General features: G+C 45.8%; 4 protein-coding genes across 7 annotated transcripts; 3 read left to right on the forward strand and 1 right to left on the reverse strand.

Annotated features, from left to right (window-relative positions):
- Nucleotides 1–8,319: 8,319 nt before the first annotated feature.
- Nucleotides 8,320–27,777, forward strand: ARFGAP1 (ARF GTPase activating protein 1). Of its 4 annotated transcripts, none has more exons than XM_034066747.1 (14): nt 8,320–8,373; nt 8,617–8,733; nt 11,958–12,021; nt 12,928–13,037; nt 13,846–14,017; nt 15,155–15,255; nt 15,795–15,884; nt 16,545–16,641; nt 17,972–18,028; nt 18,504–18,536; nt 21,376–21,432; nt 22,013–22,072; nt 23,234–23,310; nt 23,721–27,777. In XM_034066747.1, the coding sequence occupies exons 3-14, from the start codon at nt 11,962–11,964 to the stop codon at nt 24,073–24,075; spliced, it is 1,269 nt and encodes a 422-aa protein (XP_033922638.1). In that variant the 5' UTR covers nt 8,320–8,373; nt 8,617–8,733; nt 11,958–11,961; the 3' UTR covers nt 24,076–27,777. The 4 variants fall into 4 exon arrangements, with proteins under 4 accessions (XP_033922638.1, XP_030902830.2, XP_033922641.1 ...); XM_031046970.2 differs by having other exon boundaries at nt 15,798–15,884; XM_034066750.1 differs by lacking the exon at nt 21,376–21,432.
- A 6,622-nt stretch (nt 27,778–34,399) lies between these two features.
- LOC101869822 (DEP domain-containing mTOR-interacting protein-like) lies at nt 34,400–48,772 on the forward strand. Its single transcript, XM_034067011.1, has 9 exons — nt 34,400–34,549; nt 41,447–41,625; nt 43,124–43,247; nt 44,121–44,299; nt 44,931–45,116; nt 45,426–45,566; nt 45,880–45,950; nt 47,334–47,438; nt 48,569–48,772. The coding sequence occupies exons 1-9, from the start codon at nt 34,422–34,424 to the stop codon at nt 48,692–48,694; spliced, it is 1,239 nt and encodes a 412-aa protein (XP_033922902.1). The 5' UTR covers nt 34,400–34,421; the 3' UTR covers nt 48,695–48,772.
- A 5,801-nt stretch (nt 48,773–54,573) lies between these two features.
- Nucleotides 54,574–97,126, forward strand: COL20A1 (collagen type XX alpha 1 chain). Its single transcript, XM_034066913.1, has 39 exons — nt 54,574–54,652; nt 57,011–57,121; nt 58,607–58,750; nt 58,966–59,124; nt 59,518–59,718; nt 60,947–61,102; nt 61,774–61,893; nt 62,037–62,201; nt 63,777–63,941; nt 65,174–65,346; nt 65,902–66,031; nt 66,508–66,653; nt 68,118–68,241; nt 68,709–68,848; nt 69,443–69,572; nt 70,092–70,234; nt 71,317–71,449; nt 74,563–74,705; nt 75,340–75,469; nt 75,764–75,820; nt 78,603–78,641; nt 80,222–80,360; nt 81,507–81,649; nt 81,995–82,104; nt 82,822–82,980; nt 84,957–85,034; nt 85,618–85,704; nt 87,515–87,568; nt 88,519–88,614; nt 89,101–89,154; nt 89,476–89,529; nt 89,696–89,749; nt 91,123–91,194; nt 91,882–91,917; nt 93,204–93,270; nt 93,847–94,035; nt 95,363–95,440; nt 96,234–96,389; nt 96,862–97,126. Exons 1-39 carry the CDS (start codon nt 54,580–54,582, stop codon nt 96,873–96,875), a joined length of 4,422 nt encoding a protein of 1,473 aa, XP_033922804.1. The 5' UTR covers nt 54,574–54,579; the 3' UTR covers nt 96,876–97,126.
- A 6,751-nt stretch (nt 97,127–103,877) lies between these two features.
- Nucleotides 103,878–124,750, reverse strand: CHRNA4 (cholinergic receptor nicotinic alpha 4 subunit). Its single transcript, XM_005146793.3, has 6 exons — nt 124,687–124,750; nt 123,185–123,336; nt 119,993–120,037; nt 119,794–119,903; nt 109,934–111,314; nt 103,878–104,076 (listed from the first exon to the last, which is right to left on the reverse strand). The coding sequence occupies exons 1-6, from the start codon at nt 124,745–124,747 to the stop codon at nt 103,951–103,953; spliced, it is 1,875 nt and encodes a 624-aa protein (XP_005146850.1). The 5' UTR covers nt 124,748–124,750; the 3' UTR covers nt 103,878–103,950.
- Between the last annotated feature and the right edge of the window lie 16,984 nt (nt 124,751–141,734).

Here is a 141,734-nt window from a genome sequence, read left to right on the forward strand (position 1 = left end):
TTAAAAGCCTTGTATTAACAACATCATTGATATTCAAATCAGCCACGGGGGGGAAACAGAGCAAACAAACAAGCAAACTGAATACTTGAGATGAGACAGACTCCGCATTGCCCACAGATCCGACTGGTTTTTCAATGGCAAAGTACATCGATTCTCTGCCCTGTGCACAACCAGAGCACCAACTAATGCAGTCAGATACAATAAACCGCATCTTACTACAGGTGAAAGGAATACACCCGGAGAAGAAACCAGTTTACTCCACGGAGGAAACTGTGGACTGAAGAAGCTTTGGCAGTAACTGTGCTCCCAGGAAGCTGCATTTGGCTGGTGGAGGCAGTAGCTGAGTTTGTAATGAAGGCAGATGAAACATTCCTTACAACCCGCATGGGGAGGCCTCACTCTGCACTGAAGGGTCAATCCATCCGACATCAGAATGACAAGAGGAGCTCAAACAAAGCAGGCTGCGTTCTGCTGGCTGCTGTTTCCAGCTCTGGAAGCTGCTGGGAACAGCGTGGGGCCGGCTGGGATGCAGCAGTGCAGGTTAGTACCGGCCCTTTGTGCCTGTTCTGAAGGGTTCCTGCATCTCTTGTGCTGCCTCCTGCTTCTTAAAGCCTCCCGTAAGCACGGCTGTTTTCCAACGCAGTTGTACCACAAAGGAGACACGGTGTGAAAGAGCTGAAGGTATCACTGTGAAAGGCTGAGTTTGACAAAAGAGAGACTTCAGGCTCCCAGAACCTGATCTTATGATCTTCATTCAGATGATTTCTTGTCTGTGTTGGGGTAGCAGCAGAGGATCTGCCTTAATGTAACCAAGCAGCCCCACTTGGGGCTACACGCATTGAAAGCTGGACACTCGCATCAGCGTTGGTCTCCAATCTCTTGGTTATGGACACCAGTGGAGGTGGATTGAGTTTCCATCTGACAACAGGTTTGGTTGCTCTTTGTAGGCTAATTAAAACGTCTCCCTCAGACTCTGTGAGATGAAATAACAGCTTAGCTGAATTTGGACCGAAGTGAATAAAACACATGGATCTTCGATGCAAATTAAGTTGGGGGTTTTAATTAGCAGGTAGATTATCAAGGCACCATGGGATGAGGCAGCCCAGAGGCTGCCAGAAGGCAGTGCCATCACTGATGTGCTGCGTGTCACCAGTAACCCTCATGTACCACCACACGGCAGCACTTGGCTTGGCGCTGCCACAGCAGCCACCAGCATCTCCTAAACACAGTATGAAGTTGTGGCCATCCATGTTCCTGCATGAGTGCTGCACCTACCCTGAGAGTTCAAGTGATGCTCCAGACACTGAACATCCTTGTTCTCAGCCCGTGCTTGAATCAGGAACCTCTTCCCATCCAAATTCCTTGTGCTGATGGGGCTGCATGGATCCAACTGCACTCTTATGGGAGGTTAACCTTGTTATCACTTGTTCCTGGCTGGCTGCATCCCAATTCCTTCCAGAAGACACAGGTTTACTTCAGAAGAAACCATGAGACAAAGTTCACAACCTTGAGACCAAGCACCAGTGTCTCACCACAGCTCCTTACTTCTCATCTCTGCAGCCTCCCTGCTCTGACAGATGAAGATGAGCAATAGAGGCTAAAAGGATGAGCTGGGGACATGTCTCTTCACAGCCCAAACCCTGTAATTGTCACAGCTGCTGGAAGCTATTGATGGTCCTAGAGCCTGTGATATATGTGGGGTGCATTATTCCACTCAACTCACTTATATCCCATTTAATAACCTCACATGGGCCACAGTGCCTTTAGAGAGGTCTGGGCAACAGCAGCAGTGTCACAACACTCCAACCTTATCCATGCCACCTCCAAAAGGCAAAGTGTGTCCATTGCACTGCTTTATGGCCTTAGAGCTAACCAGCTGCCCACTCCCCTCCTCCAGTGCAGGCAGCAGCCTCCCAAAGGTGACACATCACATCCTATGTCACATCCTACTTCTCTAACATGAATTAGAAGCAAAACCCTTTGCCACCCGCTGCTATGAGACTGATGGCAGCCTTCCATAGTGCACAATGGGAATTCACCTTCAGAACAACCACTTGGAACATCTTCATCTAAGAGGTGGCTGAGCTGTGGATGCTTAAAACATGGATGGATGCAAACGGATTAGGATACAGCATCTTCCTGGGTGGGAGGAGGAAAGGGCAGTAGCTTCTGCTCTGCCTCCTTGACAGAGCAATGCTGGACACAGTGACAGGACCTCACTGCTGGTGAGCAGAGGTTGCCACTGCTCACCTGGGGCAGCCAGGCCTGGCTATGAGACCTGGACTCTGTGATATTCCCATGTCTCACTGATGACTTTATCCATAGGAAAGAGTTACTGAAGTGGCTAGAAAAAGAGAGAGATAAGGGGAAAAGGGCAAGGTTTTGACCTTCTAATTTTAAACTTGGCATTGTTTAAACCCCCCATTACCCTGAGCTAATAACTAGAGAGTTATTACATAGCTCAGCTGCTCTGGGACCAAAGCCAGCGAAGCCAAGGCTATCAGAGCAGGAGACCTAAGGGAGGTGGCAATAGCACAGACATGTCCTTCTTCGTTTCAGAGGGACCAGAGAGGCACAGGAGCCCAAACGGAGCTGGAACACCCTCAGCAAGCGATGTCCAAAGGAACCACGCTCTGCTCTTCCCCTCCTTTTGCAGCCTGGGGAATACATTGCAGAGAAGAACAGCCCTGGGAGAGCAAGGAGCAGTGGCTTAAAAACTGTTCTCATCACCACACAAGAAAAGAAGCAATCTCAATGGCTTCTGTGCTTTGAAATGGTTCCCCACAGCCCAGGGCAACCTGTAAAATTCATCAGAACCGGTGTGTGAAACGTGTTGTTCTCTCTGATGCCTGTGAAGCTTTGGGATGCTGCAGGGAGGCAGCTCCTAATCAGGCTTTTCTCCGCTGCCATCATCTACATTCCACATTTGTAATTCCCTACTATTAACTTGCTGAGCTGCACAATGCATTCTCAGTGCTCCCTGATGAGCTTGTGGAGGATGGCACAGGTGGAACGCAGTCACTGAGCTCTCTGTCACATCAGGGTAACAGCAAGGTGAACAATTTGTCCACATCTCTGATACAGAGACCTTGTTTGTGTGATCAAGGGCTTGTATGAAGGAAACAGGATGGATATTGTTCCTCCCTCTGCATCAAACACATAGGTACCCATTTACCTTGGAGTCAAGGTTCAAATTCACACTCCCGCAGCTTGACAAAGATGCTTTGGCAATTCTGCCATAACATCCACGAGCAGCTTTGCAAATAGCTCCTTTGCTGCTTCTCTGTGACTATAAAGGAAAAGCACTGAGACAGAAACAGCCTGGAAGCCACCAGCACTATTGTTAGTCTGAGGAGGGCTCCTCTGCCATGGAGCAACACCTCCGCTGAGCACCAAAGAGCCTCCCTCCTCCTCCTCTGTCTGTCTTATTTACAACATAGAGACCCAGAACATGAAACTATGGAGCTACTTTGGGAAAGAGCTGCTCAAATCAGGCCCACAGCAGCTCTGGGGATTGCATGGCAGTGTTCCTGGGGGCTTTCATAGGGATAACCTGGAGCGGAGAGGAGGGAGAGCCCGAAGGGTTAACACAGAGGACAAGCAAGCTGTCACAGCTGACATCCCAGCATCTCAGCCCATGCAATCCGAGTAGCTGGCATGACTGCAGCCGCATTTCCAGCTGCAATTCCACTAGGCAGTGTGACCATGGAGCAATTCAAGGCAGCTGCCAAGGTCCCTGGGTATTGATACCAAGTGATTATTCAAGGTTTCCATGGCACAGTTCCATTTCTCAAATGATAAGACCAAAAAGAAGAGCCTTGAGGGTGAGAGCAGTCTCCAATTCATGGCTAAGGGTGCTCTCAATAGGACAAGCTAATTTCCCATTTCCTTAGGAACCTTTTATTTCCTCTCAAATGATTATGAACTCCCTCAAGCCAATTTAACAAGTCTCATGTGATGTGATGGAGAAGGAATCAATAGCAAGTTTCTTTTAGGGAGTCTTCTGAAGGACACCTACAGCAGTGTATGCACGAGTGTATGGTGTGGGGAGCCAGCATGTACAAGGATAGCCTCAATGCAGGTATGAAACGTGCAGTTAGAAGCTACTCAAAACCATGCACATGCAAACCAGAGCTGCTTCTGTGCCATGTTTTTAGTGATGCCCTTTTTAATCCCAGCCAGTGTGGGCTGATATGCATTAAGAAGTCAGCAGTGTCAGATGCCATCAGGCTGCAGGAGCATTTGTTACACCCATTTACTTTAGGAAGACTTAATTCCCTTGGAAATAAGCCACTTGAAGCAGGCTCCCAAAGTTCATTCCGAGTAGCCATAGGCAGCTGGCAGCACTTCCAGGCTTTTTCACCCTGCCTGGACCATGCTAGATGGCCACTTCTGATGGCTTTGACTGACAATGGTACAAACTGTGATGTGCTACACACGTATGAGACATTGACACAGAATTAAAGCTGTGTGTAGTAACCACTGCTGGTTAAATGAAAGCTTTTGCTTGTCTGCTTGCTGGTTAAATATCAGAAGAAAAGCTTCCTGCTGCATCATATAAAACCTTTCCACATTTTATCTCATTCCTAACAGAAGAGGTAGAAGGTTTGATGGGGTCTCTAAATACAAGCATCTGCTTAAGCTTTTCCAGCTATGAAGTGGAGAAACATAGCAAAAGGATATCTTCATAACCTGATTGACAGTAGAAGCACATCAAAGTGCACTCCCAGCTGCAGAGAGGAGCTCAAACCAGCAGTGATTTTCCTATCAATATGCAGTGGAAGGACAGGGGTTGATTACGGTCCTGATCCTGTCTGTGGTTTGAAGGGCTGGATGTGACATTCAGTGCTGTGAATCCATCGTGTAGGCAGGACTCCTTGTTCTATCTGCAGGACTAAACTCCCTCCTAGTTTCTCTTGCCTGAACACCAGTAGGGCTGTGTGTCTCACTGGTAATTACTCATAATTACAGCTACAGGTAATTAGATGTAGTTTCAGATGTGGCCAGTGCTAACTGCAGACGTGTATCAGAAAAGCCCTTACCCGTGGGTTTCTCAGCTGAAAAGGAAGCAAAAAGTAATGTTCCCTTGTGCAACAAGAGGGATAGGATTATGTTATGTGGTATTTCTATCCCCTAATGGCAATATTCATTGCAACTGGGCAGCGCTGCTGTGCTGTGGCTGCCAAATGCAGTGACTATCAATAGACTTGGATGCTGCATTTAATAAAAATAAATCTTATTTATTCAGCAAAATAAAAAAGAAACATTTAGTAACAAGTGATGTTTCATGGCATGGTGGGAGGTATTTCACATATTACCTTCCTAATGATGTTTTCATGTGACATAGCATCAGTAGCAATGAGCTTCTCTTGAGATTTACAAGCATAAGGCAAGCCCTGAAGTCATTCTGAGTTCTCAAGGCCAGGAAGTTGAAAATGAGATGGAGTCTTTGGTGGCTCGGGTGACAACCTGCTTACACAGGGTGCTGCTCAGAGCATGGGACATAGAGACACCACAAACCCCTGCAAGCAAAGGGTGTCATCACATTCCCATCAATTAACAGCACTATTCATGGAGCTAAAAGGGCTGAGTTGGGGGGGTATTATTATTCACACAGTTACAGTTACATACATCATAGGTAATGACAATGCAGAACTTGAATGGTGACATTTATCATGCAAACAGGTCCATTCCTTGCTCCTCACTCTTCAGATTTATTAAATAGATTTATCTAACAAGAGTCTTTACATTTCCTTTTGTTCCCCCTCGATTTAAGCGCTGTGACATCCTGCACATTACTCTGATGTAGTGGCTAATCTCAGCTGTGTTGGGAGGGAATAAAGGAGGCAATAAAGCCCTACAGCTCCTCAGTCCATGACAAGCGCTGCTCGAACTGAGTGATGTATTCAGCCTACATAGGTGTCAATAAGCAAGTCAAAATAGGGGGTTGTTGTTTCTCTTTCTCCTGTACTATTAGGAGCTCACGCTAGCAGCTCTCCTATAAGAGAGGTTTTTCAGGTACTTTTGTGCAATTTAAACTGAGGGGGGATGCCACTTTATTTATTAGACTATTTAATAGCCAAAATCAAGTCTTATGAATAGATAAGAAAGGGTCTGGGGAATCTGTAGAAGAGTGCAAAAGAATGTTCTTTGGTTTAAATCCTGTTGCAGAACCTTCTTGGGTATATTCACCTAAGAAGTTTCAAAGCCATCATTCCAAATCATTCGCTTATAAGCAAAATCACACACTAGGCAGGTTATCTTAATAGGCTTTCACTTGCCATCAGCCTTTTCCATTGCAGTTACAACACGCATGTTCATGAAATCTGTGCAGAATTGGGCTTTGGTTGTTTTCTGTGCTCTCAAACTGGACCACCCTTTCCATGTTGGAGCATTGTCATTCCATAGCCAAGTCAAACTCTATCTGGAAAATCTCAAGACGGAAAACAGCCCAAAGAGCCTGTTCCTGCCTTATGTTTTATTGTTATACCCTTATCTTCACACTTCATATGTGCTTGAGAGTGGGCATAACAATTATAACAATGGTAATTGTGCTAAAAATAGATGTAATTTAGGTTTGAGCTGGAATAACTTCATAACTAGAGAAAGGAAAGAAGCAGGGAATAGAATGGTCGGTCAATGTTTCCTGTTGGCCTTGTCTGTGCCAAAGAAACATTTGTTGCACATTGCAGAGATGGGAAGAGAGCTATGCACCTATCCCAAATTCCGGGAATGGAGCAAACTGGACTTGCCTGGGAATGGCATGTATTTATGTGCTCGCTAAGTTTGTGGCTTCCCTTCATTGCTCTTGAAAGCCAGATTGTCCCATCCTGGAGCCTCCGCTCATGTAGGGTTTTGCTGCTGTTTGTATGTCTTAATGACAACTCCCGATTTAGGGTAAAATATAGCCAAAACAGAAGCACTATTTTGTGTTCTTTGGTGATAGCAAACCTGATCCCAGGCGAAGCTGCCACGCTTCAGTGTGAACATGCACATTGGGTATATTAAGACCATGGGAGGCAGCAGTCTCTTAGCCCTGACCCCAAGGGGTGAAATGCTGAGAGCACAACATGCAACACGCACCCTTCCAGACCCATTGAAACCGATCACTGCACTATCAATATATGCAGAAAAGCAGATTAATATTCTCATTAGACACCTTAACACAGCATCTCCATAATGGGAACCTCATTGCCCACTGGCTTGTGTTTGCCAGGAAATAATGGTGCTTATCAGAAGAGACCACTTTCCCCTTAGCAGGAAAAGCAAATGATTTAAGCCGTGTTTGCTTTATAGTTCATTCCCTTGCCTCTGTCCTTCACACATTTAAAGGCCCATTATCTTCTCCTTGATGCAAGGGGGTTATGCTGTAGCTACCATTAACGGTAATGAAAATGGCTCATGTTAATCTCCCTGTGCTGATAGGAAGATAACAGCCTACTTAATAAGAGCCAAGCTCAGACTAGGAGCTGCACTGAAGTGAGCGGAATGTTGTCTCTGTGGGATTCATATGTAAACGCTAAAGCCTTGCCCTGTGTCTTGGCTGATGACTAGAAAGGTATTAGAGGTAGAACAAATGTGCTCTCTTGGTGTGTAGAGCAGCTCCGGGTCCCCTTTAGAATAGAATCATTGAATAGTTTGGGTTGGAAAGGACCTTAAGATCATCCAGTTCCACCCCCTTGCCATGGGCAGGGACACCTCACACTAAACCATGGCACCCAAGGCTTCATCCAACCTGGCCTTGAACACCACCAGGGATGGAGCATTCACAACCTCCCTGGGCAACCCATTCCAGTGCCTCAGCACCCTCACAGTAAAGAACTTCTTCCTTTCTTTCCAGCTGGTTCACCCCATCGGGGCGCATCCCTAGGGAATGATGGCTGGGTGCTGTGCCTGGAATAGGCTGTGGTTTCGGAGCAGTGCCTCTGAGCCAAAGCAGCCCATGGCCTCGGCTGCAAAGCTCATGGGAAGAACTGACTGGAAAAGATCCCATAATATGATATAATTCACCTTTATGGGCAACCTTTGTTCAGAGCTAGAACAGGGATTTTACATTGGCCTGTAGGGATGAATGGCTTGAACCTGCCCGAGGGGAGACTGAGCTGAGCTCTTAGGCAGAAGCTCTTCCCTGTGAGGGTGCTGAGGCGCTGGCACAGGGTGCCCAGAGAAGCTGTGGCTGCCCCATCCCTGGCAGTGCTCAAGGCCAGGTTGGACACAGGGCTTAGAGCAGCTGCTCCATGGAAGGGCTCCGGTCCGGCCCGCAGGGGTTAACCCCGGCACCCACAATACCCCTCGGCCCTGCAACGTTGCAGGCCGCGGCTGCGCCGTGAGGTGCGGGGCGGACCCGGGGCCGGCTCCGCGTCAGGACCGGGGGTGAGTGTCCGGGCCCCCCCCGTTCCCTTGGGCTGCCTCCGGGGCGAGTTCCTCCACTCCGGCCCTGCCTCAGCTCCGGGCCCGCTTGGACCGGATCCGCCCGGGGCTGTCACCGGGGACGGGCGCAGGGGAGGCGGGGGCTGCCGGTGCCTGGCTGGCGGGGCGGAGCGAGGCCCGAGCGGCTCCACCGCGGCCTGTCCCCCCCCTCAGCTCCGTTCTCTCTCTGTATTTGCTGTGCTGTAGAGGCGGAGGGTGCTCACACTCGGCCATGTGCTGAGGGAGGCTCCCGGGACTCGGCTCGGATCGTGGTGCCGCCGGTGTGTGTGAAGCAGCCCTTCCGTGCTCCCCGGGAGACTCTCGGTAAGGCGGCTGTGCTTGGGAGTGTCCACACGTACGGGACTATACACCATATAATGGTGTCTGATGTGGGTTTGGGCTTGAACGTGCCTTGCTCCGGTGGACATGAGTGGCAGCGTTTGGGTCGAGGCCTCTGCGGCCTTTCTTTGCCCTGGTGAGGTGCAGAGGGAGCCTTGAGGACCACGTCACCCGCTTCATGTTCGTGCACTGAATGCAGGGCTCGGTACAGGTTGGCTGCGTGCATCTCCTGCAGTGCGAGGTTCCCGTTGAAGCAAAGGAGCAAAGTCCTTTTCTGGCTCATTTCACTTAAAAGTGCCACTTCTGCCTTTCTGTTTGCTTTTAGCATTCCCAACGTGGAAACTCATCCTGAGCACATCGAGTTTCTGCTCTGGAAACTGTTGAGGAAGTAGGAGTGTGAGAGGGCAGTTTCCAGCAGTGTGATGGGTGAAGTTTCCACCCAGGAGCACTTGAAAATGTTCATATCATATTCTAAAATACTGATATTCTTCAATGAAAACTGCTCCATAAACTAAACCTTTTCTTTGCTGTTGATGCCCATTTACATCAGATTTAAACCATGGATGTTTAAGGTCTCTGACCAGTTGTTGCTTAAGTATTTACCCCCTGAAACTTAAACAGCACGGTGCTTGTGTGCCCAGTCAGCTGCAAGGGCTCAGCTTTTGGGTGGTAAACTGTGATGTGCTGATCACTTACAAGTTTGTGGGCAAATATAGTTGAAATTACACTTTTCACCTCTAAAGAAACTTGTTAGAAAGGTTAGAGTGTGACTTTGTCCTCCCTTTCCGAATGCTTTGGTGGTGGAGAGAGTGGCTGTAGGTACCCCCTCCTTTTGTTGAATGATGTGCGGGTGAAGCTCTGCCTTCCCACCAGGCAGATGTGGTTTGATCAGGGACCTTGCTGCATCTGGAATGTGTTGTGTCTTCGGTTGCCTAATGTCTTGCTTGTAAAAGGCTTTATCAAAATAAGCAATTACTGCAGGCCCAAAGGGAATTGCTTCCTCTGTCAGTTTGAAGTCAGACATCTGGAACTCAGGGTGTCTGTAAGCATTGAAGTGGTGTGGGGATTGGCTGTTGCAGCATGGAATTCCTGGCTTATGCAGAATTGGAGTGGGAAAGCCTTTCCTGTTCAGCTGTAGCCATCCATGATCTTGTGCCAATGGAAGGCCTTTGCAGATGGTCTGCCTCTATTGTCCAGAATGCAAACCTGTGGAAAAGGAGGAAGAATGATAAAGGAAAGATAGTGGGAAGGGGAGTGAGCAGCCAGCCAAAGAGAGGGGCCTTGTAGCTTGGCTGTAACTCACATTGCTGGGGAAACACAGCCCTGAAGAAGGGGAGTTGAGATGCAAAGAACATGTAACAAACATGGCAAGGAGGAGGGTCCAAAGTGTTCACAGTTGTGTCTCTGGCTGCTGCTGCTGAGGTTACTTCATTTCTGTACTGCAGGGGAAGATTCTTCCCTTACATTGACAGTGACAGAGGAGTTGAAGATACAGACTTCAGTTAATGTGTCTGTGGTCTTTGTAGGGTCTGAGCAAACACATTTTATGTGTAGTGTGATCTCCCTGCTTATATGCACATGAATAAGTTACGTAAAATTAAATGTAAGTCTTGGAATGCTATGGGAGAAAGTGTGTTTCATGATACAAAGCATTACTTGCCACACTTTTATTTCCCTTTTCTGGAAGTTGCCCAAATTCCGTTTGATTACTGATAAAAATAGTTCTGTTCAGTTTTAATGTGATACAGGAAGACTGGAAGGTTTTACTCACCTTTAATTACAATAACCTTTTCAGTCTATAGTACTTAACTGTTTCTGTCTAACACAAACAAACTAAGATTGAAAGGAAGCATATTCTAAACATCAGTGAAAACACTCTCTCTTAAATAATACAGAATGAAGTAGTTGTCAACCAGGTGTTCAGGAAGGAGGAAGTGCTTTGGATGAAAGGCAGCAAATAACTTCAGCTTCTAACAGTGGTAATAGGTAGGTACAATGTTGATTCTTCTCTGTATTGCATTGGCTGAGCTGGTGGTACATACAGTTTTCTTTATGTACTGCTGTGGTTGTGGTTCCTGGGAATTCTGCTTTAGAATTGTCAAAGAACCGGTCACATTCCTACAAATGGAATGTTTCCTTATCTGTAGCAGTTTTTCTTCCTAAAACAGCCTTCCTTTTCTAATTAAAGGTTATGTTCTCCCACCATCCCCTGCTGGGTTACAGCAGTTGTATGCAGTGCTTAATCATTTACCTCCCCAAATTATTGCAAGTTTTTATGAATCCTCTCGATAGCTGAAGGGCTCATGACTGTTTAGTCAAACAGCAGAGTGAGCAAGCGCTAAAGGCTTTCAGAAAGGCATTTCTGCCTCTCAGAACAGTATTTGGTGTAAACATCAACCTGCTGGTTTTTGTTCGGTACCTTGGCTGATGAATAAGCTGACATTTAGTAGTTGGTGCTGTTTCTAGTCAGCTGGGTGACTTCTGTGTCTTAGAAGTTTGTTTTCTGGAGTAGAAATGAAGAGGTGGACTGGAGTGAAAAGGAAGAAAATACTTATATCAAATTAATCTAAATACTGTCCAGTGGAAGGTGTCCCTGCCCATTGCAGGGCATTGGAACTGAATGAGCTTTAATGTCCCTTCCAACCCAAACCAGCCTGTGGATCTGGGATTCCATATTGTACTATCAAATTAGTTGGAAGTATTGATTCATTTCTTATCTGAATTGCAGCCTTATGCTGCGCTCTGCACTGCATTTCCTTTAATCATGGATGGTTTGTGTGCTTTCAGTTTTTCCAGGCTGTGTATTGTGTGTGAATCATGTGTTTTGTCTCAGGGCAGTCTTTTATCTGTGGCTCGACACTGCTGCCTGCTGCTGCCATCCATGCTTTATACATTCAGAGTAAGATGATGTGTTCTGCCAGAGAGACCTGGCTGCTGGAACTGGAATTCTGTTTTGTGTAAAAGGTCCCAGAAATTGCCTTATTTTCTTAGAACTCAATTGATAACTGGATGGATGTGGGAGCAGCATCAAGTAAGGATCAGTTTTGATACAAAATATTCCCTAGAAGAGTTTTTATGTTTATCACCCCCATCCCCTTTTCAGCTAGTCCTTTTTCATAGAGACATACTTGTAAGTTACTGACCATCTTGTCAATGTCAAATCCTTGATGATGACTTCATTGTTTAGGTTTCTTTTTCTCCCTTTGTAGAATCATGGCGAGTCCAAGAACAAGGAAAGTTCTGAAGGAAGTCAGAGCACAAGATGAGAACAATGTGAGAAATGCATCATCTTCTTTACTTTTGTTTTATAGATGGAGTTTTCTTTTTACCTGCTCCAGATGTATGCTGCAGTCTACTACAGCCATCATCTTGATAGCACTAGTATGGCTAACTACTGGTAACAATTTGGATGTCTCCAGTTCGTGGTAGTTCCAGGAGCTGTTACTCATTATAAATCACTGTGAATTTGGCACAAGTCTCTCAGAAGTTCTAGTAATGCTGTAACCCCTGGAGTCTGTCAAGCAAGTGATGCCTTGGGCACAGCTTAATTAAAATGGTCTATTTCAAGTAGTTGATTATGCACTATCTTAAATGTGATAGCCCATGGGCAGGTTCAGTTTTAGTTATATTGATGCATTAAACGTTAAATGATGATCCCAGTCACAGGAACTTTCTTGCTCTGTATGAGCAATAGAGCTATTTTTAAGAAAAACCTCTGTTTAGATCTATCATTTACTGCCAAACTGCAGCATGACTGAATAAATGTTCTGAACTTTAAATGTTGCATCTTTATTTTGCCAAGAAAACCTCAAGAATTCAGTTTGGTTGCATTCTCCTCCTTCAAGGCAGTATGGAAATGAAATCCAGTTGAATTCTTTGCTCATTCACTTTGCTCATCTGTATTTCCTTACTGGTTTCTTGGTATTGGCACAGTGATTTTTATAATTCAAGTCAGGCAAGTTAATGCAGTTTAGTTTCTATGTTTCTATGCAGCATAAATAAATACTTGAAGGAAGCTGATGCTGTCAGGGAAGGTGTTTCCAAGCACTAAGAACTCTCCTTTCTGAAATGATTTTCTGTGTGTAATGCTTTCATGATTTGACCTTTTGAGCTGCACTGTGTAAACTTCACATGGAGTTGATGGGCGAGTGTTAGAGGTAACTATTTTCTCTCTCACAGGTCTGTTTTGAGTGTGGTGCCTTTAACCCCCAGTGGGTGAGTGTGACCTATGGAATTTGGATCTGTCTGGAGTGCTCAGGAAAGCACCGAGGCTTGGGAGTTCACCTCAGGTGAGCCTTTCAACCAGACCTGGACTGACTTGTGTTCCCTTAGGCTGCACTACAACTGTGAACAGGAAAGGTATAGGATGTCTCAAATCCAGCATTTCACTGGCAGTTTTGTTTCATGCTCCTCTCCAAAGCAAGCTTTACTTTCAGTGCCTTGTCTATAATCAGCTGGGGTGTGTGCTCCACCACTGCAGCTATGTCATGCTCTGTTCTAGAAAGCAGTGTCTCTATCTTCAGCTTGAGGTTTGGTAAGAGTGCACTAGTCCTTGTACTCTATTCTTTTAATTTTGTATAGTCTTTATAGATTAAAAGTGAAGCAGTGTTAGAGCTGCTTGGGAGTTGAGAGTACAAAATGTTACAGTATGTTTATAGAACGGGTCTGTAAGGGTATACAAGTGTATAATATCAGCTGAGATGGGAATCTGTGCAATAAGAACTGTTGATGTGTTGCAGACTCACAGTGTATAGATACAAAAGGGGCAGAGCATGGGGTAGTTACTCAGATGAGAAAGGGAAAGAAAATCCAGAGGGAAATCACTAAAGCAAGAAGGCCGTGCTTTGCATTCAGAAGTACTGGTTTGCTTTTCAAGGGGTGATTTGAAGCTCACTAGTAAGTAGAAAAGGCTCAGGAAATGCGAGTTTGGAACTGTTCTGTATGTTTCATGAAAGAAAAAATGAAGTTGTTGAGGCGAGGATATTCTAAAGGTGTTTCTTTAGTGACTACAAGAAAGAAATTAATCAAGATACAAGTGCTAAAAGAGTCTTCTTCAGGATGATGTCTCACTTCTACCACTCCCTCCTGGCTTTTCAGTTTTGTACGTTCTGTAACCATGGACAAATGGAAGGATATTGAGCTGGAGAAGATGAAGGCTGGAGGTAATAGCAAATTCCGAGAGTTCCTGGAGTCTCAGGATGACTATGATCCCTGCTGGACAATGCAAGAGAAGTACAACAGCAAAGCTGCAGCTCTCTTTAGGGATCAGGTAAGTCCGCTTGTGCCCATGTCCTCATTCCCTGCTCTCTGCAAATATCCAAGTACTTTGTAAGCACTTGTTTTTGAATAGGGAGGAGGAAAAGCAGCAGCCTCCTGAACCTCTGCAGTGGTTCTTGAAACAGAGGAGTCTTGGGGTGCTTCTTCCCAGCTCTTGTAAGAGCTTCATTTAGAAACTTTCTTTTCTGCATTTAGCTGAGGTGGTTCAGTTTTTCACTGCTGCAGTTTGTTGCAGTGAATCCAACCCCCAGCAGAGAGTTTACTACTTGAGCAGTAGGGTTTTAACTGAAGTGGCTGCTGATAAATCTTTTGTGCATGTAGTAACAGACTTGGCAAAACCTGTCAGGCCCATAACCAAATAAATCAGTAATTGTAATGGACTTACCATTTTGTAGAGGTTTGGAATTTCCAAACCCAAAATTACAAACAGCTTACAAAGAGACTTACAAACATAACTCTTATCTTTATGCTGACCCTGCTGTGGAAGTGGTAAGAAGGTACATTCTGTGCTTGCTGGGGTAACCCTGCAGCTTTGAAGTTGTGTCTGTGTGTTGTCTCTTCACCTCTTTAGAAGTTCCTATGAATAGGACATGGTTGGCTGAAGTGGAGTAGCTTGATGAAAGCCAAAAATTCCTAAGTTGTGTGCTGTTTAGTATGTAAAAAGAGGAACTGTAGAGTTTTTGTGGCAAGGCCTTTGGGAGTTTTGTATGAACTTGCTGAAGTTATAACTGGGATTGGAGAAGCAGTATGGGCTGAAGAGATGAAGTTCGGGGCCTGTCTTTAAAGGAGGCAGTGAGAACACTTAAATGTGTGTATGTGTTTTAGCTGACCTGTGCTAGGGTAAATCCACCTCTTCTAATTATTATTCTGTGGTTAGTGCTTACCTCTCTTTATTAATCTAATCTTTCCTCTTCAAACCACATTTATTTGAAGAAGTTGCCTGAAATAAAACCAGTGCTTAATTCAGCATTTCTAGAGATGCAGAAGCAAATTGGTTTCTTGTGAAAACAAATGAATGCATCTATGGCAGGAAGTGTGCAAAATATCCTGGTCCACTTTCCAGGACCAGTGTATAACTTGTCTGAAAACTCTGACCTAGCATTCTTGCTTATTTTTGTCCCTATTCTAGGTAGCTACAGTAGCTGAAGGCAAGGAATGGTCGATTGAAACTTCTCCTGCAAGGAACTGGACCCCACCTCAGCCTAAAACATCTCTTTCTCCTTCTCATCGGTGTGTATTCTTGTTATCTCATATTGACATAGCCACAGCAGGATCAAAATGATTCTGATGTTTGAGTATCTGCTGGTTTTATTCAGTTGATGGTGTTGTCTGAACAAGCATTTCTTCTGCTGAGGTTAAGGAATATGAGGTAGCAGAGCTTTCCTTATGCTGCTCATTACTGATGGGAGCTTCAAAGCTGGACCACAGCTCTTTTGTTGTTCTGCTTTTGCATGTAGTGATTGTTATTTGCTATACTAAAGATTCAAGTTAACATAAAAGCAGTTGTAAATCAAGAGGATTCATGCCTGGCCATCATCCAGCAAGTCCAAGGGCTGTAGTCCGAGTGGCATTGTCTGCGTCCAGGTTTATTGTTGCTTTATTCATCCAATAATCCAATGGCTTTTACTTGTTGCATTAGAGTTTCCCTACTTGATAGGTGAAAGAAATAATCAGTTTTGCACCTGGATGGTGATGATCTGTGTCAGGATGCACTACTGAGCTAGGGAGTTTTGCTTTACTCAGTTTGATTCTTAAATCTTTCCTTTCAGTAGTCATGCTGGACAATCTCAGACTGCAACTGCCTCTTCTGACAAGGCTTTTGAAGACTGGTTAAATGATGATGTCAATTCCTACCAAGGGTAATGTAATGTTTATTCACTTTTTGAGTGCCTGGCCCTCCAGCATAGCAAAGACGTGAATGTTGTACTACAGCTACACAACTGTGATCCTCATTCACTAGTTAACACGTCTTGTTTGCTATAAGAAATATGTTGGTAATACATGATAAAGTATAAAAGGAAGGAAAGTGCCTCCTAATGCATTTGTATAACAAGAATGTTCTAATAGCACTGAAAAAAGAGCTTGTAACTCAAAATGTTACTGTGGTGGGCTCCAAACTAGGGAATTCTTAGTGTATATAGTATGTTATTGAGTTAAACAGGAGTATTTGTAAAGCTAACACTGTTTTCTTCTTTCTTTCCTTTTCCCATTTTCATGTATCACTTTATTAGGATTTACTCAGACTTCTGATATTAAACCTGGGGAATTATTGAGCCACATTAACTTGCTTAGGGGACACTTTAATTTGCAAGGATTCCCAGTGGATCCTTCTTGTTCTTACATCTTTGAAGTGAGTGGGTTTGTATTTTGGGTGCTGGGTACTATAAGACTTTTTTTTCCCAGGTGTATTTTAAAGCCTGGTGAACAATTGCCATTCTTTCATGCTTTTCAGTTTTCTTTTAATGGTTTTAATGAATACATGCTAATGTAGACGTTGTTTATTCACTTCCTTGTGCTAGTGGCCAAGAGAATCGCTACGTTGGGTTTGGCAACACAGTAAACCCTCCAAAAAAAGAGGATGACTTCCTGAACAATGCTATGTCCTCACTGTACTCGGTAAGGTGACCTCAATTAACTATCTTCTTCTATCCCCTGTTATGAGAGGATATAAATGGAGAAGAGAAACTGAAGGCTGCAGGTAGATACATAGAGATATAGAGTATTGGTTGTATTCTCAAAGAGTGGAGATGATACCAGTGGACTTTAAAAGGCAAAATGAAGGGAGAAACTTGAGCAAACCTTAGGAGTTGTGTCTGGTATTAGTCATAGAAATAAATAAATGAGGCTATAGAAATGGATTAAGAATTAATACTCAACAAGGCTCGGAGAGATAAAAGTAATTACCTGTTGGGAATAGCAGTTAGGCTGGCAATGATCTAAATAGATTAGCCATATTAGGTACGTTCAGTGGAAAACAACTAAAATGTGTGTGTAGAGGGGTGCCAAGAACCCTGAGCAGTGATGAAAACATTTGAAATGCCTGTGACAGCATGTGAAGAGGTAACAGCATATGGTTGAACAGTTGTTGTGATTGAAGTAGAGAGAGTGAAAGATGCGTTGTTGAAGGAAAGTGAGGATGAAGTCAGAGGGAGTCGGGGACATATTGGGGCTCTGATAGGCTTCAGAGTGGCAATGCTGACCAGTATTTGGGGTTTGGAGTCACTTTGGAATCCAGTAAGGTTTTCTACCAGGGTTTTTGGGCAGTAGGTTTCTGTGGAGCCTCATCTATCTAAATACCTACACTGGGTTCCATTGTTGTTTTAAAAAATACAGTCATTTCATTGGAACACAATAGACAAAGGTAATGCCTGAGCCTTTGCCCAGTATTCCAGGTGATCCCATAGGGTGCTTTGTGCAGGTCTGTTGATTTTCTAGTTAGAATTCAGATTAGAAACCACATCTATAACGTGTCTCAGCTGTGCTAAGACAGCAAAGGAGAGATGTCACTGTTTGTTATCCCAGTTACTGTCTACTGTTATTTGAACACAGAATCTCCTCGAAACTTATGATTCAAATGCCCTCTTGTGACCACAGGTACATATTACAGTGCGATTCTAAAGCCTTGATGATAGTGAGGCTGAATATTTTTCATGTAGCCGTTTCTGGAAGAGTATCATCTGAAGCATTCAGATCTGTTCAAATTGCAGTTGATTTGCACAAATAATGGAGGTTCATTGCTATATTACAGTTAAGTGAGAGTATCATTTTTTGCTGTTTCTAATGAGTAGCTCTTATGACTATAGGACAAGCTGTATTGCAGAACATTTTGACGTAATTCAACATGTAATACTGAGCACCTGGTTATTCACTACATTATATATATAATATATATGTATGTATATTTAAGCTGTATGTATAACTTACAACATTCTCACTTTCTTTAAAGGGATGGAGCAGTTTTACAACTGGAGCAAGCAAAATTGCCTCTGCTGCTAAAGAGGGTGTAAGTAAACAGTGTATTTCTGTGTAATCCTTGTAAACTCAGAGGTTCTGTTAGTGTTTAGTAGTGATGTGTCTTTAAAAGTACTATCAGTGCAAACTGAATTCAGCTCTTTGTATAACTTTGCCTGTGGCGTTTAAAATAGATGCATATTGAGTGCAGATCTTTACCTTAACTGTTTCTCATGCTTCTGGATGGACATTTGTGTTCATTCACCCACTGGATGATGGTGGAAAGAGATGTGTAGTCTGTGTTGAAGAGCTTTTCTTTGCCCTATTTGAAGCTGAGAAAGACCTGTGCTTCCCCAGAGCAATCTGGAATGCCAGAGGTTGTCATATGGATCTCCTCTGTTTTCTGTGAAATTCTGGCAAAGCTCCATTCATCTTGGAGAGGATCATGCATCATTTCTACATGTGTGTATTTAAAAAGCAAGGAACTTATTCCTAGTAAACTTGAATATATTTTCTCCTTTTCACAGGCCACCAGATTTGGATCTCAAGCAAGTCAAAAGGTGATTATAGATTTTGCTCTTTCTTATTGACTGTAACTGGCTTTAAATGTCATGTACTTGTCTGCACTGATTGATTTAGGTTTGATCCTGAACAGACCAGTGTGTTTTTCCTGTGTAGTGTACAGTAATTTTAGGCTCTCGCTTTGATTTCCATGGGAATTGCATGGGAACTGCAGTGATCAAATTAGGGAATAAATAAACAGTGCTGCTCTGCTGTGTGTAACTGTTGGGTGTACTGGAGAGGCAGTACAATGAAATGCTTTAATTCTTGCATGCTTGCAAGCTTCAAATACCCTTATTTTATGTTTGTGAACCTTAAATGTTCCCTAACTTGAAGTAGGTTTCTTGGTGACATAATGCAAGCCATTGCTAAAGTCTAATAATGTATAACAAATACAAACTGCTTAATATTGTTATGAAATTAACTTGCAGAGCATTAGCCTGGCATGTTTTCTGCTCTGTGCAGGATGGTATTGCTCAAAACCAGTGTGAAATGCAGGTATTGGTGCTCAGACAGATGTTTGCAGTATTGTATTAATACTCCAGATAACAAAATTGGATGTTTTGCAACAAAATTGTCTTGTGAAAACACTCAGAATTGCCACTTAGAAGCTTTAAAGTATTTGCTGCTTGGCTAATGTAGAAACCAAAGTGTTGTACAAATATTCCTCTTTCACTCCTTCCAGCAGCTTCCCTTTTAGCCAACCCTTCTTTCTTTAGTATTATGAGCAAATGTAAATACAATAGTAGTAGTAAAAGCTCATCACATGTACTGACAAGGACCACAGCAACACAGTGCTCTACACCCTAAGCTGTGTTACTGATGCCTAAACATTGTTCCTGAAACATCTGATCCTTTGCCCTGTAGAAGAGATTGAACATCTTTTTGATGTAATCCATTGTTTAAAAGTCTGTTGGGTGTCCAGTGAGCAAACCCATTCCCTCTGTGTCCTGTCAGTAGATGTTGAAGTTGGAAAAGGTTCGTGCTACTTAACTTGCCTGAAAAAATGCTGCCAAGGTTTTGCTAAAAGCTGCTTCTACCTTCCTTGCTCTTTCTCTTTTGCTGTCTGGGTAAAGTTTTGGGGCTACAAGCAGCAGCCAGAGCCGGTAACACCCTCACATATATTCTTGTGCATGGGCTCCTTGTCACTGTTTGTGCTGAATATGTGCATTTGCTCTTGAGCTGTCTTTTCTTTGCCTTAAGTCCAATCTGTTCAGAACAATGTTGTGTGTTTCATACAGATCTTCAGACTGACTTAAAATAGGCTAAATTGGATAGAGGATTTCAGGATTTCTGTTTGCATGTCACATCCAGGAATGCAGGATACCAGGGATTCCCCTGAGGTGATGTTTGAAGGCAGACTCTTTACTAAGTGCCCCATTACCAGTGTTTGTAATGGTGGTTAGGATGCTATCCTCAATTCAGTAATAGTAAAGGTGAAGAAGTGGTACAGATGGAAACTCAATTGTACCCAAATCTTTCCATATTTATAAAATTATGTGGTTCAGTAAATGGGATCCTATAAGAATTCTTCCTAATTCTAATAATGACTCTTAGCTCTTAGTCTTGGTCTGTTACTCTTTATAACATAAACAGTTTGCAAGGTTTGACAGATTGAAGGATTTTTCAAAGGTGAAAAATACCCTTGTTTTTCCTAAGCACTTCCTAGCCTTTCTAGCACATCCCTTCCAATGGAAACAAGCCTTATGTGATTTACATTCACATTCCTTACTAGGTGGAAGTGGGGTTACCTTTTGCCTTTGTCTTCTCAAATGACTTTTGAACTGGTAAGGAGTAGAAGTGTTGGAGTTAATGGAGGTTGGATAGAGGGATGATCCTAGAAGTGCTGTGGCAAAGGGAAGGTCCTCTTTAGACACCATGGAGTCTGTGGAGGGAAGATGTTCAAGGTGCTCCATTCCAAGGAAGAACTGGAAGGAAGGCTCACACACCCTAAGCAATGTTAGCAATAAGATATAAACCCTTAGGAAACAAGACATCATCCTCTGCTAATGTTTAGGCAAGGATACTGGCCCTTTTGGATCAATTGTGCTAATTCAGAAGTTAAGCAGTGTAATATGGCAATACCAAAGAAAAGTTTACATCAGTCAAAGGCTTATTATGGTAGTAGGGAAGGGAATGATTTCATATGAAGCATTTGCAAACCCTGCTGTCCTTGTCAGTGTACTCAGATAAGTACAGTGTCCTTATGTATCTTGTTCTGCCTTGCAATAGATTTCTGAAGTTCATTGTTTTCTCTCCCTGCAAACCTGGAGCTTTAAGTAAAGATTACAAACATCTTCTGTCACAGCCTTGGCTCTTCTGTACTGCTTAGAAACAATGGGGCTGTTATTAAAGATGACAGTACAGCATTACAAGGCAGAAGAATGGAGGGAAAATTGGCCAAAAAGATCTAGTTCCTCAAGTAATTCCACTAGTAAGGAAAAATAAGGGTGGATGAGGTCAGCTCTTCCAAATGCTCAGCTGCAGGGATTAGCAAGGGCCCCATCTCTGAGGCTGTTGCTGGTTGAACCATTGCTTCTGCTTCCAGTGCAAGGTCAGACTTTGCTTGGGCTCTGGGCATCTCCAACAACCTATTGCCATGTACATCTGGTGTTCATGTATTTTCTTTTACTGTTTCCTGCAGCACTGTACTGTGTGTGCTTTTCAGCTCATTCTGCTTGTTTGAACCAAACCTCTTGCAGCCTTCATGTGTTTTTGGAGATACTGCTGAGAAATGAGCCTGCAGAAGATGGTGGCTGTGGTTTTTGGTGTTTGATTGGGGTTGGTCTTTTTTAAGGAAACTATAACTGACTTTGTTTTTGTTTTGCTTTTAAATAGGCATCAGAGTTAGGTCAGACATTAAATGAAAATGTTCTCAAACCTGCACAGGAAAAGGTAACTTTGGAACTAGTAAATTACTTGCAGAACATGGTTATGCTCACTTAGGGAGGGATCTTTTTCCTCCTGCCACAAGTGCCTGGGTTGCCAGTGTGTCCTTCTGTCCTACATACACCAGCACAGCAGCAAAGAGGAAACAGCAAATAGTTCAGTTGTACCCTGGTTGATCAAAGTTTTAATATCTAAATAAGTATGTATAAAAAAATAGAGGATATAATGGATATAACAGGTTTTTAATATCTCAAAATCTTTTTATTTAATATATTTCTAACATGCCACATTTACAGATACTTTTGTACTGGTGTTTTTATGCATTAGTGTAGCGACACCTTCTTCAAACTGTGTATAATTCCCTTCAAAAACTTTAGAAGACTGAGGTTCACTCCATCATAGATCAATGGACTTCATATGTAATTTCCTTCACTTTATTAGTTTTCCTATATTTTGAGTCACTTTCAGTTTGGTTTGTTTTGTCTTTACGCTTTCTGTTGTAGCTGTTAAGCACAAATAAGTTTGTCTCAAGGTTTCAGTAATACCTTTGGTTTATGACTAATTACTAATACTTTGATTCACATAGGTGAAAGAGGGGAAAATATTTGAGGAGGTCACCGTGGGGGTATCCCAGTTGGCCAGCAAGGTATGAAGTGGCCTCCCTGCTCTTAAGGAGGCCACACACACAAAGCCAGTCTCCATATTCTTAACAATGCAGCTTTAGTCTCTGCTTGTGTTAAATCCAGACACACTGGAAGTGTAACATTCAGTACTTCTGCTGGGGTGTTACAAAGCTGTTACAGGTATGATGTAGTCCTTGTAGTAGTTTCACCAAGAGCATGATGTTGAGTTACAAGGCAGCCAATGCCCCGAACACCAACAGAAGGATATGGAGACAGCTTGTGTTGTATTTGTACAGTTAAACTTACTAATGTGCTCTACCTTTTTTCTTTGTCATCTTTTGCTGTCATTGCTTGGTAATGGGGTAAGTGCTCTCTCCAGCTGTGAGGTGCAGAAGTCCTGCACAAGCTAATAGCTGTTTTGATGACTTGTATGGTGTTACTTAGGAGGGTGTATACTTCTAACACTTCTAATTTCTAAGTCAGCATTGGAAGCTCTATCTTAATGCCTTAAATGTTGGAAATATTTAATACAGTAGGTGATGTTACCTCTGCTTTTTAAAGTAACTTTTAGTCTGAATCCTGGGAATCATCCTCTGTATCTGTGACCTAGAAGAGTAACTTCCATGGCTGTCACTTCAGAATCTGTGTTTCTAATCCAATACCAGTTCATTATAATAACCCCCAAAGGATTCTCGTAGGAGTCATATTTATTCTAGAGCTCAGTTACTGGCCTATTTTACATGGGCAGTGAAAGGATACCACTGAAACAGGGTGAAAATGGTTTTGTAGCACAGTAGAAATGTACATACTAGTTACATGAATCATAACATCAGAACACTGGTGCTGTCATTAAGTTTAATTTTATGTATGGAGTAATTCCAGCATTTTTGACAGGGAAGTCTAGGAGAGAAATCTGTTGACTGCTGTTGACAGTGATGGGTGACAAAGCTGAACTTTATCAACTTCTCACATCTTTCAGCATCCCAGTTCTGTCAAATGTATGTTCCTTACGTCAACCACAAAACTGCCCATCAAGAGCAGTAGTGACTTGTGAGTGAAATTTACTGGTGCAATGTGTTCTCTTTATCTGAACAAGTGTAGGAGTGTGGTGTGGCTTCTGCTATTGGGCTTGGAAGAGCTGTTGGTTCACTCTGAATGAATGGAATGTCCTTTTTCTTCTCTAGGTTCAGGGAGTTGGGAGTAAGGGATGGCGAGATGTCACCACTTTCTTTTCTGGCAAACCAGATGATAATGCTGACAGGTATTATTATTATTATTGTCTCTTTAAACATGTAATTTTATCACCTATATATTCTCTGCAGTATAGTAATAGCAGGTATTTTTACATGGGAAGAGGTGATTCTGTCTTTAACAGTGGTCCTTCTGCATGTGGTATGTGAGGAATTCAGTCTAAACTCATGACAGTTGTTAAACTGAGAAACAAATAGTGCCTGGCTTGGTTTTAAAGTTACTCCAAGTGCATATCCCCTTACCATGGGCTTACTAAAGCTGTTAAAAATCTGTGAATTAGAATAAAAGCTTATGCTATTCAGAGCAATATATTTAGTTCCAGTTTTGCTTAAGCAAAGGGCAGGAGCATTATAATTTGCTTTGTGGTCATTTATTATGGTTGTCATAACTACCTTCTTGGTGTTCTTTCCCCCATAACAGACCCCCTGAGGGAGGCAGCTACCAGAACAGTGGTGGGGAGAGCTACCAGAACAATGCTGTAGATCAGAGCTTCTGGGAGACCTTTGGCAACTCAGATCCACCAAAAGCTCATAAATCTCCAAGCAGTGAGAGCTGGACCTATGTGGACAATTCCACAGAGAAGAAGAGCTCCGATAGCTGGGACGTGTGGGGCTCAGGAACAGTCTCCAACAACAAGAACAGTAACAGCGACAGTTGGGAAAACTGGGAAACCAACTGGGAAAACGCAGGAGGAGAGAGCAAGACCAGAAAACCTCCTAAGGCAACGAAAAAGGCATCGTCAGCTGGTGATGGGTGGGATAACCAGAACTGGTAGAACTGTGTTAACCCTGTTTTGCACAGCTAGGAAAAGGAGGCTGTGCTGGCTGATGGAGGGGAGAAGGTTTTACATGCAGCTGGAGTATTGTGGTTGACCTTTACTGATCTGTTACTTTTGTGCTTCCTGTTCATTCTCCTTTCTTCTATCCTGGTTTAGAAAAACAGAAGTAGCATCTGAATCTTTTATTGCATAAAGGTGGCTCTCCCTTTTTTAAGCCTAGTGCTGACTGTATCCTCCTTGCACTGTCAAAACTGGGTACAGTGACTTTCTTAACATGACAGTTCAAAGGGAAGAAAGCAGTGCAAGCACATCTTCATGGCACAGCCTTGCATGTATAGGTTAATAGGTGTTCATCCAGTCCTCGTGTAACTTGAGATGACCTGAGGTGTTCAATGCGAAGGAAAGACAGGGTTTGCCTTGAAAAGGTATCCATTAAATAACAAACTGCAGTTGGATAGATGTAGTTCAAATGCCTTATGGATTGCTGTGACTGTATTTAGTCTGGCAACTCAAGATGGCCATTAAGATATTTTCTGTTGGAGCTTTGTTTTTAAACTTGGAGGGTTCTTTTTTAGCCTTTTAAATCTTATTTACTCCCCTTAATAAGGAATCTAGAACTAGATAATTCCTTGTGTAAACTCTTAGTTCTGACCTGAGCTATCAAGGGATGTCCAGAATGGCTCTACCTGCCTTTCTTGTTCAATGGGTCAAGACTTTGTGCAGTGCAGCTCCTCTACACAGACAAAATGCCAGTCTGTGGTGTTCTCCTTCCCCCAGTTTGACTATTTTATATAGTCTGGAGTTTATTCTTGTCTTTCTTCCTTCTACCCATCATTTTTTATCAGAAGAGATAAAATAGAAATCATTCTGCTGCTCACAGCCTTTGGACATCTGTTTGGCAATTTGGCAGTGAAGCAGATCTATAGAAAAGATTCCAGTAATAAAAAATAGATGGAAAATATGAGGATGTTGAGGAGAGAGGCTGGCAGCAAGCCCCTTCAAGATGAGTAGATGTCTGGCTTTAATAGTAAAGTTTAAGTTAAGCAGATGTTTTCCAAATGTATCTTTAATATGTCAAACTATCTCAGTTTCTGTCTCGGATTTCTCCACATTTTCTTCCTGGATCTTGTTAAAGAAACCCTATTTTGGGAACTCCAGAAACTCCTTGTCAGCATTAAGGAATGGAATAGAAGATTCAGTTATGTCTCTGTTTTGACCCCACAAACTGCTTTGCATGACACGAACCGTAACTCCTACAGAAGAACTGTGACTTCAAGGACAAAGATGTCCTGTGTATCCCATTTTATTTTTGGGGTGGGTTGTAAATGTACACTCAGCCCAGAAACAAGCAGCTCACTTGGAAACTTCAAATCATGATGTCATTGCATAGTCTGCTTTAATACCAGCATGGAGTTCTCTACTGTGGATCTTGATACATGCCTAAAAAGCCTTTTCTTCTTAAAATGAGTTAATTTGTCCAAGCAAACAACTTAAGTTGTCAAAGTTTCCTTAAGTATTTCTTCATCTCTTTTTTCTCTTCTTGGATGTTTTTGAGCCTACAGTAATGTGAAGAGATTTAAAAGGAAGGGAAATCATGAATTGCTTCAAAAGTAGCAGATTTTAAAGGCTTCAGTCTAAGTAGGAGTAGCTCTATTTATAGCCTCATTCTGTATTTCTATTAGTAGGATCTTTCAGATGGTGAGCAAAGTATTTTTCTAGTCTTCTCTAGCCCTGTCCTGTGAGACTTGGCATGTCTCTTTATTCCCCTTGCTTCTCCTGACAGCGTGGTCTCTGCAGGACCCAGGCACTACTCCAGGCTGAGCCATCCGAGGCACGTTCTCACCACCACGCTGACCCTTTGGAAGTGAGAGCTCTCCGTTTACAATGCTGCTTGTGGGTACCATTGCAGACGTTTACAGCCTGACTTGGAAAACAAGGCTCTTGTTCTTCTTTTCCTCCAGTTCCAAGTATACCTGTGTCATAGCTTAACTGCATGTCAAACGTAACCTTGTATTTTGATGCATACACCTCTGTTGCCTACTTGTCATTTGTGTGCTGCCCAGTCTGAAGCTGTAATGCATGTGCTCAGAGCAAGTGCCACACAGGTGGGAAGCGGCACTGGTCCTCCACCAACGGTTTGTCTTTGTGAAGTGTTGCGGTGATGGCAAAACCTGTCCGATGGGTTGCACTGTCTGACTGCTGGTGTCTGTCTGGAGTGATGCGAAGCTGATCCAGCTTCCTGTGTATGACTATTACACTTTCATAAACCTCCTGAAATAGCTTGTGGCAGGGTAAGCTTTATTTCAGCCCATTCAATCAACAGTGAATCAGCCTTCCATACTGTGATGGGTATGCGTGTGTTCTCCTCAGCTGCGTGGCCTGCCCAGGGGGAAACTGGTTGATTTTCATCACTTGCAGCTGTGATTGGCATGAGCCATTGGTTCCTCTGGTTTTAGTTTTGTGTCTCTTGAAACTTTATGTACTGAATTAACGTAAACAGCCAGAGCTCTACTCAGGCTGAAGCTTTGGGTAATGATTTGTCTTCCAGTTGAGGAGACAGGGGCAGAGCAGTTGCTGTCTCTCTTGCGGTGCTCTAGAGAGGCCACAACATGCTACAAAACCCAGAAAGGTGGTATTGGAAGATAGTAAACACCAGTATAATGGTATAAAACATAACTGCAGCCACAAAACACCCCAACTGGTCTCAGTTTCACAAGCAGATGGGTATTTTTATATGACCTGGCTGGATCTGAGTATTCCTGTGTCTTCCAGAGAGGGTGAAATGAGGCATTTTTGTTTGTAAAGCCTCTGTTTTACTGGACTTTACTCCCATTTTCTTTCCAGTCCCCCACTGTGTATTACCAATTGTAAGTCCTACAAACAAATTGCAGTAGGTGGAATGAGCACTGCGACAATCAGACATTGCAGTGGTTGGTTTAGATTCCCTGGTGTTTCAGACTGGTTTATTCCTTAGTATGGCTTCAGTTTTGGGAAATACAGAGTAATTGGAGTCCTGCAGGTGGTCTGATAGGAGAGAAACTTCATGACATTCAAACCTAAGTGCTGCTTGCAAAACAATGGAAGTCTTGGAGAATGTCCCCAAACTGGGAACCTCATCCCAAGAGTTAAGGATTACTTTAAACTTGTTTCATTTCTCTCTTGAAACCTCTTAAAGAAGAAGCCCTTGTGGTTGAGACCTCCAGGATGATTTGCTGCTTTGATTTTTCCAGGCCAGACTGTGTAACATTCCATAGGTTCATAATGTATTTATCAGTGTAATGAGCTGTGCAATAATTTAACAAGTGTAGGTAAAACCTTTCTTGCTAAATCCAGGATACATTTAAAGATCCAGTTGTCCTCTTGGAGAACAGTGGCCTACAGAGGTGTTTCAGTTCTCACCTTGCTTTGGCAGTACTGAAAGTAAGGCTTGAGCAGGGATTTAAACAGGAATCAAGCAACATTTCAATGTCCATTCTTAGGGTTTGACTGTAATGGCTTTAGTGACCTCTGTCATTGTCACACCCATGGAAGCTTGGTTAGTATGGAATACTGTATCTTTAATCTTCCTGCTGTGTTTTTGTGACGTTCACAGGAATGCCTGTTTCATTGAACACTATTCATTGATCTGTGGAGTGGTACCAGACTTGAACTGCAGTGTCAGCTTTTAAAGAGCATTACAATAAAGCAAAGAGAAACGGAGCACAACGGTGTTCAGCCCTTATTCAGGAGACTTCAGTTAACTTGAAACCCACAAGTATTGTTGTAGCTTACGTGGCCTGTTGAATGAAGTTAGTTAGTTCTTGCTGTGGTTAGCAGCACAGAGTAAACTCAATGGGATGTTTCAGAATAAAGAAAGCAGGAAAGTATTGGAATTGTCGTGTTGGAGGAGAGTGACCGACAATAACAGCACAAATGTATGTCCTGATGTGAAGGTGTTATGCATATTCTTCACTGCTGTAATAAGAAAGAAAGGAAGCTGCTGGTGTTGACAGCAGAACCCCAACCACATGTATCATCTTTATATTTCATTGGAATTTCGTACTCTAAATGCTAATCTGAGATCTATTTGAGTTGGGAACAGTTTTAAGACAACATCGGTTGCCTCCTTTGTTTAAAGAGAGCTAAAATGTAGAAATCAGTGGTTGCAAGTGGGTTTATGTGCTCTGAGGTCTTTACTTGTCTACAAAGGCACTTAGCACAGGAGAAAAGGTAACTTTTAATGCAGTTTTCCATTCCAAGAAGAGTGATTCCTGTGATGAATCGTTCAGCTGATGGTGCTGAACACCAGATTCCAGTTCCCTTCGTCAGCCAAGCAGCCACGTGAGTACTCCAGATGAATGACTGCACTGAGCTTTATGTAAACTTAAAGTATCTTCCATTGTGTTCTTGGTCAGCAGGACTGAATCCTGTTTGCCTTGTAGAACTGATTTTACTGAGGTTTACACACAAGAAGTAGCATCACTCCACTGATAACACTGTGTCTGTTGTTATAACACCCCGTTACGGGCTGCTCTGTGAGTCGGATGCAAAGCTTTCAGCACCTGATTCTGGAGGGAGGTTTTGGCATCTGTTCTGACAGCATCTAGAGATCAGTGGCCTAGGAATACACAGAATACTATGGAAAGCAGTAACGTGTGTTCTGGATTTCAAGCTGAGTGCCATTAGCAAAAGCTGAGCGAAAAAAGCGAAGTCTAGACCAGACCTTGCCCTGTCACTACAAACCCGTGCGAAAAGTCCATCTCCAGATTGCAGCCATTGGGTGAAAACTGAAGGGGAAGGTGAGCTGGGCTTGGGTTATCCTATTGGGAAGCTGTAAACCCCAAAGCTCTGATGTTTGTGCAGTGTGATCATTCACAAGGAGGCCAAGGCATGTTTGCTCCAGCAATCTGTGCTCTGTCAGCAAGAATCTGCATCTCATCAGTGATGCAGGAAAAGAAAGCAGCTTCCTCTGCTGGTGTTAGGGTTAGAAACCCACGGTGGTTTCATCTATCCTATACCCTAAAGGATGCTTTATGTCTGAATTTCACCAGCACTGCCACAATGTTAGCGTTTAAACTGGGTAAAAATGGAAAAGATGAAATAAATACTGAAAATACACTGGGGGAGAAGCCTCCTTGTTCTTGTAATCACTGAGAACAAGTGGGAGAGACTGAATGTGGTTACAGGGCTGCCAAGGACACTGCTGTATTGTACCTCCCCAGGATCCATGACTGCTGCTCAAGCAGGAAAATCCAGTGCTGTCAACTCTCCATGCTTTGTAAACTGATTGTCTTTCCCTTTAAGCCCTGCCCAAACGTGCTCCCTCTTGTCCACTTGCTTGTGCATTCCTAACAATGTGGGTTCTGCAGGATGCGTTCCTTGGGATGAAGCTCCTCCGGATCAGTCCCAGTTCAATCTTTGCACTGGTTGTGGTGAAGGACTGGGGCATCTACCGGCTCCTTTTGGAACTTGCGGTCAGAGGGATGCTGCTGGGGAAGAGCCTCACTTCTCCCTCCTTCCTCTAGAGGGGATGGTGTTACCGTGCATGGCTGCTGAAGGAGCCCAGCTTAAGGGAGGCTTGAATACCTGCATGTAGGGTTAGTAATGTGTTCCTGCTCCTGTACCTGCTTATCTACAGCCCCATCCTGGCTTCTGCCTTTGACTTTCATGCTGTGTTAAGCCTACACGACACGAGTTCCTATTCCTTAACCACATGCACGTACTCCTTTGATTTTACTTGCTACTGTAGGATATCAGCTCTCCCTCCTCTGCACACCAGGCTGGATGGAGGCAGTTTAAACCTGTACCCAATAAGGGTTCTATGGTAGGTTGAAAGCCCTTTGCTGTCAAACCTGTGTAACTGCCCTTTCTTTACAACAAGAAAGCATCAGACTCATGGTGCAGAGCCAGGACAGGGCTGTCTTTTCCATCACTCCTGATACAGATGGGGAATAGCAATAGCCAACTAATGGATAGCAATAGGATTGCCTTTGCCCTGCCAGGAGCAGTTCCTTTGGCTGGGTCAGTGCAGGCTGATTGTAATGTGCAGTCAGCACGAGTACAGCATGAGACTGGAGACTTCCCCACCTCTGAAGGTTCAGGGTTCCTGCTCTGGGAGAGATGTGGGTCTAGAACTGACACCTCACTTCGAGCTTAAGACCACAGTGAAGAGCTTCACCCTGAGGGTGAACAGAGGGAATCAAACTCCTCTGGCCTTCAAAGTCTCACACCCAAACAGTGCTACAGGAGCTGCCAGTTAAGGCCCATTCCAAGTCTCTCATGTTTCTTCTAATAGCTGTTGAGGAATGGGGAAGTGATGATAACGCAGGTTCCCTGGCTTGTGGCATGAGTTTCTTTTGTTGCTGCTGTTCTTTGTTTGGGTTCATTTCCCAATGAGAACTTCCATGAGTTCCCCGTGAAGGTGAGTGTTTGGCTGTGATTCCATAAGCTGCAGCTCCAGGAGCAGGGCAGCTGGGGGAGAGAATCTCCTTTTTCAGGGGTTTAGGGTGGTTTATAGCAAGGTGAAGTTCTGTTCTTTGTAGTTTTGACAACCACAACTGAGCTGTAATTGCTTAACCTTAAGGGAAACAAGGATCCCACTGTTTGCTGTTTTGAAGCCAGCCAAATCATTTTGACATGCGTTTGATTGCTTGGGATTAGCAGGCTTCTTTGGGAAGGAGTGATGAACATTGCTCTAACATCCCACTTTATTTCCTGGAGCAAAGTGAAGGACACTCAATGACATGAGAGCTCCAGCTTAGGTTTATAACCAGTTAATGAGAAATTGCTGAGTAACGTGCTCATTTGCTGCCACTACAAGGTAATAAACCTGCCCCAACTTCTGGGGCTCTAGGAATGCTGCTGTCCCATCCCATTACCAGTTTCCAACGCAGAAACTAAGGAGTTTCTATGGTGCAACACACACCCATGGTGTGCAGCATCTCAAGGCTGGCTTTAACCATTACAAGACCATTCCCCCTGGGTGCTGTTGGATGTGACATCTCCATGCAGGACCCCCACACTATTCCCGATGTGAGGTTTTCATGGAGGTGCTGGCTGTGGGCTGGCCTCCAGTGCTTGCTATGCTGCCATCAATGACTTAAGAGCAAACAGCCCCGGGGCTGGACTCTGAGCTTTGCAGCCAAATAGAAACCTATTTGCTGTAAGCAGCAGGGAGAGCCCGGCTGCTATACACGGCTGGCTGGGCTCCAGCAGAGCTCACCTTGCTAGGGACAAGCAGTGATCCCAGGGAATATATCCTGTGGCTAGGATGGGGATATTTCCTGCTCAGAGGAAACGCAGACCCTATGAAATGGGGGTTTTATTGTGTTGATGTTGGCTGTGGGGATTGTTTTGTGTTTCAAAGCCCCATTGCATTCCCTGTGTGGGGTGAGAGGCAGTGACTGGTGGCTAGAGCCAAACTGGTGGCATCCTGTGTGCCCACTCCAAGCAGGGAAAATCACAATCTCAGCCTGTTGCCCTGCACAGGAGATTCCTCCAGCTCCCTGCTTGGAATGCAGAGCTCGAGGTGCAGTGGGGAGGACAGGACAATGGATAAGGGAAGGACTAAGGTGTGTATTGCAGTAGCTGGCAGGGGTGATGGTGACAGCTCTTGGTGCTCGCTGTGCTCTCTCCTGACTTGCTGCTGTAGGAAGGGAGCACTTTACTAATAGTTCTGTATCTCTTAGGTATTTATAACTTAAAACCCAACTCATCTAATTCCTTCCTGACTTTTCTTCCACCCTGCTAGGGAAGAAAGGAGACATAAAGAAATCAGTGCTGCTAAACCTTCTTCCTCCTTTACCCATTTTGACACTTGGCTGTATACAGAGGTGCCTCTGTCTTTTCTGAGCATTTAATGAATCAAATCACTGATCTATTGACACAGGAAAGTTCAGACACTGCAGTTCCTCTGTAGAGGAGACCCAGGTGCAGTGACCCCACAGTGCTGTGTGCAGTGACTCCAAAACCACGCTGTGAATAGCACTTTCCATCTGTATATCTAGCTAAGTAAACCTAATTAATCCATGCATGTATGGGAGTGGGAATGACCTACCTAGGGATAGGAATTGTTTTTCCCAACCCTGCAATGGTGTCAGCATTGTGGAGTGATGGGGATTGATGGATGAGGGGCTTCAGCAATTAGGGTGATGACAGTGTCCTGTTCTGTGCTGCAATGGGGAGCAATGGGATGGGCAGGGCTGGAGGAGTTGGCACATGTTCACATTAGGAATGAAGGATCCCGCAGCAGGGAACAGGGACACGTCCTGGGAGCACCTTAAAGACCTGGCACGGACAGAGCAGCTGGGAGCAGAGGCATTCCAAGAGCTGCCCCAGGCTGCCTGGGTGCACAAGGGGAGCCTGTTCTCCTGCCTTTATGGCACAGCGTGATCAGCAGGACATGGGGCAGCCTGGATAGAAGGAGCCTTGTTGGTGCAGCCCACCGCTGCTGCTCTCCACACAGCTGCAGTGCCTGTTTGGCTTGGACAGGAGCACTGAAACTGGATTGAGTTCAGCCCCAATAACTACATTACTGCTGCTCCTCCATCAGCACAGAGCAAGGGGTGATGCTGGCCAGAGAAGAATAAGGTACCTTCAGCTACAGCAGTGCCTTTATCCCACTGTTCCTTGTTTGTCCTGGAGAAGAGAAGGCTTGAGGAGACCTTAGAGCAGCTCCAGTGCCTAAAGGGGCTACAGGAAACCTGGAAGAGGGGCTTGGGACAAGGGCCTGTAGGAATTTAAGGAATGGCTTTAACCTGCCTGAGGGGAGACTGAGCTGAGCTCTGAGGCACAAGCTGTTCCCTGTGAGGGTGCTGAGGCGCTGGCACAGGGTGCCCAGAGAAGCTGTGGCTGCCCCATCCCTGGCAATGTTCAAGGCCAGGTTGGACACAGGCTTGGAACAGCTGCTCCAGTGGAAGGGGTCCCTGCCCGTGGCAGGGACTGGAGCTGGATGAGCTTTAAGGTTCCTTCCATTCCAAACCATTCCATGATTCCTTCTTGCTTTGTCCCCAGCTCTTTTCCCACTTTCTGTCTGTTTGCTCCGGCTCTGCTTTGTACCTGGCTCTCTGGAGGAGGACAGTGCACACCCTGGATGCTCGCTTGCTGACAACAGTACTGATGTCTCTTATGGTTATGTTTCTTATACCCACCTATTAAGGGTACCCTCTGGGAAGGCCTGTGCTGTAGGACACTGAGCTTGTTTGGGGCTGCTAAGGCCGTGTGGTCCCAGGTACTCATTGCTACCCACTGTGCTCCTGGGCTGGTTTGGTTGAGCAGTGCTATGGCCATAAGGGGATTGTAAGCCTGGAAGTGTCTGTTTGTGCTGCTGAGCTACTGGCTGAGTAGCTGCTGGCTGATGAATTGCTGCTAAAGATGATCTAATTAAAACCAGCATTTACTTTACTGCTGCTTTATTAGGCTTCAAATAGAAGCAGAATCCCCTTAGCTGGTAGAGTTTCCTTCCCTTTCCTCGCCCTCTTGTTCCCCAGGGTCTCTTTTGGGGGGTTTCCCCCCTCTTCTGCATGTTTGATGTTTGGGTCTCTATGCCAGGCAGTATTTTTCACTCCTACTTTAACTAATGGAAATACAACTGCACATGCATGCAATGGTAATGATGGATGTCATTAACTACCTCCATATCCTGGTTCCTCTGCCTGTTTCTTTGCTGAACACCATCACCTTCAGGTCAGCTCTGGCATCACTCATCATGGAAACGGCAGGGAGTACCTGGGGCAGGTGTGAGTGCCTGGAGGTGGGTTTTGAAGGCTGTAGCAGCATGCAAACAGCTTGGAACCAGATCCATCAGTGCCGGCTCTTGCTAATCACAGCCTGTGCTTCTCCATCCAGCCTCTGCCATAGCTCCTCAACAAGGAAGGGCTCAAACTGCTCCGAGCACACTTTTCAGCGAGTGTTGGCCATGGTGTTGGATGCAGCTCACCTTGGAGTGATGGAAAGCCCTTAGGGAAGAGGATGAGAACAAGCCCTATGGTTTGCATTGGGGAATGGCACATCTTGAACCCTTTATGGGGAAGTCACAGCCTAAGGAAGTGCTTTGTCCGTCTTACTGGTAATCAAACCACACATCCCACATCCATGGCCAGAGACTGCTGGAGTCATCAAGACAGAGCACGCAAAAGGACCCTGTCCCCTGGAGCAGACCTGCACCTTCCCTATTCCCGGCTGGATGCGAGCGGGTGAGAAACCAGGAAAGCCGGGATCAGATTGCAGCAGGCTCCTCCTCCAGAGACCACAGACAGGGAAGGAGAAGCAGGGGAGCTGGAGCCAGCAGCCTCAGGCTGCACCTTGCCAGCCGGGCTGGGGACCACGCTGGGGGGTCAGCATCTCCTCATCCCGCATCCCATGGGATGCGGGGGGTCCCCGGCGCATCTGCCCCGCTCCAGCCCGGCATGGAGAGCCTCAGCAGCAGCCTGAAGAAGAAAGCCACGGAGCAGCACTACAGGGCAGAGGTGATGATTGCTGGAGAGCAGCTGAGGTAGGAGGTGATGGGGCTCTCCAGGCTGGGGCAGGGCTGCACCCCTATAGCAGGAGGCTCAAAGCTTTATCCTTGAGCAACCTCTTCCCCCTATCCCTGGTGTCTCCCCAGTATCCGCTGATCCTTCACTCACCATCCCAGCAGTGAACCAGGTCCTTTCCCGTTCTCATCCTGCTGCTCCTTTCAGGGCATCTCTTGCCCTTCACCTCCAGGGGACTAACAGCAGGGCTCTGACGGCAATGGGGTTTTTGGTCCCTTTGCATCTTCCCCCAAGTGCAGAACCTGATGGGGTGGCACCAAACTTCTATGTATTTATAGCCCCAGTTCTTGTGCAGCTTCTGGGGGTTTGTTTCTTATGAATATAGGAATATATTCTATGCAAGAAAACCTGCATGGCTCAGAAAGTGTGTTCCTTGTGTACCTGGGGTCAGAACCCCCCCTTGCTTCTAAGCATACATCTATGGGTTTTTCTAGCTCTTGAGCAGGGTTTGTTTGTTTGCACCTGGTGCCACCCTGCTTTGGTTTGAAATGTGGGTGGGAAATAGGAACTATATCCTTGAATAATGTAAAGAGCCCAGAGCCCAAGTGTGACAGCATCAGACTCCTAATATTAGCTCAGTGCCACTCTGTTGTCCGTTCTCAGTGAGTCATGTTAGCTTTAGCTTTGTTATTTGTACTGTGATTGGTAATATCCACCTAAGGATTAAGGCCCCGTCTTGAAAACACAGCTGATGGCCAAAGCAGTTGTATTGTCAGTATACATTGATGGTTCAGCCACACTTCCAGCTTGTTGCCTTTCACTGTTATTACTGTCCTAGCTCCCAAAATCAAGTCTTTTCCTCATGTAGCAACTGGGAAAGCTGCTGTTGGGGCTGGAGGCTGCATCCACCTTTCTGCCTGTGCAGGATTTGGAGTCCACATTGTAAGTGAGGCTTTGAGAATGAACTTAACTTTCCTATGTATCCTTCTAGTTAACTGCTGAGGAGAAGCTGCAGCTGATGTGGGTGATGTGCATTGCTTTAGTTACAGTGTGAGAGAGGTGAAGTTATGATTTCCCCATTGTTTGGTGGCTGTGACTACAGGGAGGAGAAGGGGATAGAATAAAACTGGTTGTGAACAGAACTCTCCCAATATCCTGTGCACTATGGTAGCTCTCATAAGCAAGGTGAAGGCACGGTGCTAATGTTACACTCTTCTGATAAACAGCAATAATAGCTCCTATTTTCCCCTTCCCAATATTTGTCTGGAAGCTTCACTCCTTAAGTGTGAATGCATCCCAAGCCTGCAAAAAGGATGCTAAAGCCTGAAGAGAGGCGAGATCTGTGAGGGGAAGGAATCTCTTTCCATCAGTGTGACTGGGGTGACGTTGAACAGAAAACATAAAATGTGTGTTGTTTTGGGGTACCCATCCTTCCCCCATCACATCTGGAGTGCCCTGGTTATGGAGCTCCCAGAACCTAAGAGCTTTCAGACCAAGCCTATTGCAATCTTGAATAGGAGCGAGCGGTTCAGTTTGCTACCCCAGGGTGAACCCAATGCAGGTTATGTGTGCTGGGAGGGTGGTAGGAGGGGTAGGAAGCACCTACAAGTGGAGAGGTGAGGTGAGGACTCCCACCTCAGAGCCTGGTGTGGGCTGTAACAGTGATGCTATGAGGCTGGTGCTGTTTTGCAAACACCAGAGCATCAGCTGCAGACCTGATCTGCCCTTGGGCAGCCTCAACTGCTCCGTGCCCCTGAGCTGCTCCTGAAAGGCTCAAGCTCTGGGTTGCATGGAGAGGAGCAGATGGATGTCACCCAGCTCTCACCTTCAGCTCTGTTTGGGTCTGCATGCCATGGGAGGACCCCAGAGCACCCAGTGCTCCCAGTGATGGAGAGGTGGGTCCTGTGGCTGGGCACAGGGCAGACACATCTGCTTTGGTCTGGGCAGGAGCCTGTTCCCAGTGCAGGAAGACTGGAAGGAGGGAGGTGAAGGGATGGACACCAACCTGCTGCTGGGTTCCTGCTTCCCTTACAGCTCCTCTGGCTGAAAGGAGAATTGAGTGATGCAGAGCACACTGAGTGCTTGACCCTGTTGTGTTTTGGGGCTCTTACAGCTTGGCGGGTGAGGAGTTTGTGATGTGAATGTCCCTGGATGCCCAATAGGGGAAACTGAGGCAGAGAGGCTGTGTGATGACTCAGACAGCAGCAGACAGGGCAAGGCTGAACCTCTGTGTTGTGCTCCCCTTTCTTCCCCCAGGTAAGGAATAGAGAAGCTTGCAAAAGAGCCTCACCATCTGCCCTGGCTCTGCAAGCCTCAGTCAGCAAGTGATGCTGTTGTAGCCACATAAACCCTCAGACATGTGTTTCTCCCTGTCCTCTGCTTCCTGCCCTGTCTCCCCTCTGGTGCATTGAATCAAACCTTTGCTCCATCTTTACAGTTCTTTGGCTTCCCAGCAAGTTTGCAAATCCCTCTGAGTTTGCTTTGGCTGGAGGGATGAGTGTTCAGTGTCAGGATGTGTTTCCCAGCCAGAAATAGCTGCACAAGTAAGGGAATGCTCTATGGGGATGGCTGGGAACAAAACAGATCCTAAAGGAACTGAGGAGAGACTGTGCTTTAGGGGGCTTGTTGGCCAGGGTCCCTTCACTTCCATGGGGATGCTGCTTTCTGGTCCATGGAATGAAGGGGAAGAGGAGTTTTGGGGCTTGAGTTTCTCCCCATCAATTAACAGAGATAATTGCCACTGATAGCTTGGTCTTGGGTTTCATAGGGCTGTTGTTTTGGGGCTTATTCTTCCCATCATCTGCTCCTGGTCTTTTTCTTGCAGACCTATAAACTCCCATGAAGATCCCACTGGTTTTACTGGTGGTTGTTGTGTGTTCCTGGGTGGCATTCTCTAATTAATCACTTCTAATTGCAACAAATGGCTTATCTGCACTGAGACGCTCCGGAGCAGCTTTGAATTCACACCCTGCTGTAACCTGAGTTGCTCAAGTAGAGATGAGCCCTTGTGTATTCTCTGCTGGGTATATCCCTCATGGTCATGAAGCAGCTGCTCTCTAATAGCTCTGTTGAGCTGCATTCATCACTCTTAAACAGAAAATACACTTGGTAAATGTATGTCTTGGGCAGAAAAAGTGAGAGGAAGAGGAAATTCTTCTCCTAGGAAGAACAAAACTGTGATTTCAGCCCCTGTCTGCAGCTATCAGAGGTGCCCAGTGTTATATTGGGATGCTCAGAGACACTGGTAAATAAGATGCTTACACTTTTTGATGCTCTCACATAAAAGTATGTGACTGACTATGGCAAAGTTTGTATTCCTGGCCAAAAGCCTTTGGTCCACCAAGGATCTGGTGCTTCTTTGGTGAACTTGGATCTCTTGAAGTGGGGATGCCTTCCTGCAGGGATCGTGGGACACTGCTCCATGTGGCAGTCACCTGATGGCTGATACTCAGGAGCCAAGACTTTACTATCAGAATGACCTTAAAAAGCTCATTATTAACTCTTCAGTGCTGGTGACAGGGAGGACATTGAAGGAGATGGATGCTCTCTGGGATTTCTTGCTTGGATTTGTCTTGTTTTCCTACAAGTGCATTTAAATACAAGCAGGAAAGCAAAGCATCTCTGAAGCACTTTGGGCTGCAAAACTCCCTCTTCTCCCCCACAATATCCTGGTGCTTTTGCAGACTGGGAGCCCATCAAACTGGGTGTTGCTGAGCCTATTTGCAGCTTGAATGTGCCCTCGGAGCAGGTATTTTGCAGACAAGCTGCTGTGGCTGTTGCTGCCTTTCACTGAGCACTGAGTTGTTTGGTGGGTTGGTTGGTTGGGGTTATTGCTGCAAAGAAAGGAATAGAAAAGGTCCTTTGGGTCATGCATCTTTCCAGGCCGTTTATGGGCTCTCAACTGATGGGGGAATGTGCAGTTAATATCCTTGAAAGTTCCCACCTTGGCATTTGAGATGCTCAAGGTCTGTTTACATGGGGAGGAGGTGATGGAGAGCACCCTAGGGAGACATTCCTGCTCCAGGCAGCCATGTGTGTGTTGTTGGTGCGGAGTAGCTGTTGCTTTAGGGATTGCTCTGGCTGTGTGCAGCTACAATACAGTAAAACAGCAAATTCCCAATACAAGAAAGCCTTTTGCTTTAGCAAATGCTTCAATTCAGACTGTTCTGAAACAACATGATGTGGATACGCAGATGTCATCAAGAAAGGAGCTCCTTGGGTTGCTTTCCAGCAATGGACACCCATAACACTGCTGGGAAGATGTTGCTCTCCTATAGGAGAAGGGCAACTGTGCCTGAAAGGGCTGCAGGGATTTAAACTCCATTCCCTGGAGGTCTGTGATCTGTTTTACTTTGTTTGGATCTTCTATTCACACTGCTGTGATTCCCCCTTTCCACAAGGTTACAGAGGATGAGTAATGACGTCCTTGGAGTGGCCTTGACAGAGGAACAGTTTGGTTATCCAATGCATGTGAAAGCAGCTCACTGCTGCCAAGCCAGTGTTGTGCAAGAGTCAGTTCTATTCCAGTGAGCGTTTTGTCCTTGAATTATTCTTCCCTTTTTATTCTCTCCCCCCCTTTGAAGAACTACTGTGTACATGGGGTGGGTTTTGGCCTCTAGAAACCCCAGAATATTGCATTGTGCATCCTTGTGTCTTTTCAACCTGGAAGCACAATTATGAACCCCTTGTTTTTACTGGCTTTGCTTGTGCAGCATCATAGGGGCTGGTTTGTAGAGGGTGTAGGCTCAGCAGCCTGCGTTACATCCTTCAGGGTCTAAAGGACAAATCTGACCTCCTTGTAGTGGATGGGAATCAGTAAACAAGAGGAAAGGGGAAAGCCCACAAGGACACTGGAGCTTTACATCTTGCCTGCCCCAGCTCTGCAGCAAGAAGGCTCTAACTCAGAGCAGCCCATCAAGGACCATAGCACTGCTGCTCCAGAGCTGCTTGAGCATTTCATCCCTTCCCTGGCAACCATTCCCAATAGCTTCAGAATAAGTGCATTTAAAACAAACCAATAATCCTGGGTTTTAGCAGCATTATTCACTGAAAATCAGTTCTTTTTTCTGTTCTTTTACCCACCCCAACAAGATCTGTGTGTTTTATGCAGTGCTCTGAATCCATGATGAAAAAAACCCTATAGGGGAAATAGCATTTTCTCAACCAGTTTCTATTCAGGCTTTGTGTGGTTATGGTCTGTGTGTTATTGTGGGTGAGAATACGAGTATGCGTGTGTGTATATACATATGTATGTACATATATAGTCTTTGTAGAGTTCTGCAGACTCTTGATAGGCATAGAGTGCTCTTGCTACATGTCTTATCTCTACCAAACATGCCTCTAAAGTGGCATCTCACTTGTGATTACAAAGGAAATAAAGGATGTAATAAATGACTTTGTCTTCTCACATAGCTGGGGGATGGAAGGGTGGGAACCTCCCTGTTTTAGTTGCTGCTGACTGTGTCTGATTGCATTTTGACAGTGGACCATGATATAAAGCATGGAAAACAGCTAAAATCCCTAAAAATAGCAGGAAGCTGCCTGTGGGCTGCTCACTTCAGGTAAAATCCATGTGTGGAATTGTGGGAATGAGTCTTCCAGGAAAAGAGAGAGAAATATTGGATGAAGACATCAGTATTGGAGGGAGGTCTGGCAAAGGCAAGGACAGGAGCTGGTTCTGTGTGAACCTTTGGGTTATGATTTTGGTTACCAGGAAGGTCCAAAAATACCTGTTTAGGGTTATATTGGCTCGTAGTAGCCTCAGCATTAACTATACCAACAAGTTACTAACTCTTCACCCAACAAACAAAGCTACTATTTGTGAACCCTACCATAATGGATAATGTGTTCTTACCTGATAGATTTTTAGGGTGTTTAGAACCTCATGATGCCTGAAACTGTTGTCCACATAATTCCTTCAGAAAGAAAAGGACTTGAGGCTCCACATAAAGCAAGGCTGCAGCGATTGCTGCCTTTGTAAAATAGACTGGCCCAGGGCAAAACTGAATTGAAATGTATAATCTGAAACCAGAAACATGCTGGTGTCACAGAGGAGATGTTCCATTGATGTCTCTGAGCCTACTGCATGCACTGGGCACCTTCCAGGGTTAGTATATGGGAACAGTCATGGCTACAGGGCAAAGGTTTGGCTCCTGGACAGATCCCTTGCCAAGGTGGGTTGGCTTTGGCTTGAACACAGCAGAGCTCTGTGCCCTGTGGCTTGCTCAGTTGTAAAGGTTCTTTTGAAAGCCAAAGCCATGCTCACCTGGGTAACCTTCACCCCTGTGTATCTTTCCATCACAGTCACAGGCTTGCCAGAACATCAAGGTTTTCAGGACAGGATGGTGGTTGCTTTGGGTAAACTGTGTCCCAGTCTATGCCAGTTTGAAGCAGAAAGTGCCAGGGCTGTTGCTCGCTGTTGGATTAGTGGGTAGGCGGATTAATAGGTAGTGCATGGTGCATGCAGAAGAAATGAGAGCTCCTGGTGCTGCTCCCACCCTGAGCTGTGTCTAAGACTTTGTCCTGGGGGCATCTACTTTCTTGCTTTCATGGTGATGGGAAAGGAGAACTAGATGCAAAATCATGCCAAGATGACAAATATCCGTCTACTATTTATTTCCCCTGTGTTTTGGCTCTTCTTCTGTTTCAGTTAGCTGCCGTGTATATTTTAGAGGCTCATTTAGAACAAAAAGACATGTATGGTCCAGACTAAGACCTGTGTAGTGATAAGAAGATGCAAGGGGATGATGGAAGGGCTCCTAAAACTGATGCAGTCTTGCAAAGCCAAGAGGTTTGGTTGAATGTATAAGTCACTGGGTGCTGGCCAGAAGCCCCAAATGATCAGAGGCTGGGCAGAATCTGGGCTGTTAGACCCTATTTCCTCCATATCACTCCCTCTGCTCAATGTTTCTCTCCAGGCTTCGCCTTCATGATAGGAAGCTCATCAAGGACCGACGTTACCACCTCCGAACGTACCCAAACTGCTTCGTGGCAAAGGAGCTCACGGACTGGCTCATAGACCACAAGGAAGCACCGGACCGAGAGACGGGCATCCGCCTCATGCAGAAGCTGATGGACCATTACATCATCCATCACGGTGTGTGGGTTTCTGATGTTTCTGATCGTGTATCATATGATGCCATGTATGTGATCACCGTTTCTGTCCATTGGGATGTAGAAGCATGGTCGAGTCATATTCATGACCCTTCTATTGGGTGAGGTTGGGAGATGATGGGCAGGCAGGAGGCTGTATGGGGTTGGATCTGTGTTGCTTTAGGGGATGTTCAAGTTTTGTGCCCCAAGAAAAGGGACTTGGGCTCTGCACCAGTGAAATGGGCAGAAGTGGAAGCTGAGTTATAACACATGCTTTAAATCTGCAGGGAAATTGCTTTCCTTTTACCATGAGAGTCCAATGATGCTCAGCTTCCCCATCCATGCTAAAGTGGGACAAGCAAGGATGTGGAATCCGCATCACTTGAAGCAAAAAGTAATCTGGTGCCTGTAAACCTGGGGCTGAAGCAATCCTATAGGAATGCCTCACTTGGGATTTAAGTGTGTGATGCCAGTTTTTCCTTTTAAAGATTATTTGGAACTTTCAGCAGTTTTGGATTAACTCGAGCCATGTGCTGTGGTCTGTGCTTGTCCCTGAGCCACGGAGCAATTCCCAAGGTCCAGCCTTTGCTCCTGATATAACAGGAAACAAGGGCTTCAGACTGGTAAAGAGCTGCTGCTCTCCATGTGTTTGTCAGGCTGAATCAGGAACAAAAGTCCTGGATTATCAAACAGGGCTGGGACAACATTGCCCTCAATGGAGCTGAGCTTTGGGATACAAGCCTGGATTAGGTGGTAGGTGCAGAGGATGCAGTTGGGGAGGCAGAGGCAGATGATAACCATACCAAATGCAGCCTCTTCTCTAGAAACAGCTGCCCCTGACCACTGCAATGCAGACACTCAGTTACCATCTGCTGCTTGCCGAGGTTAATGCCCTTTACATTAAACTGCCTTGGATAAAAATAAAGGGCTGCTGTGCTTTATCACGAAAGCACAGAGCTGAAGCAGAGTTCTCTGTTAACCATTAACACCCAAACCTGGTTATTTCTCCATCTCCCCAGCCCACAGTTTCCAATCAACCCATTAGTTAATTACAGCTGTGCAGACTGGGTGCCAGTGCTGCTTTGATTGCTTATCACACACGTCCCTCCTGCTTCACTGATAAGCTCTGGCAGGACACAGAAGTTGACTTTCCAGCTTGCCTTGTGACCCATTGGTTTTGTTAGTCCTGTGGGAGCAGGGCTGCTGTAATGGGCTGCTTGCCCTCTTCTCCAATGGGATCCAGGAGACGGTAATAATCTCCTGAGCATCATTGTGCTGCCTCTGAAAGGTCTGAAGAGGCTGAATCTCTTGTTCTATTCCGTACTGGAAACACATTGAAACCACTCTTCAAATAACAAAAGCTTCCTATGAGCACTGTCCTGTAAGGTTTTTGCTTTCAATTCCCAATTGCAATGACACCTGAATCATGGCTTTTGGACTTAAGAAGATGCAAACTTCCACCTTTAAAACAACCTTTTCTCCCTGCTCTGAACTCCTTTCAGTCTGTGATGAGCACTCGGACTACAAGGATGCGAAGCTGCTGTACCGCTTCCGCAAGGATGATGGGACCTTCCCTCTCACGAAGGATGTGAAGGTGTTCCTGAGAGGACAGAGTCTTTATGAGAAGTATGTGAGCCCTTCCCCTGCAACACAGCTCTCAGCAGCGAGCGTTGGGATTGTGCTGTGCTGGCTGCGCTTGCTGATGATGCTCTGCAGATGGGAGTCACAGCTACAGCTGGCTTTTCTCTTCCTTCTCTGTGCCCCGTGCCATAGCATTGGGAAATGCTGTGTCCTGAGCCTTGTACAGCTACAGGACAACCAGCTTCTTCGGTGCTGGGGCAGGAGCCGTGCTCTGAACTCAGGGAATGCTTTAGAGAGCTCCAACCCAGTTCTGGGATCTGATACAGGGAAGTACGAGGGTCCAGTCTGCAGTTTGCTGGGATGAGCACGTCCAGTGCCCATTCCCAGTGCTCCTGGGAATGATTTCATTGTGTGGATTGTTTCTGGTGGGTTTCGGTCTCTCCCTGCCCCTCTGCAGTTGAGCATCCCTGGTGCTTTGCTTCGCTTTGCAGCTGTGGGACTGGGGAACCCGAGCATCCAGCGCACCCCACGGCTGAGCCTGCTGCGCCCTCTCGTGGACACACTGGGTTTAGCGCTCCCATGCGCCGCAAGCGGAACATGCGCTCGCTGAAACACACCTTCTCCATCGATTCGGATTGTCTGCCCTTTGTCGCACGCGTTCAGCTGCTTGCTTTGCTTTCCTGCGTCTTTAGCTGAGGGTCGCAGCCGAACTGGTTCAGCCGAAGCTGGTTCTTCTGTTGGATGAAGATTTACACTGCAGCTCTGCACTTCTTCGCTCCCCAGTGCTCCCAGGCAGCAGTGTTTTGGCTGTAATGCTTTGCCTGCTTCCCTTGGCCTTGCTTCATCTGCCTGCAGCTCCCCTATGGGATGACGAGGGCTATAGAGCATCACGGGAGCCTTGTCCCACCTCTGTGCCAGGCTGGTGAGTGTGGAACAGTCATTCCTGAAGGTGAGAGAGGAGAACTTGGTGAAGTACCAGAGGACTTTCCTGGGCTGCGAGATGATCGACTGGCTGGTCCAGGAGGGAGAAGCAGAGAACAGAAAGGAAGCAGTGGAGCTGGGACGGGTGCTGCTGGAGCATGGGATCATCCAGCATGGTGAGCTCCATGGGCCGGAACTGGGATGGAAAGTGAGAGATAAGAGTATTTGTCAAGGCTGTTCTAGGAACAAATCCCCATTCATGTCATGCAACAAGTGCTGGTCAAGTGCCCACTTAGAGATGGCAATGGGGCCTTTTAGTTCTATGTTTGGAGCTGGTGACCTTTGAAATCGGAGCAATCTTCCACCACCCACAAAGGCTTTAAGTTGAAATCTGAGCTATTGCACTTCAGTTCTTCAAAGCTTCCGGCAGCAGGGCTGGGATCCATCCCTGGGTTTGGAGGGCTGGGTTGTGAGGATGGATAGGATATGGATGGATATGATATGGATGATATCCCCAGCTCCATTTGCTGGGGATCATATCCATCTGCAGGAATTAACCTTTCCATTTAGAAGGCAGGGAGTGCTCTGAATATCTTGGGACAGGGGCATGTGAAGGGCTGTGACTCAGCGGTGCACATCTCTTGGGGCTATGGCCCTGCTGTCCCTACAGGTAGCATCCTCAAACAGGCAGGAACCCTGCAGTAGAACGCAGAGGCATTAAAAGCAACTCACCTGGGTCTGTCTCTGTATTTACTGTGTACATTTCACAGCCCCTCTGCCTCTCCCTCCTCCCCTCTTCTCTCCTAGTCTCCAATAGGCATCACTTCTTTGACAGTGACCTCCTCTACCAGTTCTGGATCAACTTTCGGCGGCGACGCCGTCTCACAGAGTTACTCAATGAGAACTCTTCTCGTGCCCTGTCTGAGAGCCCGGACAGCCCCTTCTGCCTGCGCAAGCTCAACCCGGAGCCCGGCAACACCAGCTTTCTCTCTGGTAACTGGGTTATGTTGGTGGAGGGGTGTGAAAGCAAGGATTGCATTAGAGATCCCAGAGCTGAGGGGCAGTGTGTTCCTCCAGGCATCCCATGGAGTGAGCACTCATTGCACTGGTTTGTAGTGGATGTTATGAGCAGTGGCAGGCTCCATCACAGCTCCCCATCCCAGGAAACTTACCCTTCTTGGTCTTTGAAGCTAGTTTTATTCTTTCTAAGCTCAAATACCACCTTAGAATATGGGTCAGGCTCATTCTGTTTTAATCTATTCTGTTCCTTCCTTGGCTCACTGTTATTTCTGCCTCTTTCAGTCCAGACCAACAAGGAGATCAAGATTGTCTCAGCGGTTCGAAGGAGCAGCATCACTTCCCTGTCAGGAAACTCCAACCCCTACTTCAGCACTACTCCAACACTGGTATTCCCTCCTGTGGCTGAGTGCAACCCCAAATCAGGTCTGGGCTCCTGCCCTCCCTATCCTTGCACATCTATTCCCTCATGGCACAGACTAGCTTGAGCCTCACATCCAAAAGCAGTCCCTTAACCCTAATGGTTACTTGCAAGTGGAGAGGCTCAGCCTCACTTCTGAGGCTGGATGTGGGAAGCTGTGTGTTTTGGAGCACATTGAGATGAATGCAGAGATTTCTGTGTGCAGTAACCGTGGCTGGTTCTAACATCTGTTCTCCAGCCCTTGGTAACCCCCAGGCTGCTTGTTATGCTTTGTATGAAACCCTGGATTGTGATGGGAGCTGTCACCTTCTGCTCTAGTGTTAAAGAGACCTGTCACCAACGAAGAGCTCCTGTCCCCCGGGGCCCCCTACATCAAGAAAACACTGACTGTAAGTGACCCTTGTGAATGGTATTGCTAATGCAGCAGCACTGAGATCAGTGATGGCTCTTTGATAGCTTTCTGTCTGCTGCTCTGACCCCTGTGTGCTGAAACTGATTGCACATCGCATCATCACAGCTGCCTTGGTGAGCCTCACTGGGTTGGTGTCTTCACGTAGTGCTGTGGGTAAAAACATGGGCAGCCCCTGCTTTAGCTGAATCTGTATTGAAGGGGGAGATGGGGAAAGAGAATGTTTCCTGGACAGAAAAACTCCTGTTTGTGATTCATCCAGTTCCATGCAAACTGTAGCATTAAGTCTTGTGAGAGCTGGGACTTAGACACTCATCATCTGTGCCACCCAGACTGATGCACAGCTTCAATGTTCCTGCTGCAACGAGGTGTGTTGATAGGATCCATCCACATCTGATGGAGCAGCACTGATGGGGAGCATCCAAAGGCCACTCCTGCCTTTCTTATGATGGGCTTTTTCATGGACAAAATATACACAAAATAAAAGCCTGAGGCTTTTGCTTCTCGATTGATTTCTAAAGCTGTAGGACCAGTTAAGGCAGGGCTCATGGGTGCTGGGTGTGGATGTTACAAGACAGTTTCTGCCCTGCAGATCCTATTGTGTCTGCTTGATTTCATGTAGAACTTCTCAGCCCTTTCCTGCCTGCTTTTGATAAAGGGAATGTCCCAGTGTCCAGGGTAGGAAGTGTGAGGCTGCCTTGCCATAGTGGTTTGACACAAGTAGGGTTACAGAGGAGCTGGGGATCAGGTTCCCACATTAACTGTGCTGCAGGAATTGATGGGAAGGAGCAAGAAAAGGAAAGCTGGTGATTAGTGTGGCATGTATGAGGCCGTGCTGTCCGTTCTCCTCCTGAATGCTCTTGCCCTGCCCTTCAACTCTGCCAGCCTGGTTCTTTCATGGCTCATTTCCTTCTGCTTAGCTGTGCAGTTGCTGTTATTTATTTATATGGGTGATGTGCAAAGTCCTTGGGAATTCCTTTTCTCTTTTGGTCCCATCAGATGGCCATGGTATTACAGGAAACAGGCTACATCCACCCTGGAAATGCTGCCCTGTGCCAAGGAAAAGGCACCTTGTGCATGCTGTGGATATGTTCTCAATGTGCTCTTGGTACATGCCTTGCACTTCAGCTTCGTGCTGCCCGTGCTTCACTCTTCTGCACTTGCTGGCAGGGAATGTTAATCAGAAAGCTTTGCAGAGAGCAATACATCTATGGTTCTGCATCTCACTGGGTGCACAGACCTTTCTCTCCCATCCATGACGGGTTAGGATCATGAGCAGAGCTCTCCATCTCACTAGGAACTGTTGTGTCCCCTCTCTTCACCCTACCCCTTGGTTTTTAAATGGCTTTTCTTCTGCTTGTAGATTGTGGGGGATGCAGTGGGCTGGGGGTTCGTGGTCCGAGGAGGAAGACCTTGCCACATCCAGGCTGTGGACCCAGGAGGACCCGCTGCGGCTGCGGGGATGAAGGTACCTGCTACTCATGGTGCTTTAACAGGAGGCAGGGCTTAAGTCATGTTGGAGCCTTTTGGGCTGAGCACAAGCACATCCTCTGTGATAATCCCACCTCTTGCAGTGGAGATGAGTCCGATTGAGTCGGCACATGGAGCTCTGGCAGTGCTGTGAGAGGCGGAGGGGAGGATGCTCTCTGCAGGCAAAGTGCCCTGTCTGTGGTTGCTCAGTGCTGGATGTGCCTGTGGGCAGCTGAAGCTGAAAACCCTCTATGCAAACTAAGCTGTCCCTGTGGTAGGCTTTGGAGCTGCTAAAAACAAAGCAGAGGATTCCCAGTTCAGCTCCAGTAACTGCACATAAACCCAGTGAAGCAGAAGGAGCAGAGCTTTATCCCCAGTCACCTGCTCTCCCAGCAGAGATGTAACGTTTTGTGTTTCTCTGCTGTTAAGGATGTAGTTCTTCATGGAGCTGTTTTCCATGTACATAAAAGCTCAATAACCTGAAGCTGATGCCTTGCTTTGATTCATTAAATAACTTCCAGTATTTCCAACCCAGGTGAAATGAATTAAGGTCTTGAAGCTCATTTTAGACCCAGGCACGTTTGGGTTTTGTGTGTTGAGTTTTAAGCATGAATGAAAGAAGTGTTGAGCTTCACAGTTCCCTATAAACCCCCCAACAGAGTAGGAGTAATTTCTACAAGCTGATGTAAGCCTGAAGTCACACGGCTATTTGGAATAATGGGATTCTTCAGAGGCAGAGTGTGACTCTTGTTTGCTTCAGGCAGGATTGGAAGGGGGCGGATGAATTGGTTTCATTTACTCAAGAGCCCAGTTAATTTCTCCTTACCTAATCTCATTTGCTCCCAAATTGCTCGATGTTAATATTGTGCCTTATTTCCATCTGTGAAGTGAACCCCTGCTCACAAATGAGTCTCTTTCTCTGTTAGCTCACAGTCTAAATCCCTTTGGCCCTTCTTTTATGGTATAGTGCTCGTAGCACAGCAATTATTAGTGTGGCTTATGGAGTGGGAAGGCTTTAGGGTTTACTGGGATTTATAGCAAGTTATTTGTGTTGCAGCCTCTGGGTGTAGTCAGTCACAGGCAGGAGGTGCCATGAAGGCACCAGATGAAAGCAACCTCTCCTTGCAGGTGTGCCAGTTTGTGTTCTCAGTGAATGGGATGTACGTGCTGCATCTGGACTATCCGACCATCAGCAGCCTCATCATGACAGGACCACGAACTCTCGTGATGGAAGTCATGGAAGCGGTTGAATGAGCAAAGGAGTCTTTGTCCCATCACTGGAAGGGCAGGAGGCTCCACTGAGCAAGGAGGGACCACGCACTGTGAAATGTCAGCCAGGCAGTTGAATGTATTTGCAAATAAACTCATTCTAATGGACAAGTGTCAGGTTTTGATGTTGAAATACTCGGCTTTACCTGATCCTGAGGTCTTTATAATCATAGCATCATGGAACAGTTAGGGTTGGAAAGGACCTTAAGATCATCCAGTTAATGCCAATGGGAGCAGGCAGCACATCAGGAAACCAAGCCGTTCACCCAGCCAAGCTGCCAGGAGGGTGGAACAAGCTGGGGAGCAGCAAGAAGCTTGGTATCAAGCAAGTGAGTATGCCTGAGCTGCCCTGAGCTGCCTGTGCAGTCTGTCAAGAGCACAATGTGCTTTCTGGATGTCCCCACAAGCTGTGCTTGCGACTCTGTCAAGCAAATAAGGAAATGACTCCAGTAATGGATGCTTCCTTGTAAAGACAGATGAGGGCTTAAATCCCTTGGCTTAGCCATGCTCACAGCCAGCACTGGCTGCTCTTTCCAGCTGGTTATTGGAAAGGTGGGACTTTGATTGTGCTTTTTGTGCCCCCATCCCCTATTGATGCTTAAGTTCATTAACCAGCTTCACCTCAGCAGGCATCCCAAACATCACAGGCTGCTACCAACCTAGTGATGGGAGAGACCCTAAACAGTGTCTGCCCAAGAGGAAATGTGTCATGGACTGGGTTTGACTCTGGGAGGGAACAGAAATGAGTGAAAGCCACCAAAATCCAGCCCTAGTGATCCCTGCTGCTCCCAGGATGGCTGCACTTGCAAGCAATGAAGGATGTTCATACACAGACTACCCTAAAAGTGAACTAAACAGAGAATAACAGGTAATAACATGGTAACATGAACTGAACATGGACTAACAAGTAATAACAAGAAGCTGGGGTAGTGTCTTGCTTTCCAGTTCACAGAGCATCCTGTTTGCAATCAGCCTGCAATGCTGGACATGCAGCAGGATGATTTCCAGCACTCCTGCTTGGGGCAGGTCCCTCAGGACAGCTCTTCTGGCCACCAACCAGGCCTTAAAGCCATAAAAATCCCAAATCATTAGGAAAAAAGGCAATAATTTTGATTTGTGTTCAAGTGGGAGCTGACTTCCTTGGAAAACTGGGTGTGATTTGTGGGATCCAGGATTGCATTACTCTTGGCTGCCTGGTTTTCCATGGCATAAAGGGATATGTTTCTCCCATCGCCGGTGCAAAGGTGAGGGATAGGACTACTTGGAGCACATGGTCCAAGCGAGATGCTTGCACTGATAATCCACTGGGGTCCTTCCAGCCCCAAAGTGAAAGCAGACAGTGCTTTAAGCCCTTGTCATTACACACAGAGAGCTATTTCCAGCCATTCAGTTCCAAGGTGAAGGAGCATCCATCTGCCTTTAAGTTCTGACCTGTGCTGCTGCTCAGGAAGGGTTTGGGTGTCTGTGATGGTTTAACCCAGAGTGTTGGGCTTGAGCTAAGTCAAAGCCATGAGACTATAGCATAGTGTGGGCACCTTGGGAAAGGTAAGCTGGAAAGCAACAACCTGAATATAAGTGCTGGCAACAGCCCCTCTGATGCAAACAGAGTGTGAATTTTAGCTCTGGATCTGAATTCCCTGGAAGGAAAATGTTCTCCTTGATCTGCTCTGTTTCCTTCTCACCTCCTCTTAGTTTCAGAGCAAACTGTAGCAAACCCCAGCACCTTCTCCAATGGGGTATGAATCACAGCAGAGGTAACCTGTGACATTCACACAGCAAACCCCTCTGCACAGGGTGCCAATGCTCCCATGTTTTGTTTTCAGTATGACATAAGTGTTTCCTTGTGCTGCTATTGTTTAGTCTGTACTTGTGATGCTTTTAAATACTGAATTCTAAACCTAAACTGTAGCAAATACCAAATGTTTGTTTGTTGTGCAAAATACTTGGAGTCTATAGTTCATTTTTTCCCATCTAATTTGATACTTTCAAAGGTCCTTGTGCTTCCCATTGAACGGCAACTGTGGGGTTCTCGCAGCTTGCACTGTTGTGATAGGAAACTGATGCTGACCCAGAGATGCAGCTGGAAATGTGGCCTCTGTGATGAGGAATTCCACTGCCACTTGTTCCCTTCCTGGCAACGAGGATGAAATCTGTCTGAAAAGGTTTTGGCACAGAGCTGGGCCCTCTCAAAGCACTCCTAGGGCTGGGGACCACATGCTGGGAGAGCTCAGGGCTGTCTCCCACAGCCCCATCGAGCTCCAGTTCATGAATCAGCCTCTGGCCTCGCAAACCTTACAGATGTGCTCAATTTCCTCCGACAAACCCAATTTGCCTTCAGTGCAAAGGCCGAGCTCTCCAGTGCCTGATGGGATGTGGATGGGGGCCGGGCTGACTTCATCCCTGGGAGCCTGACAGTGGGAGGGAGCCAGGACTTGTTGCTGCGCTCTAGGAACTCTGCCTGCAGCTTCCTAAGTGTGTGTTTAGCGTTAGTTCTCAAAGCTCTCCATTGCTTTCCATAGCAGCAGCGCTTTGCTTTACATACACGCTTCATTCAGCCGCACATCGGGGCTAACAGCGCTCTCTGCTGCGTGGTGAGCGGGAGGTGGGGGCATCCCTCTCCCCCTGCTCTCCCTCCCCTTCCTTACCCCTGCTGACGGCTGGGAATTGGAATCTCTCATCACGCCGAGCAGCAGATGAGGCGCCAGGGCTGCTTCAACCGGGATCTCACAATGTAGCTGGATCCGTCGCACTTCCCGGCTCCCTCCAGGGAAAAGCTGCTCCATTGAGGTCTGTGGCTCATTCATTCCCCTCTGGGGCTCGGTCTGCAGGGATGCCCAGGAGGGATGTGCTGGTCTGGGGCAGCGGCAGAGCAGGGGTTGGAAACTTGGAGCTTGGGGCAGTGCAAGCGATGCTGCACGGGGTGGCAGGGCTCATTATGGTGAAGTAGCTTCAAGACTCGTCTTCACTGCAGATCAGGTCTAAATAGTGCCAGGGCTGTTTTAGCAATGCTTTTGGGGTGATTTCTGCAGGAAATGCACTTTGCTCGTTGGTTTGTTTGGGGTTTTTCTCTTCTATTTTGTGGATAATGGCATAAAACCTATGGGAAATTGCTGCCAGGGAGGATGGTACCTGGAAAGGTCTGTAGCAATGGCCATTGTCTGGGGTGGGTTTCCCACCTGGAGGTGTGGTGTGGGTCTGCATCAAGCTGATGTTGCTGCCTGGGCTGTGGGGAGCTGCAAAGGGTCAGCCTAGCAGTGAAACTTGTGCCTAAGTTCTGTGCAGAGATGGGGATGGCCTCTGGGGTGAGGAAATGTCCCCAAACTGCAGCTGTGGAGGGTGGGAATCATTCCCAGTGCCCCCAAATCCCCACTTGAGTTGTGCTGGTTTAAACAAGGGATTTTTTTGCGTGGTTTTCTGGGTTTTTGGTTAAAATTACTACTTTTAAAGTTTCCTGCACAGATAAAGGGGATTTTTGACTGCTTTAACCCCCAAATCCCCCTTGAACACACAGCTGGGGCAAAGTGGGAAGTGGTGTGTCCCATCCCATGTGTGTCCACCCCCCAGTTTTCCAGCTCATGGAATTACTCACCACATGCTCCATGTGTTGCTATCTCCAAACTCCTTTCCTAGGTGAGTAATGGGAGATGGGCATCAGTGTGTCCACTGGCACATTGGTACCACTGTGGTCACCTTGGTTCCACGTCCCACAGCCCAGCCTGGCTGGATGGTGGCACCAGTGAGGGTAGAGATAGGTGGGAAAGGACCACAGAGACACAGAGTGGGGGCTTGGGTCTCCCAAAGGTAACCTGGGGAGGGGTCTGCAGGGCCAGGATGAGAGAGCTCCATCAGCTGCGTATCATACACCTTTTCATACAGGTGCATCTGTAATTCCCACTTTATGGGTAGGAAAAGAGAAGCTGGAGAAGAGGCAAAACAGCGATGGGTTTGCCTTTGAGAGGGGAGGAAGAGATAAATCCCTGCTCCTTGCTTTAGTCACAGTGAAGATTCACACCCTGGGCAGTTACTGGATGCAATCGGGGTTAATACTGAACTCATCCTCATAGACACATCAGGGTGGAAGCTCCTGGCTGAACCAGGTGTAGTGCAGGCTGGAGAAGCCCATGTGTTAACTTCACTGGACTTCAGATCCATACAACCTTGATTAACAGGAAAAGCTCATGCACAATCCAGTGCTTTCGCCAGAGGTTGGCACCCCATTAACCTGCAGAGCCATGGGGAAGCTGCAGGGAAATCAGGAGCAGGTTTTGGTATTGCAGAATGGAATGAATGAAACTTTGGATTCAGGGAGTTCTCCAAAAATACAGGTTCTTGCTGTCATTTGGCACATGTCCCTCTGCAGCCAGGGCAGGCTTTGCTCTCATTGAGGTGACAGTCCCATTCCTGAACCCACCTGTAAAAGGTTTGCTGTTTATTATAAGCAATGACTTCATTTATTAACTGGGAAAGAAAGGCAAGTGTTTCCCATGGCGAAGGGCTTCAGTTACACTGCAGTTGTTCTGTATAACCTGATCTTCTGTCAAGAAGCCTAGCACAGAGTGAGTGGGATGGTCACCATCTCCCTATTACAACTTGTGCATTTTCCATTCATTCTTACATCAATTCAGGACTATTTAAACCCCAGATCATGCCTGGGTCACTCATGTGCATATTCAGTTTTCCTTGCAATAGCTAAAAAGCTGACATGTTTGAAGGGAAATAGGCATTTGCCAGAAGCCTCTAAATACCTGTCCATCAAAGTGAATGGAAGTGAAATGTCGCTGCAGATGGTGATGGAGGGAGCTGGTGTCTGGTCTGGTTCTGCCAAAAGCAATGAGGCTGAAACGTGCAGCGCAAAAATGACAGATGCCAATGGTGTGTTGTAAAAGGCCAGCAGCATGTTTTAAACCTGGTGTGTTGGGATTGTGACAAGGGGGGGGTACTGTTTCCAATGGGGTGGTTTTACCCTAACCCAAACTGAATGAAACTAAAATCCAGGCTGGCAAAGGGAATGGAAGGATGGTGAGGTCCATAGGCTGTGTATCCTTAGCCTGCCAGCTTTATTGATGCTGCAGGGGTTACTTCTAAGTCAAATGGATCCCCTGCCATCATTAAGTCCATAACTGCATCTGTTTCCAGTCTGTGCAGGTGAACAGGTTAAAACCAAAGCATCCCAACAAGTCCTGAATGCAACTGCTCAGGAAACCCACTGTGAAATCACAAATAACCCCCTTGTTTCTAAACTGTTGACACATAAACTCGGCTCCATCTGTGTTATCCCTCCTGCTGTGTGATTGCTTTATCACAGTGCCTGCAAGGTCATTAGATCTCTGATGTAAGGAGCTTGTCTGCCAAAGAGTGCCCCTCTAAATGCTTTTTGCCTTATAATCAGTGTGTGCATTGCAGGGATATGAGAATGGTGCTGTGTGTTTGCATGCGTGCATTGATTTTGGTCATGACAATCAGAATGGCTTCTTATGATTTAAACTAGAAATCTATGTCTGTCTAGTGATTCAGCCAATGCTGCTTATCTCCATCTCCATCATCAGAGCAGAACCCAGCACCCAGTGTCCATCTTCAGGACCAAGTAGGCTGAGAGGAATATTACATCAAAAGACTAATTCCTCTCAAGTTTATAAGCACAGTTTAGTACTTAGTGGTCCAGAGAACAGGAATATAAATATTATATAGGGATCGCAGGGAATTCATGTGCACTTCTCCATCCACCCTTCCAGTGCTGTCAGTGATGGGTAGAACTGTAGATCTCAGCTTGCTGTCCCTTAAGTGAGGACTGCAAACCCTGTTTTGCCATAGTGAAGTGTAACATCTGCTTGTCCTTCCTTATGTTTGCCCTCTCATAGGTCCTGGTCACCATGCTGATTCACACTTGCTTCTTTCTTGCCTGCCTGCCTGTGGTGAGCCATGTCTGGGGTCATGCTGGACAAGGTAAGGGGCTTGCCTGCCCTCGCTCTGGGCAATTCCCTATGGTTTGGCTGTCAGCAGGGTTATCCCAGCCCTTGCTCAAGCCTTTCCCTTTGGCACTGGCACCGCACTTGAGGGATATTCCCGATCACACACAGGATTTCAAGGGGATGCTGTGTGCTGGTGTCTGTTGGTGAAGCTCCAAACAGCTTGTTCCTGCACACAGAGAGCAATGGGAGATCAGGGGGCCCCATTTGAGGAGGCTGTCTTGATCCCTCCCCATCCTGTAAAGCCAGTCCTCATCATTGGCAGCAGTTCAGCTCCCCGCTCCCTCACACCAGGGATGCATTTCAGCCTGTATAAGCAGTGAAGGGCGCTTATGTGATCTGGACCTTGAGAAATAGGAATAAAAAGGGTGTTGCTGCTGTTACTCACCACATCATGTCCTGCTCTCTGAAACTATTGCTTTGGATGTACATGGTGACACATGGTGTAACATCTGGACAAGAAAGCACATGAGGCACATTCCTCCTGTAACACACAGCACTCCCATGGCACCATGAATGACCAGAAGATACCTATAGCTATGTTGAAGATGTCGAAGAACCACTTCTATATTGTGTTTGAGCCTTTCTGGTGAGGTGATGTCACTTCAGAGCTTGGATAGATGTGGCTCCATGCTGTGCATCTTCCACACCAGCCTCCACAGTTAAAACTGGACTTAACTCCTTGTGAACCAAAGAGCAAGGTTACAGCATCAAATAGCACACATCCAACACAGGGCAGGGAAACAGTGGAGCTTTCATGGCACTGGGATTCATTTGCATCCAGCACATAATGGTGCTTTAGAGGATGCTGTCTGGGGACATTTTTGCCTTTTTAGCTTCTGGGTTCCTAGAGTGATGGCCAAGGAGCTGGACCACACTTGGCCAAAAGAAGACAGCTCCATGTTTAATCTAACCATGAATTCCCTTCATTGTTCCATGATCTTTCACCATTTCTCTTTGGCATCATTCTGGGATTTGTTTTTGCCCTTCACCCCTCTTCCCAATGTTTTCTTCCTTCCCCTTCAGATTTGCCTGGGATGAGATGTGAATCTGAGCTTTGTTCTCCCAAAACAGTTATCTGCTTGTAGGGCAGCCCGCAGGAAGCCTCTGCAAGGAAAGGTTAAGGCACAGATGTTGGGCTGAGACAAGCAAGTCCTCACTTCCAGCTCCTGCTGCTTTCCTGTGGCTTCATGGCAAAGATGGCAGGAGATGTATGGACACAATGCAAGACCAGATTAGAGACTTGAGGAGCTACACTTTGCCAGCACCAAGCTGGGCACCCTGGGTCACCCTAAGCTGTTTCCTTATCAGTAATGGTAAAGGGAAAGAGATTGGTAACAACTGCAGATGAGGGGGCCATTTGAGTGCAGATGTTTATCATTGCAGGCAAAGGATGTGCTCACTCATTGCATATCAGGGCAGCCGGCTGGAAAGGCAGCTGTAAGGCACTGTGTCAGGAAGGCAGGGAGGCAAATGTGCTGAGTTGCCATCCTCTACCCAGTCAAGTGAAGAAGTTTCATGCAGTGGCAGTGGCAGGAGGGTACAGCTGCATTTTACCAAGGAATTATTGCTTTGGAGTGTGACACACGAGTTCAGACATCAGCTGGGTTTAACAGCTGCCTGTGAAGTCTGGAGATGAGAAGTGAATGTGCTCTATCTCCTCTTTGCCTCCTTGTCTGGTAGTATTCTTTTCCTTAAGATTTGTCCTTTAGTTTACTGCTCCTGCAGCAAACTGGTCCAAACTGGTGCCTGTGAGTTATGGGCCTGACAGGAACTGTTATTTACACTCTATCACGTTTTCTTTCCTATTTCTTTCATTCTAACCCCAGCAGGTCCTTGGAGCTTCCTCTGGACCGATCTTTATGCAGGATTATGTGATCCATCACCTGGGGATTGCCTGTGTTCTCAGCAACCCAAACCTAGTGAAGAGCCTCCCTGAGCCCTTGTATCTGTTCCTGCCCTCCCACTTCAGATGCTCACACTAAACACATCTGCTGAAACAAACTATTCCGAATGAAAGCTCTCAGGAGAGACCTCCAAGATGTGAGGGGTGCAGAGGAAGCCCTCACCTCTGTGCTAGGCTGCTTTCCCTCTTTGCAGTGGTCCCATTTCCATAGTGAGGTCCCATTTCCTCTTCACACAGGGTGCAGGCTGCGGATTTGCAGTGATTCACTGTAGGTTCATGGCAGGGGAGCTGCAGGACCCACCCTGTAGCACCAGGGATGCTGAGGGCTTGCATGGGATGGTGAAAGGTTTCATAGAGTAGATGGCATCTGTGGTTTCTGAGTGCATATACAGAGGGAATAACAGCACAGACACTTCTCCTCCTCCCCAGGGTCAGGCCGGCTGAAACTCACTGTCCTTTCAGAAGACAGGCTCCAGATGAAATGGAAAGAGACTGAAGGGAACATCAGTGGCTACAAGGTTCGGGTAAAGCCCATGGCAGGTATGTGCTAATGCATTGGGCATCAGATCCAGCAGAGGTTTGTGTATGAGAGGGGGACTGAGCTCCACCTTTAACTGGTGGACAACAGGACTTAAGGAAGAGCATTATTTGGACCTTGAGGTTAAAGAGATAAGGCAGTGGGAATTATCCACTGGTTGGTCTGGTTTCAAGTGTTCATTACCTACATCAAATCTTTACACTGCACTATACATGCACTACAGACACAAAGCCTTTCTGACCAAAATGCCACAGGCACAACCCCTCTATCATTCATTCACAAGACAGAGATGAAAATCAGCTCTCTTCATCCTAAGGGAAAGGCTTAGTCAGAAAGTTTTGCTTTTGGGACTGTGTGAGAAAAAGGATGTTGGAAGGCTCAGTGCCTGGTTCTTCTATGGGAGCTCTCAGCAATCCCCCTTCCTGCAGGGACATGGGAAGGGAAGTCCTTGACCCATGTGTGTGGGGTTCACCCTAACTCCCTATCCTGGCCAAACTCCAGCTCTCCCTGACTTTGGACAGAGAACCCGATGGTGATGGAAGGACACGATGTGCCTTGGCAAGGAGCAGTGTGGTTGGAGGCCACCTTAGTCTTGGCTGGCATTCGGTTTCCAATCACTTCCAGCAGCTGGAGAAGGAGCTGCCGTGCGGCAGAGCTCCTGTGATCATCCACCCGCTTTTAGCTCAGCCCCCACCTGTTTCCAAGCTGGAGCAGGAGGTTTCTCATTCCTTCCCCTCAGAGAGCAATGAGCATCCCGGGAATGCAGGGCATCCCCACTTGGAGCACATGCCTGAGGCTTTCCCTCTTATCTGGCTGGGGAGCTCCACCTCCAGCCCTAGGCATGAGCACAGGGATGACAGGTCAGAAACACATCCATCTCTGTAATTTAAAGTGTGTAGATATTCTCTAATCAGAGGGGTTTGAATCTCTCCATTGGTTTTGCGTAGCTGCCTTCTGCTTTGCAGAGCTGCCGCACTCCATCTGCTCACTGCCAACACAAATGCTCCCAGTTTTGCCTGGTCAAGGCATCACAGACCCAGGACAGGGCCCAGTACAGTGAGGTTTGCAGGGACATCACGGGAGACTGGCTGGGATAAGGAAAATGAATCCCAAGTGAATGACCTCTGGAGGCACCAAACCACTTCCTCACTTTGTCACATATAACCATAAGCACATCACTTGGTTGGATGTTTTTGTATGCAATATATACTACCATTTGCGCAGTGTTTACCCGTTGAAGACCTGCTTTTCACTCAGCAATGCTGTGAGAGTCTAACAAACGCTGGGTGGGACCTGATTTAATAAAACCCCTCAATATCCTTAATTCTGGATTGGGAAAAAAAGTCAGAGCTCCACAAAATGAAAACAAATGGGAGCAGACTGAGGTCCCTGGGCAGGCATTCCCTGCATTTCAGCAGTGCTTTCACTACTGTCAGCTTCAATTTAAGCACTAACAAGCTCTGAACTGTGGCTTCATCCCACCCCAGGGGACTCAGAGCAAGAAGTCATGCTGAAAACCAAGACTCCCAAAGCCACAGTGGGGGGGCTGAGCCCTACCAAGGAATACACGCTGCAGGTCTACGTGCTCAATGGCTCCCAGGAAGCCCTGTTTGCCAAGAGGAAGTTTGTGAGTAAGTAGAATGGGCTACAAGCTTCCATTCATAGAGCTCCTGAGGCTCTTGGGGAGGTGTCATGTGCAGAGTAGACTATGAAGCAACCAGAGCTTGTTAATGCTTTGGTTGGAAGGTTAGAAAGGCAAGGATGGTGAAGATACAAGGGATGAGGAATGGACCGTGAAGCAGACCTGTCTATATTGATTCTCTCCCTGGTTTTGGTCTTCCTACAGTAGAGGAGCTCAAAAACGCCTCCCAGACTAGAAATAACCGGAGGAATTCGGGAGCTGCATCAGGAAAGAACCTCACCTCTTTGGGGAACCCAGCAACTGAGCACAGTGGGGTGGCAGAGGTCACCCCACCACCCCTGAACACAGTCTTGGCACAGCCAGGTGGGTGCATGGACACAGTACATTGGGTTTAGGTGCCATAGTGAGTTTTCCCTGTTTTAACTTTATAAACACGAGTTAGTTTTAATCATCAAAGATAATGGGAAGGACAAACTTTTGATGTGATCCACTACTCATTATTATTAACTTTATGTGCATGTTATTACTCTGTGTATGTTAAGTACTAATATTAGTATTAACTCACATATAGCCCTCTCAGGGGCATGAACAAAGATGTTCTCCTTTAGCTATTTATTTGTGTAAAGTCTGTAGGACTTTATCCTCTCTGAGCCCCCTGCACCTCTGTCAAATGGGGCTTAAATCAGCCGAGGAGGGGAACAGGTTGCATGGGGATAACGCACGAGGGACAGTGGGATGTTTCTCTTTGGAGCACAGCAAAGGACAGAGCTGAGAAGAAAAGGCAGAAGGGGATTCAGCCAAAGGGGTTGGGAGAAGCAACAAGAAACCAGCCCAGTGTGGAGGCCAGTGCGACAGGAGCAACGCCAACCCCCACTAAGCCATCCCAGCGCACTCCTGTGAGCCCGGAACGGGAATCACTAGGGAAAGAAAAGCCCACAAAGGATTCATTGAGGAGAGGTGAGAGGGGTTTCAAACATGTCTTATTCCTTCTTCCCTACTGTTATCCTTCATGTTCATTGAATGCCAGCTTCCCACCCGTCTCTATCACCAGGGTTTTCAATAGTACAGTGCTGCTGGTGGTGCTTTCGATTGCTAGGTCATGGCTTGGGGAGTCACAGGAGAAGTCTGGAGCTCTGTAGAACATCACAGACTTTAAGGCAAACTGGAGCTTAGGCCAAAAATTCCTTCCAGATGATTTCATTTATTGGTTTGCCACCATTCTCTCCCTTCCTGTTGCCACCTCCTCCTGCTTCTGACAGATCCATGTAAGAGTCCGTATACTTCAACAGATGCCCTCCAGCCATTGACCTTTCCAAGCCTTCAGAAGGGAAGGAGAAAATCATTACCCAACCTGCTCCTCCTTCTGGACTTGTTCTTCACCTGATAACTGGATAACTGATCCATGATGATCCTTCAGATTCATCAGTTGAGACTATAACAAGGCAGAGGGCTCAGAGAACTGTTGAAGCAGTGGGAACGGGACTAGCCAGAGCATCCTTATTTGTTCTCTTAACACCAATAGGAACCCATGGCTGTGAAAAAAGACAGGAGAGTGACCTTTCTGGAGCCCACTGAATAGATGGGATCATCCATTTCCCTTCCACAAAGGTGGAAATCCCCCATCTGAAAAATACACAAGGAAGATGCATTTGACCAGTGACATGTGCTGTCTTATCCCCTGCTAAGCTGCAGGCCTGGGGTGGGGAGAAAAGCAGGGCTTGAGTATCTGTGATGCCAGCAGGTTTTTACAGAGATTGGATTTAATATAAAGCCACGGAATAATTATAGCCCAGGGGGGATGTTGTGATGGAATGGAATGAAGCAATCACCTGCAATTCCTGGAGACTTAGGCAACATAAAAGGGAAGCACTGGGCTGGGGCTGAGATGTAATGGAGCTGACAGCGAGCAGAGAGTAGTGCTTGGGTTAGGCACACACTTCCTGACAGCTTTAACCTGTTCTTGGCAGGAATGCGGCTGCACATCCTTCCAGTTCTTGGTACTGAGATGGGTTACCCTTTGCCATGGGGTTTTCCCAAGATGCTGGGATGCGTCAGGCTGGCAGATGGTCCAATCCACCATCCAGATGAGGCCTTGCATTGCAGATTTGCTTTTTGTCTTAAAACTGAAGCTGGTTTTCCTCCTTTACATTTGCTTCTCTCAACATCAAATCTTATCCCTTCCCAGGTTCCCAATTTCAGTGTGACACATCTGCAATGACTGATATTGTCCTGCTTGTGGATGGATCCTGGAGCATCGGACGCAACAATTTCAAGCTCATTAAGGAGTTTCTGAGCAATCTGATTTCCCCATTCACTATTGGCCAAGACAAGATAAGAGTAGGTAGGAGACTTTCCTGTTTCCTGACCTTGGGAAATCCGTGTTTGAAGGGGTCTGTTCCCGTGGTTATGTGCTTCTCTGAGGAACTTGTATTCCTGTAGGTTGGGGTCCTGCTTGTCGCTCCTGAGAGCATCATCTGGTAGCAAGCTCTGGCCTCTAGTGGCTGTAAGCAATAGCTACACAATAAACAGAGCCACATCTGGGCAGCACCAGCCTCAGTGCTGATGCTGAGCTACATTTGGGATTTGCTGCCTACCTTTGTGGAGGTGCTCAGCCTTCATAGCTCTGCATAGACAGATACAGTGGCAATGCCCTGCTCAGATGCTTTGTGTTCAACCAAGAGCAGTGATGCTTCCAGTTCTGAGTTTCTTCCCACTCCTTGCAGCTGACTAGTTTGACCCCACCTAACATTAAGACCTTAGACCTTATAAAGTGTTTCAGAGCATCACCACATAGGCAGGTACCACTGTACCCAGTCTGATGCATCACCCAACTGCCTCCATGACAAGGACCATGCAGAGAAGTGGAGATAGAAAACAAATCTGTTCATCTTCACTCCGTTTCTTTATTTGTGACATCTTCCCATGGCAATCCTGACACCACATCCCCCAGGTGGGTCTCCTCTTGCAGCTTTCCTTGGCTTGTGTAATGCTGATGGCTCTTGCCTTCCCCAGGGCTGTCCCAGTACAGCAGTGATCCCCGCACAGAGTGGGACCTGAGCACTTACTCTACGAAGGACCAGGTCCTGGATGCTGTGAGGAGTTTGCGGTACAAAGGAGGCAACACCTTTACAGGTAACTCCATCTCACACGTCTCTGCTAAATGAAGTATGTGGCTGCAGTGGGGAAAACTGTTCCCATGGGATGATGTTCTCCATGGGGACCAAGTCCATTGCGGGCAGAGAAAAGGATAACCATTCATCCCTGCTCCTCTCCAGGTCTGGCACTGACCCACGTCCTGGAGCAGAATCTGAAACCAGATGCTGGTGCCCGGCTGGAGGCTGAGAAGTTGGTGATACTCTTGACAGATGGAAAATCCCAGGATGATGCCAACCTGGCTGCTCAGACCCTGAAAAACCTGGGCATAGAGATATTTGCCATTGGTAAGATCACAACCATCTATAAGCTATAGCACAAAGTCAACCTACTTTGTTATAGGACAAAGGGAATGGCTTGAACCTGCCTGAGGGGAGACTGAGATGAGCTCTTAGGCAGAAGCTGTTCCCTGTGAGGGTGCTGAGGCGCTGGCACAGGGTGCCCAGAGAAGCTGTGGCTGCCCCATCCCTGGCAGTGCTCAAGGCCAGGTTGGACACAGGGGCTTGGAGCAGCTGCTCCAGTGGAAGGGGTCAGGGCTTGGAGCTGGCAGGGGTTGGAGCTGGATGAGCTTTACGGTCTCTTCCCACCCAAACCAGTCTGGGGTTCTATGATAGGATGATACTTTTGATCTTCTTTAATTGAAGTTTATGTTCCCTCATCTTTGATAGAAGCATCCTCAGGCTGTAAAACTAAGAGAGTAGGACTTTATTACATTGTGACTAGGATGATAATGATCTCATTTATTCAGCACAGGTAGTATCTTCAAAGGGTATTTTGTTTGCTTCGAAAAAGCAATAACTCACAGGAGAGATTCCACACCTCTCATCTGAAGACATTTGTGAGCATCAGAGACGTGTGCCATGAGAACAGCCAATTCTCAGCTGTGGAATTAAGCAAGAGAACATTGCATTTGGGATGGCAGGAGACCTCCTTTACAAATACTGCTTCTGCAACTTGCCATTCTCTGAATAGCATCATCTGCTCTTCACTATCCAGCAGCAATGAGAAGCAAAACAGCCTTGAGCAGCTCTGTCCTTGATGAGTACAGGAGTCTGCTAGAGACAAATACATGAGCAATAAAGTTACATAGAAAACTCTCTTAAAATTACAATCCCCAAAACTTTAAGTGCTAATTTACGTTGAAAACACACAAGCAAGGGTTTATTGCATAGGGTTCTGTAGCAACGGGATGGAGGCAAGCAAAGCTGGTTAGATAAAGGGTTTGGGCTTCATAAAAGGATGCTCATCTGGCAATGTTAGGGCAGCCTTGAACCTACTACTGGGAAGCAAAATAAGTTATACACTGTGGAATTTGGTCTGCAGAGGGTTAATGAGGATGGTGAGCAGAAGAACGGGGATGGAGATGCTCTGTGATGGTGAAGTTCTGCTAAATAGATTGCTTTTTGCTCATCCCTGACTCTCTCAAAACGCAGTGTGATGTTCTGAGGAACAACAGACTGCGGGGAGTGCTGGCATCTCATAAACACAAAACTGTTGTTTATTCATCCATTCCTTCCTCTATTCATGCCACATGCCTCTTAGGGTGAAAAACACCTCTCTTCCTGCTAGCAAAGCCTGCAAGCGATGAGGAGGCAGAAAACCAGAAGGGTTCACTGGACTGTCTCCAGGCCACACATCATCTCCTGTGTGCACAGAATGGAAAGCACTACTCAGGCTGAACTGAGGCTGTTGCTGCAGGAAAGCCCAAATCTGTTCTCAGACACCCAGGTGGAATGATAGAGAGGCTCTGCTTGGACAGCAGGATGACAATGGACCCATCCTACCTCTGAACAAGCCACACAGATGCAAAGTTGCTCCTCTCTGGGCAGTGTCCTCAGTCTCATTCTCTGCTCTGGTTGCAGGGGTGAAGAACGCGGATGAGGCAGAGCTGAGGCAAGTGGCATCGGAGCCGCTGGAGCTCACTGTGTACAATGTGCTGGACTTCCCACTGCTGAGCTCGCTGGTTGGCAAACTCACCCGGGTCCTGTGCACCAGGATCAGAGAGAAGAGCAGCAGGGAAAATGCAGGTGAAGTGAATGGCTGCACCATCCAACTTTACTCCTTTAGTGCTGATCTCCTTGCTCAGCCCTCTTGCTGCCTGACAATGGTCCTTGTCCCATTGATGTGTTGGCATTTCTTCTGTGGACATTGTCTCCTACAAGACCCTCTGGGTGCAGTTCTTGCACTCTCAATCCACTGCTGACTCCCCACTGTCTCTAACACATCACATAGAGATGCTACGTGGTAGATGTTTCTATTCTGATGCTCTTGGTTTAGTTGCCTGCTTTTGGCCTGTGGCCCAATACAAGCAACAGCCATTTCTAACAGGGATTTGGATAACTCTTGGTGGATATAATCACCTAATAACTACCACTGTGGGGATGAGGGGACTTCTTTTCCCTCTTCTGTTATCATATGGTGTGAGAAATGTGTTGTAACCATCTCCTTTTCTGAGTTTCTTTCAACCAAGAGGAGGCACGAAAAGCAAAAGAGCTAATACGAGAATGTGTTAGGGAGTGTGTATGGAGGAAAAGTGGAGGTAGGGAGAGGAGATGCTAAAACATCTAGACACATTTATTTTCTCTACACTTTGAATGATGGATCTCCAAGGCATTTTCAAGTTAAACCCAGACAGCCCATTTCTTTCCTTTGCTGGAAAGCAGCTCGTATGATGAACAAGAGAGTGAAGAACCACTGCAGATGTTAGCTTAGATCCTCAGGAGGAATATTGTGCACACATTTCTATTTATCTCTGCTCTAAGGCTGGCCTAAGGAGAATGTGAAAGTCTAATTTTCAAGCGTGCTTTTATTTTAATGCTCCAGAGATTCACCTAAACAAATGGATTCATCCTTATTAATTTGTCTTGTTTGGTATAATTAGACCTTTTTCAAAGTGCAGATTAGGCTAAAGAGAAATGGGCTGCTCAAAAAACTGAAACCAAAATAACTTGTGTTAGTTAATTTTGGCCATTTTTGTGATTTCTCAAAGCTGGGTCATCTTTTGGATACAGGCAAATCTGCAGACTTGTGTTGCAAAAAGTATTCCCAGCACCCAGCAGATGCACAGCCTGTTCTCTATGGAGCAGTTGTGTTCTCTGGATGCCCAGTTGTAAAACACGTGTTTGGAACAGTTTCTATGCTCTATAGGGAAAGAGACACTAACACGGGTTGAAAACCATCAGTCGTATTTAGGAGCTGGAATGTACATTTGACATGGAAAGTCTGGATATAAGAAAGTAACTGTGGTTTTAACTCCTAGGCAGCGCTGTGAAAGAGAGCACTGTGAGCTCGGGTCCCCAACTGAGCCCAACTGACCTTAAAATATCAGCTGTGACCTCTAAGAGCATGCACTTGACGTGGAGTTCTCCTCCAAGACCACCAAAGAACTACCGGGTTGTGTATTACCCCTCTAAGGGTGGCATGCCCGAAGAGGTGAGAGCCCTTGCTTTGGACAGCTAGGACTGCAGTATCATCCAGGTTATGGCTGGGAATTTAGGCTTGAGTAGACAAAAAGATGAGGCTGGAGGTGTGGTTCTGGTGGGACATCAGCTAAAATGTGGTCAGCTCATAGGATGAGCAGACACAAGAGGAAATGGGGTAAATATCTTGCTAGAAATAATGCAAGCCATGACAATGCTGGTTTTAATCTTATGAAGTGTTATCCCCTCCCTAAAACATCTGGTTTGGCCCAGAGGACTCAGGTGCACCGAGCTGTCCAAGGATGCTCATCTGTGATAGATAATGACATAGAAAAGCAAATCCAGATTGTTGATGGATTTCCATCACAGATCCCAGCCCTAGGGGACAGGAATGCTTATTGCCTCTTAGCTGTCTATTCTGGGGAGATGCTAGCTTACACAAGATACAGAAGGCAACAAGACTTCTTGTTTCTGGGCACTAGTTGCTAGGAGAGGCCAGTTCAGCCATTGCTTTGCTGAAGAGTGGCTAGAACATCCCTTTCCTGACAGCCTTTCTTTCTGCTTTCAGGTGATTTTAGATGGAGCAGTCTCCTCTTTGCAGCTTTCCAATCTGACCTCGCACACAGAGTATGTGGTGTCAGTGATTCCTGTTTATGATACAGTTGTTGGGGATGGGCTGAGAGGCGTCACCTCCACATGTAGGTCGTGAGTAGAGAGAATGATGTTGCTGCATGCATGATAAGTGAACAAAGCTCTTTGCAACCATCTCAGGCTGGAGCCTGACATTGGATTCTTCCCCCTTGCTCAAGTTCAGTCTATCTACAGCTATCTCCATCTGTAGAGATGTTCAGAACTTGACCAGACAAAACCCTGAGCAACCTGCTCTTTGAGAAGCAAGTTGGACCAGAGACCTTCAGGGGTCCTTGAAAAGGAGACCACTGATGTGGCAGTAACTCCCCATGCTAGAAATAACCTTACAACCCCTTGCTGCCTTTTTATCCTCGGGTTAATCCGAGTGAATTAAACCTGTTCTCAGTAAAGTGGCTGCTCCACTGTGTTAGATGTGGGGTAGACGCTCACCAACAGTAGCTGTCACAAAACCACGTCTCCTCTGAGGTTTGAGCTGTCACAGACCTCACACTGAAGATATCTTTCTGCCTTGTTTCTCCATCAGTGCCTTTGTCTTCCCCTCGCTCCCTACGTGTCTCTGAGCTGAGCCACAACAGTATAAGGCTGAGCTGGAAGGCAGCACAGGGAGCCACGCAGTACCTGGTGCTCTGCTCCGCAGCCCCTGATGGGGCAGAGGACTATACAACAGAGGTAGAGTTCATGACAACAGTGACAATATCATGTTTTCTGTGTCTGGGTTGTTCAGTTCTAGCTCTAACCTCTGTGAATTAGCATCATGTGTCACTATTATTGCCAGCAACGTCTTTCATGGAAGGGTTGGTTTTGATGGGGTATCTCAAAGGGGTATATAACGTGGGGGTTTCACATGGGAAATAAAGGCATAGGAGAGAACAGGCTGTCTCATGGGGCTCTGAAAACCCAGGCACTGAACTCACTTCTTTGCAGCCCCAAATGTGATTGCTTTATCCTTGAGGCTGTACATAAACACCTTTACTGTGCTTATCTCTAAGTGTTAACTGAAAACTCATTAGGGTGGTTTTGGCTGACCTCTAGGAACAGACCCATAGCACTGTGGAAGGATGAAACAACACCTGATGAACAGAAAACCCTTACAAATGTCAAAGAACCATTTGCCATGTGTGTGTTTAAATGAATTAGCTGGAATATGTGTAGGCTGAAGATATGAATGCAAAATAACGGAGGGGAAACCTATTGCCTCTTTGACTTGGATTCCCACCCCTGAATGCACAGCAATAGGAGCAATCACAGGATGGTTTTCAAAACAGACCAATTAGTGCTGGTTTATGATTATTAATTTATTAATACTTTCTATTAATTGTCATCATATTAGAACATTTCTGCAGTTACTGACAGTGAGAGCGCAAGGTTATGGGATATCTGCATACCCAGCATTAAGATGCTCCCAGCCCCTCATACAACCGCACTCCATTGTGTGAAGGCTCCTAAGGGTCTCTGGGTAGAGCAGAGAGCAGCAGGAGAGCTGTGGCCGAGCTGTGTTTAGCGGCAGGTGGCAGCAGCCCTGCTGCAATGGGGCTGCTTGCAGCAGGCAGCTCTGCCTCTTCTCCATGCGTCTGAGCAAAGTGCGATCGCATCCATCGTGTGCTCCCCTATCCAACCCGGAACAGATAGCATCGGTTTTGTGTGAGACTTACATGTCTATGCAAGATTAGGGTAGGAGAATCATAGAATCATAAAATCAGAATAGTTTGGGTTGGAAGGGACCTTCAAAGCTCATCTAATCCCACTGCCTGCAATGAGCAGGGGCTTCTTCAACTCAGAAGATGTTGCTCAGAACCGCACCCAGCCTGGCTTTGACTGGCTTCAGGGATGGTGCATCCACCAACCACCTGAATATAAGAACTACCCTCATTGTAAATTGTGTATTTTACCACCCTCATGGTAAATTACTCATGTCCAGCCTGAATCTCCCCTCTTTTAGTTTAAAAAGTGATGTATACCTCAGTGTATCCCTTGGGAAGAAGCAGAGTACTATAGATCACTTACTCAAGTGGTGAAGTCCTAGAGTGGAGAAGTCCCTTAGTATAGCCTTGTTGCCGTAATACTTTAGTCTGTTGAGGGTATTGGTAGGTGCCCTAGAGCTAAAGGGTACCCAAACCATCTCTCTGTTAACAGGTGAAGGTGTCCCAGCCTGAGGTCCTGCTGGATGGGCTGTCCCCCAGCACGGAGTACTCCATCGCAGTGTATGCAATGTATGGGGAGGATGCGAGTGATCCAGCCAGCATCCAGGAAACCACCTGTAAGTGCTGCTGCTGCTTCCTGAGCTGTTATTAAACACTTAAGGCAGGAAAGACGTGTTAAATGAGGGCTTCCCATACTGTACATGTGGCTTGTAAACACTACCTCTTCCCTGCCTCATCTTAAGCGGATATTGGTCCCTGAGGGGATCTCTAATTACATGGTGAGCTGTGAGAAAGGAATGATTTCCCCCTGGTAAAAAAGGACTCCTGAAAAAGCTGTTCCCTGAGGTATTTGCTGTCTGAGGAGGAAAAGGGAATTATGTGGCTATGTTTTCCCCTAAGGCCCAGGCAGCCTTTCATGCACCCCAGAGGCATGTACAGCAACAACATAAATATAATTCCCTGCATGGTGAATTAGTCTCTTAATTCAAGGTGGGATCATCTACGATCAGAAGGAGGCAACCGATAGCATTGCCACTGTGCAGGCTGTGAAACCTTGGAATGCTGTCATTAACTGTTGTTGCAGTGGCCTTGAGTCCTCCCAGGTACCTGAGCTTCTCGGAGCTGAGCCATGCATCTGTTCGGGTCAGCTGGGAGGCTGCATCTCCGGCTGTGAAAGCTCACCACGTCAGCTATGTTTCTAGCAGAGGGAGCAATGCTGCAGAGGTGAGTCCTCATGGGGCTGGTGGAAGGAAAAAGGGGAGGTCGCATCCTGCCTTGCTCTCCTTCAGCTGCATGGTTCAGAGACCGCGTTTTCTGCTGTCTGAAATGGCACTTTTGATGGTGTTGCCATCCATGTGCTAATCCCCCTGCAGCTGTACCCATGCTCCTCTCCATATCATAGAATGGTTTGGGTTGAAAGGGACCTTTAAAGGTCATTTAGTCCAGCAACCCTGCAATGAGCAGGAGCATCTTCAACTATATCAGGATGCTCAGGCCCCCACACAACCCAACCTTGAATGTTCCCAGGGATGGGACCTTTATCACCTCTCTGGGCAGCCTGTGCCAGTGCCTCATCACCCTCATCATCAAACATTTTCTTGTATCTAGTTTGAATCTACTCTCTTTTAGTTTAAAACTCTTACCCCTTGTCCTATCACAGTAGGCCCCAAAATGTCTGTTCCCATCTTTCCTATAAGCCCTCTTTAAGTATCAAAAGGCTGCAATAAGGCCTTCCCAGAGCCTCCTCTTCTCCAGGCTGAACAAGCCCAACCCTCCCATGCCATTTCATACAATACTCACACAACTCCTCCACCGCAGGTCGAGGTTCCTGGCACTGCAACATCCACTGTCCTGAGCCCTTTGTCCTCCCTCACCCAATACTTCATCAGTGTCAGATCTACATATGATGAAGGGGACTCCTTTCCAATTACTGGCAATGTTACCACCTGTAAGTAGGGAATGGAAGTGCTTTTGGTCTCAGTAAAAGGTGATGAAATTGGCTTGTGTGTGTCTGAACAGGAATGTCCTGAAGATCAGTCCTAGCAGGTCATGGCCAAAACCCTTGCACAAACCCCGAATGACTCTTGTTCCTTGCATGTGGAGTATATCCAACTGTGTTATGTTTAAAACAAGGTGGAAGGAATAAAGGAAGGAAGCAAAGAGTGAGGTCTCACTCACCTCTGTGTCCTTGAGAGCCCTCCTAACCCTCTCCCCTTTACAACATCAGCGTGATAACGTCTCCTCTCCTCAAATGAGATAATCCTTCTTAATTAGGGGTTTAAAACCAATTTATCCCTCTCTGTCCCGATGGCTGCTGTCATATGGGTGTGTGGAAGTGAAAGACAGGCTGCTCTCAGACATCTGCCCGGTTGATGTTTTGCTCCCCAACCATCTGCTCCCCACCTTGGCTCTGACAAGGCGCTGTCAGTGCCTGTGCTCCAGCTCCTTTTCCTTCTGCATCCCTCAGTAAAGGTCCCCCCACCGCAAGCACTGAAGGTCACTGAGCTCTCCGGGAACAGCCTCCGACTGCAATGGGAAGCTGTCGCTGCCTCCGATGTGGTTGTCTATCAGATCAAATGGAGCACGGCCAGTGGAGAGAAGCCTCAGGAGGTATGAACCCACATATAGTTGTGGGGAGGCTGGGTTGGCTTTGTGCTTGCTTGATGGCTCTGAACCCACCTGAGTGTCATCGGGTGGTGTAAAGCTATTCAGGTTAATGCACTCAAGCAGTTAAACAGTCCATCACCCAGCTGAAGGAGTCTATGGAATAAGACAGGCTCTCTCCCATGTCTGGCACTGCTCAGTGGAGCAGTCACCTTGAGTGCTGGAAGCAGGAGGGAGAGTGGGAAAGAGCCCTGCAGGCTCTTGGAAGATTGCAGAAGTGTTCTGGAAAATCTCAAGGATGAAACTCAATAGGGACAAGCAGAAAGTATAAAGCTTAGGCAGGGATAATTAACTGCAGGTATACAGGATGCAGAACAAACTGCTAAGAAGCAGTTTGGTAGAAAAAGATCTGGGGCTGCAGAGGATCACCAGCCCACAATGTCAAGGAGCTGTGGGAAAGTCAAAGATGATACTCAAGTATTTAAAGCTGGCCTCTAAGACAGGAGAAGCAACTTCTGCTTTCCTCAGTGCTGGTAAGCACTTTTAGGATACTGGTCCTTAAGAAGGATGAGGTCCAAGTGCATGCAGAATGACCAGGGACAGAGCTGGTGCAGGGAGGGCAGGGATGGACAAGGGGACTTCTTCCATCTCAAGACCCTGTTTTCAGTATGAGTGCAAACAGAAGTTTAAATGGCAGTTTAAATACACAAGTCTCTCATGCAATGTTTCACACCTGGGCTGGAATAGGGGTGTACTGGGGCTTCTGTCCTCAGCATACCTAAAAGATGGGAACTGAGCAAAGGGATTTCATGCTCCAGGCAGGTTGACAGCCTTGTGTCAGAGCACTGTGTTGTGGCATTGAATCAGCTGCTGACTACACCTGGGCTTCAATGCATGGGTATCTTCCCTGCATTAATCAGGGCTGGAATTTTGCCTTTGCTTTGATGTGTGCAGCCCCCAACAGTAGACTTCGTCCCTGAAGCTCCATGCTAACTCATTTGTGCCTATGGGTAATGTGTGAGCCAGACACTTGGACTAGCTTGGGGATGCCTGGGAGCTCAACTGACTCATTTCTCCCCCTACTGCAGCTCTCCATTGCTGGAAATGTGGCAACTGCTGTCCTGCCAGGCTTGCAGAAGAACACTGACTATAAAATATCCATCTGGGCCTATTACAAAGATGGTGCTCGAAGTGACACCGTTTCTGTGCAGCACAGGACCAGTAAGTGACCAGCGCTTGGTATCCACAGCCTAAGGGTAATAAACAGGGCACAAGATGCCTCAGAACCCATCACAGACCACAGATCTGGTCATCTCCAGCTCTGAAAACCCAAAGCTGAACATCTGAAAAGGGCTTGAGATATTTAGCCTTCTGTCTTAGTGTTCTGAATTGGTCCTGACAAAAGGCTGGGCAAACACAAGCAGGCTGGTGCCTCTCGCAGGCATCTGACACCCTTGCAATGTGTTTCATGTCAAATACATTGCTTTGCCCTCCCTCCTTCTGTGTAGTGCACTGATGCAAATGAATTGGCTTTCTGCAGGGTGTTCAGCTGAACGTGTCACTGTGCTGCGTGATGAATGTCTCCTGTTAGTAAAATATTGTCTCTTAAGGAGGGTGAGGATTTCTCCAGCTACGTCATTGCTGAGCTGTGCTCCATCTGAGGGCACTTACACAAATGAGAGAGAATCCTACAGCAGACTCTGCATTGGAAGCTTATCTAAACCTTGCTTTGTACAGGCAGGGTGTGAGGTTTAAAAGTGGCACTCCCAGAGGTCCCCTTAATTAATATTGCGTGTGTAATGGCTTTGTTGGCACTGAATGGAATACATTCACTGTGAATGGAATACAATTTATTCGACAGCAGCAGTCCTCTCCTCCTCCATCTCTCAACCTCCTTTGCAGAATAAACTCATTTAGGGTGGTGCTGAGCTGATAAAGTGCAGAATAAATGGCAATCTTGAAATGAGAAGCTGAGGTTTTATTAGTAATGAGGAATGATAGCATTTCTTTACAGAAGGCCACCTCAAGCAAGTACTTAGGAGCTGCATACTGATGTGAAAACCAGAAAAGAGGAAGCATCCTGCAGGTGTATAATGACAAAGGGACAGTTAGAGCTCTTCAGAGGCTTTGGAAAACGAATGGCTGTATCAAGCCATCAATTACAAATGCCAGTTGCTCCCTCATCCCACTGCAAACGACACGCGATGGTGCCCTTCCAGGCACATTTGAACAAGCCAGTCCTTGGCTGTGTTGGCACCCCAGTGGGACATGGGAAGCAATTTGACTTATGCTTGTCAGCTGCTGTCCTTGTTCAGGAACAAGGATGCCTTGGGGATGTCAGACTTTGCCTTGCTGCGTGAAGAAAGCGAAGGGCTCACAGAAACCAGGTTTGAGGACTTCCAACCTTAACTATTCTAAGATGCTATGGGCACCCATTAGAATCAGTGCCATTCCCCAGGGCCAATTTTTGCTTCTACAATCAATGTCTTTGATGGTCATTCTTTGTTTATAATGTTTAAAGTAAGAAGTGCTCACAGGAGAGGATTGGCACAGGAAAAGAGATGGCTGATGGTTTCCAGGATGCAGTGCTGATCTTGGGCACTTGTGGATGCCAGTGAATTAATTAGGCTTGTGCAACGGATGTATGGGAAGATGTGGCACTAGGCAGGACTCTGGGAAATTCTGGGATATGGTTATACTTCAAACCTTTACTGTTTTGAGCAGAAACTATCATATTTAGTGTGAAGAACAAAGCAGATGTTGGATGGAACTGCTGGTGAAGCTGGGCTGAGCCACCCTGACTGACTTTGCACTGAAGTAGATTACAGAATGCTTATGCGCCCCATTCCTCTAGCTAAGCTATGCCAGCAGCAGCTCGAGGCTGATAAACATCTTCAAGTTTATGCAGCTCTTCAATGAGCTTTTCCTAGCAGAGCATACATTACAAATAAAAGGGATTGAAATGTGGGAAAGAAGCTTTGACCCATGATGACGAGGGGAAAACATGCCCTATTTAACCATTGCCAATGAGTGTTTGATGGAGTGGACTCCAGGGTTTTACTCTTATTTGAAAATGTGCCTGTGATAGTGGTTAGATCCGAGAGCAAGCCGGATTCCTCCTATGGACGGTTCAAGAGGTAATAGAAGACACAGATGGTGTCCTCTGTGTCAGAGAGGCTTCTATCCTCCTGGGCAGCTTCAGGAGGTGACCTTTCCACAGCTGTCAGATCCATGCCATCAACTTCTGCCAGGCCTGGGGGCTTTCCAGAATAAACCCATCTCAGAAGACTTCTCCTAACTTTCCCTTTAAACTTCAGTTAGAGTCCTGCCTTACCTCGGCTGAAGGAAACAGCCAGCAAGGATGCAGACGTGTAGCACAGCACTAATAACAGTGCTGTTGCAGTCATTTTACCTCCCACCCTTGTTTCCCTCTCCGCTTTACCTTGCGGTGATGCCCAGCAACAACCCCAGCCTGATTCAGCTGCTAGCAGTCCTTAGCTTAAGGAAAAGTAAGCTCATTTTATACAGAAAAGGGAAGAAGATCAATGAAGACGCAAATGATCTTCGTTCAACCTATGCTCTCAGGTCACCCTACACTTTGCTGGGTGGGCAGAAGAGCCTTACAGGTAAAACTGCAGTAAGAAATCCCACAGCCTGCGTGTGTGTCCTTGACTGTCCCTAAGGCTCATCCATCATTTTTAGGCTCTTCTGAGTAAAATGATTCTTTTTCTCTGTCTGAGACTTCTGTGTTAATTAGAATTGCTCTGGATGCCCTCCTCAAGGCTGTGGGATGAGTAAATTGTGTGTGCTGGCTGCTCTGGGGCTTCTTTAGCGTAATTGTAAAACAAAGGAAAACATGGAAAATATTAGGAATTATGTTGTGTGATCCAGGTTGAATTGGCAATAAAGCTGTTTAGTGTATCTCCAGATCCTTGATGAAATTTGGTTGCAGTTTGGGTCTTTATGAAAGGTATCCATTAGTTTTGTCTGTTAAAGGAAAAAAGAAAGAAAAAGGCAAAGGTAAAAGAAAGCAAAATGAAAGGGAAAGGAAAGGGAAAGAAAAGGATCTTTTTGTTAGACTTCCGTGACTCTTAGGCTTTGAATTGCTGAATGCTTGAGCTGTACTGTGCTGTACTTGGGCAAAGCACATCCCTCCAGAATTGGTTTCTCTCTTGCCTGGTCCCCAAGGTGACAGCTTCTGCCCTGAGCATGAGTTAACTGCCCAGCAGAGCACTGAAGTGCTCAGAAACAGGCTTGGAAGCAAGTGCTGCTGGCCCCATTCATAGGCATTAATACCTGCCTTTGATGCTGCTCATCTCTAATCCCCATTGCAGATTCCCGGAGCCCACCCACCAACCTCTCCATTGACTCCGAGACCCCCACCAGCCTCCAGGTGCACTGGACCCCCCCCGATGGCCGCATACAGCACTACAAAATCACCTACCACCCTGTGTCTGATGCTGGTGCTCAGCAAACAGTGAGTCTCCAGCTCCTTTGTACATGACAGGCACTGGACCAGAGGGACAAGGGGACAATCTCATGCCAGGGGAGCTCTGCTCGTTCCAGTAGGATTTACCTTCAGGATGGTGGGTTTGCAGGACTATGGACCCAAATCTCTTCCCCTGAATTGCTGATGTGTTGCTATGGGAAGAGATCCTCCAGGATTCCTTGTGATTGTGTCCATCAAAGCTGCTGATAGCACAGCTTTCCTTCCTCCCTGAATTGGGATGGGGGATTCTTGGAGGCAGAGGAGTAGAGGATAAACCTACTGCCCCTCTGACTTAAGGAGGATAAACATTAACCTTCTCAAACTCAGATTTTCCCATTCAAACTGCCATGTTATGAGGTGCTTCTGCTGCATTTGCATAGAGAATATTGGGATCTTTATACAGGGAAATGTTCTTCCTCTGGACACACCTTGTCCAATGGCAATGCATAGCCAGACTTTCTCGCTTGCTCTCAGTGCTTCCTGAACTAAGTGGGGATGCTGCCCTGAGCACCACTGTTCCAGGACTCCCAACTAGAACCCTTCCATGTAACTCTGGGCTGTGAGTAAGAGCTACAAGGGGAAGCCTTCCCAAGTGTTGGGTTCTTTTTTCACCCCATTGTAGATCATGGCTTCTGGCAAAAGCAGCAGTGTGACCCTGCAGCCGCTGCTGCCTGATCGAGCCTACAAGGTGACCATCTCTGCCATCCACTACACAGGGGAGAGTGAGATCACATCCACCACGGGACGGACAGGTCAGTGTATGAGTCAGAATGGGCATGTTCCTCATAACCTTCCACCTACTGGTATTGAGGCCATCTCTATTGGGGCAGCAATGTCTTGCTTGCCCTGAGCTGTGGCCAAGGCTGGGTTTTGCTCAGCAGGGTAGATGACTAACTCTGAAAAGGGAAAATCCTGCCCCAATTTCTCTACTCTTGTGATTAGTGGCAATTCCAGCATGACTGGGAAGGGCTGGTAACATCCTGGTCTTGAGCCAGGCATTGCAGCCTTGAGTTACAAGCTTATGCATGAATTGCTTTCTCTTTCAGCTCCTGTGCTGTCTAAATTCCCTTCAATACGAGGATTCATTCCATCTAAAACAGAGGGTAAATGATCTCCCATAAAGTCTTGCTTTGGGTTTGTATTGGGTGTTTTCAGTGGCAAATCACAGAGTGTGGGCTCTGCAGAGCAGGCAGCGGTGGACATGTCAGCTCCTGACAGATGCCTTTGGGGACTGCCCAAGGACAGCCGGAAACCACACAACTGCTTAAAATGCTATCACTTCTGATAGCATTTTTAGAGGGTTTCTGCACAGCTTCACCAAAATGGAGCAAAGGGAATAAGGACCCAGTTTAGGAAAGGTCCCTGTAATGTCCCTTATTAAATTTAATGAGCATATGTTCTCATAGCTGATTGAAAGCAAAGTACAAACTGGATTAGGGAGGAATGTTGAATTAAGAGGGTTATAAGAAGTTAAGAGATAAATATTAGAGTACAGCCATTACAGCAGCACTGGCTTTCCCTGCATATTGCACATGATTGTAAACAAAACTGATTGAGGGAAGCCAATAGGGAAGAATAAGGCAGATTGGATGGGAAAACTTCAGTTTGTACCTGATAAGGAATGTATCAGACTAAGTTTTCAAGTGGCTTAGTGATGAAATCACAGGGGAAAAGTCCTGTGAACTTCGGAGAAGAAAACAATCCTCCCATAGGGTTGATGAGTCACCTTGTAGAATTGAACGTAGCTGTTTGGCTGGGGTAGCTGAAAAGGCAATAGAAGAGATATTAGATTTTGTGAGTTTTATAAAGTATCTCTTGTCTTGAAGATGTGGAGACAATAGTGCTGGAAAACTTAGAAGTGCAGTGAGACTCCAACGTGTATATGTAACCACATCATTGAGAGAAATGCTCTGAGGCTGCAGGTGTCTGAATCATCATAGACTCATAGAATGGTTTGCAGACCATTGGAAGAGACCTCAAAGTTCACCCAGTTCCAACCCACGGATGTTTATTATACACTTTATAACTGTATTTGGATGGGACTTGAGGAGGAAAGCAAAGAGCAGCAGGATTCCCAGGCTGGAAAGGCCAGGAAAAAGCCTTCAAAGCAGGAGTGTGAAGTGCCAGTGTCAGGGATCCTTACACTGACTCTGAGACTCTTCTTCTAAGCTGAGAATTGCCACATCAAAGAGCTATGAGCACTCCAAGTGCCTCCAGCCTGGGAAGGAGGAATTTCCAGGGATATCAGCAAGAAGGATACCGGGGCCTAGGCAGGGGTCAGGAGGAGAAAATCAGACCCAAGCAAGAAAGTCACATATCTGGTAAATGGGCAAGTTTTCATCCTGCTTATAGCCTGTTGGGGGGATTTCTTTACTTCATCATGCTCTAATTCTGAGCAGTGCTTCACCTTTGGAAAGCTGGTTTGTTTCTGGAAGGGGAAGAGAAAGAGCAGTGTGTAGCTTGTAGATATAAATCAGACAATCCTGGATGCAGGACATGGCTCCACAGCCAGGGGCTGGTCAAGCTCAAAGTGATGATTTTTGAGGCTTAAGTTACAGTAACTGATTTCTTAAATGATTTCTATAGATTCCCTTCAATAGTTTCATACCAAATTCTAAAGGAATCATGGTCTATATATATATGTATAAAACTATTCATCAGGATGAATAACAGAGGTCATGGCAACCTGTAAGTCTTTGTGGTTTAACTCCTGGCTTCAGCAGTCCCATAGCCATCAAAGTCGCAGGTTTGGGTGCCCTTTCTTTGATGCATGTCTTGATAATGAAGAACAGCATTGAAACCCCTACAGACTTGACAATCTCAGGTGCATTGGGGAGGGTAAATCACCCCCTTTAATATTTTTACTCATTTTACAGATGTTAGGTGTGGACAATGGGAAGCTCTGCTTCTCTGCAGAGGTATTAAATGACATTGAAGAATAGCGATAGCAAGGCTAGAATGAAACCTCAGTATAATGATCTGTAAGATTCTATTATACTGATGACCTAGAAAACCTTTCATGAAGTAGTCCATCTCATCAAGTGTCCTTGATTTTCAGGGACATTTCTCCTTTTGCGTCAAGCATTCCCTTTGTCCCAGCTCCATCTGGCATCCATAGCCTGGGATTTGCTTCTTAGCAGATAACTGAAAGCAGCATTCGTGCACTGCTTTCTAAAACACCCCTTTACCTGAGCTTTATAAATGGAGAGTGCTTGCAACCAGAGTGCCTCATGTTCCAGCTTCACATCGCAGGCTTTTCTTCTCTGCCTTTGCTTTCTGTCCTGTGGGATCTCAGAGAATTCATCAAGGGAATTTCTGACATGCAAACTGCAGAACTTTGCCCAAACTCTTTGTGTTTCCCTAAAGAGTTCCAAAGCCAAACTCTCAGGTTAAGATAGACAGTTTTGCTGTGTGTATTTTGAGTTTCAGGTACAACACTTGGAGCTGCAGAAATCTTCCTCTATTTTACACCATCACTAAGGTGTATATTACAGTGGAAAGACTATTAAAAATAATGAGTGGTTTGATGTCTGTTTTTAAAGAGGAACTTGCAGAACATGATGCTTCCTTGTGTTTTGTATGGTAAGGTGCCAGGTGAGTCAGTCAAAAGCGACCATGAAGATGTTTGATGATGAAAGACAGTACTTCTGGTTTTGTGATGGGCAAGCCAAGAAACAACCTTTATAGTTGCATACACATAAATTGTCTCTCTCTCCCCATATGTCTAAAACCAAGGTTAAAGCTCTGAATTAAGCTGTAGAATGTTCTAAGTTTGGCTGTGTTTTTCCATTGGTCTACCTAGAGGAACTGTGTTCATTTTGCTTCCATAATCCCTCACTGTCTCCATTTCCCTAACAGTCTTTCCCTTGTATTTCCTCCTCACAGCCTGCCCCACCATCAGCTCTACCAAAGGCTCCATACAAGGTACAGTAGCACGTCAAGCCTCAGTGGTGCTGGGCTGTGAGTGTGAAAACACAACCTGGTCTTTGCTTCTGAGAAACATACAGGAGTGAGCAAGGGGGGAAATGGGAGGGAATTTCCTAAGGGAAGAAGCTTGGGAAGTGAAGTAACGTAAGTAACATATCTTTTACCAGGTAGAACAACATCCTGCACTAACTGAATTGGTATGCGCCACCAGCTTGTACTCTCAGCTGTTAGAATTAAAGCCAGGGTTTTCACTTCAGGGCTTAAGGAAGCAAAGCTTCAAACAGCTGTTGAAGAGGATTTTGGAGGCTCCTTAAGAAAACCTCTCACTAACATCACCTCTGCATCCTCTTCAGGAGGTTTAGATACCCAAAGATAGTACAGAAAGGCTGCACAGGCTTTGTTGAGATGGCAAGTTCCCATTTCTCCTGCCACAACAAATGTTGACCTCTCCTCATCCTCCTTGACAGGGGTGGCCAGAGTAGCCCATTTCCTCAGGAGCTCACTGAAACCATTACATAGCAGATTCACAGTACTATAACAATATGATCACACTACAATATGTTTATAATTGGGATTTAAGCCTTGTTTTCAGTCTCTACAATCTTTCCTGCATGTCTTAAAGGAAGGTCCAGTGCCAGAAGCTCCATATTGGAGATAAATGGCTCTCAAGTAGGTCATTTCTTTTGGCAAACTCCCTGGTACTGTTGGAAAAAGCACCCTGGACCAACCCCCAGGTGAAATAAAACCTCAAGCCAAGAAACTGCAGAGCATTGAAGGGGTGAAAGAATCCAGACTGACAGCACTGCATTGAAATGAAGTTGTAGCTTTTCTGTTCGGTAAAGAATGAGCTATCATCTCCTGCATCCCAGCCTGCTGCAAACTCAGATAAACCAGCAAAAAAAGAAAGAATCCCAATTGCAAGATCTTGTCTTGCTGAACAAGAAACTGAAATCAGAAAATGACTCCAAGGTTTAAATGATGAGCTGGAGAGCAAGATGAAGCTGCAATGAGGCAGGGAGGGATGTCAGAGATGCCAGGCGAGAGTCTCTCTGTGGACCACATAGGGCAGGTCACATAAGACAGGTCACCACATAGGGCAGGTCACCCCTGGGTGTCTTGTGAAAATAGGGAGAAAAGGAGACATTCATGTATTGAATTTCTTTCTGATTCTTTCTGACTGTTACATTGAAGGCATTTCAGAGCAAAATAATTCTTTCTCCCTGATGGTGATTACTGGACTGGATCCATGTCTTTTGAAGATGATGGGTTTGCTTCTGGTTAAAAAGGAGAAATAGTTGGAGTAACATCTTATTCTGAGGATCTGCAAATGCAGTTGTGGAAGTCTTCATCTTTCCTCCCAGAGGAGGAGATTACAGCAAACACAGAGGGCACAGACACAAACTATTTGCCTTGGCTACCATTTGTGGAACACACTCCAGGTTTCTGTGCGCAGCCTGGCTGCTGTCAAGTCAGTCACTATGGTGTTTTCTCCTCTTGCCCACTCAATGCTAGCTAAAGGCTAATTCTACTTGTTCTTCAATTACTAATCACTTATTTTTCTGTTTCCTTTGTTCCAGGATTTGATATGATGGAAGCTTTTGGCTTAGTAGAGAAGGAATATGCCTCCGTTAAAGGCGTAGCTATGGAGCCATTCATATTCAGCGGCTCCCGTACCTTCACCCTGTTCAGAGACACTCAGCTCACCCTGAGGACCAGGTGGGAGCAGAGCCTGTATTGATGAGAGGCAGTAACCACTGACTCTGGTTTGTGATTTGACCCTATTTGGTTGTGTGTGAAGCCTCTCTGCGGAGTCCCATGACCTCATTCATTTTTATGGTTATACATCAGGAGTGATGTGTTTCCTGACACTCAGGGCTACTTTGGGTAAAACCTAATTACCGAGACATTGGCTTGGTTTAATCTTAGTTAAGGAAGCAAAGCTCCTTAGAGTAAACAGAGTGAGGGAGATTCAGAGAACTCTTTGGTCTAAATCATGGGCAAATCCTATTGTTTAGCTGGTACATCTGCCTTTCCAAGGACATCATTCCTTCAGAAACAGAGAGGAAGAAGAACCTTGCATTACTTATGAATCATCCTGGAAAAGATGCTTGATGAGTTGTGTAAATGCCCATGCAAATGTCTCCTGTTTCAGATTACAGATGTATTTCAGGCATAACCAATTCGACCTTCTTCATTGCCTTGCATCCTCTCCCTGCTGCTCCTGCCCAGTGTGCTCTGACGGGTTCGGCAGCAGCTGTGGAGGGAGCTGGGTTGTGCCAGTAGCTGCTAATGGGCATCACTGCATGGTCCTGAGCTCCAGCACTGAGCTCATGTTCTGCAGTAGGAATGTGGGGACCCAGAGGGCACTTTCTGTGGGCTCTGTGCTTACCCCCAAAGGGCACTTACACTGATTTCTGCCAAGGTTTAAAGATTTATTGCATGATATATGATGATTATTCCTCCTTCTCGAAGAGGGAGACCTGGAGGAATGTTCTGGAGCCTGTCAGGGGTGTTCTGTAAGCTACCACTGGGCTCTGTTTTCATAAGCATTAAGACTACACTCACTGTGTCTTGGCATTCCCCAAGGCAGCTCTGGACCAACATTGACTGCTCCACCTGGGTATCCCTCCCAGCATGAGAGGAAGGTCCTTGAGGGCTCAGCACAGGCTTCAACAGCCCCAGGGGGATGCACAAGATAGGGACCAGGCTCTTTCCCGTAGTATCATGTTCATCTCCCAGGGGTGAAGCTTTTCCAGGCCACCCTGCCCAAGAAACACAATAGATGAGCCTCCCATTAGGACGCTGCCTGTTGGCTTTTGCTGCTATAGGCCACTGATGCTCACTTGGCTTGTCTCGTTCCAGTGACATCCACCTCTTTACCATCCCACCTGAGCACACCATCAGCTTCCTCCTGCGTCTCCTGCCTGAGACCCCAAAGGAGCCTTTTGCTGTGTGGCAAATAACAGATGAGGACTTCCAGCCTCTCCTCGGTGTTAACCTTGACCGTAAGGTTTCTTGTTGAATACGTTCAATCCAGGTATTTGCATGCATTCACTTGGAAACTTCTAATGGTTTTGTTATACAGCAGCAGCTTTTGGGGAGGCTTTGTTGTTGCTGCCAGCCTTGTATTTCAAATACTGCCTACTGCAATTAAAAGACATGTTTTCATTTTTGTTTTACTTGTAACACATTATCTTTCTATATTCCTTTTCTGCTGCATAAAAGTATTTCATTATAACATATGAAGTGTTTCCCTATGTTTAAGCTTATTTATTTACTATTATTAGTATGTGGGTGAAATAAATTTCCCTTTTAATTCTAAGCTGTTATTTGTCCTCTTTTCCCTGTAGCCAGTAAGAAATCCTTGACCTATTTCAACCATGACTACAAGGCTGATCTACAGGAAGTCTCCTTTGACCAGCAAGAAGTGAAGAAGATATTCTATGGGAGCTTTCATAAGGTCCTTATCAAGAGAGGGAGGAATGTGGCTCACGATCTCACTCCAGGCTGGGCGTATTATGCCATCAATGTGAATAGTTCAAAGTGAGGAGTGATTATACAGAGATGCTTGGCATCCAGATTGCTGGGGAACCAGCAGCCCTATTTGATATGCTCAAGTTTATAAGGTTCATCCCATGTTCAAAATATGATTTCCATAGGTTGGTTGCTTCCCTTTCCTTGCAGAAACTCCAAAACTTAGGTCTTAATAAGGAGGAAAATTTGAAAAACAAATCTTTTTTAGAATTTGGGATTTTGGTGAATAGAATGAAGAATATACCCTTCAGATAACGCCACCTTATCACACATAAACAGGGGGTTTTGGCCATTAGGTCCTCGAAGCAAAGGTATTCCACCCAAATAAGCAACAAGCACTTTCTCTCAGTATCTGTAGACAGTTCCATTATTCAGTTAGTTCTGAAAACTGAAGTATTTAATACTACAGCTCCAGAAAGGCTTTTCCTAAGGAGAGGTAAGGGGAATGTCAGGGAGAGGTGCAGCATTGCACAGCAGACGTGGCACATATTGAAACTGATTCCTGAGCCCCCTTGATCTGTCTGTTCATTAAAACCACACCACCAGTACCAGCAGCAGGCTGGGACCTGGGCAGAAGTCGTTACTGTCTGTAAAAGACTCCCTCATCTCCTCATGAAGCTCCAACCCTTCTCTTTCCACCCAGGTACATGTGGCTGTGAGCCACTTCAAGATCAAACTGTACGTGGACTGCAAGAAAATAGCTGAGAAACCCATCCACACTGTGGGCAGCATCTCCACCGCTGGCTTCATCATGCTGGGGAAAGTAACCAGGACCAGAGGACCCAGGAGTGGGTCCACACCAGTGAGTCCTCAATGGTGTTGGAGATGGGGAGGGCTTAGATTTGGAGCTTGGAGCGAAGGTGGGCAGATGGGGAGGAGTGCCATCTCGCATCATTCTGCCTCTGAATGCCTCCAAACGCTGCTGTGACGCACGACTGTGTCCTGATCCTGCTGATCTCTGTGATTTTAATGAGCTTGCCAAGCTCATGCATCTCCCCCTTCACCTCCCACCTCTGTGATTGCAGGCAGCAGCATGAGCGTGTCCCTTCTGCTGGCTGCATCCTCTGAGGATGGGGGAAGCACAGATCCTGCACTAGGATGCTGAAGCAGACAGGAGGGTTTGGGAATTGCTTCTGCAAGGGGAGGTTGTGCAAGTCAGCCTCCAGTGAGTGCTATCGGAAAGGCAGCAGGGTTGGATGTGCCTTAGTCTCCAGCGTGTTTGGGTTTGCTTATCTGCATGTAAATGATAGGAAAATAATGACAGAGGCTTTTTGTCAGCTGCTACTTGAAAAACAACTCAAATACTCAGTGCCAGCCTGAGGTATGTCCCTGATGCAGCACACAGCAGGGACTGCATCACATTCCCTATGAGAGTAAGAATAAGGGAAAGTGTGAAGTCAGTGCCATTCCCTGTGATAGCCCAGTGCACTGCCCTAAGGGCAGAATGGTACCCCTTGTTATACAGCAGCATGGTGTATATAGATCACATAGAGGTATGTGATCTCCTGGTAGCCTGTTGCCCTATTTACTCCACAAAAGAGGAGTGTTAAATATGTGCAGAATAAGGGGCAAGTTCATCACTCACAATGTGCTAATGGGACTGTAGCAAATCCTTCATGACTAATGTGATGCTTTTACTCCCTGGCTCTGCTTTTCGCTCCAGAAGTCCAGGGGAAAACAGCACATCAGTTATTTACAGCTTCCCTTGCCTCAGAGCAGTGCAGTAAAGACCAGTTTGTCCCATATACCTTCCCAGCTGCAAAGAGAGAAGCTGGGATATACTGGGAAAAAAAGTGAGCAGAGGAATTGCCTGTCAGATATGGGGTTAGCTGCATAATAAAGCAGGGGATAGTGGTATCCAAGCACTAATTACATACTTCCTAGATAAATCCTATGGCAATTTGATCACCATCCTGTGGCCAACAAGGCAGGAATCTGTGCTTTCCTTATCCCTCCCAGTTCTCCCTGCTAACAGCTTAGTAGACAGATCTAGCTAAGTAATGATCTTCATGCTCTTCCTATGCCCATTGCCTTTCAAGTGCAGCAGAGTTGCCCATCTTCCACAGCTCTGCTGCCCTTGAGAAGACAGTGTCTCATTACCGGGTATCACGGAACCTGATTTAATTTATCTTTAAATGCTGCTTGATTTATGGGCTTATCTGGATCTGTATGCTGCATGTCACACTCCCTGGGCTGCTCGCTGTTAAATGCATGGAGTGGAATTAAAAAGCAAAGATGAGAAATGGTGTCAAGGGAAGTAAAAGGATCTATCTCTGCCTCATTATTTTGGTTTGGCTTTGTGCAGCATCTGGTCCTTTGTTAACCAGAACAGGAAGATGTGGCAGTTGTGAGGGATGCGGGGAGAAAGACAGGTTAGGGTCACATCTGTCCTGGGAACTGCTGCTGCCACATTGGCTCTTATCTCTGTGTCCCTAAGGGGAGCGAAGCAAAGCTTGATTTCACACTTTGGTGATGCTGAAGTCCAATTACTTGAGAACCTGCCTGCTACTGCAGGCTTGTGTGTGAATTGGAAGCTTGGCTTCTGCTGGTGTGCAGCTGCCTGTTCTGATGTCTTGCTTAGCAAGGCACTGAGACCTGAAGGCTTGTGAAACACTCGGTGGCTGGGGGTACTTTGATGCTCTGGCTTTTGTGGGGCACAGTTATAGTTGGGATCACATGGAAGAGTCCTGTGGGATTGTCGCTGAAGGTTATTTGTAGCACTTGAGATTTGGTGATGGACCAATGCTGCTGCCCTGTCCAACTCTCTTTTCCCCACAGTTCCAGCTGCAGTCTTTGCTGATCACCTGCAGCAGCACAGGGGCAGAGGAAGACAGATGCTGTGATCTCCCTGCGCTGGTAAGACAAGAGGGACCCCTCTGTTAATTGACATGAGGGATGATGGAGCGAGTCCGTGGTGCTCAAGTGACACTGCAAATAAATAGATTCAAGAGGGAAAACATTTTATCCCCCTTTTCTTTAGGGAATAACATCTGTGTGTTTCTCAAAGTGAACAGAACCATGTTTGCTTTGGAAGGAAATAGAGCTCCAAATCCTGGTGCAGTCACCTCACCCATGGCCGCAGCACTGACATCCTGTGGCTCTGCTGCCACCTCAGCCCTGAGTCACAGCATCCCCCTGCTCATCCTTTTGAGTTTCTCCTCAATACAGACACTTGCTTTGTGGGGAGGATACATATTTAGCAAGGAGAAAAGCACCTTCTAGTATACATTAAATTTCAGGCAGGGCTGGTTCATACACTTATTCCTTGACAGAAAGAGAAATCATTCCATTGCTCACAATAATCTCTCATTGGAGGAGAGATTTCTGCTTTTCTCCAAGTGAAAGACTGAATTTTGAAGCACTGCAAACGTTACCTGTGTAAATCCAGCCTGCCCTTGCTAAGAGCTGCTCATGCTACATTGGTTTGCTTTCATTTCAGAGGGATGAGGAGACCTGCCCTTCCTTAGCTCCTGCCTGCTCTTGCACTTCGGGCCGCCCGGGCTTACCAGGACCTCCAGGGCCCCCTGTAAGTTCACCCTTTCCTGCTGTGTACTGCACACAGTGGTTTGAGTTCACGTTGTCTGGGCATTCCAGGCAGGAGTGTGATGCTCCGGGAGCTCCAAGAGGTTATAGAATCATGGGATTATTTAGGTTGGAAAAGACCTTTAAGATCATTGAATCCAATCATTGACCCACCACTAAACCATGTCCCCAAGTGCCACATACACACATCTTTTAAATACCCCCATGAATGGCGATTCCACTGCTGCCCTGGGCAGCCTCTTCCAGTGCTGGACAAGCCTTTGATGGAAGGATTCTTTCCTAATATCCCTTATTTCCTAAACCCCTCCTGGTGCAGCTTAAGGCCTTTCCTCTGATCTGATCTCAGGGATGTCCTGCTCGTACCAGGGCAAGGCTGAGAGGTGCCCTTCAGATTTCAGATGCTGATAAAATGGGGAGATAGTGAGTTGGCAACACAACAGCTACAGCTGGGAGCAGGCTGAGCAGCTCCTGGTGTCACATTAATCCTCTTAGGAGAGGATGGGTCACCCCCGGTGCCTGCAGAGATTTCATGGATTGGAGGCTCCAAAACTCTTCATAAACACAACAAAAATCACCACAAACCCTTCCTATTTGGCTTCTATGTTAAATGGGAGCCTTGTAAGCATCTTTGTGGGTGCGCAGTGTAAAGAGAAAGAGGAGACTCTACAATCCTATCTGTCCCCAAAGCAGGTCTGACACATTTGACTTGCACAAGGCAGCTGAACCCTGACCACCAGAGCAGCCCATTTCAACCAGCGCAGGTGCTTTTCACCTGGAAAACAGCCATTAAATACACATTAGCCTCCATCCTCCAGTGGGAAGGTTTCAGATCACCTCTTGCCTTGCTGTGGTTTAAGTGAATTCAGTGTCACGCTTTGCAAGGAGCAGCAGCCTCGCTACAGAGTAATTAAGTGCTCGTTCTGGTGGAAGTTTAATTAACAGCACACTCCACCAGCACAGTTTGCTTCCACATCCTATGTGCATAATGGCCAGCTTGCATTGCCCTGTGGTTTAAACAGCTCTGCAGAGCAGGGCTCTTTAAGCATTAGAGAACAGGCAGTTTGGACACATACCCTCCTCCTCACACCACTAAACCCGTGGTAATTGCTGCAGTTACAGAAGCTATTTTTACAGCTCCACTTAGCAAGACTATGTCTCACCTTGTGATTATCACTGTCCTTAAGGAGAGGTTTTGACCAGGTCCAGCTGACTTCTGAAATGAGCTTCTGAAAGCACCTTTCCCAGAGCTCCCTGCCTGTGCCTCTTCATTCAAATCCATTGTTCTTTAGCTTCCAGAATAGCAGCTTTCAGATTGAGATGTCAAAAGTTCACATTATGTTGGTTAGTGCCAGAAGACTGGTTTCTTCTCTCCATCCTGCAGTTAGGCAGGTGCAGAACTCAGCCAGGTGTCCCCAGAGCTGGTTGCTGTCCCCAGTCTCAGCATGTGTCTGCTCTCTTTGGACAGTATAAAAATGAACATAGTCCTAAAGGTTTGTAGATGTGAACACTTCTTCTCGAGTGTGTTTCCATGTTCATGTATGATGCTGTAGCAACATGGATTCACTGGGAGAGTTAGAAGAGGTTGAGCAGGTAGAAACTTCATCTCACCTCTTCCACATTTGCTGGGTGACTTGATTCCTTTTCTGCTTGTCTTCATTCCTCCAAGCTCTCTGGGGCAGGGAACATCTTTCACTGTGCACAGCAAAGTGCACCAACTTCTGCCCCTAGGCTCCTGGTTACACTGCAATAGACACTGTGATGCTTCTAACAGCAGCTTTGTGTCCTGCTGGCAGGGCAGCCCTGGGAGGAGAGGACCCCAAGGCGAGCAAGGGGAGCCAGGACCTAAGGTGAGTCCTGGTACTCAGCATTACCTCTGGCTTTGTTTACTTCAGGCTGTGTTGAAGGGATGATGCAGGAGCTCAGACTCCTCTGTTAGTGCAGCTGGATGTGCTCATTCCTGGTCTGAGCTGGACTCAGGGACTGCCTCACTGCACCCAACAGAGCCTTAAGGACCAATGCACTGAGGAAGATGGAATAACTTATTGTTAGTTAAATGCTCAGTTGGGTTTTGGCAGTTGAGGTGATGAGCCCGATTGCACTGAGTTAATGCAATGTATGTGGTCAGCAATGTCCTCTGTAAGCAGCCTCGCTGGGAAAAGGTCAGTCTTTGTGCTGTGCTTGTTCTGGCTGCCTCCAAAGCAGACAGATTGGTACTGCTCTGGGCAGAGCAGTGTGAGAAGCAAAGCAGAGCAAGAACCACACAAAACCTTCAGGAGCAGCCCTGAGCTGAGCATAGGGAATGGCTGGGTCTGAATCTCCAGACTGGGGAGAGAATGAGAATGGATGCAGGTGGGTTAAGGAACAATTCCCTTCACTCTCTGGCCAGCTTGAATAATGGGAACAACCTGCTGCTTTGGTGAATTGTGCTTTGCAAAGCACCGTCTGCAGCTTTGCTGTCTTATCCCATGAATCACACAATGGTTTGGGTTGGAAGGGACCTTAAATGTCATCTAGTTGCAATGCCCTGTCATGGACAGGGACACCTTCCACTAGAGCAGGTTGCTCCAAGCCTCATCCAAGCTGGCCTTGAGCACTTCCAAGCCTGAAAGATGCACTAAACCATTGGACCTACAATGCGAAGGCAGCTGAGGCTTTCAGGGATTCCCTCACTATCCTGACTTCATCTTGAATCCTGTAGATGGTTCATGCTGACCCAGGTCACACAATGCAGCCCAGATGGAGAACAGGCACTAACTGCTTCCTTTCCTTATGTTTGATTTCATGTCTTTGGCTTTAGGGTGAACCAGGTCCACCCGGACAAGTAGGACCAGAGGGTCCTAGTGGCCAGCAAGGCTCTCCAGGTTCCCAAGGAATCACGGTGCAGGGTCCTGTGGTATGCGACTGTTCTTTTTGTCACTCGTTCTTTGCGGTTAGAACACATCTCAGCAATGGGTGTCTCAGCAAAGCCCCCAGAACATGAGCTGTGAATTCACATCACCCTTGCTAACAGCTGGGCAGCTGCACTGGAGAGAGATGATGATGTTTGCATGCTGACAAGGCTCTGCACTGAGTCATCCTGGCAAAAGACTGTTTTGTCCACACTCTCCCTAATGTGTCTTAAAGGAAAACTGCTCAATGGAATATTCAGGCATTTTTCTTTGCAATGCTCATTGTTGCTTGGCAAGGAGTAGAGGAGAAGCATGTGCTGTGTGCATGTCTGGGACGGCAGAACCCCCATGCAAATGCTGGGGCTGTAAATTCCTCTGTAGCACCACAGCCAGCAGGAGTAAGCTGGGATGTGGATGTGGAGCAGCAGGATGCGGTTTGCCTTAAAGGATGCTGCAATGTGCTTAACTATGTGCTTCTGGTTTAATCCAAGGGACCACCAGGAATTAAAGGAGAGAAAGGAGACACTGGAAGTCCTGGCCTGCAGGTAGACACCATTCCTTCTAATTGTTCTGAAGATTCCCCCATTTTTCCCAGTAACTACTTTAAGCAAGGTTAAAAAGCCATAGAGTTGCTGTTGTTGTCTGGTTGGAAACTGTCATCCCTCTCCCAAGGGAAACTGAGTCAACTGGTGTTAGAAAGATAGACCAACCTGGAAGCTAGATGGAATGGAGTTAAAGGTGGGATAACAGTGATTGCTCTGTTTAATGAATAACCATTCCTTCTTCCATCTTTTTTCTTATGTCCCCTGTTACAAGTAGGGCATGATAATCAATTGCCAACTTTACCAAGCAATTCTGATTTACAGGGCATTCCCGGTGTGCAGGGAGCTCCAGGCAGGGATGGTCTTCAAGGTGCAAAGGTAAAACTTCACCTCTCAGTTTTCATGTATGGGTGCCTCAAATTCTGCTGTAAGCAGAGACTTCATGCACTCAGTGTAGAAGTTAAAGAAACACATGGAAAACCCATCTCAATGCTTGCTAAGTCCCTATGAACCCTCTCATTTATAAATGGATTTGGCTTGGCAGGGGGTGAGGGGACTGGAAGGCACAGCTGGGCCTCCTGGACCTCCTGGACCAAGGGTGAGTACTTGCTATGAGTGATGCATGTTGAAACCTCTTCCGCAGCAGGAGCTTGTGGTTTCTGATGAGAAGCTGCCATCCAGGACAATATCACAGGGAATCCCTAGCGCATTGGGCAGATGTCCCATTTCTCTGCCACCATCAGTGTAACAAGAAAAACCTCCTCCTGCCAAGTTCTAGGAAGTTTTGGCCCAGAAAAGAGATCCTTGATTTGCTATTTTTGCTTTCCTGGTGCTACCGTTTTCAACTGTTGGTTGAGTTTAAGGTACATGAGCTTGTTAGACTGAAATCAGCAGGAGGTGGAGGATGCAGGCATGTGTGAAAGGTTTCCCCCACACAGTTTCCAGTATCTGCTGCTAGGGCTCTGTTGTGCCCAGGATAACAGACCCTTTAGATGTGTTGATTTACATCCATCTGCTAATTTGAAGGCACCACAAACCTGCCAAGTTCTGTGAAACAGGAGCACTTTATATAGGAAACAACCAAATTTGGGTTTAGATGATGGGTGATGGACCTGATAGTTACTGATTCGCAAGGATGAGGAATTGGAAAGCCTGAATAGTATAAGATGGAGATTGCTCACTGCTCTCTCTGCATTAAACCCCACAGCGGTTGTTTTAAGTTAGGTATTTATGGAAGCTAAGGTTGAATTAAGCTCCTACCTTTGACTTGCTCATCCTGGGAACATGTGGGGCTGGCAGGGTTTAGCCTCAGCTCTGCGGCCTTCAGAGCAGGCTCCTGAAGCTGTTCTGGTGCTGCCTTCAAAACTCCTTTCATTTTCAGTGATCAAAAGAGTTGCTGATCTCTACTGAGCTTAAATGTAATAGCTGGGATGTTACAAAAGAAAGTATCTTTACTGGTTGATTTTGGCCATCTTTTTCTTCCCTTTATGGCTCCAAAGGGCACAGAAACTTCACAAAGATGCTCAAAGAAGGCACTTCCTACTCTGTAAGCTGCTGTTACTGTTGTAAAGTATTAGAGACAACACAAGTCTTAAAGGATAAAGAACGGAACAGTGTGGTATTAGGAGACTGAAGGAAAGGGTTATCCTCTAGGCTATGTCTAAATATGAATATATAATGAAGAATCTAAAGCCTGTAGGGTAAAAAATACATTGGAGTTGGCAAAACTCAGCTTTGCTGGCTTGAGCATAACTGATGCAGTAATGGAAATGAAGTGAATATGAGTTGTATACAATATACTCCTAAAACTGGGCTCATGCCTGGACAAGGCACCACCATTAACCTTGAGGCTCCAACACCCTTGCTAGAATCCTCTAAACTCAAACTGCTGGTGCTCACCGAGCTGTAGGGAGCTGTCAGCCTTGGGCAGAAGAAGAAAGTTAGGAAGTAACCAGACTTCTATGTCTGCAGGGTTTCCAAGGAGTGACAGGCTCCCGAGGCAGCAGCGGGGAGAAGGGACCTCCGGGTGATGTTGGACCAACAGTAAGTGTTTGCTTTTAGGTCTCAAAGAAGGCCAGGACATGAAATAATTGGGTGGAACAAGCTGTTCCCACAGCAGCTTTTCCTCAGGGTCTAAAGGATCGTTTTAATTCACACTCATCCTTCTTAAGGAGATACCTGGATATGCAGAGGCCACGATGCTTAACTCTTGATAAGGCGTTTAACAAATCCCACCCCTGTTTGCTCTCTGTAGATTCAAATCTACATAAAATCCAACACCCAAATAGATTTCTGGTGTGAGATTCTATAATAAAGAAGGAAACAGACCTGAGCTGGAGTAGCTGATGATGGGCTTATAGTGGCAACTGTAGGTCTAACTGTCCATTATGTCTGCTTCTCAGATATTAAAACCACCTCCTGTGTTGGGAAATCTGTTCTAAGATTGTAAGATTGAGGAATTTCTGCATCCCTGTTGATGGTGCTTTCTGCCACTGCTCCAGCTGCTGCTTTAGCAGTAGTATTCTTTCAATCAAACCTAAAATATTCCTATGAGCTTGAAGCTCTTCTAGCCAGTCATGAGGTCAAGGAAAAGATTAAGAGTGTGGGAAACAACCTTTATGCTCCATGTCCCACTAATACAACCCACATCCCACTGACTGTGTTGCTGTTGTTGTTTTCTTCTGCTCTTCTTTTCCCTAGATATTTTTGTTCCCTTTTCTTTCCTCATAGGGGCTGCCTGGTCCAAAAGGAGAAAGAGGAGAGAAAGTGAGTTGTTCTCATTCTAGCCATCACTGCTTCTGTATCCTGCACTCAAATGAGTGGATGGGGTAACCTGTTTTGCAAGCTATGCTCACACATATAAACTAAGCCTTTGTAGTGTTGAACAGCTTCCTGTACCTATGGCCTGTTGCCCTTTCATTCACCTGCACAGGCTGTGCTGCTGGGATAGAAATGACCCTGCAGCTGTCAGGAGCTCATCAGTATCAGTTGTAGTCATGAAGAAGAGATGCCAACTGGAAACCCATCCTTTGCTCAGAGGGAAAACCAAAACCACTTGGCTCCACTGGGTTGTTCTGCACTGCATAAGAGGACTCGTGCAATAACCCTCTGCTGTGCCCAGCACAGAACCTTTATGCTCAGGAGATCCACACTTTGGAGCCTTTGGAGGCTATTTTATTGTGGAAAGAAGGTTTCTCATCCTGACCTCTGGTTAAAAAGAAGCCTTGTGTCTTGCTAGGAGTCTGAGCCTCATTGCTGAGATTGACTTGTGTGAATCAGGCTTCAGGCAGGGTGAGGTTCTTCTGTCTCAAGGGAAGGCCTCAGCATTGGAATTTACACAGTATTCCCCTTCCATTCCCACCAGCTTTTCCTTTTCCTTTCATTCATTCTGCAGTGGAATTTTCCTTTTCCCCCTTCCTTTAGTGTGTGCTGAGCTTATGTTTTAAGCCTGTGTAATCAGTGCAGTGATCCAGCCAGAGCTGCGCGTTTCATAACTGGTTTTGGAAGCACGCAATGTGTAAATCATGAATTTTCACAGATAGTTTATTTTTAAGCAGCTTTTGGCATTTTGATCACTTTTCCCTACATCACTAAATCTTTCTAAACCCTTTATATGTGATTTATTCAGAATACAAGAAGAATCAATATCCATAAAAGATTTAGACAAAGATAGGAGGTTGTGATATCTGATCATATTGAATGTTTTCCATATCACAGAGCATTGAGTTATAGACTTAGCATCTTCTTTTGATAAAACATGAGAGTGAAACTTCCTCGCCCTTCTTCGGTAGCTTCGGTTGTTATTGAGAGTCAATCTGGGCTGTTTGATGTGCAGGAGAAAAGCAATTATTGACGTTTCCCAATTCCAATTTTACGGCTTCCCAGCTTCATGTTAAACAAATAAAGCTGCATTTCACAGTCATTAATAGCTCTGAAACTCCAGCTGAGAGAAAGAATGGGCAGAAAGCAGTCGTGCCTGGTGATCCCTGGCCTTGTTTGAAGATATTAATGCTTCCTTTTCTTTTTTAATTGAAAACAACGTTTGGCTTTAGGGGGAACCACAGTCCTTGGCCACAATTTACCAGCTCGTGAGTCAGGCTTGTGAGCGGATGATCCAAAGTGAGTATAACCAGCCCAGCTCCTGAATGCGTTCATACCTTTCCAGCACTGAACAAAACTAAAGGGGAGACAGCATGAAGCTGAGTTGACCTTGGGAGGTCCTCCATCCATGTGCCATCCTGAGCACCGCACATAGCAAACATCCCATTGCAGACTCCCTGTGCTACACTGGTTTTGTTGGGTGGTGTTAACACAGAGACCTCCTTTGGAAAACCCTTTGGCACTTTGTGAAGATTCCTTTATTTCTTACATGGAAAAACTTGAAACTCATTTGAAGGAGGTTATTCTTTTGGTGATTTCTGTGCTGATTCCTCTTGAGATGAAGCACTTTTGGTAAAGCTCCTGTGCTGTGATGCTCCAGAAGCAGTAGTTTGCCCAAGGTCAGGCAGCAAAGTCATGACTCAGCTGCTCATCTTCCTCTTCAGCTTCTGGCTTTCCCAGTGTGGACTGACAGCTTTTTAGCACTAGCTGTTCATTTTAAAGTACCTTTAGAGACAATATTCCTTGATGACCTTTCTGTCTCTTTTTGGACTCTCCCAACCAAGGAAACATTCATTTTCTGTCTTGCCTTCTCAGCTCATGTGTTGAAATTTGACTCATTCATTCATGAACATGCAAGGAAGCCGGTTCCTATTTGGGAGGAAAAGTTAAAACCAGGAGAGCCAGGACCACCAGGTCCTCCAGGTCCCCCTGGGAGTAATGGAGAAAGAGGAGAAAATGGCATTCCTGGACAGCCAGGCAAAGATGGGTATCCTGGGGAAAGAGGTATGGATGGAAGCATCTGTAAGCATCCTTTATTATACTTTGGTACTAAACATTATAGTGTCTCAAGCACTAAGAGTGTAAAGTATAAAGTGTAAAGACAATCCACGATGCTATCTCATCTCTTTGCTATTTTCCTTTTGGACTTCTCTCTTCTAGGAAGAGAACCCCAAGTTAGATAGCCCAAAGAGTAGGAAGAAGACAGATGCAGCCTGCTCTTTCTGCAAGCTCTGCTTTGGGAAAGGGCAGGTTGCTACCATTTATAGGTTTGGGGGGATGGAGAGTTTCATTTTAGAGGGCAGGAGGGTTTCTGTACTGAAAAGCAAAGGAAACAGCCATTTGGATGAGCATGTGGTGGTAGAACAGACCACCTGTGGGCAGGAACAATGAGTCTTAGAAGTCACTGAAGGAAGGCATAAGGCAACTGAAGTGATACTGAACGTGGAAATAGGTTTGTGGAGCAGTAGTTCCAACAACAAAAGCTTCACACCTGACTAAAGAAATAGATGAATGTAATCTCAGGAAGTGGCATCAGTTATTGCACATGAATGAGTGAATGTGGGAATACGTTTTGGTTGGATTTGCAGATTGTCAGCAGCTCAAGTAATTGGCAGAATAAAATGAAAACAACAGCATCCTGACACCTCTGAGTAACTACAGGCCTCCTGTTTAACTCCTTACTTTGTCACTAGTCAGTCTTACCTGGTATCTGCAGAACTTATCAAAACATCACTTAAGAGCAAAGGGAAGTAAGAACCTGCAGGTGTTTCCAGCCTGTCGAGAAAGGAGATGGGAGAAAACAGATCTCATTGGAAAACAATCCTAAGGACATGGCTGATCAAAATAGTTCTATCTTAAAACAAGAAAAACAGTATTTTGTCAAAATACACCCATTTCTCTGGGATGTGATGGTTTCAGGAGCAATTTCATGCAAAAACAGGAGTCCTGATTTACCAGCACCCGGTTGAAGGGACAGTTCAGCTTTGTGAGTGGTCTGACCCATGTGAAGAGCATGGCAATGGACCTCACACTCAGGCCAGTGCTCAAACACCAGTGCTATGAATTTCTCTGTGCCAAAGGTCCATTCTCACCAATATCAGGCTGCAAATCAGTGCTAGCTGGAGCCCTGCTGGTCACAGGCGAATGGCTACTCCAGAAGAGAGAGTAGATACCCATATAAAATTAAAGGAAATGGGTATTTCTCTGTGTTGCCAAGGGCTGTGACTCCACTTCAACACCAAAGAGCCAGGTGGGGGAGACTGCAGGAGCATTAATTCAAGGTGAAATACAGAATACAGTGAAGAGAAACTTACCTTTTATCTGCATTTAGGTGCCCCAGGGCCCAAAGGAGAAAAAGGGATGTCTGGAGCCAGTGAGGAGGGGATCCAAGGACCCAGGGGCAGAACAGGTAGCGTGAATACAGCTTCTTTGTATTGACCGATTGGGACCATCCGGAGCTCACCAGCTGTCAGATTCAAAGCATCATTCAGCCATAGGACCACTATGGTGGGGCAGACTTACCTTCTCACCCCAACACTTGGCACCATCCTGGTTGGTTCTTTTCTGCTTTAGGCAGTTCTTCACTCTGATACCCATTCCCAGATAATGATGTATTCCAAAGATATGAGATGCATCCAGAGACTTTTAGTTCTGCTTCCTTTCTGTATGCAAGACCAGATGCTCAGGGAAAAGAAGCTCCAAAAATCCAGCTTGTGAAAGGGGTTTTGAGTAATCTGCTAAGATTTGGTGTACTCCTTCATCCTGATCCCTGGTACTTGGAATCAGTGGGAGATTTGCCACTGGTATCAAGCCGGCATTGCCGAGAGAATGTGGTCAAATACAATCTTCTGTATTTATTTTTTTCTAGCTGAAAGCACATTTATGTGTAAATACATAAAAAACAATGATTTTGGGGTCGATCCTGGGGTTAAGGTGATTTTCAGCATTGACTCTTAAGTGGACTTTGGATTCTCACAGCCAGGCTCTATTTTTAGCCAAGCTGGGCATCCTTAAGATCAAGAAAGAATAAGCCCTTTTAGTTACTGGGATTGAGAAGAGGTTTTCCACCCATTTTTCCACCAAAATGAGGAAACAATATTCAGAAAATAAACCACCATATAGGATGGAGGAAACACTGAAGAAGGAAACACACAAGCAGCTAAAGTAGATGTGCTACAGCTCACAGTGTTCTCCTTCTTCAGGCCCACCAGGAGAAGTTGTGCTGGGAAAACCAGGTCCAAAGGGTCATCCTGGGAATGTTGGTCCTCAAGGTTTTCCTGGTGTCAGAGGGCAGCCTGGGCAGTCTGGATATCCAGGGGGTTGTGATATCTCTGGATGTTATGGAGCAGAAAGGAGAGGTAAGTCCTGACTATCTTGGTACAAAAGGTACTGTTTTATAGCTGGTAACTTCTCTTTAGCAAGGCAGAGCCCTTTGCTGATCCTTCAGGCACTGTCAGGTCTGTGAAAGCCTCCTTTGTAAAGCAAGCAGGTTGATTCACATGCAATTCATAGGGATAAAAGCCAATTCAATTGACTGCTCCTCAGCCATCCTTTATAGCTAAAGACATAACTGCAGCAGCAGTCAGCAGGCAGAGATCATGAGGGTACCTTCAGTTCTTAATGTCCCCAGCAATATTTCTATGGTGGATAGAAACGCCTCAGTTCCTACACATACATTTCAATTGTACAAAGACCTGGGCAATGAAGAAAATCATTGGTGTTGAAATGAAGATTTACAAGGGAAAAGAACTAATTCTATGTCAGTTTTTCTCAGTACTTGACACTGATTTATTCTGTTGCTCTATGGCTTCATCTCCTTTCTACACACAGATTTCATCCCTTGACAGCTGGTGTGGAGGCAGCTGCAGACATTGCTTAGCCCTGGAAAGCTCTGGGTGAAAGCTCCATGCACTCCAAGAGAAGCAGGAACCTGAGCACCAGATGTGTTGTTCATGTTTCTTTAATGTCCCATCATTTCTACATGGACAAGCCAATCAGACACTAAAGCCACCAGTTCAAAGGAGTCATCCATCTGGTTTTCAGCATGGACAACTGCAGTGTTCAAGCTCACATTGCATGTCCCAAAGACACAGACAGAGGCTGACAGACTTGTAAGAAAATAAGAAATAATGTATGGAAATGCTCAGAAATAACAGATAATTTCTGCCCATTTGTCTGCTTGTGGTTTCTTTTGGTCATTTGTTATTCTGGGTCCCCAGCACAGAGGAAAACAGCAGCACCTCATGCCCAAAGATGCAAATCCACTGGAGCAAAACTGCATTTTCTGTTGATTCACAAGGTAACAAAGCCTAGCATCATTCTGACTGATTCTGCTACTGGCAAAACACTGATGGCTTCCTTGCAGGGGTGTTATATACACAAGTGCCGCAGACACCGTGATAACCTTCCTGTGATGTGACAAATGCAGTTTAGCCTCATTCTCTGGGGCTTGGTAACCGTCAAGCAAAGCCTTAGATCAGTCAGAGCAGAGTCGTGTTCCAAGAGGAGCTGGAGATTAACCTACTGCCCTTTTCCATCTCTCCCTCCTTCACTCTGAGGAGCTGCTTTACATTTCATCAGGTAGAATATTGAATAGCTCTGAGCCTGACTTGTAGCTATGTGACATGGAGGTCATTGATGTGTTACACCTCTTTCCTTGTCTGAGCCACAGCCTAATGTGTATCTATAACCCATACAGACACTGATATAAATGTACCTCCTCCCTAGGTTATGCTGCTTACAAACTGCCCCTGCTTCACAAACAACTGATTTAAACCCAGAGCAACAAAATATTCCATTGTTTGCCAAAGCAGAATGGAGCCAAAAGTATGGGTTTCTCAGAGGTGTTAAGAGGCAAAAAGTGGAGCATCATGCACATAGTTTGGATGTGCAATTTCTATAGCTCCATGCAGACTCGTAGCTGAGTATTCACATGGTTGTAACTGAACAGCAAACACAGCCACGTTTAGAAAGTAGATTGTCACATAAATCCCAGAGAGAAATAGGTCTACCTTAAGAAAATTAGATTGTTTGACAATGAATCCGGATTTTATTTCTTCTTGTCATTATGGAAAAAAATCCCATAGAATTAAGAAATTTTGCTAAAGGAACATTGAAACATATCAAAGTCACATAAAAATATGATTACTGCATCCTGTAAGTATTTAAAGTAGTCCTTGGCTCCATGTGTGTTCATTCTCTAGACACTCCCAAGAATTAATGCTGTCAGTATGACATAATTCCCTTTGGAAAGTATAGGAAAATGTATATACTACTCTGATAGAAGTAACATTTCTGTTCACTTTGGAGCTTCCCAGAGTTGCCTGGACACATCAGATAGAATTCTTTCTAGCTTAGGTGTTGCTGCAGACAAAGCTCCAGCCCGAGGAGAAAGGAGAGATCAGAGGAGCTGAAGTGCATTGGGAGCATGGTGTTCGGAAGAGATGCATTTGGTAGGGTAGACACCCTGCATATGTGTTCTGGGGTGATAGATGCAGCCATTTATACAGGTCATTTATAAGTGTTTTCTCTATTCTCTGTGAAATGAAGGTATTCTGAAAATAAACCTACCCAACCTGCATTAAGCTGCATTCAGAATAGTTCTGAATTTAGCACTGAATATAAACCCCAATAACAGTGATAAGTGGCAGATGCATAGCAGTGGGATGGAAAAGCGAGGTGGTAAAAGGGGTACCCTGCACAGCAGAACCTAAACCTGTTCTTATGAAACACCTTCCCCACAAACTGGGGGAGTCAAGCAGTATAACATGGAATACCTGTATTTCTCAGGTAATCCTGCTTTCTTTCTGATTTAAGTCAGTGCAGCCAAATACCCAGCTCTGGACTTGCTGTTCTGCCTCTTCAGATCTAGTAAAGGGCTCCTTTATTTTTCTTTATCAACTGCTTTTGAGAGTTACGAGCATCATCTCACTGCCTCCTTGGGGTTTCATCTCTTTGGTAGAATTCAATGTGATATTTGCTTTGCATTCGTCTGATTGTTTCAGATACAGCATGAAGGGTAAAACTAACAAAATTGGGTCCCAGAAGAGGCTATTGAATAGCACAAGAAATGTGCCCATTTATGTTCCTAAGCTTTGTCCCAGGAGTGGCTTTATTTACTTGAAATCACGGCTATTTAGTCCATCACAGAGCCTGTGTGCGAGCGCTTTTGAAGCCAAGGAGCATTTCTGCAGACAGATTTTAGGCACTGAGAGTGTCCTAATCCAGCAATGAACATCAGATGCTATTAAACAGTGAGAAGAAAAGATTTCAGCAGCTGAAGAAATGCAGCAGCCCTAAAGGTGGAGATATAGATCTAAAGGTGGAGATGTAGATGGAGATACCCAGTTCAAGCTGCACTTCCCTCCTCTGTCAGTGAGTACAGAAACCATTTGTGAACATTAATACCCCATACTTTTCACTGAGCACAGGCTGTTGTTTTCCCTCTTGTGCTGCTCTTTAGCATGCTCTGTGTTTTTGTGGCCCTATTTACCACTTCTAATGCAAACTCCAGTTAAGAACAATGTCATTCATGAGCAATGTGGTCTAGACCCTCTCCTGCAGATCTCCTTTAAGGAGGGACTTTGTGTTCTCAAGGCTTTAACTGTTATAAATGGAAGTTTGCAACCATTTTCTCTGGATTTAAACCCATTTTCTGGCTAAACCTGAGTGAACCTCAGGGCACAGATTTGACAAGTCCTTGTGAAACCCCCACCAGTTCACAAGCTCCTAACATCTCTTTAGCTTTGCAGACTAATGCCAGCTCCCCTCTCCTTCTGTTCAGTCCCTATTCGAGTCCTCTGCTTTGATTTGCTCATTCTTATGACTGCCCTTAGGTAACCAGCATCACAGAGACTTTCTGTTGCACATGATGTATGATACGACATCATCTCTTCGGTTTCTTTACAACTTCTATTCTCCGGTCCTTAAATTGGGATGAATCAGGGGTTTTTGATCCCTTCTGCAGTTTGACTGATCCAGTGCAGCTGGATTCTGTCAGAGGCTCAGGACATTTGAGAGATAGATTCTTTTCTTTGCTACAAGCATCATTTTAAGGCATTAAATGGCTCTCAAGAGTAAGCTACAAGAAGCACAGGGACGAACCAGCAACACTGCTAACAAGCAGCTAGAAAAAGTCTTTCTCCAGGGTTCTGCAGCTTGGTTTGACCAGATTTAAAGGGCTGGAAACAAAAAACCCATCCTGGTAGGTATAACAGATGTCATAAACGGACATCACTGCAACTGGGAAGAGCCCACAGGCATTATCAAGGCAGGTGGGGCTGTTACAGAGGTATAGAGAATCTCACACATGCATCTTTCTGCCTGTCTGTCTCTAGTTCCCTGAGTCCAGTGTATTGATACATATCTGCAGAGAAACTCATCCAACAGGGAGGTGATATTCAGATATCTATGCAGATCAGCTCACTGGAGAATGAGAGGATGTGGTGGAAAACAGGCCTGAAAATGCTGGGGAAATGGGCATTATATGGATCACCCTACCAGGCAGCTGCAGGGAAAGCATCCTGTGTACCCTATGACTGCAAAGATGGCCCAGGCAAAGGGAGAATAAGGGAACCAGAGGAGAGAGGATGTAGGGAAGACCAGGAAGAAGGTGGTGAGATTACTACAGTCAGGTTTCTGTGCCTTTGGTCTCCTTCCACTCATGGCCAGTGGAGCTGTACTGGTGGGAATGAAACACTGGTGAGAACAGAATCCCTCCTTCACATGTAGTTGCATTCCCAGACCCTTAAAAACCATTTTCAAGACAGTTTTAGAGCTCCTGCTGCATCCCAGTCTTGCTCCCTCACTCTTCTGATGTCAGCTTGTTCAGTCAAGTCCTGGGAATCAGTTCTGAGCTGGGAGCATTGCAAATGTTAACAGCACTGCTGCATACATTTTCCTGGAGCCTTTCATATGCTAAAAACCCCCTCTCTTTGTGTTTCCTGGGTTTGGAATAGCAGAATTATTCATCATTCTACAGTTATATTCTGGTTCATGGCCCACTTTTATTCCAGTTTCTCATCACTGAATCCTATGGAGGGATAGCATCCTTCTTAACAGCGCCCAAGATGGAATAACCTGGCTAAGGAAGAGCGGTAGGTGTTAATTCCTATGTTCTCCCCTCAGATTTTACAAGGAAGCACAGCAGAAGCAGAAGGTAAGGCTTTATTTAAACTTTAAACTGGGGAAATATTAATACCACATTAGAAGAAATGGGGGTTCCTCTGGATGGAAAATGCTATGATATTAGCACTGATCTAGTGCAGAGCAGAGGATGCCGGTGACCTGCGTTACCCAAGCTTCTTCCCAAACGTCTTTGCAACCAGTTTGAGCTGTCAGTTCCCATCTGATCCAGCCAAAACCCTGTGATCCCACAGTGGTTCTCACTCTTTAGGGACACAGCCATGTCCTTAGCACTCCTAATCACACCTGCTATTACTGATGTGCTAATGGAGCAGATGTCTGTGGCTGTCTCCTTCTTCTCCCGTGTGTCAGAGCAGCTCTGCAGCTTCATGTTCTTGCCATGGGATGCTGCTCTGCTCCCCTTGAGATGCTGCAGTTCACCCCAGCAATAACTTTATGCAGGAAAGGTGAAGATTTGAGATGTGCCCTTTGTTGTGAACAAATTACCCAATATGTTGCCTTATACATTTGACTCTTAAATCTATCCTTAAGCCTTTATCAGTTCTCCTACTACCCCCAAATCATTCTCTTCTGCAAGGCAGGGGTCCAACCGCAGCACTTACCATACAGCCACCCTCACCTCTGTAGGTCCTCATCCCTGGTCTTCTTTGGCCACCACTCCACTGCTGCCCAAGCCCATGTTTGCTGGCAGTTGTGAGTACAGATTTGAGCTACTGATGAATCCTGTCTGAGCACAGACCATACCACAGCCCCGCTGTGGCATGCGGCCCCGCATCACAGACTGCAGCTGCCTTGGTACATTTATGCACTAGACCTTGAAGATGTTTGGCTGGTTGTTTTCCTTTCATCGCCATAAGCAAACTCACTGACTGTGAAAAGGGATAAATTAGCATCTCTGAAGACTGAGCCTCTCTTTATTCTGAAAACAAGCAATGAGGAGCAGCAGCTCTGGCTTCATCCTGCTTCTCTGTGTGCCAGCACCAGCTCTTCATGGAACTGGCCCAAACCACAGCTACTCTGTTTCTGTGTGAGCTGTATGGATTCCAAACACTTGGCTGAGTCTGGGAACACAGAGGTCAGTTGTACTGTTTAGGCCATCCTGGCTGATCATTGCATTGATTTTGTGCTGTTCAGACTGAGCACTGTAACTTGTATTTCAAAGTAGACTCTAAACCATATTGGGATAGTTCCAGCATCACTGTCATGAGCCTGTGCAGGTCTCCTGTGGAGAAGATGCTGGGAGAAGCCTAAAGCCCCTTAGCTCTCAGCCAGGGCTTTGAGTCATGCAGTCAAGGTAGCTCTCAGGAGAAGCCTGTATGTATATAGGCTTTATATATGTATTTGTATTTATATATAACTACCTTTGCTTGCACACTGTGGTCTAATGTTTATAACCTCTTCTGCCTACAAGATCTCTGAAGGGAGATGCTGGGCTAAGTGCTGCTGTGCTGTTCCAGCTTGGCATCCAGCAATGAGGATGGGAACAGTGGGTTTGTAAGTACCAAACAGAGGGGATGCTGAGCTGGGTGGACTTCAGGTCTGTTTCAGTGTGGTCACTCTCCTGTGATTGTAAATGCAATCAGAGAACAAACAGAAGGTGGATGAAGCCCATGATCACCCTTTGTCCTCCAGCCTTTTTCCCACACATCTGGCTCAGCTTTGCCATCTATACTGATGTCTCCCTAAGGTAGGACAGGGCTCCAGCATCCTCCCCTCCCTTTGTCCCTGCCTTTTTGCTGCAGGCCCCAAAGCAAGGATAAGATATGCAAATGGGTTAATTTAGTTTGGATAGGGCTGGGAAGAGCAGCTGAAACAACTGATCAAATTTAAGGCCATAACACCTGTAATTTCTGCAAAGGGCCATTCTGAATTCCCAAGTGTGGATGTGTGTCCTGTTCAGGTTTCCCCATATAATAGCACATTTCCTGCTTATGCTAACATACCAGCTAGGATTTTTGTTGTGGCTTTACCATGTCTAAGTACACTCCCCACCTACAGCAAGGGTTTTACAGCTCAGGGTGACTCTCTGCTGTTTTACAGCAGCCAGAACTTGGATGCAGGAAATTTCCTAGCATTAATGTGCTCCCAACATGGTCCGAATCTTAACTCCAAACCCTCCTTTCATTTGCACCATTCTCACACAGCTGCAGCCCCGCAGCATCTGCAGGGCATTGGCCAAAGTAAAATCTACCAATATAAAGCCTGCAACTGCTGTGTTAACCATCCCTGTTGGTCTCAATGGGGCCTCTAGCAGTTCTTTCAGCCTTTCCAATCTGTCCGTGTTTCCCAGCTGACCACAGACCACATCCTGCACAGGTATCCCAAACCTGGAGCTTTATTTATAAAATGACTCGTACAGGGACACACGGTCCTGAACCACTTCAGCTTCACAGGGCAGAATTACAGGGCAGGGCACACCGAGACCTCTGAACTGGAGCTAATTCGCCAGGGGCTGGTTTGTCGCTGCAAAGCCTCTTGATGTGCTGCTTTAGGGAACAAGCTCGTGGTCTTACATTGCTGAGTATATGCTGATAAATGCCACCATGCTATGTACAGACTTTAATAGGAATTTTTCCCCTAAATTAGATGGAGGAGATGAAAATGGCTTGGCAAAACGATGTGACCTCGGGAAATACTCCCAGAGAGCTCTGGAGCAACTCAAGCGCGGACACACAGTGAATTATTCAAAGGGCTGCCTCCGTTTCTTTGCTCCTCTCCTTCCAGGTAACTAAAATCCATAGAATGGGATATGCTTTCTTCCTTCTGGGGTTGTATTTAGATCATTCCTGCCAGCCATGGTGGGAGAAAGAGACCAACAGTGCCCAGCAAACACACAATGATGAACATCCAAAGGAAGATCCTGTCAATGACCATTGCAACGTACTTCCAGTCTTCCTTCACCTGGGAATACAGAGATTAAAGGTGAATTATTAGCATTGATTCCATATTAAAGACTTTCAGGATTTTATTCCTGAATAGGATATTTTCATTTCAAGTCCAGAAATAGGGGGGAAGGTCTCACATTTAGTGCTCCTATATGATGGCAGTGATTTATTCCATCAATCACTGAAGTGGGAGACAGATTCCCAGGCTGTGTGTGTGTGTGCATGTGCAATTGCAATCCCTGCTCACAGCTCCCCAGGGATGACATAAGCCCATGGATAATCAAGCCCATCTCCACACTCACTATCCCATGTTCCATGAGCAGCAGCTGTAACTGGGTGTGTAAAACAGGCTGAGATTTAAGCTGGGGAGGGTGGGGTGAGGGGGAAAGAAATCACTGCGTTTCCCCATGCTCCTAAATAGATTTGCTTATAGATTAACAGAGCCAAACTCTGTGAAGGGATTTACAGCTTTGGGTGTGTAAGCAGTGAAAAAGAACCAGCAAATAAAGGAAGAGGTCATCCTTGCCCTGCTTTTTAGCCACTTTTGTCTTGCTGTGGGAGGATTTTCCAGCAATTCCCCTCTGGGGAGGTCTAACACTTATTAATACCATCAGGCAGGAGCTGTAAATGGCTATCTCATCAAGCAAGAAACCACGTACATATGAAAACCTCTTTCATTACATTGCTGTTATTAATCTCTTTCCCAGGAAGAGGACGGATCAGATGGCAAAGGGATTTTTGATATGGCTGTACCCATTAGAGTTTCCTACAATGGATGACTTGGTGATTAATAGAGCCGAGGGCTGAATTTTGGCACACTGCCTGTTTGTTTTGGGAAGATATCTCAGCAACAGCTAGCTCCATCCTCTTTGGTGGCTGTGATTGCAGCAAGGGAGGAGTGTGGTGTAAGGAGAAGACAGCAAAGCCAAGGCTGGGGCTGCATTATTGCATCTATTGGCCTGTGACAATGAGCAAAGAGTGGCTTCCCCTTGCCCAGAGCTGAAGCACAAGGAGAAGCAGGGCACAATAACAATAGTACAGGCTTTTTCATCCATAGATAGCAGGTTTGTTTCTAACAGAGATAATAATAAGGGAATAGCCCAGAATAGTAGGTATGAGATAATACATGATTTGTGGGAGACCTGGTTTGATTTTGGGGTCTTTCTTTAAAGGATGTAGTGTTGGAACTAGATGATTTTAAGGTCCTTTCCAGCCCTACCCATTCTATATGATTCCTAAGTGCTGATTATGCTTAAAATCCATATTGGTAAATGAAACAATTCAGTTATCAGTGAAATAGGCATTTGAGCTGATGATGTTTTCACAGGTATAGTGACAACTTCAGGTCCTAAAATATTATGGTCTGTCAAGCACCAAACAAACAAACTCTGAGCACAGCACAGGGACTCTGGAAACTCATCTAAGTCTTCTCTTTGTCAGCCATGGATGCACCACTAAATGTTGTCTTATATCTTGCATAGAGAAACCACGATGTGTCAGAGAATATACAACCCTGGCTTCCAGGACCAATGTAGCATTTTATGAAGCGAAGAGAATTATTCCTTGCAGGTAAGTGCATTTACCTCATTTTGGTGTGCTGAACCCTTCATAAACTGACCATGAATCTTCCAATGTACTTGCAAAGTGCCTGTCATCACTCTGTGCCTCAATGCAGATAATGTACAACCGAAGCAAGGCCACCAGAATGAGCTCTTTAACTACACCTCTCTTACTTGCCATGTGGACTGCTTGGTTGAGCCTTTAAATCATCTGGGATTACTCCAGCTCCTTGACTGGGTAAAAAGCTTTGTAAATGGGAAAATGATGCACACATTGGAGAACTTATCAAGTTTTCCCCTAATTTATTCTCTGAATTTCAGGAATACCTAAATGCTTCCAGAAGTGTAAGAATCAGTTAAATATATGCAATGGATCATTTTATTCCCTTGAAAAGCAGCATCAAGTTAAGCAGGTCTTTGCTATCCAATAACGGTAAACAAACAGAGCTTCATCTCAAAGCATGTTATATTCTTGGTGAAAACCTTGTTGTTTAATGATTGTACAACCCTTAGCACATCCATCTATAATAGAGTGAGTAAAAGAAATAATCACCCTTGAAATCAAAAGGAATTCTCTCATCTCAAGGAGAAGGTTTCAGTGCATAATTCCCCTTTGCTGTTTGTGTTTTCTGATCTATTCATCACTTGCTGAAAGCTGGAGGGAGTCTCTGATGTTCAAAACGCACATGAGAAGGGCAGCTAAGCAAGCTCTGGGTGGTTGTATTTATGGAATTAGTATCTCTTGATGCAACCAGTGTGTAAAGGAAATTTACTATATGATGTCCAACTGCGAAACTGGACTGAGTAAATAGTGTCCCATTCTGGCAAAATAAGCTTTCCTATTTGTGCTAGTAAAAACAAATGCTAAATCATGCAAAGCAGCAAAACTAGATGAGTTTCTCTTTGAGAAAAGAAGTGGGGAAGGAGAGAAGAGGAACAGCTTGAAAAGTTCAAGAGAAATTTGCTTTCACAAGTAATGGTGTATGGAGGAATACCCAGCCCCATCTTGGAAATGACATTTAAGAGTGCATCAGATGTTTGCAAAACCAATATCCAGCTTCAGACCGAGAGCACAGGAGGGTGAAATTGGAAATTGTGGAGAGACAATGAAAAAGAACCAAAGAGGAGGAGGAAAAGAGCAGTATCTGGGTTTCTGTGGTGTGTTTTGCTTGCTGACAGCATTTCCCTGTGGTCCAGCACCTCACGTGGAGCACAGTCCACAGGGGCCTCTCTGCCAGCATCCATGCAGCCGTCAGCATCTGCCACCCCAACTCCTGAGCTGGATTTTGATTAGTTTATAAGAAGCTCACTCAAAACTATGTTTGGGAAAGGATCAGGGGCAGGAACCAGCAGATTCCCCCACCCTGAATTCCCTGGTCCAGCTCCTTGCAGGGCTGAGCAGTGGGAACAGAGCATCCTGCCCCTTCAGGTGACATCCGATCCCCAGGACCCAGAGTCTATAACACAGATTAGAGCAGGCCCAAGGGGTTTTATTGTGCTTTGTTAAAAATAAACCAGTGAGATTATCCCATGTTTCCTCCCCCTCAGCTATATTCTCTCCCATGTTATTTTTAAGCTATCCTCAAAGACTTCTTATTAGTCCAGAGATGCGCACAGGCACGAGGACAAGGCAGCTATCCAGACGGTGCTATCGGTGTTTGGTTATTCTGGCTCATGTGAAACATGCAACTTGTTTTGCTTCTCAGTCTGTAATTAATTCCTAATGGCATTTCTATCATTTGCTGGGACAATCTGGTCTTGCATTTCCCCCCGTGTACCATTGTGCTGGCGTTTGTTTGCGGATATCTTTTTGTAGCAAACAACTGCCTCTTGCATTGCCCAGTTTCCCTTTGCAGAAGCACTTCATTAAACCAGCTATTTACTTTTAATTTAGAAGCACTGCCCCCGTGGCAATGGAACTTCAAAAGAAGCTCTCTTGTCATTCGGGGAAGGTGCATGGCTCTGAAAACATTACCCAAGAGACAGCGAGCTGTGTCTCAGGGCTGCAGCTGCATCAGAGGTGCCTGCTGATAGCTTTGTTGAAGGCTTCCATGAAGAAATGCCACAATTTGAAGATGAAAGCACATTTCTGGTTTATTTTTCCCCAATAAATTCTCCTTTTATTAGATCCGTTCTGCTCCTTGCAGTAAATTTCAATTCCAGAGCATTGTCTTTCCTGCTTCTTTGTCATTTCCACCTGCTCAAAATATGCCCTTTCCCACTTGGATCTGGGAAAAGAAACTAGCATCGCCTCAGAGTGGGGTCCCAAGCCTGAAAACCCAGCTTGTGCCCACTGTGCCTACTGCAACTGGTGTGAGAGAGCACAAAACTGTGGGCAGGTTTGCAGGCTCTCCCTGAGGAGCCTGGTGCTGATATCAGGGTGACCCTTTCTGCTCACTGCTGGATGCTTTCCTGGTGCCTTTGCCAACCCAGCCATTACTTACAGGTTGGGCTGGCAGGAGTAAGAGTCTGGTCAGAGCTCTCCAAACAGCTCCTTTTCTTCTGCTTTTGATGTTCAGTGCTGTAAATAGCTTTCCTTTCAGGATAATGGCTTCATTTCAAGAGGGAAGAGTAATGGAAGGTATAAGAAAATTCGTGGCTTCTGACGACTGCTTTCATTTTAAAGAAAACTGCAATCATGGATTAAAAGGAAAGACCCCAAGATATTCAATGACTCTTGATGATATCAACAAGCTTTGCTTAAAGAGAATCAGTTGAAATGGGAAGTATTATTGGTGTAATACTCTTCCATTTGCACCATGGGGAAATAAGGGAGTGAAAATCAACTGACTTCCATGGGCTTACTTGCGATTATTGCTAGGAGGAGAGAGCAGAGTTTAATTCCTGCAGTCCTAATGTGCTTGTCAAGTGCTTTAGCACAGAATGCTGGGCTAGCAGGTAATGAAGATGTGGATTCCCAGCCCATCCTGCCATAGATGTGTGCTATGACCTTGAACAGGTCACCTCATCTCTGTATTTTGGCTGTCCCTCCTCAACATGAGAAGAGCCACTTACTTCCTCAAAGGGATGCTGTGAAGTGAAATACATTAAAGGACAGAGGCCTCTCCAACTATATACCAAAGAGTATATAAATGGACAGTAGCACTCAATCTTTTTGTTGTTGCTGCTAAGTGCTCAGTGCTGTGAAAAATGCAAATAGAAAGACACTCTTCATGCCCAGGAAGCCTTGCATAAAAGCTCTGTGACTTGCACTGACTCTGAATCTTGAGAAAATCAAACTAAACACAGCTGAAAAAGTACCTTTTGCTGGTAGATCCCTCTAGGAAAAGCTGCATTAGGCTTCTCTTTGGTAACAACACAAACTTCAGGTTATTTTGAGGCTTCCTTCTGTATGGCCATCATTAGCTGGCCCACTGTATCCATAGTATTGCAGGGGAGGTGTGAAACGATGTGGTATTTGTACGTGCATCACCATATCCATGAAAAGAAATCCTTTCAGCTTCTATTTTCCTTCTCTGTTTGTAGCCATATTTACACCTCCTGGAATAAGTGTGAAATTTGTCTGTCCACCCACCTTCCCACACGGATCCAACAGCTCCAGCGGAAGTCCACTAATGAGGAATGGCATCACATAGAGCTAAACATACCCTGCAATGTCCCTGTGCTACTACACGCTTCCCACATCCTATTCTGGGCATTTGCTTCCCTAGGCTCAGTAACCAGAGTCAATGCTTAATGAAAAACAGTGTGAACACCCCATCTGCCAGGGGCTTCTCTGTAAAGAGTAAATCTGCTCCATTCCCACCCCAGATGACTGCTGTTTAGGTCTCGTTCACAATCATAGCTGCTTCCTTCCGACCAAACAACCACTTCACTCCTATTTTCTACTGGAAAAACCTATTGTTCTAGAGCAGCCTTGAGCATGGTCTGCAACCCTCCTGCCCCATGTGCTTGCCAAGACCTCAAGGACAAACTCTCCAGCTGTGCTTATGGTGCCCAGTGTGTTCCAAAGCCACAATATCAGGTATGGCTTAGCCTGCATTGGGAAGTATACTCTATGTAGAGCCCCAGCTTTGGTGGGGCTTCCTTGGCAGGTAATTTTTGACTTACCCAAGGAAAGCAGGCTAAGTTAGCATAGAATCATAGAATGGTTTGGGTTGGAAAGGACCTTAAGATCATCCAGTTCCAACCCCTGCCATGGGCAGGGATGACTTCCACTAGAGCAGATTGCTCCAAGCCCCATCCAACCTGGCCTTCAACACTGCCAGGGATGAAGCAACCTGTTCCAGTGCCTCACCACCCTCACAGGGAGGAACTTCTCCCTTACATGTAACCATATTTAATCATACTCACTGAGAAATCTGCATCTTCTGCTCGCAGGTGGTCTGCAATGTAATGAACCCCTTCCACTGCCAGCTTCAGGGCTGGGGACATCAACATGAGATGCTGCTCTTTGGCGCTGTGAGTCTTGCCTCCTTGAGCTGATGTGCCAGCAGCCTCGCTCTTTTTGCATTTACACTTGCACTGAGGGGGCTTGTGACGGGGCTTCTCTTCATTTAGGTGGCACCGTCGGGATGCTGGAGAGGCAGTGGATTGGCCATTGGTCTGGGAAGAGTCCTCTTGCAGGTAGCAATACTGGATGCTCCGTGACCTACAGCGGATGCTCCCTTCCTCTGCCTTATTGGGGCTGTACATCTGCTGAACACTCAGGGATCTGCCTTTCAAGACGGATGTGGTCTGGGTGTCACTCAAGGGATGGCAGGAGGGTTGTGGGGAGGAGCAGGTCACCTGTACAGGCTCTGGGTGCAGCACAGAGTACTGCCCAGAAGGGGACTTGCACATGGGCTGAGGCTTGGCTGGCTCCTCGAGGCGGGCACAGAAGGAAGAGGTGGGTGATGGCTCATCACTCTGAGGGCTGGGGGAAGATGAGGTAGTGAAGTTGGGTTCCACATCGATCTCCGACCAAAGCCTTGGTGTGTTGGTTATTTTGTGCATGGATTCAATGAGTTTCTTGCAATTGTCTTTCACTGTGGAGGGACGTTTCATGAAGAGGAGGCGTGGGACTATGTCAAGGAAGACCCTCCTCACCCAGTCAGGCATCGTGTGGGTGCGTGGGGAGCGATGGTGCACGTTGAGCACAAAGACAGTGATGATGATAGACAAGGTAACAAATATCATGGTGAAGAGAAGATACTCTCCAATCAGAGGGATGACCAAGGAGGTAGATGGGATGATCTCTGTGATGAGCAGCAGGAACACAGTGAGGGACAGCAGCACAGAGATGCACAAGGTTATCTTCTCTCCACACTCAGAGGGCAGGTAGAAGACCAGGACAGTCAGGCAGGAGATCAGCAGACAGGGGATGATCAGATTGATTGTGTAGAACAGTGGCAGCCTCCGGATAATGAAGGAGTAAGTTATGTCGGGGTAGATCTCTGTGCAGCATTCATACTTCTTGCTGTTGTAATTGCCCACAGCATTGATGATGACCCATTCCCCGCTCTCCCAGTAGTCCAGCTGGTCCACATGACTGTGCATGCTCACCAAGTCTATCTTGGCTTTGTCATAGGTCCAGGAGCCAAACTTCATGGTGCAGTTTTGCTGGTCAAAGGGGAAGAAGGTAACGTCGATGCTGCAGGAGCTCTTATAGATAGCAGGAGGCATCCACTTAATTCTGCCATCATAGAAGAGATGGGCCTTGGTCAGGTGGGTAACTGCAAAGTCACCATCAGCACTGGGGAGAGATAGAAGATAAAAGAAGACTAAAGCTTCTTTTGGACAAGTCAACTCTGTTAAAGAAATGGGGTGTTTCTTTATACACACTTGGGACACGTGAGGGATGCAGAAGTCACATCATGTACCAACACTGGATCCATCTACTCCATCCAGTGGGTTTTGAACTCTGCTGGTTTATGCCATTGCATGCAAATATCAGCTCTCACATTGAGGGAGTCAGGTCCTTGAGGTGAATGTACACAAGTTTCCTCAAAGGTGTCCCATAAATGCCCTGGAAAGGGTTGAGTTTGCTTTGGAGAGGTGGGAAGAACCACAGTCAGGTGGTGTGGCTGTGGGCTCTGCAGAATTAATTGTGACAGCTGCTCTAAATGAAACAGTGTTGGGGAATCATCCAGTGTCTTACATGGAAAACAGCAAGAGCATCCTATTAATGGGAATAATGAAAGTTAATCTCTTTATTTCCTAGGCAGGAAGAGAGATGTCTTTTATGGTGTCTTCTTACAGCAACTCTTAGGTGCGGTCTGTGTGCTGGTATAAGATAAATGGATAACAACCCAGGGTTTTATATCAGAAAGCCATTTTCCAGGCAGTGGGAAAGCTAATGCATGAACAGCTTTGTCTGTTTGTACCTGCTTTTCTCAGCTCATCAGTGCACTGATTTCCCACACCATGATGCCATACACACATGACACCGGCTGCTGACAGCTCACCATGGGGATTGGGATATAAGTGAAGGAGATCAAGAAAGGCAACAGGAGAGGTAAGTGCACTGGGGACATGGGGAAAGAAAGACCACCAAGGAATGCTGTACTTGAGCTGTAATAGTGTTGGATAAAGGAGGGAGACTGAGAAACTGGGAATGGGATCCCCCAGCCCTGGAGACAGCTTTGCCTTCCACCTGCCTTAGCATCACCAGCCACAGCTCTGCTCCTTCCTCACACCCATCTCTGCTACTGCACATTCAGCATTGACCCTGCTACTTGTCTTCCCTTCATTTCTACTTGCAGAAGGAGGATGTTGAACCCTTGGACAGTCACAGCCTGTATCAAACACTGGGTTCAAGGAGACTTAAAATGTGAGTGAGGTATGGATAAAGCAGCAATTTTTGTCATCATGAGCAAGTAACTAAAGGTTGAAATCCCAACCCAAAAAAACCCAGCAGGTGGAATCTGTCTGTAGGGCAATGCCCTCAAGTTTAGCTATGGGAACAGAGGAAAGAGCATCCAAAAAGCAGGGAGGGAACTGGGACTATCTTACACCCTCATTCAAGCAGAGCTTGGGGATACGGAGGAAGCAGCCTGTTGTGTGATGCCAAGTCGCAAACAGCAACGCTGCTAAACAAAGGGGAAGCTGAGCAGGGGAGGGAGAGCTCCTGCTCAAAACTCGAGATGAATTATTCAGGCTGATATAGATAGAAAGCTCTCTGCTGTGCCCAGCCCTCCCGGCTGGAGCCCATCCAGCCTGCAGCCACTCTCCCAGCGGTCAGCTAACTCCCTTGGTCCTGCTTTGCTGCTTCAGTGCTCAGATGTGCCCTGACAGCAGCCACACAGTGACAGGGTGCACGGGGGTCAGACCTTCCTTGCCACCAGCATGGTGATGATCTGGTGGGGTCCCTCAAGCTGCAGAAGGCAAAGGAACCTCCTTGGTGACCCTCTATTAATTCAGATGCAAAAGGAAGGGGGGAAAAAGCCTTTCTGCCATTTCCTCTTGCCCAGTGAAGCATCCTCATTAGTCCATGACCACACTGGCTTCCAGTGAGACTGATGTAGTAATGCTCATTAAATAAACTCAGAATTACTATGTAGTTGAAAACCAGGTTTTTACTAAACTCTCCTTTATTTCTATAATGGATTTTTTTTGTTCCTTATGGCAGATTTTGGAAAAACAAAAGAACACAAAAGGACCTTGGGCTTTTTGGCCTCTGAACTGGGCTTTTTCTAAAGCTTTCAGATGTCTTTTTTGGTTTTAGACAAGAAAGATAAATATATGAACAAACCCAGCCTGCTCTCTCAAAGGGATGAAGGCAAAACCATCACTGTATTTTACTCTGATGCGAATAAAACCAAGCTCTGCCTGTACCATCATCGACCCAGCTCCTCTCTTACCTCTTTCTTAAATCAAATTTACACTCTGGGACCACTTGCTTTGGATAAAAACCAGCTTTCCTTCTCTCCTGGGTTTTGCCTGCACTGCAAAGCCAGCCTGAGACATGAAACATGCACAGCAAGTGACAGTCCCGTGTTTGCTGTTCTCGGTGGGTTTCTTCCTAAATCTCAATAGGAATCTGGAATCCAATTCTACTTTTGATGCCATTTCTGAGCCATGATTAAATTGTCCAGTAATAGAGCAATATGCTTAGAATTAAACTCATATTCCAGAAAAGGGATAATGAGCATCCATTAGTGTTTCCCCTCTTAGGTGGAGCAGGGTAAACAGCAGATGTGTGTGGTTTTCCTTTTGAAACTGTTGGAAAAGGGCATGAAACTCCAGTTAGAATCCATCCAGGAACAACAGTAATTCATGGATCGTGCTTAATTCCCTGCGATGCCTTGTCTGGCAGCTTTTCAGGCTCTGCACGACCAGCCACACACCTCTCTCCTGCAAGCATAGATGGAGCCAGTGGGATGCTCTGTGTGTGTATAAGCAGTGTTCCAATTATTTCCATAAATGATCTGCTGATTTAATGAGGAAAATGATAGTTTTTAATTGCTTGCCCAATAAATCCAGCCTCATCCTGGGTCCTCCAGCTCACACCTTATTACAAATAACACTGGTACTGCCTTCCAAGCTGCCTTTTGCCTGCAGTGCGATGGCAGGAGTGAAACCAGCAGCAGAATAGCTCCTTGTCTCTGAGAGTCAGACAATGACTCTGAGGAGTCATAAAACACCCTGGGACCTTCTTGCTTTCCCCTTACCAAACTAAGAGGGCTGTGAAGCAGTCCCTGACTTGACTTTACTGAGCGTGTTTGAACTGCTCCTTGAAGTTCAATGTAAAGATATTTAAGCAATTAGTAAGCAGGCTAAATTAGCCATGCTGCTGTACATAGCATGTATCCAAGCCAGCTATATCATGCAAAGTAGTGTTTATAGTTATCTGAACCCTTCTTTCATACATATATTTTTGCCTCCCTACCAAAACTTACCACCCACACTGGACCTTCAAGCATATGTTTACTGGATTGGAAGCTGGCATTCTGCTGATGAACCTAGAGAGATGCTTTAATCACAGGTAAGGCTTTCATTCTGCTCCTCTTGACATGATAGAAGGAGCAAACAAGCTCATCTGCCTGTTGACAGTCTTCCAAAGCCTTTCCCCAATAGATGAAGGTGAAACAAGCCCCTGCAATGGAAGTCTGCAGGGAGGAGATTGGAGAAACCTTGTTTTCTTTGCTGTGGGAAAAAAACCCATGTGGTGACAGCCCTGACTGCATAACAAGACTATTCCTTTAGCTGGGAAGGTGGGAGATCTGATGTAAAGGGCTGGCAAACATCTGCAGTCATTCCTTTATAGCGGCGACACATTTTCACCTCATTGAATCTACATCACTGTGTTGTGACAGTTGTCATGAGAAACCATTTGGAAGGAGCAAGTGCAAGGTATAAACATACCAAGAAGAAGCTGAGAATTAAGACAGTCTCTCCTGATTAGCCTGACCTCACAGCTCTGCAATGTGTCAGTAATGGAGCATTCACATCTTCATGTCAAACACGACAGTGAACACCAATACAGGGAGAAGACAGTTGCTTATCTTTTCGCACTGTTGTTCTGCATCCTTTGATTTCTCATTTTGGGAATAAAAGCTGCTCTTCTCAAACCTTCTGAGTTTATACAGTTCCAGAATGGCATTGTTTTACTGGCAGCCATCAACCTGCATCCCATCTGCTGATGGGAGACTTTCTTTTCTCTTTTCCCAGTGTCTATTTTCCCTGCAGTTGGGAGATAGAGCATCTCTCAAAATTAAATGTTTTCAGCATGCATGTAAATGAGACACGCATTTATTTTCATTTCTGATGATACAATTTCAACCCAAAGAGAGCTTTAAAAGCCTGGAAATTAGCTCTATGCATATATGGATATCACTAGAATGTCCTCATTTAAAGTATTTTTCATCAAAGATCAGGAACCAATAAAAACTGCAGTTTCAAGACCCCTTTTAAGAATGCATCCTGCACCCTTATGGTGCACATTAAAGAGATGCTCCTATAATGGTCAGATTAAAGGACTCTCTAAAGGCAAACCAGAGAATGTTTAACTATTGTTTCGTGCTACCAAAATGATAACTAAAATGCACAGATATGGAGACTGCTGCTCCAAAGTCCCTTCTCAAAACAGGGTCAGCTACAATAGGATGAGGACCATGTCCACTGGGTTTTAAATATCATCAAGGTCTTGGCAACTTGGGTACCAAACATCTTTGGACGGAGGTGTCTGTGCACTGATGTGGACTTCTATAGGTCACATCCTGGCTTTTGCTTGCTTCAGATGTTAAGAACTCAGTGGTAACTGATATTTTGGTTGTTCAACAGTAAAACAAGCATCTATCTCAGAAATGTGCTAGACAGAAGAAACAAGCACAAGGCTTCTCATCCAATTCTTCCCTTTGCCAAGCATCTTCATGAGCACTTTGGAGGCAAAACTCTAGCTCTGTTCTTAGTATAACAGCAGGAGAAGTCCTTGGATGCTAACACAGCAACAGCTCATGAGAGAGATCCCTCTTACAGGTTTCTTCCTATCAAGACCTGTATTACTGGATTGAACTTGGCAGCAAACCTCAAAGTGATCTAGAGCTAAAATTCCTCTCCAGAAACAGTCATTTAAACACCCAGAGGACTCAGGAAAGCTTAAGTGTGAAGTACTGATTATGAGACTATTCTAAACACAATCTGGTGCAAAACCACAAGGTCTGAGCAAGTACACACATACACACAAAGCAAAATGTCAAGAATGAGTCCAATATTTTAAAGGTTAGACTGGGGCATCTTTTGGTATTTCTCCTGCAAAGAGCTTTGGGATGAGTCAGGAAAACATCATTACTCCATACATCTCACTGGTTATAAACATCATAGTATATAACTCAAAAGAGCAAGTTGCTATAGTGTAGTTCAAAAGAACTTTCTCATCAAGCAATGATCTTCTAACCCAGACCAGTAATCCTCTGTGCCCATATTAGCACAGGGTGAGCTCCTCAAGATATTTCCTGCTCCTAGCTACAGACATTTGTGTTTGAATTCCATCCATGTATGACCTTGTCTTTTATTCTTGGTTGGGGTTGGTTTGTGACCATGGGGTCTAAGGCAGGGAGCAGCAAACACCAGAGAACACTGATAAAAACATAGGTGGTGAAGTCTGAATGTCTTCAGTAGGTTTCCTTCTCAGGTTTTACAATCGTCAGGCTTGAGAAGACAAATATTATGATGCTATCATGAATATCCAGTTGAAAACCAACCAGTGAAGCTCACATGTCACATTCCCTGCCCATCCATCAGGCTCAAGAACATGGTCCTGCATTCCTTAGGGCAGTCTTTAGCTATTGGAACACCTGGCTGCAAAGCTGAGGTTTCAGGGGTTTCTCTTCTGGAGTTCCTATGTTATACTTGGTCCAAATGGCTCAACACAGTGGTGGAAAAGCAGGAAAAACCCAAATATAACCCCCAAGACTTATTTCCTTATTAGACTATATATATATGCATATTATATTTTATTTTAAATATACAAAGAAAAATGAAAATGTGCTTTAAGTCCATTCATGACTAGGAAAATAAGTGAATGCAGAGGATTAGATAATTCATGTGTAAATGATTTGGTGGTATCTGAAGAGCCTCTGCAGCCTCAGATAAGGAAGAGCCAGCCTTCTTGGCAAAGAAAAGGCTCTGTTGCTTCACTATGAACTCATATTCCTCTGCTATATGTGTTTTGTCACATCAAGGAGAAACTATTTACAGAGTCTTGGAACTTCATCTCATCGAGCCTGAAAATTCAACAGCATATTAATTTCCCTGTAGGATATTAATGTGGGTTTAGATTCCTCATGAATGTTGACAACTACATATACTCTCTAGGCCAAACCAGCTGAGTTTACTGATTTAATTTGGGCCTCTAGAGTGGATAAATGGAAGGTTTTGACAATAATAAGCTTAGATACAAGAATAGCCTCACAGCAAGGGGTTAGGATTCCTTAAAGATGTAAATCTTAGATCAATTTAAATTTCACTATTTCTATATATACCCCAAGATGAAAACAGAAGAGGCATCTGTATAATCTCCTGCCCAGAAAGTCTCTTTTCCAGAGGATACCATCCCAAACAGAGACACCATACTTGTGCCAGAGCGTGTGACAAGCAATAAATAGCTCACATTAAAAAGCCTAAATGGTGCAAAAAGCCAGTGTGGCAGCTCCGTTTCTTCCAGCAAGTTCTCTGCACACATTCTCTTGGTCTTAGGGACCCAGAGTTATGAGTATCTACTTTAAGCTCCCTCTAAATAATGTATATATAAATAATGGTGGATATATATATAATAGTGTATATATATAAAATATGAGACAGAATCCTTGTTAGCATCACCCATGACTAGTCTCTGTCTTTGCAAATCCTTTCTTTCTGAAACATTTCTAGCTGAGATGTCCACAAGGAGAGACACTGTCTGGTTATTCAGTTGATGAGCTGCCATGCAGAAGAGCCTTCAGATGTATTTGGTAGGGTGTTAGGTAGAAGAGAGAAGTATATAATATGGCAGAAAGCAGTTTACATAGAGCTCTATGAAAGAGCATGGGCAAATATAGCTGTAAAGAGGTATAGAATTAATGGAAAACCATTAGTGACTGGTTAATGGTTGGCGCCTACATCCATGTTTAATTGATGGATAAAGCAACCAATTAAAAATGCATGATAGACTCATGACAACCAACAGGGGGATGCATGATTATTAATGGCAAGTATGGATAAAGGGAGAAGAGTAGCTTGGATCTAGGTAGGTGGGGACTGCATCTCCCTTCATAGTAGTGGGTCACTAATACAGTTAGACCCACTATCTGTCATACCCTCCTGCAAGTCAGATAGAGTCAAGCAGTAACATGAGCAAAGCTGGAAGACTCCTACTCAAGAAGAGGACAAGGATGACATTCTGGAATACCATCTGTGGCCAGCAGATGGGCAGATGTTCCCTGGAGTCCCTGCAGTAACCACTGACAGCAGCAGTGAACTAGGACAGCAGAGGGACAAAGCATACAAGAAGCAGAAGCCAATGGATGCCATTGACCTTTTGGGGCTGCTTTCAGCATAAAGTCCCAAAACGTCCTGAGCACAAAGGATACTGGGGCCTTCTATAGTGCATGCACCATGCTTATCAACTGTGGTTGGCCAGTGAGCCAAGGGAGCAGATGCAGTGGAAGCTGTGAACACCTTTCTTGGCTGCAATGTGAGGCACTTGTAGTACAATATTTATGCTCAGAGTGTGTCCCTGCAGTTCAGCAAGGGCCAAGTGCCTATGAAATAGTCATTTCCACTGGTCTAATCTCTGAAAGGTACTGTGTGAGGATGCAGTGATTTCCAAGAGGTTGCAATCACTCCCCACCTCTGAGCATCAGAGACAAGCTAATGGGAAAGGTAACACTTTCTATGGTCTCCAAAGCTCACAATCCCCTGGACAAATTCCTCCTTCAGCCATATATATTTCTTTTCAATCCAAAAGCAGATTCCTACTGAACTAGAACCAGGCAACCATGTGCTAAAAATGAGCCTGGCTTCTGTTGTGAGAGTTTTCTCTCATACATACAAAGACAGTTTTGTTTGATGCTAGCAGCAAGTGTTTTCTCTGGAGCCTGTGCTGGGGAGGAAGACTGGGATGTGCTACGTCCTGTGAGACTGGAGAGCTCTGGTATGATAAGCAGGGGAGAAAACAGTCTTGGCACGTGGACAGTCTTTCTAAGAATATCAACAGGCTCCAAAGGAAAGCAAGAAAACAACCCCCTGTTCCTTAGGAATTGTCCATACAAGAGACAGATTTCAATCATTCGAAATCAAGACCAAATACCTACTAAAGACTAATTCTGGAGTGGTATTGGGCTGACCTGAAACTTGTGCTTGTAGATACACAAGTCTGACGTGGTCCAGCATATTTTCTGTATTTAAACCCATGCTCCATAATTGGCTTTTCCAGCTGATGGTGATGAATTAGGGGAGAGCTCCTCGGTGAAATGTAATTGAAGAGGACTGAAAGCTCAAATCCAGCTTAATAGTGTATCTGACATGTGAAGAGAGAACAATACCTGGCATCCCTCCACGAAACTCACTGTCCAGAGAAAGGGTAATTAAGAGAACAAAGCCCTTGTGGTAAATGTTAGTCATGTCATTCAAGGCACCTCTGGGACACGTGTTAGGAGAACTCAACCACAGAGAACAAAATAAGGAGGAGTAATGCAAGAAGCACCTTTAACACCATGAACAGAGACATTTGCCAGGGTGCCTTTGCCACTCACTTGTTGTAGAGGACAATATCTGGCCTCCAGATCAGCTCGGAGGGGATTCGGATGGAGGTGACGTTTTCATACTCTTGGGGGTCCCAGCGTAGCTTGTAGTCGTGCCACTCCTGCAAAGATGAGGCAGTTACAAAGCTGGCAAATTCAGACTGCAGAATTGAATAGGAGCAGGGGAAAGCACAGGTTTGGGTGCACCCACCTGCTTCACCCACACGTTCGTGGTCATCATTTGGTTTTTCTCATCCTGCAATGCAAGAGCAGGTATTGGTTATAGAAGCAGATGGAGGGGCACAAGGAACTCATTACATTGCTCTTGCTTGTACTTCATTTCTGTAATTATAAATCACCTCTGCAATAGATGTGAGTTCCACCTTGGAAATACAAAGCAGATGTTTCTGTCATTCAGCATGGGACAGGGCACAGCTGCCTGATGCCACTGAACAGCTGAGCCTGCACCCAAGCAATTCTGTGAGCAGACAGACATGAATTCACTGGGATTTTCCTTGATGCTGATGGATTCAAGCTGGGATGATGGGGCCAGGCAGAGGGAAATGCTCCACAGCTTGGCTTTGATATAGGCACTGAAGGAATGGGAGTGATAGATGTATATATCCTTACTCACACATATGCATAGATTACAATGCTCAGCTTCTTCTGCAAGTAAGGTTTAGGATTTCTACTGTGAAATGTTATTCCTGTTATTCTAGAAATGTGAAGCTCATTTCTCCTACCAAATACATCAACTTCGAGCACTATGGATTGTATTTTTGGAATAGTCCCAACTACTGTGCTGACACATAACCCTCGGACAGCCTGGTCTATACCCATGCTGTCAACTGGTAGAGTTTTTCCCAACTCAAGTACAACTAGTATGGAAAGGTAGAATATATATACACCTCTAAATATTGTAGGACAAATATAATGCTGACAGCACTGTAGTAGAATTAATTGCTGCTTGCTGCTTGCCTTGCCTGCTTGTTACAACCCCTCTGTAAATCACTAAGATGAATGATGTGGGGCAAAGCCTAGCACTGGCCTGATTTAAGCATCGCACCAGAGCTCAGAGCATGTTTGCATGTTTGTTTCTTTTCAGTCTCTCTTTGGTTGGCATCCAAACCAGCTCAATTGACAAGGCTCATTTGGAAGCAAAGTGCACATCATTAACCTTGCTCTTATGGCAGTTCAGGATTAATTCTGAACATTAAAAGCCAGAAGATGTGCCTCCCCCTCACTGCTGTTGTGGCACCAAGCGTAAAGCCTGACCAGAGATACCCTCATCCAGGGTTAAGGACCAGAAGCACATGGAAGGAATACAAAAACCAGTCAAATGAGCAACAAAGAAAGGGGAAATACCCAGCTACTTCCTCGGGTGTTGATGGGAGCTGAGGAATGTCATTGGATAATTCTGCTATACCCTGGACTGGACCAAACCCTGAACATCTGCTTCTCTTCCCCCTTTGCAGTTCAAAGCAGTGGGAAACCCAACCTCATGGGTGCTACCCTTTGCTGGAATGTTCCCCCCTTGTTGAGTGCAGACCAGAAACTCCTGCCCACTGCTACATGTGAGGGTTGTGCCATCCTCCTGACCCAAGCAAGCACGATTCCAGTCCCCTGGGTTTATCTCATAGGGGGTTTGCAATGTGCTAATGCCTGTCTGCCTGCTCCTGCTGCATGGTTGACTGCTCCTGCATGGAGCCAGCCCAGAGGACAGCGGGTGACAGCAGCCAACAGAGGTGCTGCACCCTCTGGCCTTTTTCCTCAAGGAGAACACAGCACAGAGGGATACAGCCATAGGATTCCAGATGTGTTTCTCTGTGGCTGCTCCCAGACACACGCTTGATCCCGTACCACTTTTATCTGCGCTCAGAAGGGTGAGGTAAGGACACACAAGGATGTCAGACTCCACATTGACTTTTGTTCCCCAGTTTTTGCCAGCAGGAGCTGGGGTTTGAATACAGCTCTGATTTCTCTTCCAGACTTCTTTCATTCACAGCCAAATGCTGGGTCTAACAACTGCAATGGGTTTTACAGCAAACCAGTGCCGCTGTCGGGAAGGGGAAAGACAGCAAACGGGTGTCATCAGTCCCCAGCCACTCATACTGGGGAGGGAGGGAATGAGAGCTCTGTACCCACCAGCCCCAGCCCAGCACTGCCTGCTAGATGCATTCCTAACCATTGACATGACTCAGATTAATTCATCTTAAGTAAGCTGGGGAAAGCACTGTGAAGCAGGTATATCGATCCTGCATCCTCACAGGCCAGCAGCAGCGTAATGGAAAGTCTCTCCTGCCTCCACAGTCACTAATGTCTCATCTTTAGTCTCATCAATTATTCAGATGAGAACCGTACAACTTCACCATTAGCAGCTGCAAACAGCCCTGGATCTCTCAGTCTGATGAAAGAGAGAGGAAGGGAATGGAGACCATTTCTGTGCTGCAAAGCTGAACACTTGTGCACAAGGAGGTGCAACTCTCCAGCAACCCATGGCTTTGATTTCCCACCTCCTGCCCTACCTCAGCTCTGTGTCCTCTGCATCTCAAACCCCTTATCCCAAACTATAGAACGTTGTGGAGTTGTTTCTTATGACTGTCCCGCACCAGGAATGTCTCCAAGTTGCATTACACTTCCCATTATCACTCCTTTTACTCTGCCACACAAACACATTGTCCTGGGGAGTATTGTGTGCAAGCATGGACAGGGGAGAGAAGCATCTGGGAGCAAGATCTACACCAGCTAGAAAGCCTGCTCATGTGCTTAACATCTGCAGCCCTGCAGGGATCTCCTTTGGATTCAACACTTGACCCCGACACACTGTGATAGAGTAATCCTGTAAATACCATTTCAGTCTGCAGTGTAAACCGCTTTGGTTCGCACATAGCACATGCAGCTTGCACACGTGTAACATTCAGAAGCTATTTTCTTGTTATTATCTGCTTAGTTAAAATAACCCCAAAACATTCATTTGCAGAAAGCTCTTCAGGTGAACCACCACCCACAGATGTGTAAAACATATTAGCTTGTGTACAATGGTGTTAACAAGTACAGATCAAATTCCAAACCAGCCATTTGGGATGTTTCCTCAGCCAGGACTCTCTGGCATTTATACCAGTTGCTTCTCTGCTCTGCTGTCATCAGTCCCACGGGTTTTGATGAGGAATTGGGGATTTTGCTTACAGTAAATAAGGAATAAAGGATCCACTTTGATGACTACTCACAGTAGTCACCCCTCCTTCCAGCAGAGCTCTCTGCACAATAGCACTTCCCAACCTGACCAAACTCTTCCCAACCCAACCCTGGAACACCCAGTAAAACCCACATGCAACAGGAGCCTCTCTCAAAGCCCCAACCCCCTTAAGTTTGGCTGTTTCTGGTACAATTGGGTTGTACTTACAACATCGATGAGCTGAGCGATGGACAAGCCAAAGCGGACAAGGACCACGTCTGAGATGTTGGCGACGGGGCGAGACCACTTGTTATAACCAGAGAAGAGCTTCTTCAGGAGACGCTCCTCTGCGTGTGCCCGGGTCTCCACGTGTCCAAAGGCTGTGGGGAAGGGATGGGGCACAGTGGTGTGAAACACACACAGCTCCGACTGGCATAGCTGGAGCTTTATATGGGGGGGAAACCTGCACTAACACCAATGATGGGTGATTGGGGATGCATGGGAAGGGGTAACCCATCAACCTGATGACTTGCTTTCCCCATACCCCACACATTGCCATGTATTTGAAGGAAAAATTCTTCACTATGAGGGTGCTGAGGCGCTGGCACAGGGTGCCCAGAGAAGCTGTGGCTGCCCCATCCCTGGCAGTGCTCAAGGCCAGGTTGGACACACGGGCTTGGAGCAGCTGCTCCAGTGGAAGGTGTCCCTGCCATTGGAGCTGGTTGAGCTTTAAGATCCCTTCCAATCCCAACCAGCCTGGGATTCTGTGATTTATCACCTTATTCAGCCACCATGACCAATTCCCAGTGTAAGGTTTCTATTGCAAAGCAGGATTGGTTTAAAGAAAGTGGGGGCATCAGTAATACCATTTGAAAAACATCCCCTGAATATGGTCTAATTTTTATAGCTACTTTGAGGCAAGTTTCTAGCTCTGAAGTCTACAAGTGGGAAAGAGGGATGCTGGAAGGGTGAGCCAAACAGCAATAAAGCAGCCTCCTGCTGGGAGATAGGGATTTGGGATCAGATTTACACAGTTCAGCTCTTCAAACTAACCTTCAGATGGGTGAAGGAAGAGGATGGGAGAGAGCACAAATTGGGTACCAAGACCACAGTTTTCCTCAGTAATAACTTTAAAGTTGGAGGCTGCAAGGAGCAACCCTGATCCTGCACGTACAACTATGGGAACCATCAGAGGTGCCTGTTGGTTATCAAAGATTAAAGCTGCCCTTCTTGCAGGGAGCTGGAAATGCATCCTCTGTCATGGACAGCGGGGAGAGGGAGCCGGGGGCTCTCCCCGCATCCCTCATGGAATATGGCTCCTATTTAGTCTTAAACTGCCCTGGATTATACAAAGGGAAGCATTAGCTGAGCGCTGGCTGTGCTCTCCCCAGCAGGAGCTGTAGCCCGGAGACACATTAACACACTTTACCCAGGGAAGAAAAACCCAGGCAAGGAGCAGGATGCTGAGCCCCTGCCTGTATCCTCCCTCCTGTCCCCTTCCCGAGCGTGGCTTTAACCCTTTCCCCATCAAACCAGGCAAGGAGCAGAAAATAAAAGCAAAGCATCACTCAGCAGAGGCTGGAATTTTGGGGACTTGCAATGATGGGGCAGGATGTGGGGGGGAAATCCCGTGTTAACAGGGACCGGTCTTTGCAGCATGCCTTTGGGAGAGATAAGGGATGAAAGAGCTAAGGAGCAGAGCAGGGGTAGAAAAGCTTTCTTAAACTTACCAGGGAAGAAACTGGCACAGATGAAGAGGAGGAGGTTTCCTTTAAACATGAGAAATCCCATTGTGGAGCAGAGCTCAGGCTCTAGTACTCAGCGTCTCCTGTCAGGGCAACTTTTCCTCTCGGAGTCTCTGGATCCTCCAGCTTCATCCCCTAAACTCCTTCCTCTCCTCCCTCTCACCTGCTTCTGGGGAGGGATAACAGCCGATGGTGGGTTTGGTTTCTCTTTTCTGACCGATTTCCAGCTCTTCCTCCTGAAGGATGCTTTTCTCTGGGACAACGCTGCATATACACTTGTGAGAGATGCGAAAGGGCTGCAGGAAGCTCTTGTGAAGAGACCCGAAATGCAGAGCCTCCCTGGGCTATGCTGCTTGTTTCTCTCCCCTTTCCTACAGGCTGCTGGGTTTATTTGTTGCTGCTGATGCTTTGCTTACCCTTCCCCCAGCCCTTTGGACAGCCTTCGCTCGGCTTTTGCTGCTGCTGGACCACTGATGCGAGCCCTTGGTGGAGCAGAGAGGGAGCATGTTTGTATATTTAATGTACTTAGACCTGCCCACCTCCTGCTTAGGAGGAGGAGGAGGAGGAGGGAATCTGTGCGCTCCAGCAAACAGGCTGCAGGGAGAAAAACTTTGGGCATGAGGAAGAAGAAGGGGGAGATGCAGACGCCAGCAGCAGCCAGAGGTGGTGGATATGGGGCCATCTGGGATCTTTACAGCACCTGAAGCCCAAACAGTGTTTAATTAACGGAAGCTGTCTGTTTGATCTTGTCCAATTGCTCTTTGGAATCACTCCTCTACACTAACAGGGTCATTAGAGATTATATTCTGGCCTGAGCACGTATCTTTGCTGCTGACAGTTATTGGGCTGATGAACCTGCCTGTGAGAGCAGGGCTTTGCTGTGCTAGGTGCTGTATTAGTCTCTGTCCATTGGCAACATGCAAATCAAAGGTGAGACTTGAGACAAGAGGTTGCTTGAATGTATCTCTGTACTTGAATGTACCAAAAACATACCACAAATAACTCTGTTGAAGTCATAAAGACGTTTTATGGAGGAAAAGGTAATCCCATGTGTTAGGAATTGGTATCCCTGATTCCTCACATGGAGACATAGAACCTTCTCTGTTTCATTTTGAAACTCGTTTGGATATTATCACAATTGCTTCTATATGGATAGCAAATGAGTCTCATTTGCAGGCAGGGGTAATGTTGCCAGCTGCAAAATTAATCAGTGTCTGTTCTAACAACACTTAATAATTTCCCTACTCCAGAAGCATCTCAAATACCTTCCAGTACAATAGATTACTGGCTGAAATTGGGGAGGATTAAAGCCACAAGAGAAACTAGGTCTGTAGTGAGATGATAAATGACATCAGTGTAATATCAAATCCGTTTTATCTTGTCTTTTCTTATCTTTTCCTCAACAGTTGTCAGCCTTTCAAATGACAAACCTGACCATATATTCCAGTTGGTGAATGGACTCCTGTATGGTTTGCCTGCCTTAGTTTCAGTGTCCTGACCCTCATTGCAGCACCTAAGCACCTGTGACTTGTTATAGAAGTCTGTAGTGCATCCAGTATTAATTAACAGTAGATGTGAGATCAAATTAACTTCAAGCAGAAGCACAGGTTACATCCCAAGAGCCAGGATGTGCAGCACTGAGCACTGATCCTTCCCACAGCCAGCAATAGGGTAGCAGAAAGGCAATCACTCCTTCATCAGGGTAAACCCAGCATCACTCAGTCTTGTTACACACTGTAACCACACATTCCCAAACATCCATGCAGCAACCAGGAAAACCTATTTCTTTAAACCCCTTTGCCCTATGAACTATGGAACAGGGTGGACATCACAGCAGTTTCCATGTTCCTCTGTATGTCGCTGGGTGAGTGCTGCTCATTTCGGACCCAGCAGCATTAAATGGGGGAATCTGGGGCTCAGTCTATTTGGTTCCAGCAACAAGCACTGGATACAACAAATTTCACAAATTCCCAAAGGCTCATGGTGGGAAATGGGCTTTCTGAAAGGCCATTTTTCAAGGAGGCTGATCCTCCACACAGGTCACTCTGGTGACCAGACCCAAGGGATGCAAGATGAGCTATTCCCTGTTGAAAACCTAGGATAAATAAATACAGGTATCCTTGACTACAAACCCTCCTGCACAGAACCGATTCAAATCCCATGGACAAAGCCTATCCATCTTCACCTTACCTTGGTTTCTGTGCTGGTGAGCAGGGGAGCTGGCAAGCAAATGCTGCCTTTGGATTAACCCTATAAATAATCTTGATTAAAAAAGGATTTCCTTCTTTTGGAAATTAATCATAAATCACCATTTCCTATCAGTGAGAGGTTTATCCCTCCCCTCCCTGGCCATGCTTTTATATGAAGTGGGAAAGAAGCATATTTTATAGAGGTTTCTGTGCCTTGAAGTGACCTTGTTAAATCTCACTGCCAGTTTCTTTCTGCATCATTGGGCCATAACAAGATTTCCATCAGCTCCTGTGTGTATTTGGAAGGCAGCGTCTCCCACTGGTACACATGCAAGAGACTCAGCCTGACTGGGACAAAAGATGCCATTTAAAGGTTTGAATGATTTTTTATTACTGGAAAGAGATGCAGCTCCAGCTTGAGCTTCCTCATTATTATTATCTTCCTTTGTTTGAAAAAGATACGGATAATTTGGGTAATCCAGATGTTCACACAAACCGAATGCAAACATCCCAGCTATTGAAGATTGCAAAGTGAATGAAACAGAGTAAGGCACTGTTTCCCTCAAGGGTTTCGATGAAATCACAGATTTACCCTTGGAATAAGGGCCAGCCAGTGACAAGCGTTCAAGTGTAATGGGTCATTTAACAGAATTCCATGCTTTTGCAAGGATCTGGTAACTCTTGAATACACTCTTTTGCATCCTGCAAATAAGAGGATTTCACCCCCCCATTTAATCCCTTTTGCAAATCATTTTTATCCTGTAAAAGGCACTGGCAGAAGGGGTTTGAGGGTGTCTGAGAGTGGGGTGCCTGCATATAAGCTGTGCCTGAGCCCCCTCTCCTGCCATCACTTGCTCAACATGGAGTGAATTCAGCCTCTCAGGGAGGCAGCAGCACACTGCACTAACAGGGAATCCTAGACTGCAGGTTCTCTTTGACTTTGCCCTCTCTGGCCACGTCTTGCCTTGGATGTCAGTGCCAGCTCTCCAGGTCATGCCCTTGGCTCTGTTTACTTTGTAAAATGCCATCTGCACGTTTAAATCTACAGGAATGGGACATAATAATGATAGCATCTCCTTCCCCGTACCCTGTATGGGCTTGACACAGGGGGCAAAGACAGTTAATGGAATGCTGGAGAAAAACCACCTTCGCATCCAAAGCTGATCTGATTTTATTCCTTGTCTCTGCTCCTGGGATGCGCATTCCTCTGTCCTGTCCCTAATTGCTTTGTCATCAACAGAGATTTGAGGTGGAGCAAAAGCAGTAGGAAGAAAACCCCCAAGAAGGGGCAGGGATCTCCTTTCCATGGGATGTGCACTGGGATGAACAGAGGGATGTACAAGGCTGCTTCTCAGAAGAGCAGGCTCAATGTGCCTCCAGGGAGATCTGCAGGGTTCTGCTGGCCTCACAAGAGGGACTTGGCTTTAGCTGTATTTACTCCAGCTTGTCTGTGAAGTGCCAAAAGACTTGGAAAGGCATTTTTACCTAAATCAAACATTTTTGCCATGTAAGAGACTTTGAGCCATGCAGGAAGCTGTGACTCCTGCATGAGACTAAAAATAATGATTCTATGATTCTATAACAGAGAAAAAGCATAGCAGTGATTATTTGCAGAGCAGTAACCACAGTTATGAAGCCCAGGTCTCTCCCATGCTTCTCTTCTTCTTGGAATTCCACTATGGAATAGATAAGGCTTCCACCCATACAATACTATTATTGTTTCCTGGAACATCCTCACGGCAGTGATCAGACTGTGGGGACAAAGGCATTGCCATTGCTTTACAACACCTACAGCATCCACAGCAAGAAACCATCTTTCCATTGGTGATGAGCAATGCATCTGATGTCAGATGCTCCAAAGCTGTGTCATCCACCTAATCCCTTCATGGATTAGTTTCCATCCCAAAGTGCTCACAGTGAGCAGAAAAAACTGTGTTAAAACAAAGCAACAAAGTGAGCCAACCACTGAAAACTGAAAGGAAGCAAAGCAGAGAGTCATGGTCCCATTAAGACTTCCAGCTCCGTAACTATTAAAGACTTCATGCTATAAATCAGATGAACTTCTGTATCTTATTTGTAAATGCCAGACTTCATTGTAAAGAGCCCTTGGAGAGCAAGGAGTCAGCTTTTGCTTCTCCTGAGATCCAAGAAGATGGGTTTCTAAATTAGAGCACAGAAGCACATCTCTCCAGACAGGTTTGCTTGCCAAGGATAGCTTTGGTTTCACTGCTCAGCTTTGTAGATCTAAATTAGGCTCTTGTCCTTCCTCACCAGAGGGCAAATGCTGCCCAGTTTATTCCCTAAAGAAATCTGGAGTTGATTGATTGACAAATCCCTTCCCTTTTCTCCCCATAATCAGCACCAGCTCCAGCTCACGTCTTCCCAACCAGCACAAACCCGTCCAAGAGATCTTCATGTCACAAGCAAAGCAGAGCTTCATGAGACCCACATTGTAATTAGCCAAATGAGGTGGCTGAATTAGTTACAACCTCGCCTGAGCTCCTGGCCTTATGTATTAATGAGGAGTGTAATAAATCTGCTCAACACCCCAGGCTATAAACATCAGGGGCTCATTTGTGCACACAGCATCCATCCAGCTGGAGAGCAGGATGCTGGGATCCTCTTTGGCCACCCCATGGTTGAATTGGTGAAGCTCAGGAGGTGCTACCCTCATTTGAAACCCTTGATCCTAGAGCATAGACATGACGTAGAGCAACACCCATGCCAGGCATTAGCATCCTGAGCAGATGTCATTTTAGTCTCTGGATGAGAGCAGAGTGATCCAGGGCTGTAGTGAAGGCAAGGATGAGATTTTCCAGAGACAGACCCCTCTCCACTCTCTGTCTTGATGGCTTCAGGCTTCAGTTTCATGCCTACATCAGTGTGACTGTGATCCGTGTCCTCTGTGCAAAAATCAGCATTAAGAAACATGCAGTCAGTGCTAAAAACTTGGTCATAAATATTGTGCTTGGCACCCAGCTTTGGCCATAAATATTTCCTTGGTTAACCAATAGGAAATGATAGTCTTAAATCTCAATTATCGTTGAGTAGCAACTGGCTCACACTCAGAAGGGCAGCTTTCCCACAGTGTCTGAAGCAACCCTGAAATACTGATTTCTGATGATTTCCAGAATTCAAGTGCATTTTGTCCTTCCTGAGCTTGGAAAAGCTAGGATAAAAAATATAATTACAAATACAATAAATATATATATATATATATATATAACACATATATAGTTCTTTAAGCTCTGTCCAAAAACTTTCTGCAGTAGACGTCGTGATGACAGTTCAGTTCCAGCTTATTTTTCCATCAGTCTCCTCATTACTGTCTGGATTCATTCATATATAGCTGATAGACAGGTTAGGATGTGAATCTACAGAGGTACTGTCCCAACAGGGAACTTATGGAATTGGAAGTCGTTGAGATGCGACCATCCTGTCCTGTAGATTGGCTATGATCAAGCCAGTTGAGATGACCTTTGGTACCTGCTATAAGTTTGTGTTCGAAGTTAAAACATGAATAAAAGGTGGTGCAGAGCATCATCCTTTATGGGCTGCCAGGCAAACTGTGACCACACTCACTATACTGGTACTTGGTCTGGGTGCTGCATCTCTCCAATGTGCATCAAGGGAGATGGAGAGGAAACAACCCAAGAGCTCCAGAAAAAGATGCCATAATAGTCTGAATTAGGACCTAGGATCCTTTCTACTTCACATCTTTCTGAGCACCAGATAACAAAGTCTTTCAGTGACTAGGAAAGTAGCAACTGCTTTGTCTGCATCCATCCCCACATTACTGGTACCTTCAGGCTCACAACTTCTTTCTGCTCATTAAGACACTTGCTTCTCTCATTTTCCTGCTGACTGGCCCACATGAAAAGCAACATCAGCCATCTGTTACTCCCCCAGTTGTCTGGATCACAAGGGGTTTGTTGATTAAGGAGGAAGTGTTTCAAAAAGGCACCTGATTTCCAAAGCCTATACTATTTTCCCTTAAAATTGTAGTTTCTTTGCTCGCTTTCAAAGCAGAAGTCCTACATATTAATAACACACTGGCCTTTACTTGGATCCAGATTCATGTAGAGCATGTGTATTTGCACAGCATCTATTTACAGCACCACAGTCTGAGGAGCACAAACACTTGATTTCAAGTGCCCAAATATCTTAGGAGATCTGGACCATGCCCATCAATGTATTGTCAGAAAACCACAGCAGTTTCGTGCTATTTAAGAACTCAGCTATTTTTTGCACTTCTATGTAAGAGCATTTCATCATGATGCCTTTAAGCCTCATCCTGTCACTCTAAATCTCCAAAAGTGCAGGGATATTTATACCTGTGCTGCTTCTTATTTTGTCAATGAAAACGATTGGGCTGGCACCACTACAGCAAGTCCCCTCCCACCATGGTGTCTGTAGAGCTTGGAATGAGCATGATGACACTTTGACATATTTTATTCCTGGTTCAATTCTTCTCCAGTTGGCATAGACTAATGTCCCATATGGGCCTATTGTTGGACCCTACACCAGCTGAAGGGAAAGCATCTTTGATTGACACTCACAAATACCAAGTTGTGCCTTTGGGCTGGCTCAGGCTGAAAATGCTCTTGGCAAATGGAAATAGTCATGTCATTTTTGTTTCGTTGCTCAACAGGAAGAAGATATTTTCTCCACTGAGCAATATACATTAAAGTTGATTCTCTAAGGGGATGAAATATTCCACTTTTGATCTCCTATAGCATACTTGCAACTGGAAACTGGTTTCAGATCAGACATTCAGCTCTGAACGAAACTTGGGGGAATAGAAATCCATTCTAGCCTCCAGGTTTAAAATCAGATGGCTCCTTCCTTTACAGAACAAAACTCTTGGTCTGCATAATCTTCTGCTCCATGGATCTAAAACCCTTGTGTGGGATACCCACACCCAAGGGACACAGGATCTACCACCTCCTGCCATCTGTGATGATGGAAATTCAACCAAACTCTTTAGAATAAGCTGGGGAAGGGGTAAGATTTGGAGGAATGAACCATCTCCAAAACCACCACATGTCTCTACTTACTTCCCTTGAAGTCTTCAGGGCTATCCGGATCACTGATTCTTCCAATTGTCAGCATTATGGACTAGAATAGAAATGGGAAAGGACTCCCCAGATTATATCACACAAAAATAGGTATGGATAAAAGAGTAGCAAAACCCAAACCCCTTCCTTATTCATAGCAAGGCTTATGCTAACATTTTTCTTGTAATCCTCATGAAAGCATTTCAGTGCAGTCAGAGAGGAGCTGACTAATTTGTGGGCTGCAGTAAGACTCATGTAAAGGAATAAAGAATGTAGGAGCAAATGATCCCCACTGCATGTCCAGAAAGTGCTCATCATGGAGTATTTGCAATCCTCAAATACTCTTAGTCATGATCTTGTTACTTACAACAGAATCAAATCAGTCACTTGGAAGAGGGGAACAGATTCACAGATGATGTCCATTTTGTGGGATGAAAATCCGGGTGGATGCAAAGCTGTTCCCATGTGGGAGCAGTTGAGTTTGATCGCTTGGCTTAGGTACATATAACACACGTATAAACTCCGTGAGTAATGGAGACTTTAAATGGATATCAGACAGCTCCTCACAGCAAAGTGATAAGAAAATCGATCAGCTATAATAGCAAATCCAACAGGCTGTGCTGCCAGGACCCAAGAACCATTTTGCTCTCCCTACTCAAGCATCTCCAGCAGAAGAGGTTCCTGTGGTGCATCCTTTGTGCCTGAAGGTGATTTCTCATCATTGAGCTGAGCTTTGCTTTGTGTAGGGAAGAAGATGCTGCCCACTTAACATAAAAACAAAAGAGCCCACAAACACAGTCCAAAAAGCAGTTTTACTTATAAATCATAGGATTAAAACAGCTATAAAGGTTCTTTTCAATCTTCATTTGCCCCATCCTACAGAAAACATACACTTCTTGACTAAGGCTTTTTACAGCTATAAGAAAAAGCCAGAGCTTCCTAGGTGCTTATTTAACATCAGTGGCTGAGGCTGTTGATGACACATCATAAGCCCTGTGATGTGACCCCAAGACAACTCATTCCCAGCTCCCAGCCTTTTACCCATCACCAGTGAGCAGCCCTCTGCCAGTGCCTCTGCCCCAGGGCCTCAGGGGTGAAGCCAGCTTAGAAAGCCAAATCTCTGCCCACATTTCAGCATGGTTTGTTCTGCTCTGGAAAACGTTGTTTATTGGACCTGTGGAAAACTTTGTAGGTTTAAAAACCCACAGAACAGCAACATTTTTCTGTTGTTGTTGTCACTGGGATTTGCTATTTTTAAGTTTCTTCTCTCATAAGTGAAGGAGCTTTGGAATTCATGAAAGGGTTTCGTTGAGGGCTATTTGCTTCAAAGAACTGCCTCTGTGAGCAGACCCAGCCATTGTTTGCTCCTTTATTCACAGAAGGCAAACAGAAACGTATAAATTATGTAGACATAAAATCAATGCAGCTTCTGAAGGGGGGATTCAGTGAAACTGGATTTGGAGGCAGAGAGCAGCTCAGCTCGGCTACGGCCGGTGACTCACAAGTACTGCTCACACCAGCCATGCTGCTGATTAAAAACCCAGTCAGGTCCCATGCAGAAGTGATGCTATTCTCATATCACAATCATTTCTTCTGCTGGCTTTGGCATGCAGCTGGGGTTAAGCCATTTTGGCAAGGTGTAAATTGCTGGGTTGCAAGGAATGACATTGCCCAAGGCAAGCTATCAGTTTTGAGGAGCAGGGCAGATCATTTGTGCAAGAGACAGCACAAGAGCAGGCAATGGGCTGACAGTCTGAATATTTCCATCAGGATCCCAACAGTAGCTACCAAAGCTTCAGTCAAAGACAATCATTGCTAGGATACAAGAAAATCTGTCCAGAGCCATAGCAACAACTTATTACAAGCAGTGCCCTGGACAATTGAGGGGATGGTTCACCCTAGATCAGCACCTCAAATTCTTGGTGTTTATCCAACATATCAACATCTTCACCCAAATAATCCAGCTGGCAACAGCCAAAAATCAATTCAATGGGAAAACAGATGGCTGTAAAAATGGTCCCTTCAAAGATCTCTGTTGAGGTGAGATCCAAGGGGTCAGCAATGTTGATCCCCCATCAAGCTACGCAGCCCTGGCAAGGATCTCCTTGCCCCTCAATTGCCATCACTAGCTTTGGTGGAGAATTTAGCCACATTCAGAGAAACACTCACCAAAAAGGTAAATTTACACCACATCTCCAGTGAAACTGTTGGGTGTTTAATGCAACCAAAGCTAGAGATGACCCCTGACTGGCCAGCAGCATCCATTGCAGGGTACACAAGTGTATGACTTGGACTATCACATCCTCCTGCATGGCACTGCTGGACACAGTAAAGAATCCCATGCAGCTGGTAGAATCAGCAGCTCTTCATGCCAAGGCCCTAGAGCAGTGAAAGTACATCAGAGGCAGAGCCAGAAGAAATCAGTTGGAGAAAAAGACATTTTCCATAGAAAAACTCCCCTTTTCCCACTTTGAGAGAGCCAGACAAGCCTTCTAATGCCATTTTGTCCTGCTTTTCATGTGCTGCTCTTTGCTGCTCCCTTCCTTTGTTTGCTGCAGGTAAAATCCCCTTCAGATCAGCACTGAGCAGCACTTGATAAGGAAGCACAGAGCAACGTGTTCACCATGGGAGAGCATCCGTGGTTCAGCTGCCACTGAAAAGGTGTTTGTACTCAACAAGAATGATCCTTAAACCCAGGACTAACTGTACCAGAGCAGCCTTGTGCTTTGGGCATCAGCTGTCAGCAGGGATGAGTGTCAGGCTTTGTGGCAATCCCAAGCTCTGCTTTACCTTGTGGTCCAGGGTGCAACGTGTGTTGACTCAGAGTGACTCAGCAAGATGCTGACTCTACCAAGGTGGCTTAGAGATCTTTATACCAGGCTAGAATAAGACATTAAGTGCCAGGACATTTACCTACCTCTGTATCCACACAGTTCTGACCAAAGGTGAACCTGGCTTGAAATCAAGCACACTGTGTTTCAAGCAAAGCAAGTGAACCACACGCTTCTGAAGACCCTCTTCTAAAGGCTTCAGGGCTGGAGCCACAGCAGAAAACAGAGTTGGGACTACAGGAAAAGGAGCAGAGTTACAAACACTTGCCCAGAGCTGTTTGCTTAGGTTTCTTTTAGGTTTTAAAAGGTTTACTTGCTAAGGAAGGGTCCATACAGCTGAGGTGTGAGCCACAGGATTCTCTCTACCTCCTTTATAAACCTCATTTTTAAAGCCAGCTTTTAAAGTAAAATACAGCATTGTAAAGGATATGAGAATTCAGGGGAAAAGATGACTACTGTAGCGATGAGCTTTAACTCCAAAGGGCTGTGAAAGCTCACACATACAGAGATCTCATCCCTGCTGTGCGCAGCAGCAACACTGAGCCTTTGGAGCAAGATGCATGACCTGGCCTTGGGCTAAGGAGAGTTTGCTGCTACTTCCCACATAGTTCCAGGCACGGGTTCCATTATCAGGCAATTTGATGGAGCTTTTAGTTGTTTTTCTTCCTGCAAGGCCCTCAGATACTCATTAATCTTATAGTGATGGGTAACATTGCCATAGCTGCGCAGGGGCTTGACTGGTTGCAGCACACTGAAGATAGGGAGAAGCTCATTGCCCTCTGTGAAAGCCCAACAAAAGAACAGGGAAATACCCAGTGTTTGGTGGTGCTGGTGGATGTGGTGAGAAGCATTGCCAAGGACTGGTGACTTCAGCCCTTCCTTGGATACACAGGAGCCAGGTACAGGGGAACTGCTCTCATCTAAGAAGGCCAAGTTGCCAAATCACCACTCAGACATCAGAAAGTGCCCAGCATCATCCTGGGACACTTAATTCTTGGGAAAAGAAGATCCCATTCCAAGCAGGGCAATGATTCCCATGAGGATCCATGTCTTCAGGCTGCATCCAGATGGTGCAGCCACACTCTCCCCCCAGCTCTCACTGCTGGGAAGCAGCTCAATTTGGCACTGGTCCCCCACCTCCAGCAGGACAGTCCCTTTCCCTCGGGCCCCATTTCCATTTACCACCTCCTTTCCCCAGATCCATTCTCCTGGCAGAGGATGCTGCGAATGATGCCATGTGTGAAGGAGCCCAGAGCTGCCCTTCAGGGGAGGAATAAAATGACAACCAGAGAAGTCTGAATTAGTTAAGTGTGCACAAGGGAAGCTTTGTAAGCATAATTAGAGGTAATTAGAAGTCCTCCAAAGCCATTCACCAAAGCCCTGCTGAATATTTATTGCCCTATTAGGGACTGTTCACAGGTATTCACTAAGAGAAGTGGTAGTTTTTGGGGGGTAGGCAGTGATATATGTAGTCTTAGAGCAATTCTTCTTCAGAATTGCAGTGTGCTGTGGCACTTATATGATTTTTATATATATATTAACTTTACAGTGAAGGACAATAACTTTAACCAGGATATGTATAAGAAGTGGCCTGACCTTAATAGAAACTGCAGTTTACCTGCTACCCCTACAGCAGTTTGGGGATACATTGAGGAATCGAGGTGTTATTTGCACCCCAGGCTGTGTGTGGCCTTCGGTGCAGGCTCACGAAAGCCACTACTCATATCAGTCTCTCAGGAAGATGGAAGTTTCAGTATCCAGAGAATGCAAGTCAAACAATGATCGGCATCTCAACAGTCGCAGTGGGTTTAATGATGCTCACATGGTTGGGATATGGGCCCTGAAACCATTAAGAGAGAGAAGGTAAGGCTGAGATGCTGCGGTTTAGTCTGGGTACCGAAGTGGGATTTGAAGGACTTTAGTAATACCTGCCGAAGAAAAGGCTACACATGAATGAAGCTTTCAGAGCCCAACTCAGTAATGCCTTCCCTTTAAAATTACAGATTGTGGAGCCATAAAACATCCCATATTTTATATTATTTTAATGCAAATCTGATGTTTACAGCTAAGGTAGAAAAAAAAGAGGTGAAGAAATGATAAGCAAACCAAACACAAAAATAAATCTCTGCATCATCTCTAAAGTCTCAGGATTTTAAGCTTTTCTCAGGATTTTTGGGGAACTCATACATGGGTTTAGGGGAAACGTGCTATGCACAAGTCATTTATCCCTCCAGTAAAGCCAGTACCTGCCCCATAGACACTGGAAACCAGCACCCACATTCCCACATCAGAAAGACAGAACAACCAACACAGGCAGGGAAGAGAGAAGGAAGGAGAAGTTTAATATCTCCAGAAAACCAGGCAAGAATGGAAGTTGCTGCAGGGCATGTGCTATGCAGAGGGATGAGATGGGCTTTCAGGGGCTTTCATACTGTATTTTAAGCACAGTGGATGTGCTTTGGAAGTAAAGATCATTTACCAAAGTGGGTTTTCATGCTCCTTATCCAAATACCTGCAGAGAGGTGTATGAGGCTCTGCACACAGCAGCTTTGCTTCTGTAATTTCAGCATTGAAAGTGTTTGATACATCTCACCATGAAACTATGGTTAAAATTAGAGGACTCGTGTCTCTGAAAGCATACAGGTACCTTGAATATTCAGCCATTGACATGTACACAGCACCTATATCCTACTAGGGAGATGAACAGAGCAGCTTATGCACACTCATGGTTACACAAGCCGCAAATCAAACCTCCTTTCGACATGCATCTCTGGGAGACACACAGGATAAATATAGAGAAGGCACCATCTCAGCTAATTAAGCACTCACAAAGGTGAACTGCTGCAAGTTTAATTAGCTCACCAACGTTCCCATTGCAAGGGTGCTTAAATCAAAGTCAGCTTCATCTGCATCTGATTTGTAACGTACAGGGAGTCCAGAGGGTGAGTAGCCTTTACCTTCTGTTGGAAACAGCCCATCATCATGAGCACAGGGAAAACAAGGTAATGGCATCAGCAGGGCTCCTCTAGGCAGCATCTTACCTTTTGCTGTTAAAATGACTCATCTGTTATTTAGTTTAACATCACACCTGGTTCTACTGATGATGCTCAGCTCAAAAATCCTATTGCTCAATTCATTTCAAGCATCTCAAGCCCTCCTTCAGCAGGAAAATGCTTATAAAGGGGCAGCAGAAGGGCACTGGGTGGCTCTCTTAGTGAATCCCACCATTGGTGATCTAGCTGAAGGTTACCAGAGCTCCTGGTTTGCTTCCCTACAGACTGAGCTTCTCTTAATGGCATTTTAAATAGAGGATGCATTGGAGTTTTCCAGGAAAGGAAGAAATCCGAGGGGGGAGAAGGGCTGTAAGTAAGCACTCCTGACAGCACGTTTCACCTTGTAACCACACTCAGAGCTGCTGATCCAAGCCAAGGCTCTTCCCAGAGAAGGGCAGCATCGTTTGCTCTACATCAGCAGTTTGGTGCAGGTATTTCTACAGGCAATCAGGTATCATCATAAATCAACAAAAGTGTTGTTTTCAATGAAATCTTGAAACCATCACCTTATTCTTCTCCAAACAAGCAGGCTCCTTAGCCAGACAGCCACTATATAAATGAATGCATTTATATATACAGCAGTAAAAATATCCTTTCCCTTCCCTTATTCCTTTCATTTAAAAATCAAAAGGGTACCTTAATTCTGTCTGTCTGAACACATCAGCTGCTCTGCTCTGCCCATATGTGAGTAAGAGCTAATTGGAAAGGCTTTGCCAGGGATGATTCAAAAACCTTCTTCCCAAAAGCAGATCTTGTGAGTCTGAGGCTGTCCTGCACTCAATTATAATAATGATTCTCCCTTTTAATTCCATGTTCTCCACAGTTCTTTGATTCCACTATAGCATCTTCCAACCAGGATCAACAAACTATTTGTATACTTGTTGAAGCTTTTTTACTCGTGCTTTACTTTCAAATAGTAGGAGGTATGGTTTGTTATAGTCAAATATATACAATAAAAGGAGGCAGAATATGTTAGTAACAAGGAATTACATAGCGCCTGGAAGAGAACAATTAATAACTGCTGTGAAGTTGAGTAAGAGCCACAGAATCCATCTGCATCCTAACAGGATTTTCCTTTCTAAAGGAAAACATGAATTAGAAATCAGCGCTTGACATTTCTCTGTGGGGAATGAGAGAGAAAGAGTGATGCTTGACAGATGGCAGGGAAGCGACAGTACACTCAGCGGAGATGTTCACATCATTTGTTGACAAGGAGAGTTTGAAAGCTTAAACAAAACCAAGATATTCATGCTCAGGCATTCAGTGAGCTAAAGCTCAGCTGGGTTTGTGATGGAGGCAGGAGAATGCTATTTAAAGGCTCTGAAGATCTGAAGGAGAAAAGCCCAGCTCTTGGATGAGCACTTCCTTTAAAGTCCAAGTTGTGGAAAACCGATAAGGCGTTGGCGTAGCATTTTCTCTAGGATAAGACTTGAAAGCCAGGACAGAAAATAGGTTGAATAAACACAACTTTGGTGTCATAAGAAATTATAGGTTTGCATTTGCCTAAAGAGACTTTATTTTTAAGCAGGCAGCAGAAACTCTTTAAAGCCTCACTTAAAACCCCATATATTTATAGATCTAGACACCATACCTATATATATATGTACACAAAACAGTTTATATAGAAATGTGTAGATAAATATAAACCAGACAAACTTTTATATGTTTCTTTTTTATGTTTCTTCTATTTTCACTCACTGAGAGGGAGGCCAGAACCCAAGTGCCACCATTTGCAGTCATTTTATGGATGATGAGTCTCCCACTGCACCCAAGTTTGCTCCAGGAGCTACTCAAACTACAGAGCCAGACCTCTCCTACAGCATCGGCAGCCAACGACCTGCTATGACCATGTGTAAGAGCACCATCTGGTGACTCTTCCCACAACAGGAGCATCTCTCTTCTTGCAACCTGTGTGCAATAAGTGGAAATGGAGCCTCCAGAACCAAAAGCTGCAGGAATGGGTCATTTTACATAGTTCATCACCTATTCCCTTATGAGTTTCTTCCATCCTTTACTCTAAAATACCTTATTTTCATTACAGGGACTGTCTCATTTCTAACCTCATTAGGATGAGGTGAAGACAGGAAAAGGCTAAAAAGATGAAGTCAAACACTGTGAATCTTCTGTTTTCTAACCCCCTCATTGCTAATACCTAGACAGAGGATTCTGCCTTTTATTTTCTGCAAGTTTTCCTCCTTAGATCCTATTTTCCCAAGTATTTTCTCTTTGTTAGAAATGAAACAAGGAGAAAGCTCATTCACAGAGCTGCAGGTGCTCCTCTTCTGGTGGAGTCAGTACAACTCAAAGCCCAGGAGGAGGAACAGCCACCAAGGAGACAGTTTGTAGGGTGGGCTGTGTGGAAAAAGACCAGTCATAAAGAAATGGGTACATTTACAGCACTAAAGAAGAGACTCTGACCCCCTGTTCTTGTGGCTCAGCACAAGTTAGAACAAAGGGGGTTGCTAATGGAAAATCACCATTGCTTTCACCGCATCCCATCAAGGTGGCAAACATCAGCCTGCTTTTCAGCAGCACCATCAAAGGAAGAAAGCCGGGAGCATCTCTTGGCACTAACAGGCTGCTGTGCCTGTGTTTACTGCAGGGAGAATGACTCCCTGTCAGCACTAATTCTCCAGCAGGAGTGACAACCATTTAGGGGCTGATTGGTGTCATTAGATGTGGCTTGCAGGCTCCCCAAGCTACTTTTGGTTGCAATTTATGCCATGTTGTCTTTCAAGATGTATGGGAATGGATGAGGGGAGCAGGGAGTGCAGTGGGTTATCTATTTCCAAACCTCTCTAACAGTGTTTGGGCAGTGGCATGTAACTGAAGGCTTAAGGATTCAAGTGGGGAGGCATGAAGAGTGAGGAAGAAACCCCAGATCTGCTCTTCATCACAATACACAGGCCTCTGATGTCCCCTATGGTCCTCTGAGCATCTACATGTAGCAATGAACAAGCAACAGCTCTCAGTGGGAAATGAGCTCCTTTCCAGCACAGCAACACACAGGAATTCTCACACTCTGCTGGATCCCTATTTTCATACCACTCTCATATTACTTTTCTAAACCTAACAGTGGAATTTGTCCAAGGTTTCCCTCCTGGAATTGCAGAGGAGCACTGTAAAGCCCATTGCAAATATACTTTTTGACCGACAGCTTAAACCCCCCCCCATATTCTCAAGTTGTTCCATCATCAAATATTAATCCCTTACCTTGGGAAACAAAGGCTGTGGTAGTGCTCAGATGCTCAAGTCTTAGTCACTGGCACAGTTCTTCCTTAACAAGAGCTTGACTTTGATCAAGGGCAAACAAAACAGGGAGGCAGAGCAAGCTGCTGTTTGAGCTGGTTTTCCTTGTTTTTGGGTCTGAGCTCCGGCTCTCACCCTGAAGCAGCCAACCAGCATGGGGTTTGCTGGAACAACAGCCTTCCCATGTCATCTGGGCTGGCAAGGGCATTGCACTTGTCATCAGGATAACAAGGCTTGCTCTTCCTTTGGACAGAAAGACACCAATGTAATGGGGAGAAGTGGAGAGGGTGAAACAGCCTAAGCAGGACCCCCTTGGCTTTGTTTTAAGCAATGATCACTGCAGGGCAGCCTCTCCTGTTGGTCCTTTGTGACCAGCCAAAATCCACTTGGTTACAGCAGTGGGAGAGCTGGCTGTGTCCTGACCACAGGTGTCAGATGCTATCAATACCCACTTGAGTCTTTGCCATCTATCGGGCAGCTTATTTGCTCTGACAAGAGATGAAGATGCTTCCCCCATGGTGAGCTGGTCCTTAAAACAACTTTTCCCATAGTTACACTGAAAAATGGCTAAAATGAGTTGAAATGACTGAATCGATTTGGGGAAGGTGGTTGAAATGACTGAACTGATGGGGGGGAAGGTGGTTGATCATGTTT

This window comes from Melopsittacus undulatus, chromosome 10 (assembly GCF_012275295.1).
Source record: "Melopsittacus undulatus isolate bMelUnd1 chromosome 10, bMelUnd1.mat.Z, whole genome shotgun sequence".
Taxonomy (NCBI): Eukaryota; Metazoa; Chordata; class Aves; order Psittaciformes; family Psittaculidae; genus Melopsittacus; species Melopsittacus undulatus.

Excerpts from the sequence above, each read along its gene's own strand:
- ARFGAP1 (XM_034066747.1), top strand. The coding sequence starts at position 11,962 with ATGGCGAGTCCAAGAACAAGGAAAGTTCTGAAGGAAGTCAGAGCACAA. Across the intron at positions 15,256-15,794 it reads TCTCTTTCTCCTTCTCATCG|TAGTCATGCTGGACAATCTC; the intron begins GTGTGTATTCTT and ends CTTTCCTTTCAG. Across the intron at positions 22,073-23,233 it reads TATCCCAGTTGGCCAGCAAG|GTTCAGGGAGTTGGGAGTAA; the intron begins GTATGAAGTGGC and ends TTTCTTCTCTAG.
- LOC101869822 (XM_034067011.1), top strand. The coding sequence starts at position 34,422 with ATGCGGGGGGTCCCCGGCGCATCTGCCCCGCTCCAGCCCGGCATGGAG. Across the intron at positions 43,248-44,120 it reads GGACAGAGTCTTTATGAGAA|GCTGGTGAGTGTGGAACAGT; the intron begins GTATGTGAGCCC and ends CCTCTGTGCCAG. Across the intron at positions 45,567-45,879 it reads TGAGTGCAACCCCAAATCAG|TGTTAAAGAGACCTGTCACC; the intron begins GTCTGGGCTCCT and ends CTTCTGCTCTAG.
- COL20A1 (XM_034066913.1), top strand. The coding sequence starts at position 54,580 with ATGCTGATTCACACTTGCTTCTTTCTTGCCTGCCTGCCTGTGGTGAGC. Across the intron at positions 75,821-78,602 it reads CATTCCATCTAAAACAGAGG|CCTGCCCCACCATCAGCTCT; the intron begins GTAAATGATCTC and ends TCCTCCTCACAG. Across the intron at positions 78,642-80,221 it reads TACCAAAGGCTCCATACAAG|GATTTGATATGATGGAAGCT; the intron begins GTACAGTAGCAC and ends CCTTTGTTCCAG.
- CHRNA4 (XM_005146793.3), bottom strand. The coding sequence starts at position 124,747 with ATGGGATTTCTCATGTTTAAAGGAAACCTCCTCCTCTTCATCTGTGCC. Across the intron at positions 120,038-123,184 it reads TCGCTCAGCTCATCGATGTT|GATGAGAAAAACCAAATGAT; the intron begins GTAAGTACAACC and ends CTTGCATTGCAG. Across the intron at positions 104,077-109,933 it reads CAGAAGATGCAGATTTCTCA|GTGAAGGAAGACTGGAAGTA; the intron begins GTGAGTATGATT and ends CTGTATTCCCAG.